The sequence below is a fragment of the Neofelis nebulosa genome, chromosome 2, assembly GCF_028018385.1.
Source record: "Neofelis nebulosa isolate mNeoNeb1 chromosome 2, mNeoNeb1.pri, whole genome shotgun sequence".
Classification (NCBI taxonomy): Eukaryota; Metazoa; Chordata; class Mammalia; order Carnivora; family Felidae; genus Neofelis; species Neofelis nebulosa.
Genome location: NC_080783.1, coordinates 127,005,399 through 127,148,615, shown reverse-complemented (window position 1 = coordinate 127,148,615; position 143,217 = coordinate 127,005,399). Strand labels below are relative to the sequence as shown.

Sequence of the window (143,217 nt, the reverse complement as noted above, 5' to 3'; positions counted from 1 at the left end):
CCATCACCGCATACCTGCAGGAGGGTGCTTGCTCTTCTCAGCTTCCTGGATGAAAAGGGAGAAGAGCTGTGTCTTCACAAACTTCTTCACAAATCGGCGGTTGGTCTTGGAGGTCAGAGCCTTATAGAAGGCCCGTTCTTGGAAGCGGCCTTGCCCGTTTGCCTCCCGCTTGATGTAGGAAGCATAGTGGCCCACAGTCTTGACAAAGAACTGCACAAATGGGCCCGAAACATGCTCGTTGAGCTGTTCAGAAGCTGCTGGAGATATACAAGAGGCCGTCTCAGAAGAACCACCCACTCTTGCCTCCAGGTGGCTTTCACCGCAGGAAAGCGGCCAGGGTAGGCCTCATAATTACCGATCAAAATAGGAGATTGGGTACGGGTTCTCCACCCCTGCTTAGGAAGAATGACATCTTGCACTCAGACTGGCCCTAGAATCTAGGCACCTGGGACTGGCCCAGGACTGCTGAGTGAGTCCATTTTAGTCTGGGCGAGGGTGGTCGGGAATCCTGCCCTCAGGCTCTGTGGAGAAACCCAAATAAGGAGGACCAAGGACTTACTCTCGAACTCATTGATCCCCTGGCCAAGAGACTCTAAGATGTCATCCTGAAGCTTGGGTGGTAGGATATCTTTTTCATCACCAACCTAGGACAGAACAGAGCTCAGACGTCAAGCTGTCAGGGAGGCGGTGTCTTCACAGGAGGTGTATCGGCAGATAGTGTGAGGAGGGTGTGAATTCTACACCCCAACTCTACCCCCAAATAATTGACCATGTAAGAGAGGAACAACAGACACTGCCTCTGGGTCTTGAGTCTGAGTGTAAACATTAGCAAGTCTTCTCTATATCCCTGGGGCTGGGTTTACATCCCTGCTTTAGAAGCATCAACACCGATCGCCTCATAGAATGGTCTTAGCGTGGGTTCTCCCCCAGCAAAAGCACTTCAACCACGTGGAAGGAGGTGGAGCATGGGAGAGACGAGTGTGATAGACCAGGTGGTGGGCCTGCAGGGGGGTCGGAGCCCAGATACTTACTGACATTAAGAAGGTTCCTTCACAAAGATTCACCAATAGGACCTGAAATAAATAGAGCGAATGGTTTTCCCTCTTCCCATCAGAGACCACAGGGGCACTTACCACCTGCATTTCTGCCTGTGGCCGTACCTGTCAGCCCAAATGGCAACAAGATCGGCAACTGCAATTCTCCTTTCCTGCGTGACACCCTCCTTTCTCACCCTTCCCCTCTTTGGAAACCCCAGTTCCCCTCCTGGGGAAAAGGAATGAGGGTGTAGGAAGGGGGTGGGGAGGAGCACTAAGGTAGGAAGGAATACAACATGGGAGAAATCACAGCCAGTCACTCTTAATGAAACACGGATCACAGGAATGGCTTCTAGATCTGGAACATTTAGCATGCAGCACACACGATCAGGCTTTGCACATTTTCTCTCAGTTAATTCTCCCCACGGTCCTGTAGAGGCAGGCACTATCCCCATTTTGCAGGCGAGGGAACAAACAAGAAAGTTGTCCAAGGTCTTATGACTAGTAGAGCCCATTTCCAAGCCTAGATGGGTCCTACGTTCTGCATCCCTTTCTCCACCACCCTCCTTCAACTCCCTGCCCTCTGGTCAGATTTAGGACAGCAGTGGATGGCTTTTGATCTTTTGATGCTTGCAACAACTTTCTGTATGATCTCCTGACGTCCTAGTTTAAAAACTTTCTGGGAGCTCTGGACCTTCCCACGGGAAATGGGAAGAGAAGGAAATGAGCCCAGGGCAACAGGAATAGGGAAGGAGAGGTGGTGAGGAAACCATGTGTGTGTCTGCAGGCTGCAGGGAAGGCACGCACAGGGCTGGCAGTTGAGTTCTGCTACTGGCTCCCTCACTGTCCAAGGGGCCCTCAGTCCAGACTCGAGATTACAAATTGGCATCCTGCTGGTGGGATTCCAACCTGCTGATCTGTTTCTTTGATCCTCAGAGTACGTTTTAAACAATTGAGTTGGTTTCCAATATTCAAAATGGGAAAAATCACTTAAACTTGGTTTTAGGACTCCTGAAAAGTCAGGAACTCTAACACTGGTTGGTCCACATTTCCTTATTTTTTTTTAACTTATTTTATGTTTATTTACTTTTGAGAGAGAGAGACAGAGGCATGAGCAGGGAAGGGGCAGAGAGAAGGAGACGCAGAATCCAAAGCAGGGTCCAGGCTTGAGCTGTCAGCACAGAGCCTGACACGGGGCTTGAACTCACAGATCACGAGATCATGACCTGAGCTGAAGTCAGATGCTTAACCGACAGAGCCACCCAGGCACCCCTGGTTGGTCCATGTTTCTAAAGGACCATGTTCAGATGGAACTGAGTGCAGCTGCCCCCTTTAGGTAGGGCACGTGCTCAACAGTTTGCCATGATCCACAAGCCTGGCTTGGTCATTTAAAGGCCTGCTGGGCCCCCCTTTGCAGTTTGGACTCTTGATCTTGCCAATATGGTGAATGATCCCTTGTATGCTCCGTTCTTCCAAATAAAAGGAAAGAGGGACCGGAAAGTGTGCCAAAAGACAGAGTAGGCACTGTAAATATCCATTATCAGGGGAGAAAACGTTGAACTAGTCCAGGCCTGAAATCACTTGACTACATAGGCTCACATGCCTTCATTCAGGGAAGGCGGTTCATTTCAGGGAGCTAAGAGTATGCATGAAGAATTTTTTTTGTGAAGTTGTTCCCCAGAATCTTTCTAGTAATCGCTATATTATGGTCTGTTGAGTAATCCCTTCCAGAGAGCTTATGTGGGCCGCCAGAGAATCCCCCCACAGCCCCAGCGGCCCCTGGTCTTCCCCCTTCCTCAGCCCCTGCCCATTTCGCAGAGCAGCTGCTGAGGACGAAAACAGGCCAAGGCTCTTGCACAGCAGGCCTTGGGGTGTCGTCCTGCCTGGCTGTCGGGGAGGAGTCGGAACTGCGGTGTCAGCAAGTTTCATAACTCCTAGGGTTGGGATATTTTAAGTCCTTGCTAAACGTGGGGCTAATACTCTGACCCAGTTAGTCACACGGCAAAGGCTCCTTCAAAAGCCCTGTCTACTCAGCACTTACGAGGAGGGCTGGGAAGGCCAGGGAAGTTAGGAAGGGAAGTAGCTGACTTCTTTACTTCCCAGCAACACATTGTATAAGAGGGGCTTTGGTTCTATCTGTGCTAGGTTCCATCATTGCCTGTGTGGCCTCGAATAAGTCAACTCAGTTCTTGGGACCTCCATTGTTTCTTACGCAAATGGGGGAAATCTTCCCCCTCAGGCTGGTTCTTGCCTCTTCAGTAGCTTCCTACTAGACCTCATCTCTTCCCTTGGTCAGCCCTTTACACAGAAGTCAATGGTTAGCCAGTGTAGACATCCCTAAGTAACTCTCATAACTGAGATTATAGTAACGTGCGATCTTGGGAACAGGCAGAGTGCATGTTTTGAGTTGTTCTTCCAACACTGGGGATAGCTTTATGCTACCAATGCCCGTTTTCACCACGCAGCCCTCTGGGTGTGTCTGGGCCACCGCCAAGAAACCAGAAGCTGACAAAACCAAGGGGGATCTAGACCTATATCCTCATTAGCCAAGTGAGCTCTGAGGTAATCAGAGAGAGAACTCTTGTGGGGCATCTGGGTGGCTCAGTGGGTCCAGTGTCGGCCTCTTGATTTCGGTTCTGGTCATGATCTTGCAGTTTGAGTTCAAGCCCTGCGTCAGGCTCTGCACTGACAGTGTGAAGTGTGCTTGGGATCCGCTCTCCCTGCCCCGCCCCTGCTCATGTACACATGCGCTCGCTCTCTCTAAATAAATAAATAAGTAAACAAACCTTAAAAAAAAAAGAAGAAGGTAACTCTCGCCGCAAAACTCTGCATTTATCAAGGCTCATCGTTTGCAGGAGGGCTACATTAGCTCCCTTGCAAGGAACGCAAATGAATTCTAGTGGGGTGTGGTGGCGTATAGACCAGCTGCGCTTGTCCATTCAGATGAGTGAGGGGACACCCCAGGGCCTGCCCTTTGGAGCCAACCAACCTAGGACGGCTGGACGACCCCTGAATAAGCCGCCCCTGAAGCCCAGAAGGAAATCTTCCGGGAGGAGGAAGTAGCCACGTGCTGAGCATCAACCATGCGTTAGGCACCAGGCTATGAGCTTTCCTGCAGGCTCTTTCCCCCAGAACCCCTAGCACTTGAACACTGCCGTCCCCGTTTTGCAGAGAAGAAGCTCAGGCTGAAAGAGGGTAAGCAACTTGCTCCGAGTCACACGGCTGTTAGTGGCGGAGCCCAGGTGCGAAGCCAGGTGTGCCCGGCTCCAAGCGACGCCCTCTTCCTGCTGCACCATACCTCTTCCATGGGGCTATCCATAACCTGCTGCTGAAAGCGCATTTGTACTCCGACCATGAAGGGAGTGGGGCAGCAGACAGTGTCCAAAAGGCTCTCGGGGACAACGGGGATGTAGGTGTGCGCCCAGCTGAAGGGGTAGAGCAGCGCGGCGGCAGCGTGGATGCACTGAGACAGGGTGCTGGGGACAGGGCACAGAGAACACGAGTCAGAGGGGCCTCCCTGCGCCTCCGCCACGACGCACCCCCCACGGCCCCCGCCGACGGCAGGAGCAAGTCTAGAGCCGTGCCGGTCGCAGAGCTTGGGACTACCGATGGCTGCGGGGAGGGAGCGCGGGGGACAGAAGCCAGGAGCGGCTGAAGCTCCTCTCATCCAGGATGGGGCCTCTGTCTGACCCTTCTTTTCCCGCCCAGTTGGTGCCCCTTCACCCCTCTGCACAAAAACACTAGTGGCTCCAGAGAGGGGGGAAGAGGAAATGCCTTCACTCCAGCAGCTTACTGAGTGAGCCCTTCTACACGCTCACCGCTGCGCTAAGGATGCGGACACCAGGAAGTACAAGGCGCTGACCCCGCTGAACAAACTCACAGTGTAGTTAAGGAGACAAACGTAAACAGTGAGGCACAGCAGAGAGGCGAAGCCGTGTTTCCTCCTTGTGGCTATCCACCCTCACCCATACGTAGTCTTTACCTCTCACGGCTCCCTCTGGCCACCGGAGGTTATTTAAAGTTAACAGGTTGGTGCCAGAGCGAGCTTGGGAAATTCCTAGATTCCAGGAACCTTTGCCTGGCAATTCCTACCCGGAAAGTCCCACAGAGGTGGCCCCTCCACCCTTCCAATGAAGCGTTCCCCCGGATGATTCCTGCCTCCGTCACAGCTCAGGCAGACTCCTCACCACACCCCCCCAGCACACACACACACACACACACACACACACACACACGGCCCGTTCTCTGTCCTCTCCACTCCTCTCCACTCCTCTCCACGGCTTCTCCGTGGCTCCCCATTTCTCCAAACAACACCCAACCCGAGGCCAATCAAAACACAGATACAGAAACCGTGTTTCAGTTCTTGGAATGGAGCTTGCACTTCCTGAGTCACAAAGATTGAGTCCCTGAGGGTCTAGCCGGGCTTAGGCTGACTGGAAGTCTCCTCCCTGCCTGTGCTTCAGGGGTCTGACAAGCTCAGTGTGGGAAGGAAGTGGGGGGGGGGCGGGGGGGCGGGGGGGAACCTCCCTGGAGAAAGTGAGCACCTGAGAGGCGAGTCCTGCCTGCCCTGGCCCGTGCCCAGGCCAGCAGGCACCTGGAATCACCTTCACTTCCCAAACACTGATCTCAGGGGAAAAGGAGGAAGCCCAGCTCCAGCCACAAGAGAAACTTTGTATTTTTCTACAGGGTTGAAAGTGGGAACACTATTTCCAGAGCAGAAGATGCCACCACTTCCCTCAAGGTTTTAGCCTACAACGAGTGCCTTTTTGGCGGTCACTGATTTTTATAGAATGTTCAGCCCAGAGACCTCCAACCCTACACGCTTCCTTTCCCCTAATACCCATGACATTCCCCTGACCCTCTGGCCTAACATTTGAGCCCCTAACCTAACCTCCTTTTTTTCTTCCCTAAAAGATAGAACCAGGGTTGTCAGTCCAGTATCCTTGGCTTTCTCCCTCCCCAGACATGAATAAAAGGTCAGCCTCCTACTGTTTTATGATATTTTCCTCCTCTTCTATCACATGTCTCCCCATGTCTTTCTCAGACTTGAGGCCCGTAAGAGGCAGAGACCAAGAAACGACAGTCCCCTTCTTTGACTATGTACAGGGATATATGCAGCTGTGAACTTATCATGAAGGATAACAGCTAGCTTTGGCACAGCAAAGGAAACATCAACGAAATGAAAAGGCAACCTACTGAATGGGAGAAGATTTGAGGATGACATAACCAATAAAAGGTTAATATCTAAAATATATAACGAACTCACACAAGTCAACACCAAAAATCATCACAGTCATGTGATTAAAAAATGGGCAGATGACCTGAATAGCCATTTTCCTAAAGAAGACACACAGAGAAGATCCTCAGCACTACTAATCGTCAGGGAAATGCAAATGGAAACCACAATGAGATATAACCTCACACTAATCAGAACGGCTTGTATCAAGAACACAAGAGATAGCAAGTGGTGGAGAGGATGTGGAGAAAAGGGAACTCTTTTCATTCACTGTTGGTGGGAATGGAAAGTGATGCAGCTACTGTGGAAAACAGTATGGAGGCCCCTCCAAAAGTTAAAAACCAAAATACCACAGAACCCAATAATTCTGCTGTGTGTATATCCAAAGAAAACAAAAACACTAATTTGAAAAGCTGTATGCACCCTTAGGTTTACTGCAGCACTCTTTTACAAGAGCCAAGATACGAAAACAACCTAAGCGTCCACCGATCGGTGAATGGATACAAAAGAGTTGATATATACACATACACAAAGGAATATTAGCCATACGAAAACAATGAAATCTTGCAATTTCTTTTTTTTTTTTAATTTTTTTTAACGTTTATTTATTTTTGAGACAGAGAGAGACAGAGCATGAACGGGGGAGGGTCAGAGAGAGAGAGGGAGACACAGAATCGGAAGCAGGCTCCAGGCTCTGAGCCATCAGCCCAGAGCCCGACGCGGGGCTCGAACTCATGGATGGCGAGATCGTGACCTGAGCTGAAGTCGGACGCTTAACCGACGGAGCCACCCAGGCACCCCTTCAATTTCATACCAACATGGATAGACCTAGACCTTGTACTATGCTAAATGAAAGAAGTCAGACAGGGGCACCTGGATGGCTCAGTCGGTTGAGCGACCAACTTCGGCTCAGGTCATGATCTCACGGTTTGTGAGTTCGAGCCCCGCGTCGGGCTCTGTGCTGACAGCTCAGAGCCTGGAGCCAGCTTCCGATTCTGTGTCTCCCTCTCTCTCTGCCCCTCCCCCGCTCATGCTCTGTCTCTCTCTGTCTCAGAAATAAACATTAAAAAAAAATTCGGAAGTCAGACAGAGAAAGACGAATACTGCCTGAGTTCACTTCTACGTGAACCTAAAAAACAATACAACAAACAGAAGCAGACACAGACCCATAAATACAGGGAACAAACTGGTGGTTGCCAGAGAGGAGGTGGGAGGGAGGATGGGCAAAATAAGTGAAGGGGGTTAAGAGGTACAAACTTCTGGTTATAAAAATAAGCAAGTCACGGAGATGAAAAGTACAGCATAGGGAAGAGAGTCCACAACATTGTAATAATGTTGCAGGGTGACTGACCGTGACTACACCTATCTTGGGGAGCACCGAGGAACGTACAGAACTGTCGAATCAATATGTTGTACACCTGAAATTAATATAACACTCCGGGCTACGCGTATGCCCGGCAGGGAGGTGGTGCACTGTGTCATTTGATCCTCGACAGAAGCTTATGAGGTAGGCACGATCCTTATTGTGATTTTACAGATAAGGAGACTATGACTTCAAGAAGTCAAGAAACTACCCTAAGGGAAAGCACACAGTTAAAGGTAGAAGAATGGTTTGGACTTGAACCTTGCCCTGCTGATTTCAACACCTGTGCATTCAACCACTACAGATTCCTACATCCCCTAGGGTCAAAGACCATGTCTTGTTTGTCTGTATCTTCCTGACGTTTGGCATCTGGCAGACAGCTGACACACAATAAATGTTTGTTGAATGAGTGAAAAAATGGATAGATGAGATGTGTCTGCCATTAAGGATGATGGGCTTGAGGCGCCAGGGTGGCTCAGTCGGTTGAGTGTCCGACTCTTGATTTTGGCTCACGTCATGATCTCAGTTTGTGGGATTGAGCGTCGCGTTGGGCTAAGCACTGACAGCATGGAGCCTATTTGGGATTCTCTCTCTCCGTCTCTCTGCCCCTCCCCTGCTTGCACGCTCCCTCTCTCTCTCTCTCTCTAATAAATAAATAAACTTAAAAAAAAAAAAAAGGGATGATGGGCTTTTGACCTCCAAACCTATATACACCTTCTTCCCCTCCCTAAACCATCAGGAGCAGAATCCCATCTGCACCCACCCTGACTGGTCTCTGCCTGGAGCCAAATCTGGATCTTTCTTCACCCTTAGGCAGCAATCAAGTTTGGAGGCAGAAGCAGGGGAATTGCAACAGCTGTTTCTCTAGGAGGCTTAGTGCAAAATCAGACCTGGAGGCAGGAGGGTGGGCGTCAAGGTCCTACAGCCTGATTCCCTTAGAGAACCCTCCGGTCCGTCCCCTGAACCCAGGGGAGCCAGATGGCCCGGGAAGTGGCCCAGCGGCTGGACCCACCTGAGATCTTCTGCCAGGAAGATGATTCTTCTCTCCAGCACTGCAGAGGCAAATATCTGAAGGATCTGCTCAAAACGGAGACAGCGCAACAGAGATCTAAAATCCACGTGTTCTAGGTGGGAGTCCAGGGGCCGTGTCAGGGAGATGAACTGCAGGGGAACCAAGGAGAGAGAAGGTGTCACCACATTGAAAACTCGCAGACCCTGGAACGCTGGGTCTCCACCTGCCTCCCTTCCACTCTTCTGGCTACATCTGATCCCGCCTCTCCCCTGCTGGAAGCACTTCGGTGGTTTCCCTTAGCTCTGAGGGTCATGCCGACCCTGTCCCCCTTTCCAGTCTGCTCTTCCTGCCTGAGGGTCCTCACAGGTCAGGTCACCCTTCTGCTTGTCTCCTCCTCCCTCCGGCTCAGAGGCCTGCCTAATTGGGCGTGTGTTTCCATCATTTTCTCATGGAGCATCTGGTTTCTCCCCTTTCGTCACTTTAAATTACATACTTATTTGTGTCTTTCCTTATTTAGCGTCTGTCTCCTCCACTAGATTTTAAGCCAGGAGGTCAGGAATCCTATCCATTGTATTCACCGAGTTGTATCCAGAAAATTGCATGGCCTGGTGTAGGGCAAGCATTCTATGGAGACTGTGAAAAGGCCTAGCTCCTCCCCTCATTTTTACATAGGGAAGCCAAGGTTCAGAGAGGCAGGCCGACCTTCCACATCCCAGGGGGCAGTACTGGAAGAGACAGCCTCGTGCCTGCAGTGACAGCATCCCCGTGTGGCATGGGTGGGGACACAGGGGTGGGGAGGGATGATAACAAGTAGACAGATGGGAGGCCATGAGGGAGTGATACTGGACACACACATGGGAAGATAAGGGTGGTAATGGGGAGAAATGGCCATTTGGGGCTGGGGGCACAGTCCATTCTAGCACCAGGAACCTTAGCTTACATGTTTTTTTATTATAGATACAAGTCTTGGTGGCTCGAACAGTAAGTAGGCCCCTGGGAGCATCAGGTTGGGAGGGTCAGAAAACGTGGGTTTGATTTTCAGCTCTGTCAATCCTTCTAGTCAGGCTCCGGTCCCGGCCTGGCTCAGTCTGGGTGTGTTAACCAGGGGGAGGGATGGCATGACTGTGACAGCGGTACCACCGAAGCTGGGGCTCACGCACTCCGTAACCCACCTCAGTGCCCGAGTCGGGGATGAAGCTCTTGAGGGTGACAGTCTTCCCGGGGGCAGGGAAGGCTGCCTCTCGGAGGCCCTGCATGAATGGGTAAATGACGGCCACGGAGATCTGGTGCCTCTTCTCCACCTCATCCAGGATCTGCAAGGAAACGGCTCAGAGGGATGCCACCGGGAAGTGGCAGAGACCCCCGTGCGTGCATCTTCCCGCCCTGCACTGATCCAGCCAATCCCCGTGGACCTTCTAGGCTTCCCTCTCTTCCCCGGCAGAGCCCAGTCTGCTGTTTCTCTCCTGCAGGAGGCCTGTAGCCTTCTTCCTTTCACCCTCTCCCTACCAGTCCGTTCCTCCCTTTTCCTGGCACCACCTGGTAACCACCTTCCCCCCCGCAGTCATCCCAGAGCCAACCACCGCACACGGCGGTACCATGTCTTGTCACGCTGGCATGCTGGGTGCAGTGGGAGCCTAGAACCCTGGGCCTCTTGGGTGTTACTCTGCCCTCCGACTTCCACTGGAGACTCGCCAGGGCCAGGGCCAGACTGCATCCCCGAGAACCCAGCCCAGATGAACACTCCACCAAGCAAAGGCTCACAACGTCCTGCCCTCACCCTCTGAAGATCCTGCTGGGGGCAGAGCACATTGAAGCTCTTTCGTGGCCACCAAGACATGCCTGTCCGTTCTGAGGCCTGACTCGGGTGCACGGGCCCTGCAGTTAGCTCCAGAAGTCCTAGGGACCTCCCCCCTCAGAGGGCTCATGGGGAGTCTCGGGGCCCCCCTGTAGAGCAGCCATCTTCACACTTGTTCAGTGTTCTGCATTTCTCATGTCGCTTCATTCGAGCCTCGTGCCAGGCCCTAAGCCAGGGAGGTGAGCCATCACTGCACGCCCTTGACAGATGAGGAAACGGGAAACTCCCGCCCCCTAACCTGGGGCTTTCCCTGCTGTCCTGCTCCAGCTGCTTTCTTACCTGACCAGAGGGGGAGCGTGGGCTCTCTGCAGGGGAGAAAGTCCCAGTTTTCTCGAGCCCAAGCTCCTCTCTGCCTCAATGTCCCCAAGTGTGCCTAGGATCGACCCCGGCCGTGAGAAAAGAAGTCCACTGAGGGCCCAGGGAGCACAGACAGGTCAGGCGGCCAGGCCGACCTGGAGGCTGAACGGGCCAAACAGGCCCCAAGGAATCCCGCTGCACCTCTACCTTGGAGAACAGGCCGAAGCAGCCGATGCAGCTGATGATGCAGTAAACCTTGGGAAGGCGAGGGCCACGGCCGGCGGGCTGGGGAGGGACAGACAGGCTCCTTCAGTTCCGCAGCCTCCCCAGGGCTTCTCCCAACTGGGGCTGACTGGGCACACGGCTGGTGGCTGGGACTAGGGGACTCATGGGGAAAGGCGGGCCAGACAGAGAAGCCCCTGGCTGTGCAGAGCTTCTGTTCATGGCGCAGGCAGCAGGGAGGCCAGAACAGCCACCACAGTCAAAAGAAGATGGCCTTGAGGGGGCCAAGCCCTGCCACCGTCAGCACCAGCACCATGTGGGGCCCGCAGAGAAAGGGAGCAAGTGTGCTGTAGAGATGAGGGAATGGCGAGGGAGGACAGCACTGTAAAAGTGACTTGGAGAATCCTCTTGAGACCCAAGAATCATCGTCCAGCCCCAGTCTATGCTCTGGGAGGCTCTGGGGGTCAAGGAGGCCAGGACTGGGTACAGAAGGTGGACAGGGGATCAGGCAGGAGCCTCCCACACAGGGAGATGTCAGAAGCTTGGGGAGAGAAGAGACCAAAGCATGGCCAGCAAAGGTCCCCTGGGTGGGCAAGGAGGGGCAAGTGTCCCCGTTCCTGCAGGGTTGCAGAGGGCACTAACATGGCAGCAGGTGCTGGGCCGTGCGCTCCCCGCAACCACCACTGCCAAGGAGCCTTGGCTTTTGCAGCTGAAGCTTGAGCAAGCCCAGCTGTGGAGCCGAGCGGGCTGCAGAGAGGAGGGGGCAGTTCTGAGCAGCACAGACCAAGAGGCGCCTGCAGTATCCAATCTTCCTGCTCCCATCCACGTTGGTCAGAACGAAGGAAAAGGTCTCCCTGAAGAAGAGCACACACATGGTTTGCATTTGCCCACTAGACCCTAAAACAGGAAGGCGACAGCCTCAGAGAGATGCTGAGCAGGGTCAGGGGGGCAGAGGGGAGCTGCTGATTAATCCTGAGAGTAATAATAACACCAGTAATTTATTACGTGCTTATTGGCTCCCAGCTCTAAACGCACCACCTCGTTTAATTGTCAAAACAACCCTTTGAGGTAGGTTCAATTACGATCCCCACCTGAAAGACAAAGGAACTGAGGCAGCAAAGGTGGTTCTTATCCAAGGTCATTCGACTCAAAAGTGGTAAAGCCAAAATGCGAACTCGGGCAGCCAAGAACCAGGGCTGATGCTGAAAGGGACTTTGCCACATTGTCTTCATTGAAGCCAAAGGCCTTCTGCTGAGTCCAGCTTCTTCCAGAAGCAGCCAAAACATGGCGACTGTCATTCCCAGGACAGGTGAGAGAACCTCGCCCTTTTCTGGACAGAGGTGACAGGCCGGTTGACCGAGTTGGCTAAGATCCCTAGCCTTGGGGGACTCCAGGAGAGATGTTTATAAATGGATTGACTACAGCCCCTCCCCATCAGGAGAGAAGCTGTTGAGAACTGGCATCCACACCAAGTGAGGGAGCCACAGGACCCACATGGCTCACACTTGTCCCTTCTCCCCCAGTCCCAGGTTCCTCTGTCCCAGGCCCGGGCAATTACCTGGGGTACTCAGTGAGCGGTGCCCACTCATTCCCATCTGGGAAGCAGAACAAGGGGATGGCACTGAGCAGTCGTTCCTCCTCCTCCTGCTGGCCCCGGAGCAGGTTCTCTCGCTATAGGAAACAGGGGAAAAGCCCAGTGAATTGTGGGTGCAGGGGCAGGAGGAGAGGGCTTGAGGGCTGGCAGGCTGCTCTTGAGGCTCTAAAGCAGTTTGAGAATAAGCTTTCCTGCTGGCATGGGGGCTCAACGTGCCTCTGCCTGTCACTCTGCACAGGGACTTCATTCAGGGTCTGACCAGCCCCACGGCTGAGTCTACACGAGCCTGAGTTAGACATCAGTATCCTAAGGACCCACATAGGCAGGAAGGGGGCCAGGGCCTCACTTGGTATAGAAAGGCCCAGAGGCTGCCTGGCCTCCTGGAGGGGCCACGTGAGAGAGCCACCACATTAGAGAGGACAGGTGGCCAGCTCAGTTACCGGGCCGGCAGGGTCAATGAGGATGCCCTACACCCGCCCCTGACCGCAGTGCGGGAGCAGACATGAAGGAGCCTGGTGTTTGGGCTGTGGCCACAGGCTGAGCCTGCGCACCAGCTGTGTGGCCGCCCCACCCTCTCCTTCCCACCCACCCCAGGGAGGGGATGCCCTCAAGGAGGTCTGGCAGAAGGTAAGCTTCTCTACAGAGAAGGATGACTAAGGATGGAATTTGGAAGAACTAGGAGGCCCCAAAAGGGGCAGAAGAACCAGCCTGGTCTCCTGGCCAGGGAGCCCAGGTCAGTTCCTCACAAAGAAGCCAGACCTAGATTCTGTGTGTGATAACAGGAAACAGGGCTGGGCCTGAAGGAAACAGGAGCGGAGGAGCGCAAGGCGGCTCTCGACCTGAGCCCTGGCACCGCCCCCCTCTCAAACACCCAAACCCGGGCTCCCCCTGCCCCCTCCTTCAGTCCTTACCTTGGGAAACTGGTAGGTGATGGTGGGCTCATAGTCATGCCCTGAACTCTTTTTTTTGAGGGAAACCACGAAGAGGTATTCAAAGAAATGCTGCCCTCCAGCAAAGGTGGACAGACAGTGCTCCGGGGCCCTTTCTGGTTCCTTCGCAGCTTCCCTCAGGTTGTCCTGGCGACTCCCTGAAACCAAGACACCAGACCCTACTTGGTATCTCCGCAGCCCATGCCCCAGGTGGAGCCCGTGTGGCTCCCGGCAAGTTGTGCACCTCGGGGCCGCCAGGCCAACGCTAAGGTCCCCGGAGGCTTCCCCGCTCCTCAGGGCCTGCAACAGGGTCAGAACCAACTGGGCAGTTTCCGTGCCTGCCCTGGGAGATATGAAAACCCAGGGAGCCAAGAGGGGGACAGAAGCCACTGATTTGGACGCCAAGGAAAGGGACTGGGGAGCCACTTGGGAGGCCCTATGCCCCAGAGGCAGAGACTGTGCCCACCCACAGGTGCCCAGGCCAGTACCTGAAAGAGTAAGCCCTGAACGGACATGTATCCAAAGCAGAACGGGTCCCAGAGCCACGTGCCTGTGACCACACAAACCCCCCCATGGGGGGGCATGACCAGCTCTAAAATCCAGTAGGGGAAGTATTCTGGTCTAGTCACACGGGGGACCAGGTGGAGGTCAAACTATAAAGATTCTACATGTAAGAAAAGGAAGAAGCATTTCAAGGAAGAAACAGCCCCATCCAAGAGGGTCACCCTAGAAAACAGGAAGTGGGTAATCCAGTCCAGACCTGCTCGGAGTCGGGGCAGCCGGTTGCGGAACAGCCTGAGCATCGTGCCTACCACTTGTCCTTCCATCTTCTCGAACCTGCAGGGCATTGGAGTGCTTCCCTTTCCTCCTACAGACCGGCTACAGAGAGTCTGAGAGAGGGGCCGCTTCAGTCTCCAACCACAACTCCGTGAAGCCAAGCCATGTGCTGCCTTCCAAACAGGGGACGGCAGTTTCCATGCTGAGCACCCAATGGCTGAGCAAGAAGGATGTGACGGGACCCAGGAAGGCAGCAGAAGGCCCGCACCAACAGAGGCAGCATCCTGGCACTGCAGCTCAGACCTCAGCTCCTCCCAAGAGCCCCAGGGTGTGGCGAGAGAAAAGGTCGTGAGCAAACACCTCCAAGGCCCAGCTGCTTTCTGGGCTAAGGGCTGTGAATTCTGGGCTGCGGATTGTGCAACGGGTTTATTTACAACTTCGGGACAGTGAAGAATGCCTAAGAGCATCAGACTGTGGGCACTGGAACTTCACCAGCCCCAGGACAGGGATCTTATATCCCCATAACTTTGACTCCTGACCTTTCACATCTCAACTTGGCCCACTACCGCCCCAAACCCCTGCAAGGCCCCATGCTGCATTCAGGAGTTTCCAGGACTTCAGGACTGCAAGCAAGAGGATAGGACCAAATATTCCCCACAGCCAGCATACCACTGCCTCCCTTGATTAAGATAAATAGACTCAGTCCATTAATTCTCTAAATGGAAAAAAACCGTTCTAGCATGAGAGAGTTCTGGAAATTGATACGAACGTAAAAGCCTCCTCTCCTGGAGGTAAAATAGAGAATAAATCCATCTCTGAGCTGGAGAGTTCCTGATACTTCAGGATGATCTACAGCGATGCATCTCTCACCGCACCTCCCCCCCTCCACCCCTGCAATATATCCGAAGTCTGACTTCTCTCACGGGAACCGTTCCAGGGCTCCAGCAAAGGATCCCACTTCCCAAATAGGAAGCACTGACTCAGGACAGTCTCCCTGGCCTACAGTAGGGGACAGACTGGTAGCCTCAGCAGCTTGAGGGGCATTCGGTGACAATAGAAAGCAACTGGGTGATCTCTGCCCTACCCCCACTCCTGCTCAGGCTTCTTTCCCCGTTGAGCCAGGTCAATAGTTCTGCCCAAGCTAAAAGCAGAGCCCCTTGGGCTCTAGTGGTATCTAGAGCCAGGAGGCTGGGGAAGAGAGAAAAATAACAATAAGTCACCTATGAATGAGTAAATGCCCAGGGTCAAAGAGGACTTTGTCAGAAAGCTGACTCTAAAAGGGGCCAGGAAGCAAAAGCGTTTGGTATCAGTGTTTGCCACTCCAGCAAAGAATTAGCAGCCCGCTGGAGGAAAGTGGGTTGCTTGAAAGGGGGAGATGGCTGCCTTCTTCTTAAGAGCTCCAGATTGGCTTTTGTGGGACTAGTAAAAGCCAGGACTCAGGGGCCCCAGACACGACTCGTGGGGAGAACCCACAAGTAAGGATGTGACAGATTCTGTCATGGTGAGGACAATGACCCAGAATACTCAGAACTGTCACCACACCTTACAACCTGCACAGACTTGTTGCACAACCCTCACCACCTGAGGAACAAGCATCTTCCTCATACAGATGGGGAAACTGAGTCACAGAACAAGTCAGGGGCTATTCAGGGACTATTAACAGAATGGGGGGGGGTAGGAATTATGAGAGTCCCATGTCTATGCTCCTGCCTTTTAGATATAGTACACACCAAACATTCCACAAATGTGGGCTGCCCCCTGTTTGCAAAGGTCTTTGAGAACCCAAATCTTTTCACTGACCATTCCAGAACCTCAGGAAATTATGCCTTTCCCTGAACCCTTTGGGTTGCATTTTCAGCCCATTTCCTCCTGCTTTATCAGCAGAGCCAGGAGAACAGCAAAACTCACAAAATCAAACAAAAGAGATTACCAGACTTTTGGGCTGAAGCCCAAGAAATCCAGAAAAGGATTGCTTTCTTCTCCCTTTCAAAGAGGTTTATCAACAGAAGAGAAAAGCTGAACAGAAAACATTCATCCTAGGGGCGCCTGGGTGACTCAGTCGGTTGAGTGTCCGACTTCGGTTCGGGTCATGATCTCGAGGTCTGTGAGTTTGAGCCCCGCGTCGGGCTCTGTGCTGACAGCTCAGAGCCTGGAGCCTGCTTGGGATTCTGTGTTTCCCTCTCTCTCTGCCCCTCCCCCACTTGCACCCTGTCTCTCTCTGTCTCTCAAAAATAAATAAATAAATGTAAAAAAACTAAAAAAAAAAAAAGGAAGAAAACATTCATCCTATTAATATAGGTCATCTCATTTAATCCCTGGTGCCCTGGAGTGCAATCACAGTCCTGAGTTTTTTAGTTGAGGAGGGAGCCACCCCTTCTAGGGAAGTAGAGAGTCTGGTTACACTTGTTCCTCCACCAGGAAGCCCCTCCCATGGCCACCTGACTAAAGTCACAAAACCAGCTAGACTATAGGTAAGGGGACTTTTTAGAACTTTGATGTAGAAGGCTGGCTCTTCCTTTTCTAGCTCAGCTGCTCTCCACTCAGGACCACCACCACTGCCACTTCTTCCCACCAGGATGATTTACACATGCGTGTACGTGCACACACATAAACACACGCACACACACACCTCTTACCACACAACTGCCCTGAGGCCAAAAGGGAAAAGAAGATGCGGGAACTCCCCAGAAAGGTGAAGGATGGCATGGAAGACGAAGAGAGCACACTCTCCTGGCCTGACAGGTGGCCAAGCTCAGGACAGCGAACACCGGCTGCTCACCTCACAGCTCCTCCTTGATGCCCAGACACCATGATCAGCCCACTTTGGGGGCTGGGGTGGGAACAATTGGAATGTCTCCTCCGGGCTGCCAAAAGCAGAACTCTGCCATTCACACAGCCTTCTGAGGGTTGAGGGAGTCCAGGAAAGCCCAGGCCAGTACTCTCCAGAGAAAGGAGGACACCAGCGAGGTCAGAATGGCCGAACTCTGTGCCAACCCTTGCCGTCCAGAGCCCTGCCCCCATTCCGGTCTCTGAAATAGTCTGGGAGTGGGGGGGGGGGGGGGCGGGGGGTGGCAGGAGGGATGGCAGAAGGAGCACCTGTGTCTCACCCCAGATCTGCCCAATTCGGGGGCCTGGCGTAGGAAGGGGACTTTTCAACTGCCAATGTTAGAAGGCTGTCTGGGAGTGACCCGATTTACCTTCCAACCGACTCCTTTCTGCTCAGAAGGTGCGGCCTCTGGGCAAAGTATCTAAAGGACACTTCAGGACTGGCTACCGGCAAGCCGAAATAAATGTTTGTTGAATGAATGAAAACATGAATGAATTCCCAATTGTGTTCTTGCAAAGCCCAGCGCCCCTGCTAGGAAGAAAGGAAGTGACTTCTACTGGAGTCCCCACAACCCTGGACGGGAGGAATTCTTTCCCCCTCACCTGGGGGTGGGGGTGTCAGCGGCCAGGGCAGGCGTGCCCTGTCTGGTTCGCAGGCTCTAAGGCCCCGCAGAGCAGGCGCTCTCCCAGGTCTGCCGGGGGCCACACTCCCCGGGGCCCCGCCGCCCTCAGGTGGGGGCGGTCACGTCGGGGGAGCGGAGTTTCCGAGGAGCGCAGCGGGCGGGGCGGGGCTGGGGTTCCAGGAGGGCGCCTCAAGCACACTGCGGTTGCACCACAAGCTTCCTGGCTGGGAGGACACGTGGCCCCGGGGCCCCACAACGGCTTCCTTCGGCCCGCCGCCTCCCCCTCGCCCCCGCGGGCCTGGGCGCCCCTCCGATCTCCGACCCTGGCGCCACCTCGCCACGTCCCCTCCACCTGCGCCCCCTCTTCGGCTCACCTGGCGCCGGGCCTGCGCTCCTAGTGGCCCTCAGTCGCCCCCCCCCCCTCGAGCCTCCCCCCTCACCCCGCCAGCCTCGAGGCCCGGCCCCCGCCCCGCCAGCCTCGAGGCCCGGCCCCCGGCTTCCCCGCCCCCGCGCCCCGGCCCCGCACTAACCCCCGCGGCGGCGCTTCAGTCTCAGGCTGGCTCGGAGGCGGTGGCCGAGCCCATCCATGGCCCGGCGAGTGCCCGGCGCCCGTCCCGGGTCCGCGCCGGCCCCGCCCCCGGAGCTCGCCCTTCGCGGACCCGGCACTTTCGCTTTCACGCGGGGGGGTGGGGGGGGAGGCCGAGGGCACAGGCCCGGGACCGGGCGGCGCACCTTCCGGATGGCGGGCCAAACCCCGGCGCACCTGGGCGGGCCGCCTCTGCCCTGGGCACCCCCCCCCCCCCGCCCCCGGCGGAGCGGCGTGGGGTGACAGAGGGCGCTCGACGCGCGTCCGGGAGGGGGCGGTGCCACCGCGCTCCCACCCTCCGTGGGGCGCCCCGGGAAGCTCGACTTGCCCGAGCCCGCAGTCCCCAAACGCGCGGGTGCGACGCGGTCACGCCCTACCTTCTCGGCACCGGCACCGGCACCGGCTGGGAGTGCCCTGTGGGCACCGGGGCCCTTTCCAGGTGGCTCCACTTATCTCAGAGTCGGCACACCTTCCACCCTTCCATCTCTCCCCACCCCGCAACTGCTGTAGCCTCTGGCCATTTCCTTCTGTGTCCTATGCTTTCTGTGTCCTTGCACCCATAGGACACGTGTCCCTCGCTCTTTTCCCTATTTCACTTCCCTAAGAACCAACGAGCCAATGACAGCCCTTCAGGCTCCCGAAGAGGGACTGAAGGAACCCTTAGGGATCTGACCCTGACTTGCGTCCAGAGTGTGCTTGGGCAGCTCAGCAAAGTGGGAGTAAACCCTGCCCCGCCAGCCCACAGACATGTGAACGCTAAGGAACAGAAAGCTCTTTGTAGACTATCACGTGATACAAATGTAAGGGATGGTGATGGTGATGGTGATGATGATGGTGGTGATGGTGATGGTGATGTCAGCTGCAGCTATCCACACTCCTGGTCTAATCCGAAATCCCCATAGAGCCTTTCAGCTCCTCCTCCGCCCTTCTCCTACTCATTGAATTCCGAACGAACACGCAGAGACTTCAAGCTTTAGTTGTCAGACATGAAAATTTGCATCTGATAAGCCCCACTTGCTTCTGGGCCACCTGCCTGGCTCTCCTCTTCCTCCCAGACCTGCACCTGTAGGCTGGGAAGGGTGGGGCATGTGCAAAGTCTATCTGAAGTTTCTGCATTCAAAGAGGTTTTAGCCTCAGTTTCACTTGTGAGGGGCACAAGGCAGAAGACACTGGCAGAAATATGTCTGGGCTCTGTAGAAAGGACGCTCAGACCTACACCTCCTTTCTGTCACCCACGCATGGCCTCCAGGTACCTCTCCTGTCACAGACAGGGTGGGTGAGCAGGAGTGGAGAATCCAGCCCTGGTATTAAACTGTCTAGTCTTTGCCAGGAGGTTCTAAAAGTTGGCCTCTACTCTGGGCATATGCAATTTTGTACTTAATTACACAGTCTGTTTCTGTTCCCTATTCTCTGTGTGTTCCCACACGCAAGGACACCTCCTCCCCAAGTATCTCCTCTTGGCTGGTGTCTTATGCATCTCTGTGTAAGTACAACAGTTGTTCATGATCAACGTGTCCAGTCGGTTGAATATTGTCGTGCCTTAATTTTCTCAACCTATTTTATGGCGGTCCAGACCAAATCACCTCCTCCCTTTAAAAACAGGCAAACAGGGGCGCCTGGGTGGCTCAGTCGGTTAAGCGGCCGACTTCGGCTCAGGTCACGATCTCGCGGTCCGTGAGTTTGAGCCCCGCGTCGGGCTCTGTCCTAACAGCTCAGAGCCTGGAGCCCATTTCAGATTCTGTGTCTCCCTCTCTCTGACCCTCCCCCGTTCATGCTCTGTCTCTGTCTCAAAAATAAATAAACGTTAAAAAAAAATTTAAAAAAAAAACAGGCAAAGAAATATGTGCACATGTACAACTAAAAAGGCATACACAAATATTCATGGAAAGCCTACTTGAAATAGCCTCACACTGGAAATAATCTCAAGTGTCCATAAACAGTGAAATGGATGGACTGTGGCATATTCTTACAATGGAGTAGTATGCAGCAGTGAAAAACATCAATAAACCACTGTGGCACACAACATGGCTAGTCACACAAATGTGACGTTGGGCCAAAGAACCAGACATGAAAGAGCACATAATGTAAGGTTCCATCAATATATAAAGTTAAAAACAAGCAAAACTAATATATATAGTATGAAAAGCCAGGATGATGGCAGATTTATGGAGGAAGGAGGAAATAATGACTGGAAGGATACCATAGGGCTTCTGGGTGCTGGAATGTCCTCATTCTTAACATAGTGGCATAGATACATAAATGTGTTTACTGTGTGATCATTCTTTGTATTGTCCAGTTCTATGCATTTTTCTATATGTTTCTATATGTTTCATTTTTCTTAGAGAGAGAGAGAGAGGGCACAAGTGAGTGAAGGGCAGAAAGAGATAGAAATGGGGCTCACCCGAAGTGGGACTCGTGTTTTTACCTGAAAGGGGGCTCGTGTTCACCTGATTCGGGGCTCAGGCTCACCCGACATGGGGCTCGAACTCACGAACTCTGAGATCATGACCTGAGCTGAAGTCAGATGCTCAATGACTGAGCCACCCATGTGCCCGGAGTATAATTTTAAGAGACTTTAAAAAATACTCATCAGGACCGTAGGGTGACATAAATGGAGGTATAAGCCAGTTGAGAATGAGAAGGTACGGATAACTGTAGGAAAGTTAATTGTGGCATAGTTAGAGGGACATATGAGTTTGAAGCAGTGGGTTAAACATCTGAATAATGGAAACAAACATGACCTTTTATATTACAACAAAGAGCTTGTGGAGCCGAAGGTCTCAAATCTCTCCCTTTTAGACAGGAGTTTGTGCTCTATATTTGGATAACCTTGAGATTACTCAACTACACTTTCCTTTTCTAGAGTTTTCCCCAAGAGGCATCAGCTGTGTCTCTTTTGCCTAACTCTGTGTCCCCAGGGCCTGGTAACAGTGTAGGCACACATGAGGTAATCAGTAAATACTTGAGTGAATAAATGAATGAATGAGTCAAAGGGTAGTCTGCCCTAAACTTCCATCTCTACGGAGACAGAAAATCACTTGAAATGTTTTGTTCCCCTGGGTTCTACTGAGGTTGCTTAACACCCATTCTGCCTTTTACTTTGCTGGCAGCCTTTGGCCAGAGTTGTATCACATGGGTGGAATCTGAGCATCGTAGCCACAGTCTCCTTTCTTGAGCCTTGTTTATAGTGGGCATGTGACCCAGCTCTGGCTGGTAAGGACATTATCTGTTCTAGTCGAGGAGTGATCTGCTGGGGATGTCTGGTATGGGTTTCCCTAGAAGGGATGGTGTTTTTCTGCCTCTGGCCATCACTGGGTTTGAGGAGGGCAAGAGCTGCGGAGGCAAAGCCAGCACATGCACAGAACAAAGCCAACGTGCTCTCAGAGTAAGGAGGCAGGAGCCCGGTGTGGCTGGCAGGAGCCGGGAGCACCTCTTGCTACCTTAGGTAATGGCTCTCTTGACAGATTAAGGCAGTGAGCTTTCTAAATACATTTTACATGGCTTCCAACACAAATACACACGCATGTAATATACAAAAACTACAGAAGTTTCACAGGACAATACCACTCCTACTCTTTGCAAGATAGTTCTCCTTTTTTCTTCCATTCTATTGTTGCATTTTTAAAAAGACATAACTGAGGGGCGCCTGGGTGACTCAGTTAAGCGTCCGACTTCAGCTCAGATCATGATATCATGGTGTGTGGGTTCAAGCCCCACATCGGGCTCTCTTCTGTCAGGGCAAAGCCCAATTCAGATCCTCTGTCCCCCTCTCTCTCTGCCCCTCCCCTCCTTGTGCTCTCTCTCTCTCTCTCTCTCAAAAAAAAGTAAACATTTTTAAAAATACATAATTGAGGCACCCTAAAATCATTACACAAACCCAAAAATGTGTGTGACCTACAGCATAAAAAAATTGGGAGTTTTCTGGTACTTTTTCTGCAAACTCTGAAGTCCGACTACCTTGGGTTGGTATCCCAGATCTGCCAGTTACCAGCTTTGTTCAATTGCCCAAGCTTCTTCACCTCTCTGATTCTGTTTTCTTATTATCTGGTGGGAGTAAGAAGGGCACCGACTTCCTAAGGATTGTTGTTCTAAGGATTAAATGAGTTAATATATGTAAAGCAGTTGGAATGGGGAGCCATTGGGAGGTCTGAGCAGAAAACTGACAGGATCTCCCAAAGCTGACTTAGGCATGGTCCCTGCCCTCACAGAGTTTACATTCCTCTGGGGAAAATATAATGCAGAGGTACTGGGATGAAGAGAAACACATAGCGGTCTAGAAACATGAAGGAGAAACTTGCATTTTGGCTGGTAAAATAAAGTCTCATAATCTCCAGGAACTAGGACTGGGAGATAAAATGAATTTGGAAAATTCTATTTGCTTAAAAAATATAATACACTAAGTTTTAGAGCAATGTCAGGTACATGAAAATCGAAAGGAAAGTACAGTGCAGAGCATATTCCCTCACCTTCACCCTCACAATTTTCCCTATTATTAACATCTTGTATTTGTGTGGTACATTTGTTAGAATTGATAAGGCAATATTGATACACTATTATTAAGTGAGGTCTATAGTTTACATCAGTGTTCACTCTTTGTCCCATACTTTCTGTGGGTTTGGGCAAATGCACAGTAACATGTATTCATCATTACAGTATCATATGCAATGGTTTCACTGCCCTAAACCCCGCTCCCAAGCCTATGCTCCGCCGACTTACTCATCCCTCCTTCCCTCCCGTGAAACCCCTGGAAACCCCTGATCCTTTTATTGTGTTCATAGTTTTGCCTTTTCCAGAATTCCATAGAATGGAAATCATGCAGTAGGTAGACTTTTAAGATTGACTTCTTTCACTTAACAAGGTCTACTTACTTTTTACAAAACCTTTCTAGGGGCGCCTGGGTGGCTCAATCGGTTGAGCATCCCACTCTGGTTCAGGTCATGATCTCACAGTTTGTGAGTTCAAGCCCTGCGTTGGGCTCTGTGCTGACAGCTCAGAGTCTGGAGCCTGCTTCAGATTCTGTATCTCCTCCTCTCTCTGGCCTACCCATGCCCATGCTCTGTCTCTCTCTGTCTCCCAATAATAGTAAATAAATGTTTAAAAAATTTTTTAAAATCAAATATGAATAAATTCCCAGCAGTATGATTACAACATTAACATGTGGTCAACACGTATTTGTTGAACTGAATTACAGTCCTAACCCCTTGATTACACTTAGGAATTTCCTAGTTCTCCTTGGCCAGTCATATAATAGGAACAGACAAGGCTCACGGATTGAACTCTTCATATGTGCAAGCACTGTGCTAAGCATTTTATAAACGTTACTTTAAATCAGTTTTACCAATAATCCTTTGAGCTAGGTATTACTATCCCTGCTTTATAGATGAAGAAACAGGCTCAGAGATGTTCAGAAACTTGCCCAAACTCAAAAAGCAGGTAGAGTTCACCTTTCATTCACACTCAAATGAGAGCCTTATCTCCAGGTTCCTACTTCCATAGTGCTCTCAGACAGATAGCCTGTGTGATTAGAGTAGGCCAGTCTTCTCATTGTTCCCCAAATTCCCTACCTTCCTTGCTGAGGAATTCCAACTATGTATGAGGGTTTTTGTCATTTGTTGTTTCCTATATGGGACAGAGCCTCATCATAATAAGTGTCACAGGTCTTGGAAGTATGGAGATGTAAGTGATACCTCCAGAGGTAAGGCAGACATATAGTCCTGTCACGCTAGGGAAATGAACCCACCATTCATCATTGTAGGAGGAAAGAAGGGGACTCAAAGATCAGGGAGGGCTTTGTAAATCATCAAAGATTATTAGAAATCTCTACCTACAATTAGAAATGTTAAATACCTGATTTTCTCCAATGCTTCCAACTTCTGGCAGGGAAGACTTACAAATCTAATAAGCAAAATATTTCAAACAGGTAGACAAGTCTTGTAAATCAAATATTCCAGCCTGCTAAATGTGGTAAGGTGACACAGTACAACCAAAGCAGCATCGCAAAGACAAATTACTCTACCTGAATGAACACAGTTTATCAAGGTATTGATCCTGTATTCATGCCTTTATTGTCACCCTGCGTCTTTGTACAATTTCTTTGTACAATTTGAACTACATGTGTTTCTCATCCGACCAAGGGAAACTTATAAACCATCTCAGTCCCATGACTGCAGTAACTGACATTTCAGAATCAGGGTTTGGTCTGAGACTCTGGATGGGGAAACAAGGCTTGCACAATAATTCCAAGAACATTCTAGATGAACCCTTCATTAATAAGCTGAATCCTTCTGGGGCGCCTGGGTGGCTCAGTCGGTTGAGCATCCGACTTCAGCTCGGGCATGATCTCGCGGTCTGTGGGTTCGAGCCCCGCGTCGGGCTCTGTGCTGACAGCTCGGAGCCTGGAGCCTGTTTCGGATTCTGTGTCTCCCTCTCTCTGACCCTCCCCCGTTCATGCTCTGTCTCTCTCTGTCTCAAAAATAAATAAAACGTTAAAAAAATTAAAAAAAAATAAGCTGAATCCTTCTTACGGTAATAAAGTCTTCTTAGTCCTATACCTTTCTCAGAATATTGTGCATCTGCTATCACTGTTTTGATTTTTTTGAATGGTAACCTCTATCTTTTACCAAGGTACCGTCCACATGAATTTTATTTTTTTTAAGATTTTTTTATTTGTAAGTAATCTCTACACCCAGCGTGGGGCTTGAACTCACAACCCCAAGATCAAGAATCAGATGCTCCACCAACTGAACCAACCAAGCCTCTCCCACATGAATTTTAATTGACTAATTTGAATCAAAACTCTCTTCTCCTTGCCTGAATTGCAGTGAAATATTTTTATTGCCTGCTTGAATTCCATTTGTCTTATTAACCACCATATTCTGGCCACTTATTGACAGAAATAACTTAGAATTATAGAAGGTCAAGTTGGAAAAGACTATATCCGAGGCATTCCTATGCCCCAGGCTGTCCCTGTCAGGCTCTGGCACCTTTGCTGGCACAGTGGAAAATCCCCACCTTGAGAATGAGAGCCTTCCAGTCCCTGGCCTCCCTGGCAGGGGCAGGGGTGGGGTGTAGGGGTGTGTCGGGGTGGTGGTGAAGTCTTGTCACAGCTAGTTAGTGGCTGTCAGGATCAGAGCCCTAGATGGCTCTGTCCAAACCCCTGTCTTCAGCCCAATGAAGGGATCTGATGAAGAACCATCTTCTATTGTTTCCCCTTTATTCACTTAATGAGCAGAGACAACAGAGAACAGTGAGTACTTAGCACAGCCCTAGAACATGGAAATGATAAATATTTGTTCACTGACTGATTAATGACACCAACACCCAGCTGTCCTGACCACATTCACCCAAATAACAAAGCCCAGCAAGGTATGGCTTCCATGACCCCATGTTTCAACCCCCTCTGTCCCTGCCCAGCCCAGGAAGGAGTTGAACAACTGGGGTCGTGGCCATCATGAGGAAATGATGAAAGGCTTTGAAAGACAAACATGTGAAGAAAGGGAGGAAGAGCGGGGGAAGGTCACAGTGGGCAGGGACCTGGAAGGAAGAGAGAAAGGTGGTTGGGTAGAGAGCCTGGGGGGCAGGACTAGCATTACCCTCACAACCATGGGCTCCCATCTGGGTCTCAAAGATGGCTCTCTTCTCTTCCCATTGGCTCCTGCAGAGAAAATCATTCCATCTTAAGTCTTGATCATACTTAAAGAAATGATGTACATAGATGTGTGTACGGACACACACAAACACTCACATAGGTGCTCATGGGTCTGTTTAACTATATGTAACAAATTGACACCTGTTCCAAAACCAGACTCTACCGAACAGAGCCATTCAAAGTGGGTGCCCTGAGGGAGCCTGCACCCTTGAAATCAGATACCATCTCAAGGGTAAGGGTTAGCCTCAGCCTCAGTGGGTGCCCTCTCCAGACCTGATGAAGAACTGAGAAGGGCCACAGCCTACTTCATTACTTCTTCTCTTCTCAGCTTGCTTTACCTGTCACTCTAACCCCTCTTCTGCAGCTGTCCTTTGCTGAGTGTCTCCTGAGTCCCAGACATGCTGCTGGGTGCTGCAGGTTAAGCCATGCAAACCTGAACTCCGATCGAAGGAGGCACCATCTCAGCTCTCAGAGGACTTTCCACATCCAACGTAACCTGGAGGCTTCTTGCGAAGACCAGGGGAGACCAGTTGTGAAAATGCTCTGAATAAGTGGAGTATGTGAACTAATATTACATCACATATACAGTGGTGCACGCAACAGAACTCCCTAGTGTGCTTGCTGCTGAGAGGAAGCTGAAGGTATAATACTCAGCACCCGATGGACCACATGAGAGGTGGGAGGTCTCAACAGCAACCAAGGTGTAAATACGTGGGAAATCATGAGCATCAGGTTCCCAGGGCGAATGGAGCCGTGAAATTAAAAACGGCTTTGTTTTGCTTTTGCTTTCCTCATTATTTTTTCTTTTGGTAATATTCAAGGAAGAACAAAACCCAAAGGAAACCATATTCAGATTGGTACTTATTCTATAGGGGCCCAGATACCAGCCCCCTGCTTATCAGTTGCCCGAGTAACAGAAGCCGGGCTGCTGGAGACCTGGGGGTGGAAGGTGGGGCTAAGGCTGTTTACCAGCTTGCTTGGGGAAGGAGGTGGAACCATCACCCACAGCACTAACCAGAGGAAACTGCCTGTTCCCCAAGGTCATAGTAGAGCTTCCTGCCAGAGCACCCGGCATCTGAGTTCATGACTGAGGTGGCCTTCACCTCAAAGTCTTTCCATAGATGGAGATCAGAGGGTTTGTGAATGACCAACTAACTGCCTCCATGCTGCCTGGGGTGGGGCTGCAGGTGGAGAAAGGGAGCACCAGGCTTTTGTTTGGTTCTGGTCTTTTTTTGTTGTTGTTGTTGTTTTCCAGGCTTTTGAATTTCTGTGTTTAAATCCTGGCTCTTTCATTTGAAAGCTATGGGACTCCTTCCCTGTAAAACAAGGACAAGGCATAATGTCCACTGGCTGACGGTTATGGAACTTTCTCTCCCATCCATCTTAATTTTCCCCTTTCCTTTCAGATCCCCGGGATCCCTTTACCCCCCCCCCCCCTCTTGTGCAACCAGCCCAAACTCAAAAAGGAATTTTGCTTTCTTTGTGTCATGGTTTGCTCTCTGAACCAGATCCTGGGACCCAGCTTTTCAGAATTGAGTGCCAGGCAAGTGCTTTTGCTGACAATAACAACAAAAGTCCTCTAAAAGGAATTCTGCCCCCAGCTTTAATATAACATGCATTTCTTTCCCTTCATGGCTCCACCGGTTCTTCCCTCTGCACTTCCCTTTTATCTCAACACAACCTACAATGAATGAGATGGCCAAACCGACAGCTGGACTGGCCTACCTGCTTCGCAGACTTCATGAATCTCCAGTGCACTGCTCCCCTCACAGGCCATTTTTTAAACAATCTAAGACCGATCATGCCCACCCTTTCCCCCTCCACGTCTCTCCAGTCTTTCTTTCAGGAGCTTATTTAAGAAGTCTTTCAAAACCACTATGCCATCATGCCAACCTGGTAGCAGGGAATATTTATTATATATACCTGCCAAACACGGGGTTGGGGGAGGGTTGTTTTTTTAAACAAAATTACAAAAACCAATCAATCAATGGTAGAAATCGGCCATCACTCTTCTAACATTCTTCCTGAAGTATGCCCCATCCACTCTGCTAATAGAACCTCATTTGTTCAGCTAATAGCAGAAATCTTTTGACTGTAGGGAGAGAAGGCCTCTTACTCTGGCCATAAAGAATGAACTGCAATTTGCCTAGACCATACATAGTAATCTCATTCTCCTAAGGTTGGCGACGTGACCCAATGAAATATTAGGGGAAGTTTGCTGGATGTGGCTTCCAGGAAAGTTTTTGCTTTCTTGGGTTAAAAAAGGACAAACTCATCTGGCAGGGTCTTTTTTGTACCTTTGTTATTTTTTCTTTCCTGGAATACTGATAATATGCCTGGAAGTACAGCAGCCACCTTGGGACCATGAGGCAGAAGAAGAGGGCAAAGATAAAATCTGTTAAAGTATGGCTTAACAGAAAGACAGCAAGAGCCTGGGATACTGATGGTAACCTCAAGTAGCTGACCAACCTTGGTCCCACCAGTCATGTGAAACAAATAAGCCTCCATTTGTTTAGGTCGTTGGGCCTTTGGTTACACATACCTAAATGCAATCCTAACTGATACATAGTTCTTGCTCTCAAGAAATGGGTAATGGCTCAGTGTATACAACTTGATATCACTCTTCATTCTAAACCTAGTGCATGAAAAAACCCTGTCTGCTCTACGATCAAAATATATCTCAGGGGTACCTGACTGGCTCAGTTGGGAAAGCAGGCGACACTTAATCTTGGGGTCATGAGCTCAAGCTCCATATGGGGCTTAAAGCTTACATTAAAAAAATATATATCTATATATCTATATCTATGTATCTATATACCTATATATATATATCTATATATAGATATAGATATCTCAGATTTCAACCATTTCTCATTGTCCTGATATTAACCTGGATTAAGCACCATCATCTCTCACTCAGAATATAGCAGCATTCACTGAACAGACCACCTGTGTCTAGCCTTTCCCCTCTGTGGCTTATTCTTAATACAGCGACCAGAGAGCTTCCACTGACAGGTAAACCAGATGGTATCCCTCTGCCATCAAAACTCTCCAGTGGTGTCTAAGGTACCCAGAGTAGAAGCCAAAATCCTTAAAGTGACTTCAGGGCACCTGCGTGACTCAGCTCCTGCTTTGTTGTTATTTTGTACGGTGTCCGTCACTCTGCTTTGAAGTTTACTGATATTTTCCTCCTCAAAATCAAATCTACTTTCATGCCCACCCAGTGCATTTTTCATTTTGAACATTTCACTTTGTGGCTCTTGAGTTTCCTTTTGTTCTTGGTTTCTCTCTTCATTGTATTCATGTTTCCCTTTACATCCTTGAGCATAGTTACAATAGCTGCCCCAAGGCCCTTGTTTGTTCATCTCTGTCATTTTCTGGTCTGTTTCCATTGACAGATTTCCCCCCTCCCCCGCCCCTCCTGTGTCACATTTTCTGCTTGTTTTGGGGCATATCTAATAATTATCACTGGACACGGAACATTGTAACTGTTATGTTGTCGAATGTCTAGATTTTGTGGGCAGCGCATTTACTTACACATTGACTTGAGCATTTTGCAGTTTGTGTTTAAGCTTTGTCCGGGAAGGTCTAGAGATGTCTTTGAGGCCCAGTGTGCCCTTTACTGAGCATTGAACCTTCTGAGATCCCAATTTAATTTCCTAGCTGCTCAACAAACACTTTCCACCCTGGCCAGTCTTACATCAAGTACCTCCCAGCCCTTTGCGAGCTCTGGTGTTTGTTCAGTATCCAGCTCTCTGGTGGTGGTCGTGTTTGTCCGTCTGTCTGTTTTTGTAACTGCTCTTTGTCTATTCTTCTGGAGTTTCACGCTGTGTAGAGACAGCTTTGCATTCAGCAGAAGATCCAAGGGAACCCCATACAGGTTTCCGAAGCTCTGTTCCCGTATCGCTCCCTTAGCTCTGGTATTCTCCAGCACAATTTCTTTTTTTTTTTTTTTTAAATTTTTTTTTCAACGTTTTTTATTTATTTTTGGGACAGAGAGAGACAGAGCATGAACGGGGGAGGGGCAGAGAGAGAGGCAGACACAGAATCGGAAACAGGCTCCAGGCTCCGAGCCATCAGCCCAGAGCCTGACGCGGGGCTCGAACTCACGGACCGCGAGATCGTGACCTGGCTGAAGTCGGACGCTTAACCGACTGCGCCACCCAGGCGCCCCCTCCAGCACAATTTCAAACAGCCTCTTCCAACTCCTGTCTTCGCCTTCTCAGCTGAGTGAGATGATCCACCCTCTTTATAGGTTCCCCTGCTTCGCGTTGTGGTCTGGAGTTGCCCCAAGGCAGAAGTCTGAGGTAGCAGGGGGCCTCCCCTCACTTGTTTTCCTTCCCTCAGTGTTCACCGTCCTGCACTCTGTGTTGCCCACTGCCTGAAAATGTGGTTCCATATATTTAAGCTAGATTTCTAGTTTATGGCATGAGGGTTACTCAGTCGTACCTGGAAGTGGCCGTAAACACTTCTTCAATGTGTAGTGCATTTCGGCCTCCGTGTCAGTTCCTAGGACACCAAGTTGAGTGTGAGTCCATTGACATGTGGCCGAGGAATTGAACCTCAGAGTGGGGAAATAACTTGCCTAAAACAAAGCTGTGGCTGGAGCTAGGATAATGCCCAGGAGTTTGGGGCTCTTAGGCTGATCTTCACGCTCAAGCTGTATCACCTTTCCCCAGCTTAGCGCCTCTGAACACTCCCTCCCTCTCAGTTCCTTAGAATACAGACTTCTTCAGCCAGCACCCTCTCTAATACCCTCCCCCAGACTAGCTGGGAAATGTCTTTCACGCCCCAGTGGTTCAGACCATTTAGAAGGACTGAGACCCACTCCATCACAAGCCAGCGGGATGAGCTTTCCGGTTCTCCCCACCACCCACTTTGATTTCTGCTTCAGATTTCCCCCCAAAGGCCCCTCTCACCAGCCTGCAACAGGATGAGACCACGTCTGGCGAAACTGTGTTGTGAACAGCAACACTTAGGCAAATGGGATTCATCCAAGAATAACTGAGGTAGAAAACATCTGCTTCTGAGTGTGTCAGGCGACAAGGGGCTGAGGGTCACAAAAGGCCTCTTTGCTCCACAAGTACTCATTCCAGGGACTTGCAGGGGGGCCTCGGCAGACAGGCTCCTGCTGCTGGGGTTCCCAGGGTCTGTTCCCATGCAGATAGTGCTTTTTCCCAAGATCATGCCCTTACGAGGTGACTGAATGAGGTGGGAGTATAAAGGCCCAGGCATTTTAGTCTGAATGAGGCAGGCCAGCTCTGGCAGACAGCACTTGTTCTGGAGCTCCCGGCCAGGCTGGCCAAAGCTTTGTCAGGGTTGCCTCAGGACTCTGCTTCCCCCCTGCCCGGTCCTGCCTCCTCCCCGGCCTTTTGCAGGTGACGATTCCTGGTGAATGATCTGCACCCACGTTCTGGCTCCACCTCTGTTCCGAAGCCAACCTGTGACTCAGGGAACCACCACTGGGGCCATCCAGCCCAGGTTCCCTGTAGCCAGGGCCTCAAAGTTAAGCAGTGGCTGCTCATTCCATAGGATGGTCACCCCGATATGACAGGTTTGGGCTCCTCACAACTTTCCACCTCCCCTCTTTATCGGTGTGATAGAAAATTGAAGTGAGCATCCAGAATGTATTGGGAAATAATATTGGATCTTTATCGAGTGTACATTCTGAGCCAGACACTATGCTTCACACATACAGTCACATTTAATCTCCACAAACGATCCCATAGGAAAGGTAACCCTATTATTCCCACTCTTTAAAGACCTTTTCTAGCCTCTGTCTGCAAAGAGTTGGGGCAGGTCCATGGGTAGGTGATGAATGACTATCTCAGGCTCTCTCCAGGGTCTTGGCCCCATTTTCTAAGGCATGAGCTCCTGACTGTGGCTTCCTTCTCATCTCTGGCTGGTGCTTACATCCTCCCTTTCCTCCTTCCTCCCTCAGCTCTCAGTTCTGCAGCTCTGGCAGCCCCCGCACTGGCCCCACTAGCAAAGCAGAGGCACTTTCGGTGCCCAAAACCCACCCTTGAAAGTAGGAACATAAGAACTCTCAGCCCACATCCTGTATCTGAGCAAATTTCTCACAGGTGGTTCAGCCCCGGCAAGCCTTTATGCAACATCTTGCAGCCTACCACCAGTCTAGTAACCACCAAATCTGGGCTCCCAAGAGGTCACTCATTCATTCATCCATTTATCAACAATGAACTACCAGTGATGGACCTACTGGGTACAGGGGCTGGCTGGAAGAACACAGATGGACCACCTATTCATTTATTCATGCACTTGCTTACTTGACAATCACTTACTGAGATCCTATTTTGTCTGAAGCACACGTCCTGATGACATGGTGGGAGCCAGAAGCAGTCTAGACCTTGCATTCCAAAGGAAGGGGGGAGGGTTAGAGTCCATTTTGCAACTACTTTACTAAAGAGTCCAGTCTCACACACAAAGTCCAGAAGGATGTACAAAAGACTTTTAGTTCAGGTTGGAGAGTGACTTCTCATGCAGAAGGGGCTCTTGGACAAGGTGTGCATCTGGGCATCTCTTTCTGTTGGTTCCTCCCTAGTTCATTTTGGGCTGGGTCTTTCCATTTAAGCTCTTTGGGTGCCTTACTGGTGTAATCTTCCCACCAAGGAGCAAATATGTCTCTGTGAACCTGCTGTCTCCTCTCTTTCCTTGTAGATGGGCCTCTCTTCCCTTGTAGATGGGCCTTTCTTCGCAGGCCTCCTATGTGTTCCCAGGCTGACATAGGCTGAAAAAGCCCATCCCTTCCTCTGCCTAGAGGCACGTGAACAAAGAGCCCCTTTCTCTTAAACCAAGTTAAGGCCTGAACCAGGTCCCACAAAGCAAGCTGGGGAGGCGCCAGGCCTTAGGAATGAATGCGTGTGGGGACAAGCAAGGAAAATCTATCTGGCCATACTTAGAGTGTTTCTTCCACCTTTTTCTGCATGTTTCCATTTGACTTTCCCTGGTGTTCTCCTGCTTTGGGGTCCATACTTACTTCCGCACTGAGCTAGGTTATAGATTCATTCCTCTCTCCCTACCCATCCACCCAACTTTCCTGAGACAATCCTTATCCCAAGAAAAGACTGAGGAAGGGGAAGACAGCACCCTCCCAGGAGTCTACCAGGTGTTGAGCCTCCCGCCAACCACCACCAGAGGGCGCTGCTCCCCCTGGCCTCCTGCGGTGCTGGCTCTCCCCCAGTCCAGGCAGGGGGTGCTTCTGAGGCACTGCACAGGCCTCGACCCAGGTTTCTGTCTGGACAGTGGCAGTGCGTCCGTTACATATTTCATTTTTATCTCCTCCTTTAGCAGAATAGTCTTCTGAATTTTGACCTCAGACAAATCACTAAAGCATATGGTTTCTGACCAAATCTTGGGTTAATAAGTATAGTTTTCCCCACCTTTAGGGATTCAGGTCTCCCCTTGGGTTTAAAACAGAGCTAGATCTTGCCTTCCCAGGCCCCTGTGAATCAAGGTGACCCAGGACTGGCATTTAAATCCGCCCTTATTAACCAAAAATGGGTGTCCTCACATCTCCACCCACGTGGCGATTCTTAGTTGCTATGATGCCCCTAAAGGCCCATCAGTCACTCTTGTTCTCCATGAGTACCCAGGGTGACCATTTCTGCCCCCGAAACTTCACTGAGGACTGGCTACAGTGTACGTTTCTGACTTTCCTTCTGCACCTTGTCAATGCCCAGGCCCTCTTTCTAAGCCTATCTCAAAACTCACTTTCTTTCTTTTTTTAAAGTTTTCATTTAAATTCCACTTAGTTAACAGTGTAATATTGGTTGCAGGTGTGCAATATAGGGATTCAACACTTCCATGCATCACCCTGTGCTCCTCACAAGTGCCCTCCTTAATCCCTACCTCGTAAGTAACCCACCCCCACCCCCTCCCTTCTGGTAACCATCAGTTTTTTCCTCATAGTTAAGAGTCTGTGTTTTGGTTTCTCTCTCTCTCTCTCTCTCTCTCTCTCTCTCTCTCTCTCTCTTTCCCCTTGCTCTTTTGTTTTGTTTCTTAAATTCCACATATAAGTGAAATCATGTGGTATTTGTCTTTGACTGACATATTTCGCTTGTCAAAACTCACTGTCCAGAGGAAGCCGGCCTGATCCCTGCCAGAACCCCACCCCGCCCCATTCCATTCACCATTAATACTGCTGTGCTGCTCGGATTCAATCCTTTGCTCCCTCCTCTTACATCTTCCATAGCTCCTGCCCATGTCCTCCTTCCTGGGGTTACATCGGAAGCCATAAATGAAGATTGACAGAGGGGTACCTGGGTGGCTCAGTTGGTTAAGTGCTTGACTCGATTTTGGCTCAGGTTATGATCTCATGGTCTGTGGGATCAATCCCTGCTTTGGGCTCCATGCTGAGCGTGAAGCCTGCTTGAGATTCCCTCTCTCCCTCTCTCTCTGCCCCTCCCTTGCTCGCCCCCTTGCTCCCTCTCCAAAAAAAAAAAAAAAAAAAAAAAAATCACAAAACAAAGATTGACAGATTGAACTCCATGAAAACATTTGTAATTGCACAAAGACAATATAAACAAAACATGAAGAAAAAATGAGTAAATTTTAAAATAAATACGAGAGAGGAAAGATCAATTTGTGTAATGCAGAGAGAAGGACAACCCCATAGGGATGGGCAGGGAACTGGGAGAAGCAATACTTTGGTCAATAAATATATGAACAAATAATTGCTCAACCTTTCCTTTTAATAGAAGTTCAAATAAGAAGGCACTGTTGTTTAATATAAAAGATATAAAATACTGATAACACCCACTTTTGTCACAATGAGGGAAACAGGCATACTCCATACACTGTGGGAGGGAATATAAAACTGAAGCTCATTTTGAAGAGTAGTATAGAAATAGTAAGTGTCTGTTCTTTTATACCAGCTCATCTCGTGGCATTATTGTCTGTTACTGTGAAATGTAGAACCAACTAAAAGCAGTGGGAGAGTGTAGCCACTTAAAAGGGCATATAAACCGATATATCTAAACTGATGACACATACGATGGTTTATCTTAAATTTGTGTGTGTGTGTGTGTGTGTGTGTGTGCGTGTGCATGTGTATACAGAGGCAGAGAGAAGGAAGAAAACTAGGAATGCTATATGCTAAACCATTAACAGTGGTTTCTTTAGAGAATGAGTAGTCACTTTCATTTTTTGCTTTATATACTTTCATATCCTTTAGGGTTTGGTGGCAACGCACGTTTGCTACAATTATATTTTTTTCCCATATTTCCAGTACGGGGCAAAAAGGAACAATTTGTTTATTGTTCTGAGGACATAAGGACGTAAGGTATGTCTGAGGACATAAGGTATTAGAAAGCTGGAACCAAATCATATTTATATCTATGAAGTGGTTGGCATAAATACTCCATTCATGTATTTTGAATTGAGTTTCTTTTACACATTTTAAAGGTTGATGCTCTATTTAGCCTTTCATTCCCTATAGTATTATATTTTTTTGTATTTATATATTTGCCTCCCTAAGTAGAGTGCAAGTTCCTCGAGGCAGATCAGAGGCATCCCTTATAAGCTCCTAGCAGTTCGCTGCAAAGTGTAGATTTTCCATGAAGTTTGCAGTACTTGTTGGCTACTGAGTCACTGAAAGTCTCACTTCCTTTCTAGACCCCAACCCCTCCACCCATATTCTCTTCCTCTTCCTTGGTGGGGCTTTGAGTTTAGAACATACTAATATCTGTGTGATTGGGAAAGAGCGAAGGTCTAGTAAGGAATGTCTCCAATTCAGGGTTTGAGTCAGAATAGACAATGTAACAACGGAGTAGAAGACCCGACTTGGGATAGAATCCACACCTCGGAACCAGAATGAGACTTGTTTCAGAAGGAAGTCTGCAGGGGTGCCTGGGTGGCTCTGTCAGTTGGGCGTCTGACTCTTGATTTCGGCTCAGGTTATGATCTCAGGGTTCATGGGACTGGGCTCACGGTTGATGGTACACAGCCTGTTTGGGATTCTCTCTCTTTCTTTCTCTCTGCCCTCTCCTGCTTGTGCTCTCCCTCTCTCTCAAGATAAATAACTTAAAAAATAAAAAAGAAGAAGTTCTGCAAACAATTATCATGACCCTGAAGGCAACAGAATCCAGGATGGGCTGGAAGTGGGCAGTGAGCTAGGAAGAGCAGGACACAGGAGACTGAGGGAGACTGACTGTCTTCACATATTTGGACTTTCCCATTCTTATGTTCCTTTGCCACCTGCTGCCTTGTTTTCTTATCGATTACACTGGTTCTGTCTTTTTTATGGGTTTCCCACAGACTTTTGAAATAATAACTGTAGTCATTTTGATTACCATTTGTTGAGCAGTCTGAGTCAAGGGCTTTCTTTTTTCTTTTTAATTTTTTTTTAACATTTTATTTATTTTTGAGACAGGGAGAGACAGAGCATGAACAGGGGAGGTTCAGAGAGAGGGAGACACAGAATCTGAAACAGGCTCCAGGCTCTGAGCTGTCAGCACAGAGCCCGACGCGGGGCTCGAACTCACGGACCGTGAGATCATGACCTGAGCCGAAGTCAGCCGCTTAACCGACTGAGCCACCCAGGCACCCCATCAAGAGCTTTCTTTACATGTGTAGCAAACACTGACTCCACCACAATATTTCCTTAAAAATACATCAGTCTGTTTTAATTTTCTGAATCAGAATAAATCTGATCCTATGCCCTTAACTCGCTGGACTGATGAGAAATGCAATCTCAATCATTACTAATGCTCTGTCCCTCCACCCACAGCTGATCTTACTTTAGTCCAGACATTCAGGAGTTCCCATGGTCATTGTTGATATGCTCCTGCATAGCAAGTCTACCTATTGCCCTAGAGGCAGGTGGTTTGGATGCCCTTGTCACCCCTGGGTTCCGGGGGTCCTATGGCCTCTTGTGTAGGTAGGAGCTGTTGCTGACCTGCCAGCCAGGCCGAGATGGTCAGAGCAGAGAAGCAGAGGGCTGGAGAGGACTGAAGCCCAGAGTAGTTTGAGATCTCCTAGACTAGACCGCTGGACAGCTGCCTTCAAGCTCTGAGCATCTACGGTTTAGTGACTCCATTCAGGCCTTATGTTACTAACTTGGGCTTTGAAATATCTTTTTGTTTCCAGACTTAACTTATACCACAGTAGGCAGGGTGACCTTACCACATGCTCCTTCTCCAGGAATTCTTGTGTAGGATTCTTGGAGGCTACACGGGGCCCTCCAAATCTCCCCCTCTAGGCCTTCCCTTCACTTCCTCTCAGACCTTGCACTGGGCCTGGCTTTGCTCTCCTGTAGCTGCTGGCTCGTTTCCTGAGGCACGAGGAAGAAAAAAATCATTTTGTTCCAGCAAGCGTGGCCTCATTTGTGCAATCTTGACCCTGTGGTGTAAGGCTGGGGTACAAATGGAGGCTTGTGTATCGTGTGTTTAAATATTTAAAAGTGCTAACTGTTAAAAATCTGATTTATACTCCTACATTAACAAACAGGATTTCACAACAACCTAGAAGATCAGGCTTGAATTCAGGATTCTCAGGCTCCTGAGAATTCTGCACCAGCTTGGGGCAGCATGTGTCCTCGGCTCTCAGCCCACAGGCCACGCCCCACTTCTCCCTTTCAGCCTCTCACAGAGCAGAGGCTTCACACACACACTTGGGGGCACCTCAGTCTTGGCACCCATGCTTCGTCTGTACCCCACTCCCACCCCCAACACACACACACACACACACACACACACACACACAAGATCCTCTGGGCCAGACATGTGTATGCCAGCTTTGGAGTCCACACTCAGGATGATGGGACCAAGGAAAAGGCCTATTCAGACCCTGAAAGTGGGAACCAGGCTATTTGGGCAGGAATCCTGAGTATCTGGGTCACGGTGTAGAAGAGGAGAGATGTGAATTCCAGGTGGATGTGCCTGCCCTTAGAGGAGTCTTCGTTTCATGGTGGGGGTACAGCTGCTGGAGGACCAGAGTGGACCCACCAAAAGCAGAGGGGTAGGCAGCTATGGCCCCCCAGGTCAAATCCAGCCCAATGCCTGTTTTTGTAATTACAATTTTTTTGGAACACAGCTACTCCCAATTTGTTTACATATTGCCTATGGCTGCTTTCCTTCCTTAGTGGTGGGGAAGTTGGGGGTTGGGAAGTTACCACAGACAGAGAGTATGGCCTGCAAAGCCTAAAATATCTGGCCCTTTATAGAAAAGTTTGCAATTCTTCCTCTAAAGCACGGTGCCCAAAGCAGGGACTAAGGCTGTTTGGGTCTAAGGCTCCTTCTGGGTTCAGACACCTTAATTTCACCATAAATTTCCCCCTGATTCCCTCACTTCTAATCCTTTCCTTCTAGAAAAATGATTTGCTTTTGTTCTTGTTTTTGAGGAAAATGATTTTTAACCTAAACTCTGAACAACACTTTCACAAACCGATTTAATCCTCGCAGTGCCCTGAAGGTGGTCATACAGCCCTAATTTGCAGAAGGAGCTAACGGGGACACAGGGAACCTAAGGTCATGTTTCTAAGTGGTGGCAGCAGCAGAATTTCTGTGGAGGAGAGGCTTGGTGATGGCCATGTGATCCAAAGGGGAGTGAGAGCTGGATGCTAGGGGATTTCTTTCTAAGGGACTTTGAATATTCCCTTATGACTGAGAAAACACCAGATGTGCATACTGAGGAACAGGATGACAAGCATTGCTGGGGTGGGGGAACTTAGTGCCCAGACACCCCTAAACACTGCCCCAGTGCTCAGATTTTCTTACCACAAGGTAGACGTTACCGGGGCACCTCTCTGATTTTCTAACTGGTTCAGTGTTTTCATTCTTCTGGTCATCATCACGTTATCAAGAAGCAGAAGAGCACAATCTGGAATCAGACGGCCTGGGTTCACCTCTTGGCTTTGCCACTGACTTCCTGGCTGTGCAACCTGGGGCAAGCTATCTACCTTCTCTGTGCCCCACTTTTCTCATCAGCAAAATGGGGATAATAAGAGTATTTGTCAGCTATCAGCTGATTCTGATGAGCTATTAGCCTCATTCTTCCCAGGACAGGCAGTTGCTGTCATTTTTTTCTGCATCATTTTCTTACCGGATCCTCAGCACTGTATTCTACGTGTCCCGGGAGGTGCCATCCACGAGGGATTCATCGTGGACACTGTCCCCAGGAGTTTGCCTCACACCATCCTATGAGCTAGCCACCAATTTAACCTAAAATGGATCTTGTGCCAGTTAAATGCTTAGCATATTTACTGGGTGACAACTGTGTGCCAAGCATTATGCCGGATGCTTTTCACTTGTTATTTATGTAACCCTCACAACAAACACTATGAAATTAAGAACACTGCAGTTAAAAAAAAAATTTTTTTTTAAAGTGGAAGAAACTGAACCAGAGAGAAGCTAAATGCCTTCCCTAGCCCACAGACTAGTAAGCCGCAGAACCCAGGAATGCCTGATCAGCTTATTGGATGGGTTAATTGACCCTTTGGTCCAGTTGGGAATCCAATGGGCAGATTTTAAGGTCAAGCTCTCAGGACCTGAGTGCCTGCTGGAAGACATCATGGGAAAGAGAAGGTTGGTTTGAATCCTGGCTCTTTCACTTTACCAACTAGGTGATCTTAGACAAATGACTTAACTTCTCTGAATATCACGTAAAGGTCAAATGAAATTACAGTTTCCTGCCAGTGACCTCTTCACTGTGCAAGCAGACTGGAGTAAAGCAGGGGAGCTGGGGGTGAAACTGGAACCATGAACTCTTACTTCCAGCAGGATTGGTGGGGTGCGGAGAAAAAAAGGGGAGGGACGAGGGAAAGGTGGCCCAAGCAGAGCAGGGAACATCTGAGTCAGGACTGTTCCTCCTGTGCCTCCCCCGGGTCTGCTCCTTCCTGGAAGGAACCACCAAGGTGTGGAACAGCCCCCCAGGAGGTTCCTTCAGGAACTCTTCCGTCAGCAAGTTTACTCATGTCTCAACTCCAGGGCTCAACAACCCCACACGAGCCATACTGGTTATTTGAGGACCGAGCGCAATGTCAGGATAGTCTGAGCACTCCACGGGAACAAAGACCGTCAGCACTGATTCCAAAATTAGCTCACTTAAAAAAAAATTACCTCATTACTGTCTTTATTGTCACACCACACCCAAATGTAGCCTGCAGTTCCCTTGGGGAAGGCACCAAGAAAGTTAAAAGAAAAGGCACATTACAGCAAGAGTGCGAGGTCTTGCTCCCAGCGTCCTGGGGACAGCATGGCCACTACCTGTCCTCAAGCTGGTTGCCAAGCTGAAGAAGCTGAGGAAGAATGCAGCTCACTAGAGAGGAAGTGCTTCCCCACTAACCAGCTCCCATGGACATGGGGTGGAGGGTTCTGCTGTTATGCTCTTCTGACAAAACCCGGACAGACGGCAGGCACTTGAACACATGGTTACATCTAAATGCTCGCTAGCGATAAGCAAGTTTTCCTTTCCTGGCCCTTTCTGACAAAGCTTAATGATAGCCTCTTGCCATGACCACTGGCAGGATGTTTGTTGGTAAATTGGCAGTTGCTTAGGTGGAAGTGGCTAGAGACAGCTGTCTGGTCTCCAGGATTGGTTGGGGAGGTCCTGGTGACCAGCCACTTGTGCCATGGCCTGAACCATACATAGCCCGAGAGATATACATGGTCCTTGGTGGCCCCGCCAGTGGAGGGATCAGTGGCAAATGTGGGAAATTGTAGGTTAAGAGTGTGTGGGATATGAATAGGGAGACAGAAGCCAAGCAGTCTTACCACTGAGCTTGTCAAGTAGTCTGAAAGCTCTTGCTACGGGCTTTGTCAGTTATGGTGTGGCATAAATCCACAGCCACTTAGTTATTTTATCATTGGATAACACTTTTTTATTTTGTAAGTAAATGCTTTTGGCAGCGATGAGCTAAGAAAAAGAAATTTAAAGTGTCTATATAAGGACGAACTAAGTACTCGATTTTCATTTTCCAAGGAAGTCCAGACAAATGTATAACTTGCTAAGATGTTAGTTGACATTTGCTCTCCCCCCTGGTGCTGTTTGATATTGCATAAGACCCAAAAGACACGAATCTGCTGAACAAGGATCGGCATCTACCTGAAAAGTACTAATTTAAAAAAAAATTTTTTTTCAATGTTTATTTTTTGAGAGAGAGAGTGAGAGAGAGAGAAAAAGAAAGAGCGTGAGCGCAAAGGGCAGAGAGGGAGATACAGAATCTGAAGCAGGCTCCAGGCTCTGAGCTGTTAGCACAGACCCTGATGCCCTGCTCGAACTCGTGAATCGCGAGATCATGACCTGAGCCAAAGTTAGACGCTTAACCAACCAGCCACCCAGGAGCCCCCAGAAGTACTGGTTATTCTAAGAGGATTTGCCCTCAAGACCATGACTTAATAAAGGTAATTGTCAAAGGTGTTTTTTTGTATTACCCCATAAAGCATAAATTTTCATTTAGGTAGGTCTAATGATAGATGTGCCAAATTAATTTCTCTTTTTTTCTATTCCATGTTTTTTGTTTATACATGTGTAAAAGAGGAGCTCTATTTGCGGAACAAACCCACAAGTTATTAAATAATGTCAAATTCATATCAAAGTCATCAGATGCTTCAAATAAAAAATCACATAAGTTACTTGTAATAATGGTTGAATTTTTTTCACCCAGTTCATGAAATAAAAGTAAAGCTTTTGAGGGTTCATTTTGTCAAAGATAAATCATCTGACGTTATTGTAAAGGCTATTGTAAATTCAGTTTAAAGCTCAACATTGAAAATGAATGTTTTTTGGGGCGCCTGGGTGGCGCAGTCGGTTGAGCGTCCGACTTCAGCCAGGTCACGATCTCACGGTCCGTGAGTTCGAGCCCCGCGTCAGGCTCTGGGCTGATGGCTCGGAGCCTGGAGCCTGTTTCCGATTCTGTATCTCCCTCTCTCTCTGCCCCTCCCCCGTTCATGCTCTGTCTCTCTCTGTCGCAAAAATAAATAAAAAACGTTGAAAATGAATGTTTTTTGGGGCAGCTGGGTGGCTCAGTCGATTGAGCATGATCTCAGGTTCGGCTTCGGTCATGATCTCACGGTTCGTGGGTTCCAGCCCTGCGTCGGGCTCTGTGCTGACAGCTCAGAACCTGGAGCCTGCTTCTAATTCTGTGTCTCCTTCTCTCTCTGCCCCTCCCCTGCTCACACTCTGTCTCTCAAAAATAGATAAATGTTAAAAAAAAAAAAAGAAAGAAAATTAAATTTTTTTTGTGATAATAATAAAGTCAAGTATTAATGGAGCACAACATGATGTAAAAACAATATTCTTTCTAAATTTAAAAAAAAAACATACAAAACAGAAATGCCCTGGGGATTGGGCGTAGGCCACAAATCACTCATTGATGTGTCCAAAAAAACCCATGATATCCTATCATGCAAAATAAAAGTTGTCAAATTTTCAAACATTTTTATTTGATCTATGGCTGTTTTTTTTTTGTTTTGTTTTTTTTTTACAACACTGATGTTGAAATACAAGAAAATGTCCATCAGGGTGGCAATACTTGCTTTCTCTCTTTGCTGCCTTTTGTCTTTTGGATTTTAGAAATGTTTGGACCGTTGAAGAATTACTTCTCAGTGACTTTGAAGTGTTCCACAGTGATGCTGAACTTAAAAAAATAAAAACACAAATCCTCTAAATTTTGGTTGCGTTTTATTCCAAATCAGTTATAAATATTTTGTCAGAGTATTCAATGGGTGAGGCTCCAAAACACTTGAGCTTCTGAGGTTTTAGTAAGGTGATTTAAAAAAAAAGATTTTGCCCCCTGAAAAAGGCATTGAACAACTCAAATAGATACTCAAATGCTATACAACATACAATTTTGAAATTCTCAAAATTGAAATATTTCAATCTTTTGATGGAGCTACTATTTTTTAGCCACTATTTTTAATTAGATACATTTATTACTATATTAGATTATTAAGGAACTGAATGAAAAGGCCTATGATCTTGCAGCATCTAAATTTGGGGAATTGTTCAAAAGAGTCATAGAGATAACTTAAGAGTTTTGTCTTAAAAACATATTTGCTTAGAGGCACCTGGTGGCTCAGTCAGTAAAGTGTCGAACTCTTGATTTTGGCTCATGTCATGATCTCGTGGTTCTTGCATTTGAACCTCACATCCGGCTATGTACTAATGTACTGATGTACTGATGATGCAGAGCCTGCTTGGGCTTCTCTCTCTTTCCCTCTCTCTCTCTCTCTCTGTCCCTCCTCGGCTAAGCGCATGCATTCCCTCTCTCAAAATAAATAAATAAACTTGAAACGATATATATTTGTTTCAAAAAAGTTTCCCTGGATGGAGGTAAAAAGAAAATAGCATCTGTGAAAATATTTGAGTTGAAATATTTAAACACTTGAATAGAAAAAAAAATTACAATTGAAAATACTCCCCATTGAGCAGACTTTCCTCTGAACATCTGGAGAGAGTTGTTCCCAATTAAAAATTTTCTGGCCTACAAACAAAAATCAGTAGAAGCTGTGTTGTGGGCTGAATTGTGTCCCTCTAAAATTCATATGCTGAAGTGCCTCAGGATAGGACTATTTGGAGATGGGGCCTTTAAAGAGGTGACTGGTAGCATGAGATGATTGGGGTGCACCCCAGTCCAGTATGACTGGTGCCCTTATAAGAGGAGAAGATCAGGACTGAGACACACAAACAGGGAAGACCATGTGAAGACACAGGGAAAAGGCAGCTGTCTACAAGCCAAGGTGAGGCCTCAGAAGAAACCAATCCGGCAGTCACCTTGACCTTGGACTTTTAGCCTCCAGAACTGTGAGATGATAAAATTCTGTTGTTAAAGCCATATCTGTGGTATATCTTTATGGCAGCCCTACCAAACTAACACAAATGGTATCAGCATCTTAAAATAATGAACTATGAAGAGCAACTTCAAAAAAGATTTCAGGAAATATTATGAAAAAAAATTAAAAACAATAACACAATATTGAAAGCTCCGTTCTTCAGAAAAGTGCCTGTGATGCCATACTAAAACTATGGATAAGAAACTGATTGAGGTTTGTCAATATGTCACAAGAATAAATACTCAGATTTTTGTTTTTGTTGTTTTTTTTTAATTAAAAAGAAATTTTTTAATGTTTATTTATTTTTGAAGGAGAGACAGAGTGTGAGTGGGGGAGGGGCAGAGGGAGGGGGAGAGACACAGAATCTGAAGCAGGCTCCAGGCTCTGAGCTGTCAGCACAGAGCCCGACGTGGGGCTTGAACTCACAAACTGCGAGATCATGCCCTGAGCCGAACTTGGACGCTCAGCCAACTGAGCCACCCAGGCACCCCTGTTGTTTGTTTTTTAATCATTTTATTTTATTTTATTTTCATCACAATAGGTGTACTCTTTAATTCCCATCCCCTATTTCACCCAACCCCCCATCAACCTCCCCTCTGGTAACCATCAGTTTGTTCTCCATAGTTAAGAGTCTATTTCTTGGTTTGTCTCTCTCTCCCTCTTTTCTTTACCTTTGCTGTTTTGTTTTGTTTTTTAAATTGCACATATGTGTGAAATCATATGATATTTGTCTTTCTCTGACTTATTTCACTTAGTATAATACACTCTAGATCCATCCACATTGTTGCAAATGGCAAGATCTCATTCTTTTTGATTGCCAAATAATATTCCATACAATAATCCAATAATGAATTCCATTCCAAATAATACACACACACACACACACACACACACACACACACACACACACACCATATCTTCTTTATCCATTCAACTATTGATTGATGGACACTTGGGTTCCTTCCATAATTTGGCTATTGCAAATAATGCTGCAATAAAATAGGGGTGCATATATCCCTTTGAATTAGTGTTTTAGTATTTTGGGGGTAAATGCCCAGTATTGTGATTACTGGTTCATAGGGTAGTTCTATTTTTAGTTTTTTGAGGAACCTCCATACTGTTTTCCACAGTGGCTGCAATATATAGCTAGAATAATTACTCAGGTCTTTAAATTTTGATTTACTGTGCAGATAAATATTATTTTTTAGAAAAACATATTTTTGAAAATAGTGTTAATGGAAATAGTTGATAAGTTTATTCGTATAGCAAAACAATCAAAACTAAATATTTCTGGATTTGGAAGTGTCCGGGTTTGGATGTGTCTGGGTGTGGATGATGAATTATGTGAAGGGATTCAGAATTGTTGGCCAGACATTCCATTATACACTGAATGTTCTCTTAGGTCGGCAAAATAGAAGACCCCAGATTTGCACCAAGTGCTGACCCAGCTGTTTTGTAAGCGAGTTATAAAAAGAAAACTTGAAAATATTGCACAGCCCAGCATCTCTGGCCCAGGGTTTCCCCAGATTCCCCTGCGAGCCCTGCGGCTTGCACTTTAGCCATCTGTCCATGTGTTTGGATTACTCTCCTCATCTTGAGAGTCCACACACCCCTTATCTCATTGCCCTGGCTAGGCCAGGAAGGAAATCACCCTGGTATTCCCCAGTCCTCAGCTCCAAGTCCCTTCCTTCTGCTTTATTTATTTAACCAACACGTACAGGGCACCCTATAAGCAGGCCCTGTGCTCACAGCACTCAATAAACATCAACTCCTTGAATCTTCGTTAAGGACCCGCTGAAGTAGTTATGGTGATTATCCGCATTTTACAGAGAGGAAAGTGGCGCAGAGAGGCCGAGAGCCTTGCCTAAAGTCATTCAGCAGGAAAAGGCATTTCAAAGCTGGCAGGGTGGCCAGGGAGTGCCCGACCTTGCCCCACACTCTGTGCCTTCCTTTGGCCCGACTATACCCCAGACCACCCCTCATTCCCACCCCGGGCTCCGGTCTCTGGATCTTACTCAGAACTGAGGGAAAAGCGAGTGGAGTAGGTCCGGTGGAACCACCCTGTGATTTAGGACCCCCTCCTCCGACTTCAGTACACCCCACCCAGAACCTGGAGCCATCATGCTGCTCCAGACCGGTCGCCCTCTCCGCGTGGCACGGACCTCGCAGGCGGCGCGGGGAGAATAGAGTGTCGCCCTCGAGTGGCGACTCCGCTCGGTGCCATCCCGCGCGCGGCCAGCCCTCCGCACCCTTCCCGCCTGCGCAGAATGTTCCTCCCTGAGCTGGGCAGCGACAGCGATCTTCCCCGACCCCTCTGTCCCCCGCAGGACTGGAGCCCAGCCAGAGCGCCCCTAGCGGCGCGCCGGGAGAGCGCACTTGCTGGCACTCAGCGCTCCCTCCCCCTCCCGTCCCGGCCCCCACCATCCCTTTTCTCCCGCTGGTGATGGGGTCCCGCCACCCCATACACTCTCGAGGGATGTCCGAGTGGAGGAGCGCTGGGCTGAGGGAATGGCCTTGGCGTCGAAATCTCCGCTTATAGAGCTGAAGTGGCGGCAGGAAGCTGGCCTGCCGGCAAGGCGGAATGGGACAGAACGCGCGACAGGGTGGGGAGGGCACAGTGATGGAATCCCCATCTCTGTCCCCGGAAAGAGGAAATTAAAGGCAAAGTGACACTCGGTGCTCTGGAGGTGTCCGTGAACAACACCTCTTGCACTTCACAATTCTCGCAGCTACCTGCGCCCTTCATCCACCCACTGGTGGGTGATCTATTGCTACAGGTTGTCAAGAGTGTCTCAAATCCTCTGTAGGCGTATCCAACAACCCTAAGGTGGATTGAGCTGTCAAGCAAGACAAATGCTGGCCAGAATCCAAGGGAAATACTGCACCTCCAGCAGGCTGGAGGGAGCATCAGGTCCTGCTCGGAAAACGAGTGAAGTGCCCATACCCTCTTTGGGGTGCCGGATGCCCAGGTGTCTGAAGACGCTCAAGGCCACTTGGCCTAGCTCTTGGGGTTCCCTTCCCGCCAGCCCATGTGGGCCACCACGGTGCAACCAGGGGCAGTTACCACCATCCCCAGCAACAAAGGGCAAGTGGGGCCCTGGGTTTTTAAAACCTCCTGGCCAAAAGTTCCAAGTGCCCAGATGCGAGGCAGGCAAGTCTGTGGGACCGGGTGCCCACCCCACTGCCACTTGCTCCCTTCTTGTTCTGCTGTCTCTCTTTCCTCACTCCTTCACTCTGTTTTTCTTTTTACATCCCTAACAGAGTTATCATTTGGATGTGACAGGTGGCTGCTCCATCAGCTGAAGCATTTTGCAAAATATGTTCTAAATAACACTAGCGTTTTGCAAGCTAGTAATAGACTAAACACATTTTGGGAAATGCTATATGTGGCCATTCTGTATTTATGGTAGCCAATGAAAAATAGGAAATGAGTTACACAATTTATAATGCTATATGTGGCCATTCTGTATTTATGGTAGCCAATGAAAAATAGGAAATGAGTTACACAATTTATAGTGTCCAGAAAATCATAAAGAAAAAAAAAACCAACAAGACAATTAAAAAAAAAAAACCACTATGTTAGATTCCAGGAGCAGAAATCCACTTTCCCCAGGATATTTACAAAGAGAACACCATATAATGTTAGGATGAACATCCTTACAATAAACACCAGGCCTCTTTTATATATGGATGCTCTCTATAGCATCCCTCAGAAGAAAGGGCAGACCTAAGTCCAAACTACAACCAATCCAAGCAAACCTACAGGAAGCCTGGAAAAACCAGATCTGAGCTCTCTGCTGCTCTCTTCAGAGCTGGGCTGTCCAATACGGTAGCCGCTAGTCCCAGCACTTGAAACATGGCTACTCCAAACTGAGATGTGTGTTTAAGTGTGAAATACACCCCGGATTTTGAAAACTAAGGGAAAAAAACAAGTAAAACATCTCAATAACTTATATATAAATTATGTAAATGAGTAGAGCAGTCCATGATGAAATAATATTACAGATAAATTAGATTCAATAAAACATATTGAATTAATTTTACCAGTTTCTTTTTACTTTTCTAAAGGTGGCTATTAAAAAATTCAGTTATGGGGCGCCTGGGTGGCTCAGTTAGTTGAGCGTCCGACTTCAGCTCAGGTCATGATCTTACAGCTCCTGGGTTCAAGTCCCGCATTGGGCTCTGTGCTGACAGCTCAGAGCCTGGAGCCTGCTTCAGATTCTGTGTCTCCCCCTCTCTCTGCCCCTCCCCACTCATGCTCTGTCTCTGTCTCTCTCTCTCTCTCTCAAAAATAAATAAACATTCCCAAAAAAAATTAAAAAAAAATTCAGTGTTACATATGTGGCTCCCAGTATATTTCTACTGAAGAGAGATGCAATGTTTATTAAACTATGTACTCTAAGATATCAATAAATATACATGATGAAAAGATGCCATAAGTTTAACGACTTGGGAAACACTGTCTATTGTTAGCCCCTTCTTGGTGTGTTCTGAAGGATGGTAATGTAACAAACCTGGGAGAAAAATTCCACGAATCGACATGTTTGGGCAATGCCAGATTAAGCATAGAGGGTTTCTTAGGACTCTTAATGATAAGTGATTTTCTAAGAGTGCTTCTCATAAGTAGCATTTCTTCAACAAAGAACCCTTTTTATCATGAACACAACACCTGTTGATGTCATTCTAAAAGGCAGTTTAGGGAACACTGGCCAGGAGGATTGAGCTCATGGGCTTTTACCCTGGCCCCTAAGCCTCCCTGTATGGCTTGTGGTTTGGCTCTGAAGTCTTTCCTCTTGCTATTCCAGATAATATCTAAACCAATATTTTCACCTGACTGAAAGTCCTTACCCCAGACTTAATGACTCAGCTTTGAGACCAAACTTTTTATATTGGTTAACTCTGGCTGCATCATTAACCACCCCAAAATATAGTGCCTTAAGACAGACACAATTTCACATGCTACAACATGGGTGAACCTTGGGGACTTTATGCTGGGTGAAATAAGCTGGTTACAACAATATGAATACTGTATGATTCCACTTACATGAGATATCTAGAGTGGTCAAAAGCATGGACCAGAGAGTGGAATGGTGGTTGCCAAGGGCTGTGGGAAGGGGGCATGGGAAATTGTTCAGTGGGTAGTACAGAGTTTCGGTTGGGCAAGATGAAAAAGTTCTAGAGATCTGTTACATAACAATATGATTATAGTAAATGCTACCAAACTATACACTTAAAAATGATTAAGAGGGTAAATTTTATGTTTTCTACCACAACTTAAAAAAAATAAAACTTAAATTTTAAAAGGCCAGCAATCATTAATTTCGTTCACAATTCTGTGGGTCAGCAGTTTGGGCTAGGTTGAGCTGCGTACTTTTTCTACTGGTCTTGGCTGGCCTCACTCACACATCTGTGGTCGGCTGGCAGTCAACTAGATGGGCTTCCGGGAGTTGCCCAGCTGTCAGCTAGGGCCGTTAGCATGACTGGCCATATGTTCCTCATCTTCCCTCAGGCTGGCCCCACTCACGTAGCAGTCTTGGCATTCTGAGACTGTGAGAGCCAAAGTTTCATGGCCTGTTCAGGACTGGGCCCAGAATGCACCAGTGTCACTCCAGCCGCATTCGGTTAATGGAAGCGAGTAACAAGGCCAGCTCCCATTCAAAGGGTGGGGTGAGCATCTCTACTTCCTGGTGCAAAGAGCTCAAAAGCACTGTGGCCATTTTTACAATGCTCCACACTTGCCCATAGTCCCATTTTCCAGAACAATCCATTATTATCTGTCTCTCGTACTATATATGTAGAGAAGCATCTTCTTTCCCAGACCCCTCTCCATCTCATCAGCATCACAAAGCTGCTTTATTCTTTCCAGTGGTGAATTTTTGCATTATCACTTCTGTTGGGCTTCCCTTGCCCCCGTCTCTCCCTGTCTTTACTGTATCTCTATACCAAATGATGGATATTCTAAAAGCGGTGTTCTCTAAAAATGTTTTCCTGACTCTTCACCTACCTCTGATCATTTTTGAGGTGGGGGGGATCCTTATATCCAGATGCATAGCTTCCCACTCCTCAAGCTGGACTCCTTTTTATTTGGCTCTAATAGTTACTCTGGACTAATTTGTCTGGTAGCACTTAATTCACCAGGTCATAATTTTCCACTTATGTTTCTGTCTGCACTGATGACAGTGAGCCCTGTGTCTTGTTTATTCATATAGCTCAGCACCCACATGGTACCTGATACAAGGTAAGCAACCATTAAATCATTATTAAATACGTGAATGAACATTATTGAATGACAGGTTTGATACAGGTGTATTCCCATGGCACTTATTGTGAGTAGAGTATGTAACCAGGTTACAGAAGATGGGAACTGCTCCTCCTTCATTTCTTCCTTCCAATTTGTGACTCACCTTTACTGGAAGAATGCCTTTTTTTTTTTTTAATACCTCCTACATGGTTCCCCATATGTGAATTCCTTTGGTAACACTCTCAGCATTCTGTCTGCACACACCTATGTGTCCCACCTGCCAGAATCTGTCTCTTCTTTAGGCTATTTCTTCTTGGCATGTGCTTTCTGTGATGAGAGCTCTCTCTGACCCCCTTCATGCCCTCATGTGCACTTGAAAAGAATGTGATTGTGCAACTTTGGATACAGTGTTTTATGGATGTCAATTAAAATTAATCATGTGCTCGGATCTAGACACTTAACTTTCTGCTTTGTTCTATTACTATGAGAGGTTCTTTAAAATCTCCCACTATCATAGTGAACTTTCAGTTCTGTCAATTTATATATCATAAAGATTACAAATTTCTATATATTCTTGTTGGATCAACTTATTGTTATGATATGTCCTTCTTTATTTCTAGGATGCTTCTTATCTTAAAGTCTGCTTTGTCTGACAGCAGTATGCTATATCAACTTTGTTTGGTTAATGTTTGCATGGTATATTTTTTCCATCCTTCTTAACCCTGCCGTATCTTTGTGGTATGCTTCTTAAAAGCAGCGTTACTTAAGCATTTTTAAAATAAGAAAATAGATGATCAATCTTTGATTTATACGTAGAGTATTTAGTTTATTTACATTCGTTGTAATTACTGGTATGTTTAGGCTTAAATCTACAATCCTCCCCCCCCCTTTTTTTTTGGCCCCAGGGCCATGGAGCTCATGCAGGAGGTCACCCTTGTGGGTACAAGTTGTTGGTGTGGCTTGTAACATTTGACAGTATGGGGGTACAGGCAAGGAAAGTACTTGGGACATTTCATCTTGTTGAAGTTGTATTTCTGGGAAAGCTGGTAGAGGGAAGGTTCAATAATGCCACTTGACAGGAGAAACACTGAGGTCAGGGTGGATTTTTTTCTGGATATTGCAGTCTGAGTGTGGCCACTCTCCAACTGTTTACTCACAAAAACCAGATGCCACTGGTTAAGTGGGAAGCCTTCCCTGTCTTGAATTTTGGCTTTGACATTCTTGATGATGACACTCCTCAACCTCAAGGGTGTGGTCTTGCCCATCAGGGTCTTACAAAGATCTACATCTCTACCTCTGCTGACTGACTGCCTCACTGAAGAGAAAGAACTAAATCTACAATCTTTTTTGACCCACATTTTACATTCTGTTTTTTCTCCTCTTTGGAAAGAATAGCAATTGTGAAAAGGAAAGCAAGGAAGGAAAATCTTCAGATTGCAAACTAGTTTGGAGGCAAATAAATTCTAATAAAGAATACATAGGGAATTTGAGAATCTCCCCATGTATTCTATTTTTAAAATTTTTTTAACATTTATTTATATTTGAGAGACAGAGCATGAATGGGGGAGGAACAGAGAGAGGGGGAGACACAGAATCTGAAGCAGGCTCCAGGTCCTGAGCTGTCATCACAGAGCCCGACGTGGGGCTCGAACCCATGAACCGTGAGATCATGACCTGAGCTGATGTTGGACGCCTAACTGACTGAACCACCCAAGCACCCCTGTATTCTCCTTAACAGGTTTAGGTATTCTAGCATCTGATATAACGGCACATGGGAAAGAGAGAGACAGAGTGAGAGTATGTTAATCTGTTTCTAGAAGGTACCATTGAAATCATTTGTTACAAATACATGAGATAGGAGGCCAAAGAGATTAAGTGACTTTACCTAAAGCCTTCAGCATGTTAATGGCAGAGATCACACTAGACATGTCCTGACTGCCAAGTCGAGGACACTTTCTCATCCATTGAACATTGTACTTGGGTTAAAGGGTATATCTGCCTCTTGCCCCCCTCCCTCGCCCTGCCCTTACTACTGCTGTGATCTTGGTTCTTAAGGTCCTTTGAGTGGTATGAACAGTACTGCCCTGGAATTATAGGCTGGGTTCTGCCTTTACCATTGAAAGACAGCCCAGAACAAAGGAATACTAATAGCCCCCTAGGGCTTTCCAGGAGCCCACACAGGAGGAGAAAACTTTCAAAGAAAGCAGCTCCACTACTAAACTATCACAAAGTTCACGACTGTGAATTTCCTTGAACTCCTCTGACAGCCCTAAGATCTGGGAGGGTCAGGACCTCAATGCCATTCGACAGATTGGAAACTCAAAACAAATCAGAGGTAGGGTTGAGTCCACATCCACAGGCACCAGCAGAGCTCTGCATATGCTATTAACTGCTAGTGCTCCCTAGCTCACTCATTTTATTTGTAAGGGACAGGAACACTTGGAACATTCTGAAACACAGCTAGAGAAATACAGGACAGAACAATGGGGAGCTGGGAGGGTTGGAGCACAATGTAAGAAAAACCATATTTGCCTTTCCTCCGGGTGTACCTGATGTGCACACTGCCTCAGTGCTTCACTTTTTCTTTTTTTTTTAATGTTTTTTATTTATTTTTGAGACAGAGGGAGACAGAGCATGAGCAGGAGAGGGGCAGAGAGAGAGAGGGAGACACAGAATCCGAAGCAGGCTCCAGGCTCTGAGCTGTCAGCACAGAGCTCGATGCAGGGCTCGAACTCACAAACCGTGAGATCATGACCTGAGCTGAAGTCGGACGCTTAACTGACTGAGCCACCCAGGTGCCCCATCAGTGCCTCACTTTTATGGCTACAAGTTTTATAGCAGCCCTTCTCAGACTACAAAACTCAACTGAAATTCATCCAGCAATTCCTAATGCTTGCACTAAGATCGTGTCTAGACAGTTTTCTACAAGGTATGACTTGGGGTAGAATATTCCTGCTCCAAAAGATGCCCTTATACCAGCCTGCTCTTGTAGATAAAATACTCACAATGGTTACTCCTACTAAAATTAATTCATTTGGTGTTCAATGTTTATTTGGGGGCCGATTTTGCACAGGAAATAGAACTTAGGTGTGATATGAGAGTCAACATTGGTTTGATTAGTGTCCATAAGCAGAGGGGAGATAATGCACATATGCACTATTCTATAATTACAGTTATCATTTTAGGTTGCTTATTATGTACTTTATTTCTTTATATATATTTAGTTCAAGGCTTAAGAACTGCCTTGAAAAGTAGACATTTGTATACCCCTTTTACAAATTAAGAAGCTGAGATTAAGAAACTTCCCCAATTTCTCACACCCAAGAAGTAGTAAATAGGCTTTGAACCTCAACATGTATGGCCCTTCCACTCATCCCACACTTCTTCCCTACAAATGGTCCATTAGAATAAGCAGTGAGTTATCTGAGTGGTAAAACAAAATGCCAGAGATTCAGAGATGAAGAAGACAATCACTTCCAGAGGTGATGATTGGGAAAGGTGTCATGGTGGAAAGCATTTGGGAGATGGTGGTGGGACTTGGGTACAGAAGGAATATATGCTATTTTCTAGACAGAGGGAATGGCTCCAGCAAGAGCACAGAGACGAGAATGGTTTGGGTCATGTAGAATGATATAATTTAATATGCAAGATTTATACTGAAAAGATAGCAGGAGGCAAGGCAGGAAAGGTACATTGAGGCTAGATTGTGGAGAGTCTGATAAAGGAGAAAGGACTCACCCTATGTGGCAATGGGGAGCCATTAAAGTCCCTACCACCACCACCACCACCACCTCTAGGGACTTGGGGCCATATATAGACTAGATTTAAAAGGAAATGAGGAAATGGGAGTCCACACTACACTGCCACAGATGATAAGCTCTAAGAGCAGTGGTGGTAGAGAGTGGAATCTCTAGAGCATCTTGAGAAGGAGGCACTCTGGCACGAAGGAGAAGAGCACTATATCTCAGTGACCAATGGGTTGTGGAGAGTAGAGGAAAGGGATAAGTCAAAAAGACTCCTATGGTGAGAGCTTCAGTGACCAGGAGAAATTTGGAACCATTTACAAAATGTGGGCAACAGGAAGAGTGTTGGCCTAGGGGAAAATAACCACCCGGGAAGTGTCACCTCTTAAACTCAGGGTCTGGTGGCCAGGTATGTTATGCTGGGGGCAGCCAAGGCTGTGGGATGGAGCCTGAGCAAAGAGGAACCAAGCTAGGGCCACTTCAGCAATAGAAGTCTAGGATGAAGTAGGAAAAACAGGAACAGGCAAATAAATAGGAGGAAAGGAGATTTGGGGTCAAAAAGACAGAGTAGGCTACCCCCCTCTATCCCTTTGCTTAAGGAGGGACCTTTCTTACAATGAATGAATGGATGACTGCAAACAATGAATGAATGTAAATTTAGCCAATGTTTCTGCCTGTCAAAGAAAGTGTGAAATAGTCAATTAGTTGCTTCACTATCCAAACAGACTATAGTCCACTGTAAATAAACCATTTTGAATTATGTAAGCCACCCCATAATGGAGCTTACTGGTATGGTTCCTGGGTTTGAGCCCAATCTTTTCTCATAAAGCGAAATCAAGATAGTAGTGGTTTCCCAGCCAATAATGGGTTCTTAAATGGGTTTGAGCTTTGTGAACACTACCAAGATCAACATTTACTTTAGGGGCAATCACAGTAAAGAAGAATCTGTTAAGTCTTGGGAGAGGAGAAGGAGAGTCTAAAAGGCAAGTTAGATGAGGTAGTCTCTACCACTGAGGCAAGATGGCCAACCTCACCCTCCTCCCTGGCAAGAACCACCACAGCTCTGTGCCTATGAGCCACTCTTTCCCTCTTGTTTTTTTTTTACCCCTTTAAAAACTTTTAAACAAATTGCCTGAGATGATAGCCTTTGGCAAAAGTACAGGGACAGAGTCCCTTCCCAAGTGATAGGCCTCCCACTGCCCCGCTCTCTCCTCCCCACCCCCCACTCCCCTTCACAAGTCTCAAGGTTATGGCACCTTAATGGTCTTGTGAGTAGAAGCAAAGGGGAGTGAGTTTCCAGGAGAAACCTTGAGGTTTTATCAGCCTCAGTAGGTTGGGAGACTACAGACAGTATTAAAAGGACTCAAAGAGTAAAATAGGAAAAGTTTCCTACTACAAGTAAAGCACTAATTTACAAAGGCTGCTCTTCCTCTAGTTCATTATTATGTTTCTTTAAGATCTGCTTCTTGTGCTTACAGCTGAGATAGGTATGCATCCTTGGGATGGGCCACCATAGTGTTCCTTTTTGTCTTCATAATTTGGAAATTCAGCATTTGTCTTTCTACTTCAAACAAAGAATAGCAATTCATTTTTTAGAGAGTTTGAAATTACCTAATCACATTTTCAGGACTGGGATCATTGACCCAAAAATCCAAAAGCTGAAACCAACTGATAGTGGCCTTAAAAATGAATGTTAACGATAAAAAATAGTATGGTGAAGCGATGCACATGGTGTCTTTGGCTCTGTTGAAGCATTTTCAAGCCTGTCATCTTACTGAGTCTTTGAAACAACTCTTTTCTGAGAAGTGGACAGGAAAGGCATTAATACCCCATCTCACAGACCAGTTAACTAAGACAGAGATGAGTCATATGACTTTTCCTAGAGATACAGAGAGTTCGTGGCAGAATCTAAACCAGAAACCAGGACTCCCGACTGCTAGTGGATGGTTCATTTCTCCCTGGGTGAAATTATTACTCAGGGCAACAGCTTTAATTGCTAAACAGACTTCTACCACTATCCTGTGTTTCAGTTTCCAAATGAATAAAATGGAAGTAATAATAGGACTTACCTGATAGGGTTTTGGTGAGGATTAATGAGTGAATTTAAGTAAATTACTCAGAGTAGCACTTGGTATATAACAGGTGCTGAGTAAGCATTAGAAATTGCTATTATTAGGATGTGGAAGAAGCTAGAATACATTTAAATCAAAGTTCACTAGCTATAAGCTTTCATTTCCGGCTTAAGGCTCTGATTTTTAAGGTTCATTAATTCTCTTGGAGGGACAGAGCTACCTCTAAGAGCTATCTTCCTGAATTGCCTGCTAATTATGGGTTTGCTGCAATACACAAGGTTCTCATACAGATCTTCTCTCTCCCTTTGACACTTAAACAGAAAGTTATCTGGAAATCTGTGGTTTCTGAAGCTATGTTTGACTCTCTAGGGAGCTTTTTCTGCAATAGTTTCTCACCTTTTGAGTAATGGGTTCTGCCTATCAGCTGACACTTCATCAACTGGGCCCAGGACCTGCCAAGCCTGGGCAGGGGGAGGGGGGGGGCTTCAAGTCTAGGGGTATCAACCCCTGCCTCTGTACTCACTGATCTAAGCCTTTGCTGTGATGTGAAATGAGATCACTATCTGTGAATGCAGAGATGTGGCTCTACCAAGCTTTCAATGACCTAAAAAAATAAGTAAGTAATGAAAGGACCAAGGATCAAAATGTTTTAACCTTCAGGAGTAGTTTGAGCAAAAATTTTCATAGCAGCCGCTAGGCTGCAATTCCAAATAGGCTGACGTGCAGCACACAGTTAAGTTTCAAGCTTGCTTATTATTTCCAATACAGAGGTGATTCTAACATTAAGGGGAATGGCTGGCTCACAGGAGGTGGTTGTCAATTAAAGCCAGCTCCATTGCCAAGGAAATTTAGAAAAGTCCAAGTACTTGTGGACTCAGATGAAAACAATCTTCCACTTGGAAGCAATTCAAGGCTGGCATTGATGAAGCACTCAGTGTCCTCAGCCAGGGGCTTCACTCCAAAGGCAGTAATTAGAACTGTAGAGACATTGAAACATACGAACCTCAGGCCACCTACTTCAATCACTCTCACAATTTAGGAATAAGGATGAGAACGAAGAAAACCAGTATGAGAGTCTGCATCAATCCCTCTAACAGCTAATGTTGAAATGAATGATCTTTCCATTTGTTCTGATCAGCAAATCTTTGCTTCTTTTTCCTCAGAAATAGTTGACTGAAAACTCTCCTGGCTTTTGGTGGCTAAAACTTTAGAACCGCTCCAGAAGTTTTTTTAGATGACTTCCTACACTGATTTTACTACCAGGTATTGGGACCACCAAGGTGTTTCCTCACCCAGTGTTCTTTGGGTCTCCCTCAGCTTCACTGCCATGGTCTCCACTCCTCAGAACCACCAGACCTTCGTTGCCTCAATCACCAAATTCTTGCACCCTTACGAGTTTAATGGGTTGGACTTTGAGAGTACCCTGGCTCTCATGGGAACCCTCCTCAGGACAAGCATCTCTTTACTATTCCAGTGCAGGGGAGCCATGTTCCATATCATTTTGGCTGGAAAGCATACAACCAGTCTAAGAAAGATCACTGAGGCTGTACAGAAAACCTAGCTCCCTACAGTATCAGTTGGAGATGAAGGATCCTATTCTAGTGAGGATGTTAAAGAATGAAGAATGGGAAAGATTAATTTAATTCAAAGAGTGGTCATGGAAATCAACTCAAGAGTTGACGTTCATAGACTTTCTCCTATGTACAGGAGACATGTGAAGCTTATGAATAAGCCAAGCAGATTAACAAGCCCAGGCTGATGGTCACCACCACGGTAGCTGCTGGCATCTCCAACATCCAGTCTGACTATGAGATTCCCCCAGATGTCCTGGTGAGTGATGACTTTTCCCCATCTCCTCCATGTGTCACTTGCTCAGGAGACACTCATCTTTGGTCTGCCTGCTGTTCAGAGACCTTGTTTAGAAGGCTTTCTTGAACTGAACACAAACAAAAAAAGCTTTATTATCCAAAGCAAAGTTAAAATATGAGTTTAAATAACTTAAAAACTGGAGGTTGCATTAATTGGAGTTCTTAAAATTTTTTGTTTTTTTTTTAAAGAGCATAACGTAAAATTTACCATCTTAACCATAAATGTACAGTTCAGTAGGGTTAACTTAATCACATTATTGTGCAACAGATTTCCAAAACTTTCACCTTGAAAAACTGAAAGTCTATACCCAATGAACAGCAACCGTCCCTTTTCCCTCACCCCCAGCCCCTGGCAACCACTATCCCGATTTCTGTCTCACAGAGTTTGACTACTTTAGGTACCTCATGTAAGTGAAATCATGCAGTATTTGTCTTTTTATGACTAACTTATTTCGTTTAGCATCATATCCTCAAGATCCAGCCATGTTGTCACAAATGGCAGGATTTCCTTCTTTCTCATGGCTGAATAGTGTTCCAGTGTGTGTGTGTGTGTGTGTGTGTGTATTTGTGTATATTGTGTACATCTGTTGGTGGACACAAGTTGTCTCCATTATCCTGGTTATTGTGAATAACGCTGCAATGAGGTAGGAGTATAGATATCTTTCAGTATCATGTTTTCATTTCCTTTGACCCAGAAGTGAGATTGCTGGTGGTTCTAGTTTCCATTTTTTGAGAAACCTCTATGCGTTTTTCTATTGTGGCTGAACCAACTTACATTCGCGCCAACAGTGCACGAGGGTTTCCATTTCTTCACATCCTCACCGACACATTGTGTTTTGTCTTCTTGGTGACAGCCATTCTAACAGGTGTGAGGTGATATCTCATCATGGTTTTGATTTGGCTCTCCCTGATGATTAGTGACGTTGAGCATCTCTTCATGCACCTTTTGGCCCTTTAGATGGATTCTTTGAACATTCTTGTGTATTTTTAAATTGGACTGCTTGGGGGCGGGGGTTGTTGTTGTTATTGAGTTGTATGAGTTCTTTACATATTTTGGATATTAACCCTTTATCCAATTTATGGTTTGCCAATATTTTTTCCCATTCCATAGGCTGCCTTTTCATTTTGCTTATTGTTTTGTTGCTGTGAAAAACCTTACTTCTTCGTCTTGCCTAATGTCTCTGGCTAGGACTTCCAGTACTATGCTGAACAGAAGCAGCAAAAGAGGGAACACTTGCCTTATTCCTGATTTTGCAGGGAAAGCTTTCAGCTTTTCACCATTGAGTACAATGTTAATTGAAGGCTTTTTATTCATGGCCAGAGTTCTCAGTTTTTAGTAATAAACTATACTCTGGCTAATCCAAGCAATAATGGAACTTATTAAAATATATGTTTTGACCCACAGAATCTCTGGAAAAGTGAGAGAGATGGAGACAGTGCTTGTCTACTGTGGGGGTGGCTCTAGTTGAGATAGCACAGTGTCCAACTGTCTACAGCTAATGACACTCAGGACTGGGTGGCAGCAGCTTAGCATTGCTGCCCTGGAAGAACAAGTCATGTCCACCATGGCACTTCCTAGAAGGTGGATTCTCTCGCATATGGCCACCTCTTACGCTGCTTACTTTGAAATCCAGGACTCACACTGATTGCCAGATTCTAGGTCACAGGCTTGATCACTAGCTGTGAGTGAGACAGGAAACATGAGTTTCTGACTTCTAGTTGGGAAAGTGGGATTCGTAAGGAAGAAATGATCAAACAGTAGGTACAGTGTGCAAAGATGTTGGGTGATCACAAATGACAAACACCAACTATAAAAATAAAAGGATTGGAGTTAGTAGGCATATTGCAGATAAACTGTACAACTTTCTTAGTCTAGCAGAATTCAAGAAAATTCTCTCTAGATAATGCTGGGAGGGTGCAGGCCTGGCAAGACAGAGATCCCTCAGCACCCAAAATTTTGCACAAATAAGCATAGCAGCCTGGAATAAAATCAACAGGACAGAATCATAGGTGAAGGCTTCTTTTCTAATTCTGCCCATGTTTACCACCAAAACTGCATGTCTAATAATACAGAATGTTCTGCCCGCTCTGAAGAGCTTTATGGGAGGGGTTTTGAAAGTAAGAAAAGGATTCATTGAAGTTTATGTCAATTTTATCAATGTTACTTTTTTCCCCTTCTTACCAAACCTTTATCACTTCTCTTCGTTGAAGTTCTGCAATTCCACTATTTTAGTTTATTTTTACTTTTATGTTTAGGTGTGGTTTTATTTTTTTCCCCTTCTGCCTGATACTAAATGGTCACTTTCAATCTGAGGACTCATACTACTTTTTTTCAATTCTCAGCCTTTATCTTTTTTAAAATCTAAATTTTAGTTTTTGTCAAAATAATACATGTACATAACTTAGGAGTTGAACATACTACACAGTTACAAAACACAAACAGCAGTTTCCTAGAGGGCTAATTCCATCAACTATATTTCTGAGTACTTATTAATATTATGTACCTATTAGCCAATATTTGTACAAATGAAAGAAGAATTGGCCAGACAGAAAAAATTTTGTAAATCATAAGTAGAAATGCTCTTTTTAAAAAAAAAAAAGTTTGTTTATTTATTTGAGAGAGAGAAGGTGAGGGGCAGAGAGAAAAGGAGAGAGGGAGAGAGAGAGAGGGAGAGAGAGAGAGGGAGAGAGAGAGAGAGAGAGAGAGAGAGAGAGAATCTCAAGCAGACTCCACACTGTCAGCACAGAGCCCAACATGCAACTCGAACTCATAAACTGCAAGATCATGACCTGAGCTGAAATCAAGAGTCAGAGCTTAACTCACAGAGCCATTCAGGTGCCCCAGAAATGCTCTTTTTAATAAATAAGTATATTTTGTTTTATTTGAGTTTAAAATAAGAATAACATAAAATAAAACCATGGTAATTGCTGGATTTCATACACTTTTTTCAATAAAATTTATTACACTTACTTTCTGAGCACCTACTATATTCCAGGTACAATACTATGTATTTGAAATGCAGCAGTAAAGGAAAGAAAGAAAGATCCCTGTTCATATGGAGCTTACATTTTAGCTGAGGAGACAGATATTAAATAATAAATATAATAAATACATAAACCATGTAGTACGTTGGATGATGAAAAGTGTTATAAAAAGTGCAGAGGAGAGGAGAGGGCCTGGAGGCTCCTCGGGGAGGGGTTGCTGTTTGAAATAGGATGGCCAGCCAGTTTCTTAGGCACGTGACCACTGTGCTTGCTTTAATGCTCTGTTGTTAACGTCACTTGGATCCTTAATCATTTTTGAACCTGGAGTTGCGTGTTTTCATTTTACACGGGGCTCACAAATTACCAGAGCAAATATATAAGAGAGCAAAAATGTTAGCCTTGTGGCTATCTGGGGGACAGTATTGTGGAGAGAAAGATCAGTACAAAGGCCCTAAGAAAAAATTCCTGATGTAGCAAAGGAACAACAGCAAGGAGACCGGTCTGGTTGGAGAAAAGGGAGCAAAGGGAGAGGAGTCATAGGGGAAGTTATAGATGTGGTCAAGAGAGAGCAGATTGTTTAAAGCAGTGGTTGGCCACCTTTTTCTGTAAAGGGCCAGTTAGTAAATATTTTAGGCTTTGCGGGCCATATGGTCTCACTGCAACTATTCAACCCTGCTGTCGTAATAGTGGTGAAAGCAGCCAGAGACCATGCATAAATGAATATGCATGGCTCTGTTCCAATAAAATGTTATTTATGGACACTGAAGTTGGAATCTTGTATAATTTTCATGTGTCACTAAATGTTCTTTTAATTTTTTTTCTACACATTTAAAAATGTAAAACTCACTCTTAGCTCCCAGGCTACGTTACAAGAAAATAAGCAATAGGTTGGTCACATTTGGCTCTCAGACAGTAGCTTGTGACCCTGGCTTAAGGCTTTAGAGAGCATTGTAAAGACTTCTGCCTTTACTCTGAAGCAATCAGGAAACTTTGAAGGCTTTTAAGTAGACAAATGTGACTTCTATTTTAAAATAATTTGGCTGCTTTGCTGAGAATGTAGTTTGGAGGCTGTTGCGGTAATCTAGGAGAGAAATGATGGCTCAACGTAGGGTAGCAGCAGCAGGCAGTGGTCAGAAGCAATTGAATTTAGGCTGCGTTTTAAAGCTTTTTAGGGGAGGGTGGTGCTGGGTGGCTCAGTCAGTTAGGCATCTGACTTCAGCTCAGGTCATGATCTCACGGTTTGTGAGTTTGAGTCCCGCATGGGGTGAGCTCAAGCTCCACTTTGGGTGAACAAGAGCCTCGCTTAGAGTGAGACCCACTTCTCTCTCTCTCCCTCTCCCTCTCTTTCCTTCTGCCCCTCATGGGATTCCCTTCCCCTCTTTCTCTGCTCCTTGCAGAGAAACTTGTGCCCTCTCTCTCTCTGTCTCAAAAAAATAAATAAAGCTTTTTTTTTCTTTAGATAAACAGATTTCTTTATGGATTGTATGCAGAATATGGCTAGGGTAGAAGAGGATTCAAGGATAATTCCAGCATACTGGCCCAAGGAACTGCAAATATGGAGTTGCCATTGACTGAAATGAGGAAGGCTGAAGGTAGAGTGGGCTCTCAGAGTATGTCATGAATTCAGTTTTGGACATGTTGAATTAAGATTCCTACTAGCTTTCTAAGTGGATATGTTAAGAAGGCAGTTGGACATGAATGTCTGGGAGGTTGGAATGTAGTTGGTATTTAAAGTCAATAGACTAGGGGCCCCTGGATGGCTCAGTCAGTTAAGTGTCCGACTTCCGCTCAGGTCATGATCTCGTGGTCCGTGAGTTCTAGCCCCGTGTCGGTCTCTGTGCTGACAGCTCAGAGTCTGGAGCCTGCTTCGGATTCTGTGTCTCCCCCTTTCTCTGCCCCTCCCCCACTCATGCTCTGTCTCTCTCTAAAAAATGAATAAACATTTTTTAAAAATAAAACAAAAGTCAATAGACTGGATGAAATCTTTAAAAGAGTGAGTATGGAAAGGGAAAGCAAGGAGTCCTAGGACTGAGCTCTGGGCATTCCAATATCCAGAGGCATCAGAAAAAAGTAGCAAAGAGTAATGAAGATGCAAGAAGGATGGATGCACGAGGGAGAACACCAAGAGAGTCAAGTGTCTGGAAAGAGAAGAAAGTGAACAACTGTGTCCAGTACTGCCAGTAGGTCAAGTAAAATGCAGTCCGTGAGTTGACCACTAGATTCAACAACATGTGGGTCATCACGAAGAACAGAGGTGATACCCCGCTTAGTGGCAAAAGCCTGAGTGGAGTCGGTTCAAGAAAGAATGGAAGGAAAACAACTGAAGACGGAATACACAAACCGATCTGATGTGCCTCAAAAGAAAGCAAAGAAATGGGTTAAGAATGAAAAGAGAATGGAAACTAGGAGCTGGACTTACGTGTTTAAGCTCCTGCTTCAATGTTAGAGTGTGAAAACTAACCATCTAACACTCTTCCGATACTTGTCACCTCCAGATTTTATGTTATTTTCATTTATGCAATAGTTTTTTTTTTTAATTTTTTTTTAACGTTTATTTATTTTTGAGACAGAGAGAGACAGAGCATGAACGGGGGAGGGGCAGAGAGAAAGGGAGACACAGAATCGGAAGCAGGCTCCAGGCTCTGAGCCATCGGCCCAGAGCCCGACGTGGGGCTCGAACTCACGGACCGTGAGATCGTGACCTGAGCTGAAGTCGGGCGCTTAACTGACTGAGCCACCCAGGCGCCCCTATGCAATAGTTTTAATATCACTTCCTTTTATAATAGAACTAAACTCTTAGGTTTAAATGAATGAAATGCTCATGACCAGTACTTTTACTACAGCTTCTCTAATACTGGATTCTCTAATTCATTTCCTCCTTTGTTTCATTTTTCTTTGCCATGAAAGGCCTGAAGCTGTGGTCTTCCATTTTCCCGCAGGTGTGAAAATGCCTGACCGTTGGCTTTATATTTGATCAATAGCTTGTTAGACATAAAACTCTGGGCTCACTCTTTTCCTCAAAATTTTGTATTAGTTCTTTTTTTTTTTTTTTTTTTAATTTTTCTGGCGTTGCATATTGAGCTAGTTCTGTTCCTATGGCTTTTCTTGTACTTTTTGTCATCATTGTTCTTCTTGACTGACTTTGCAGCTGAGCTCTTTTTGTAAGTAGCACCATGGCTACTACAGTCCTTGGGTCCCTTCACATGTGAGAACGCCTGCCTGTTCTTTTCATACTTGCAAAATTCCTTGGCAGAGTATGACAGGACAGGCCGATACTTTCTTTTCTTCAGAACTCTGTAGATGTAGACAAAACCTCTCAGCACCATTTCAAATTCTCTCTGCTTTACCCTTTTACCTTCAGTCACGGTTGCAGCAACCAGCTCTGAATAAGTTTCAATCACCTTCATGGAGTCGTAGTACCTCGCTTCACGCCTGTGTGTGCCAGGCACTTCGGGCTTCCCACCTGGGGCTTCTCAGACATAGGCTTCCACCAGAGCACAGACAACTTGCACATGCAGAGGAATTAATATCATCCCTGGGGGGTCAGGGGATCATGGTCTTGCCACTTTCCCTCTCTGGATGGTCTAGAAACACATTTCATAAGACTTCTAAGACAGTCCTAAGGGACTGGGACTGGGACTGGGGCTAGTTGCCCCTAGCAATGGTCTACTTAATAATATATTTTTGTATTCGTCTTTCCCCTTTCCCCTGTTTCATTCTTCCATCTTTTATTCATGCTTCCTGGATTCCACTACCAAAATAAATTACTCTCACATGAACTACTTCCAGGTAAACTTAGCCTTAGATAGTAGGCATTGCTCCATTGTGCTCTGGCCTCGAATATTGTTGTGGGGATGTTTGGGGTCCGTGGGTACCTCCTACCGCTTCATCAACCCATACAGTTTAAGTTATTTGATACATTTTTCTTTGTGGTGCCTGAAGAATTCAACAATTTAACCAAGATATGTCTCAGTTATGATGGTTCTTTGTAAGTTTTTCTTGGAAGACAGCTGAAGAGTGATGATTAACTTCACCGATGCCCTGAAGGCTGGCCTCCTGGAGAAGAAGTTGGCCTTATGCCTCTGGACACCAACTATAGCCTATGGCCTAGGGTTTAATCCTGGCAGACAGCTGACATGTGAATCAGGACTTCAGCCAGTTTCCACCCAGTAATAGTGCTGTAATCACAAGGGTTAAGATCACACCAGGGAAAGCCAAGTGTTGTCCCAATCGTTGGATACTGAGACAGTGGGTGGAGCTGAAAGCCAAGGTTCTGCTCTTAGAGCCTATGTTCTAATCTCACCTGGAGGAGTTTGGTTCTTCAGTAATTAAGAAGGTAAAAAACCCCAACATCTAAGGCCCAGGATCTCTCTCTCTCTCTCAGACCTAGATTTATAGTCTGTTAGATTGTTGTGGGCTACCTGAGAATAAGACGGTCATGAGAGGATTATTCATTGGAGATATCGTATTGGAGATAGAATGCCTTTAAGGAAGTAATTAAAGTTAAATGAGGTTACAAGGATGGAGCTGTGATCCAAGGGAACTGTGCCCTAGACACTAGATCTGCCTCTGCCTCTGTCTCTATCTCTCTCTTTCCTGTGACAATACAGCCAGAAGGTGACTGTCTGTAAGCCAGGAAGAGAGCTCTCACAAGGAACTGAATCCTGACACAACTTTGATCTTAGACTTTCCAACCTCCAGAACTATGAGAAAATAAATTTCTGTTGTTTAAGTCATCCAATCTATGGTATTTTGTTATGGCAGCCCGAGCAAACTAAGACAATGTCCAAACCTAATCTGATGGCTATTTCATGTTTCTTATTGCCCACAGAGGATGAGAGTGAGAGAATGCAGATACGTCAACACAAAGACAAATTGCTTAAGCCTAGTGTTCACTCCAACTGGTATGCTAACTGGATTGCTCTCCCAATGCTATAAATATCCTAAATAGAGCCATTCCCAGCAACAGTCCATCTGTTCTCAGCCATCTGTTAGGAACCTAGGAGTCTGAGGACAGGAAGTTTTCTGGTGCTGAACAACTGTGATTTGGGGACCCAATCCAGATATCCCTTCCCACAGCTATTTCTTTCTGTTCCCCCAAACCTGTCTTAGCAACTGTGAAATCAGGACTGCTGCACTAAGGGACAGGTGGAGAATAGCCTGGGTCTCTGCTATCTTTACCTGGCTGTTGATGGTTTACCCAATTGCAGCTTGGCCTATGACCTTTCCCTTGCTCAGGGTCCAATACTCTGCCATGTGGGCACTGAGAAGCCATTCTTACCCTGGTGCTGGTGCAAATGAAGGGCTCCAACTATTGCATGACCACGGAAATGGGAAAGTGTTGGTGCAAGATTCCCACCTAGGTGATGGTCCCAGGTATGAGAAAAATGCCATTGATATTTATGGAGGTAGAAAAAAAAATCCCTTGCTAGGTAGGAAGGAAACCTCTGAAATCATAGGATGTGGGGTGGTGATGCATTCCCACTCTCTTGCATTAGATCCTCCTAGGAGAATTATCAATCAGGTTGCCCCAAGTTCTTAAATGCAACTCTCACAGATGGTGGACTCTTTCTGTTACTCTTCATGCTACTGAATCTATTTTTTTTCCAAGTTTTTAATTTAAATTCCAGTTAGTTAACATAGAGTGTAATATTAGTTTCAGGTGTAGAATTTAGTGATTCAACACTTACATGTAACACCCTGTGCTTATCACAAGTGCACTCCTTAAGCCCCATCACCTATTTAAACCCCCCCTTCCCCACCCACACACACACATACACACACATTCCCCCTGGTAACCATCAGCTTGTTCTCTATAGTTAAGAGTCTGATTCTTGGTTTTTCTCCTCCCCCTCCATGTTCATTTGTTTTCTTTCTTAAATTCCACATATGAGTGAAATCATATGGTATTTGTCTTTCTCTCATTGAATCTATAGTCCAGAAGTAGGTGCAACTGGGAGGAGCCAGGAGCCATTCTGGTATCTCCTAATGTCACTATCCTTTTAAAATATTTTATTGAGTTATCCCACCCAGTTATCCCACCCAGTATCTGCCAATGTAAGCCCCTGTCAGTGAAGGACTGTAGGTACTAGGCCTAGTAGGCCATGCAGGAGATTTCTTTCCCTCTGGGATGTTACTGGCTCCGTGGTCAATAGAGCTGACTTGGGACCAATGTTGTAGTCATTATTCAGTTATAGTTTGGCCTTTGTAGTGCATCTCCCAATGATGGCCTTGTTCAGCTCCACAGAATGCTTATGTTTATCAGTAAGGAGAACAATCAATGACTGGTTGACCCTGGCTATCCATGACACTTTCTGGCTGGTATACTGTACCCATGAGGGGATCTTCCTCCTTATGAATGAGCATCTTCCTTAGCCGATCTCAACAAAATGGCACCCACACCCTGCAGAAAGTTCACCCAACCATTTAGCTTTCCACTATTCCCTTCTGGGACTCTGTGTCCATTATTTGTTCTGGATACAAAGAAGTCACCTTTCTATGGGGTAGGCGTCATAGCCCTCCTCAACATCACTTGTAGTCTCATCTTTGAAATTCCAAGAACTATCTAAATCATAGAGATATGGAGATGCATAAAAAATAGTACCTGCCTCCAAGGAGCTTACCTACTAGTAGGAGATGTAGACTATAAACAAGTGACACAAAACACAATGATGTATATAATGAAAATATGCATAGGGTTACAAAAAAATCTATTTCCCAAGCACACAGTGAGTGAGATTTGAGTCCGTTTTGTGTAAGAAACTCCATATGAAACAACCACACAATGAAGTTGTTGCAAAAGATAATACAGTCTTAGGCTGCATTAGTAGAAATAAAATTCATCAAGAAGAAAGATAAATACTGGACTAAGAGTCAGCAACTCAGCCTCAGTTCAGGCTACACATCTGACTGTTTAATTTCATCAAATTCTCATTCTCCATTTCCTCATCTGTATATAGGAACAATAAAGTCTAGCTTGCCTCCCTCTCGGAGGAATAGTAAGAATCAAATGGGTTAGAAGAGGCTCTAACAGTCAGCAAATCTCCTGTCTATGACCATCAAAGTCTTTTACTAGGTGACCTTAGATATCTTCCAGCCTATACTTGAACATCTCCAGAGCAGGAAATTCACCACTTCTGAAACACTTTTGTTTCCTCCCTGCCAGATTCAAATGGTAGCCCTTTTCAAGTAGGACCATTTCTAAAATTAAAAAAAATTAATTTATATACTCCCCTCTACAAACACACAGAGTATAGTAGTGGAGGATTAGTAGTTTTCTTCCTCTGCCAGCTGAGGAAATACAGCAAAAAGCAAGTAGAATTTTCTCACAACTTGGTATTTTATTTAAAATCTATATTAGAAAACTAACAAATTCATATTTGAAACATGTCATTAATCCGTACACAAAGTCTAGTGTGCCAACTCCACCAGCAACCATAACTGCTCCTTGTCTATCCAAGGATTTCAGATCCTCAGTTTGGGAAGAATAATAATGGCTAAAATGTATTAAATACCTAAGATGTGCTAAGTAGAGTGCAAGGTGAGTTACATAGGTGATCTCATTTAATCCTCACAATGACTCTGTAAGAACTATTATTATCCAGAGGTTATGAGTGAGGAAACCGAGGCCAACAGGTGGAATAACTTGTCTAATGTACACACCTAGGAAGAAGGAGAACCAGGGTTGGAAACCCAATCTATGATTCTAGAGTCCACTTTGGTACTCTGTTCTGTTCCATGGGGAACCACTATGCCAGGCAGGTGTGGCTGTACCATTGTGCCAGTGGTGTCCCTCTTTGTATGTGAATAAATTGGCACTCGTACTTAGACTGACCGCATGGGCCAGTCTCTCATTGCTTTTTTATGTGGTAGCTCTTTAGCTATGCATGTTAGAAATGAAAAAAATAAAACTGCCATTGTTCTCAGATGATATGACTCACTACATAGGAAACAAAACAAAAGCATAGAAAATTATGTAAACTAATAAGCATGCCTCATAATGTTGCTGGACTCAAATGTGTATATAAAAATTAATTGCATTTATATACACAAGCAATAAACAGAAAATGCCGTTTAAATAATACCATTTATAATAGAGACAGAATATATATAGTACCTTGGAATACACCTTTTTCAAATGATGTGAAAAACCACTATGGAGAAAACTGTATTACTTTTTAACAGACATTTTAAAAGATGTAAACATTTAAAAATATTTATTTATTTATTTATTTTGAGAGAGTGTGTGTGCATGAGCAGGGAAGGGGCAGAGAGGGAGGGGAAGAGAGAATCCCAAGCAGGCTCCGCACTGTCAGCACATAGCCTGATGTGGGGGTCGATCCTCGAACTGTGAGATCATGACCTGAGCTAAAATCAAGAGTTAAATGCTTAACCCACTGAGCCACCCAGGCACCCCAAAAGGTGTAAATAGTTTGAGAGACAACCCATATTCATGGATAGAAAGACAGTACCACAAAGATCTCAATTTTCCCCAGTGTCATCCCATGTAATTCTAATCAAAATTCCAATGATGTTTCTCGTGAAAGTTGACAAGTGAATTATAAAATTGAAATGGGAACATAAAGCGCCATGATGACTAAGACATTCCTGATGATATAAGAGCAGAGTGTGTAAAAGGAGGTGGGGGTGGTAGGGTGAGATGTGACTAGATAACATTACATGTGACAGGTTTGAGTTATGATAGAAGTGGTATTTCAGATAAATGTAAGAAAGATGGGTTATACATAAACGATGCTGGTACAACTAGTTACCCATACAGAACAAAATAAAATTAGTCCAAACACTATGCACAAAAACAAATTTGATGAATTAAGGACTTACCTTTAAGGGCAACATTTAAAAGTTTAGAAGAAAATAAAAAAGAATATTTATATTCTCAGGGTGGGGAGGGATTTTTTGTTTTCTTTTTTTTAAATTTTTTTTTTTCAACATTTTTTAATTTATTTTTGGGACAGAGAGAGACAGAGCGTGAACGGGGGAGGGGCAGAGAGAGAGGGAGACACAGAATCGGAAACAGGCTCCAGGCTCCGAGCCATCAGCCCAGAGCCTGACGCGGGGCTCGAACTCACGGACCGCGAGATCGTGACCTGGCTGAAGTCGGACGCTTAACCGACTGCGCCACCCAGGCGCCCCTTTTGTTTTCTAATAAGGTACACGTACACACAAAAGTAAGCCATAAAGGAAAAGTTGTATATATTTGACTACATTACAATTAAGAACTTTTTAAAATCATAAGACATCATGAAGAAAGTGAAAAGACAAGACCCTGATGGGAGAAGAAATAATTACAATTCTAAATATATAAAGCACTCCTATAAAGAATTAATAAATTAGTGGGCAACCCAACAGAAAAGTGGGCAAAAGAGGAGCTCCTGGGTGGCTCAGTTGGTTAAGGATCCGACTTCAGCTCAGGTCATTATCTCGAAGTTCACGAGTTCAAGCCCCGTATCAGGCTCTGTGCTGACAGCTCAGAGCCTGGAGCCTGCTTCAGATTCTGTGTCTCCCTCTCTCTCTGCCCCTCCCCTGCTCACACCCTGTCTCTCTCTTTTAAAAATAAATAAACATTGGGGAGACTGGGTGGCTCAGTCGGTTGAGCGACTGACTTCGGTTCAGATCATGATCTCACGGTTTGTGAGTTTGAGCCCAGCATCAGGCTCTGTGCTGACAGCTCAGAGCCTGGAGCCTGCTTAAGATTCTGTGTCTCCCTCTCTCTCTGTCCCTCCCCCACTTTCACTCTGTCTCCTTCTGTCTCTCTCAAATTAATTTTAAAAATTAAAAAAAAAAAAAGAAAAATGGGCAAAAGACATGAGCGGACATTTCACAGAAAAGGAACACAAGTGGATAATAAATGTTTAAAATGTTTAAAAATGCTCAACCCTATTAGTCACTTGAGAGATAAAAACAAAAACTATCTACCACGACACAAATTTTAAAATCTGATGATACCAAGTTTTGGCAAAGACGTGGAGTAATGGGAATTCTCCTACATTGCTGTTGGTAGTGCAAACTGATACAAATACTTCAGAAAAGATGTCTAGCTAAATAGCAAGTTTTAAGATGCATGTTCTGTTTCACGCGGCCATCTTATTTAATATAAACACTGGAGGGGCGCCTGGATGGCTCAGTCGGTTGGGCGGCCGACTTCGGCTCAGGTCATGATCTCGCAGTCCATGAGTTCGAGCCCCGTGTCAGGCTCTGTGCTGACAGCTCAGAGCCTGGAGCCTGTTTCAGATTCTATGTCTCCCTCTCTCTGACCCTCCCCTGTTCATGCTCTGTCTCTCCCTATCTCAAAAATAAATAAAACATTAAAAAAAAATTTAATATAAACATTGGAGAAATCTGCAAATATTCACCAAGAGACATGTTAAGAGATGCCTGTAACAAGATAGAGAGGGAAAAGCTGGAAACAACCCACATGTTGCTCTATACAGAAAGGATAAGTGAATCGAGGCATATTCATTTAATAGAACACCATAATAGAATACCATACAGCTACAAAAATAAGAAAAACAGCTGCTACTTGTAACAATGTGGATGTATTTCAAAAACTTAATGCTAAGCTAAAAAAGCAAGAAATAGAAGAATACACTTGGCATTATTTCACTTAAACAGAGTCAAAACTAATGAACATATTAAAACTAATGAGGATATTACTAATATGATAAAAATTATAAAACTATTGAATATATTATTTAGGGATATAGGTATATTTGGTGAAATTATAAATAAAGCAAGGAAATGGTTACCACAAAATTCAGGAGAGTCGCTCGCTTCAGGGGAATGACAAACACTGAGTACAGTGTTATATAAGGACATACAGAGTAACACTCAAAGATAATATTATCACTTTTAAGCTGGGCAGTGGAACAAGGGTCTTCATTTTAATATTTTTCTTTAAATGCACATCTAAACTCGTGTGTATGGTACAATTTGAGAGTCTAAAAATAATGCTTATTGAAAAACATTAAATAACATGGAAGGATACACAATGCAGCCCTTTCAAACCTTTATTATTCTCTAAATCTTATAATTCTTGCCAACACTCAAGTGCTCAGATGGGATGCAAGCATGATAAGGACTCACCTGGAGCTCCTAAGGAGATATTAAGAAGGGGTGTTTTATCTGCAGGTCACGAATGTAGGATAAGAGGCACCCAATTCAGTAGAAAATATCTCACTAAATCTGAACAGCAGCAGATCTGATAGTGCCAAACAAGATAACCCCGAAACTACTGGCTTTGCTATTTTTGCAAATCCTTAACTTAACCTTGATTTGACACAATTCTGGCTCTTTATCCCAACCATATTCTCCTGGGTGCCTTGGGGGAATGCCTTTCCCAGTTCAACTTGGACCACCAACTAGCCTACTTAATATAAGGAGGCAGTGCAGTGGAAATACTAGGAGATTTCCATTCTGGAGGCAACTACCTTGGCACTGAATGTTGGATCTGGTGCTTACGATTTGTTGGATCAATTTTCTCATCTACAAAATTGGGGTGACAGTAATAGTCATTTTTATGGGCTAAATGAAATAATGAAGTAGAACCTTCTGATGAACAGTCATTATTTTTCAGTCACTCAGTATTCACTGTCCCCACTCTTTTACAATTCCATTTTGTGATCATTCCTGATGGAAATTTAAATCCAAGTGCCCTGTTTTTTCCCTAATCAAGGGCCAGATACAAGCTCAAAGCTACACAGACTATTTCTCCCGGGACTTTGGGTCGTGTGTGGAATGATGCATAGATAAAAAATAAAATTAGGGTTTATTCTAAGGCCTCCTCCCACTCCACTCCCCCAAGAAAGGCTTGATTTCTGTCTTCTCTGAGGCAGCCCTACATTCTTATCTTTGATTCTGTGAGCTTCTTCATATTTTTCCAATATGCCAATCTGTGCTTATTACAGTTGGTTTTAGTCACTTGCAAAAATAAGTTCCTAGTGATATAAACATGCAGAACAATCTCTGGCACATAGTGTTTGTTGATATTATTCTTTTCACAACCAACACCCCCACGGCAGCATTTCTACTAGACCTTCTCTGGTCCTGCGAGTAGAAACTAAGCGCTCAGGACCAAATTATCGTTGGGTGAATACGTACAATTTTGTTTCTAAATGTGATAGAGAAGCCAGTCTGCATTCACAGTAAGTGGGCTAAGGTGCTGATATCCCATGATGGGCACCCATATGCCCACCAACTACATTCCGGGTATTGTACAAGACAGTAGCATATACATGGTACAGACAATATGTACTAGAGTACCTAAGATATTTCAGAGGAAGACAAGATCACTGAGCTTCAAAGAGAGGGTCTGAGCTAGGCTTTGAAGAATTGGAAGAGTGGGCAGGCAGTGAGAAGAAGGAGAAGACATTGTGGCAAAGAGTGGAGAGACAGTATAAGCAAAGGCACACAAGACATGTTTGGGGACAACAAATAGACCATTTTGGCTAAAATGGAAAGTTATGACCATCCTGTCATAAATGGTAGTGGATAATATTTAGAAACGTTGATTGGAATTAATTCCAAACATAAAATTCTAAACATAGTCAAATTGTTAATATTTCTATTAAAAGAGATTCCTTTCAATATCATCACCGTCATCTCTACCCATCGGCAACACAAAATATTTTTTTTAACATCTTCTGGATGTAATTTGGAACTATGGAACACTAATGAGTTCTTATTGACCTTCAGAGGGGACATTTTGGAAACCATACCTTCTTAGATAAAATTATCATATAGTCATGACAAAGTCATTCCTAAGAACAGGTGTGGGTAAAATGTTCAGAAAGTAGCACCTAAAGATGGAAAATTTGTACTGATTGTACAAATTATACATGAAAAATTCCATGAGGAAAAAAGGTTTTAAAACAGTTAATAACTTCTAAGGGTTTTTATTATTTACTTTCCAATAAAGACATGCTTTGATGCCAGGCACTAAATGTCCACAACACAAAAACATAATCAGAATGTTTAACCAGATGCTTATCAGCCCTGGGAACTGCCATAAAAGCTATTAAGCTAGTGGTTTCCATTGTGATGGTCTCCACCACTTTATTAGGGGTCATAGCATTGCTTTGTTGTTACTGAGCAGAGAAAGTGGTGGTTGTGGGGGAGCATAGGTTGCAGGTCTAAGGTGTAGTGTCTGTAGGAGCAGAGATCTGTTGATTTACTGATTAGCTATATACACATCTGAGTTCATTGCTCTCCACTTGGAATCCCTCGTGATAACCTGGGACTCAGATGGTATAAAAAGCAAATCCAGGCTCTCTCTGCCAGACCGGTACCAATGACAGCCATGGCAAAGCTTATTCTCCTCACAGGTGAGTCTCCAGTCAGAGACAGAGCCTTACTCTTACCTGATTTCCTCTTCTCTCTGGATCCGATAGCCTTCGCATTACGCCCCTAGGCTCTTCCATTCTTCTTTCATCATTTTAAATTTCCAAGAGAATCCTGACATACACAAATCATATTCTCTTAATTTCAGTTGACTCTAGTAACATTTCTACCCTCATTGATACCATGGGCATGCTCCTAAAAGAAAGGCTTGTTTTCTTCCAATGCTTTGTCTGACTTTCTCATCCCTTATCGATGGTTTCTTATTCTCCATTCATCTTCCTGCACCGCCTCATTTTAATTGCTATTATTTTTATTTACATGCTTGCGTCCTTGGTCTAACTTTTCCAGGTATCAAAGTTAGTAGGAACGGGGATAGAATTATGCAAGTTATCTATGTTCTGCTGTTTTGAGGGTTACTTCTCTTTTCTCCCCTACTATCCTACTGAGTTGCTAATGTATCATAAAAATGTCAGCTAGAAATTCAGTCATTTAAAGGGGTTAAGTCAGTAAATTGCTTAGAGCCAAGCTATAGCCGTAGTTTATTAGTTGTTCTAGAGCTGTGATTTACAAACTTTTTATAGTTTCAGAACCTTTTCTAAATGAAAACTGTAGTTCAATGATGCCCGAAGTGCTCTGGTGGAATCAGGGAGAGGCATCTGGAGTCTTGCCTCACAGTTCATGGTTCTTCTCTTCTACCGTAAGGGCTCCTAAAAGGTGGTTCTAAAAAAAAAAAAATCCAAGCCCCAGGAGATATTGAATTCACTGCTTTAGAGGATGCCTTGTCTGTGGAAGGCTGTACTCCCCAGTTCAGGGAGGTGAAGCATGGATGGTACTCATTGAGTACAGTACATTCTGGGTAATTTCAGTAAGTACATCTTCCATAGATAATAGACTTTGAACTCTGCATTCAGTGACATTTATTACTGACATGGAAGGTGGAAGAAGAGAGCACCGTGGCCATTTTTGACTAAGAGGAGGGAAGTGTCAATCTATTGGTGCCTTCACTGAAAAGCCTACTCTTCGGCATAATCCACAAGTGTCACTGGGCTATAACAATCTATGGCACATAAGACGGCACCCAAGGCCTCAGAATTAGACTCTACAGGATATAGACAATTGGTACAGAGCACATGTGTTTTCTTTCACTCTAGGTCTGGCCCTTCTGCTGAGTGCTCAGCTAGGTAAGTCATGAACTCTGTCTTTTACCTTTTCCTAAACCACAAATCTTTATAAATTACTCATAATGCAATTGTCAATTAATGTATTTTTTTAAGTAAATCAAGAGATAGGCCACATGAGGGAAAGGGAACTACTGTCTACTTCACAGACAGATGGGTTTGACATTGAGAAAATCTGTTGTTTTGGATTGGCTGTCACCGCTATTCTCTTTAGATGACCACCGGGCATTATAAATTGGTATTCACCGGGCTTCACAGGACTACCGGACTTATTTTCATAAGTGGTTCTTAGGCTTAAGATCCCCAAATGAATCTGTTGAAGTGGAAAATAACCAACTCCAAGTCAGTCACTAGTTTCCAAACTAGAATCTTTGAACTCATCTGCAAGGGTATTTACATTCAGCACCACCACACAGAGATCAGGCATTGAGGCAAAGGGAGGGAAACAGAGGCAGGGCCAAAATTCACAGCGCATTTCAGTGACACCTACATCAGGTCATTGTTTTCATTTCTTACTACTTTCAGGTTCTGCTTACCAGCTGACATGCTACTTCACTAACTGGGCCCAGTACCAGCCAGGCCTGGGCGCTTCAAGCCTGATGACATTGACCCCTGCCTCTGTACTCACCTGATCTATGCCTTTGCTGGGATGCGGAACAACGAGATCACCACCACTGAATGGGATGATGTGACTTTCTATCAAGCTTTCAACGGCCTGAAAAACAAGTAAGAGAGAGGGAGATATCTAATTTGGTTATCTCCTAGGTCAGTTCTTCCCAAACATAAATGTGGAAACAACTCATGTGGGATCTTCTTAAAATGAGTTCAGAGACAGCAAGACTGAGGTGGAGACCAAGATTCTGCATTTCAAACAAGCTCCCGGATGATGCTGATACTTCTGGTCCAGGAACTATACTTTAAGTAGCAGACATATAGATAACATAACACATTGCCTTCTCTAGAAGGTATTCAAAATATATCAGGTCTGTGTCTTTGATTCCCTGTCAATATCTTTTTTTTTTTTTATGACCCAAGAAACTGCAAGCCATCTTAGCTACTCACATCAGAGAGCAGGAGGTGGAAGATACTGAAGATCAGACATCACTGAACTGAAAAAAATCAGAAGTGTCTGCTGTAGTTTAAAAGTTCTATTTGTGTAAAAATGAAACAAAACAAAGAAACGATAACCCTAGTATCTTCTAATTTCTGATTTGCTCAATTTAGCTATTTCTAGGAGAAATAAGGCTATAGGCCATTGCTATAATCAGTAGTGGTATTGTCTTGAATGTAGCTACTAGAATTTAAGTTATGATAAACAGGAAATAAACTCCTTTAGAGTGGTATTTCTTGAGGTGTGATCCATGGACTGTGAATCAAAATCACACGGGGCACCTGATAAATATGCCAAACCCTCTCCCAATCCAAACGAATCAGAATCTCTGAGAAAGAGGCTAGAAACCCAGAATTTTAATGTTTTCCCGTTCTGACACTTGCACTCCATTCTTGTATGAACTGTTTGAGAACTGCTATTCCAGAAAGTGTACATAACTTTAAGCAATTGATTTATATTCATTATCTTGGAGGCTGAGAAAGCAATTAAGCTCAAGCAATATGTCATCTGATGGAATAGAATATGGTTCAATTATGCTTTTAAGTTTTATATATATTATTGCTATTCAATTTCTAATTTTACAAAATCCAGTCCCATAATTTGGACTTCCCTAAAGAATTATGAGTGCATTTATTATTTTTTTAATGTTTATTTATTTTTGAGAGCGAGAGCAAAAGCAGGGGAGGGGCAGAGAGAGAGAGAGAGAGAGAGAATCCCAAGCAGGCTCCATCCACACTGTCAGCGTGGAGCCCAATGTGGGGCTTGAACCCATGAACCGTGAGATCATAACCTGAGCCAAAGTCAGATGTTCAACTGACTGAGACATCCTGACATCCCTTGAGTACATTTATGATAACAACACAATTTTTTTTGTCGTTGAAATATAATTAACGTAATTATATCGGTTTCATGTGTGCAATACAATGATTCAACAATTCTATACATTACTCAGTGCTCATCATGATACAGTGTACTCTTGGTCTCCTTCACCTATTTCACCCATCTTCCCCACCAGCCCCCCACATCCCCTCTGGCAACCACCATTTTATTCTCTATAGTTATGAGTCTGGTTTTTTACTTGTCTCTTTTTTCTATGTTTATTTGTTTTGTTGATTAAATTCCACATGTTTGAAATCATATGGCATTTGTCTTTCTCTGACTGACTTATTTCACTTAGTATTATACTAAGTATTGAATAACAACACAATTTTTATAAAGAAAGTCTTCAGTAGTGAAGGAAAATTATCCTACAGAATATCTTATCAAGGCAACATCAAAGTATATGACCAGACCCAATAGTAAAGCGATGTAATTTTAAATAGAAGGATTCATGGATCTTGAAGTTTCTCTTTTCTATCCTTTGCTTTATAGGAACAGCCAGCTGAAAACTCTCCTGGCCATTGGAGGCTGGAACTTTGGAACTGCCCTGTTAAGTCCTCTGTGGGAGAGCCTAGTGTTCATTTGCTATCGAAAACAAGCTGTGTTTCTTTAGACTTCACAATCTAAGACAGGGTATGAAGGATCCACATTAAACAAACAGGCTACTGGAATAAATTACTCTACCAGAATAGCAATATTAAGGTAGAACACAATTTATTTCATATGTTTACATTTAGATGGATATTCTGAGATTCCATTCACAGGGGTTTAGTTACGGAGATTTCAAAACAACCTCTTCTTAGAGTATTTCAAAAACACAACCCCTGCAAAGGGTGTTATAGTGCTTCTATTTACCTCCTGGGGGAAGAGAAGAGAAAGCCAGGCAAGTAAACAAGACTTTCTGAAGGTATATGAACTTGGGGGGCTATCTGGAGAGAGAACACAGTGAGCTGGGTAACCATGTGTTCAAAGCAACAAGCGCAACCTAGGAGAAAGCTCAGAGCCGGGTGGATCACAAAATAAATGGAGTGCTGAGATTCCACAGCTGGCGGAATACTGATTACAAAGAACAGGAGAAAGCCAGAAGCATACGTACATCTGGGGTGTGGGTCTCCGTGAAGGGCTCTGAGGCAGAAACATAAAAGTCTGATTTTACTACAAGGTGTTGGGACCGCCAAGGCATTCCCTCACCCTGTGTTTGTTCTTTGGGTCTCCTGCAGCTTCACTGCCATGGTTTCCACTCCTGAGAACCGCCAGAACTTCATTGCCTCAGTCATCAAATTCCTGCGCCAGTATGAGTTTGATGGGCTGGACTTTGATTGGGAGTACCCTGGCTCTTGTGGGAGCCCCCCTCAGGACAAGCATCTCTTCACTGTCCTGGTGCAGGTGAGGAGAGATGTGGCAATCTCTAGCCCAAGAAGATTCAAAGCCTATTCCTTCCAGTGATAATCTGGTGGTTCCCAAGTGCAACTAAACTGGAATTTAGAATGACAGAATCTTCGCATCCCAAAGATTCTTAGATAGCATGCCTTCATTTGAAGCTTTTCATAAGGATAACAACAACACGTGTGTGCTACATGCCAGGCACTATTCTACTGTATTCTACTATTCTAAGAATTATAACTCATTTCACCTGTACATCTATTCTATGATCTAGATACTATAAGTACCATAATCTGTATTTTACAGAGGAAGCTAAGGTTTAGGAAACTTGCTTAATATCACACGCCTAGCAGGTGTCATAATTACCCATGTGGTCTGGCTACAGAGCCCACTGCTTCTAACCATTACACTACGAGACTGTCTGTTATTACTGAGCACTTACTCACTCTGTCCCAGACACTGGGTGAGGTGTCAGGTTGGAGATAAGAATAAGATAATCCTTGGCTTTAGGGAACATGAAATGAGGTGGAAGGTTGGAAAACAACCAACAATTACAGTATGCTTTGATCAAGCAGCACAGAGGCAACCTAATTCTGCTCTGGGGCAGGATCAGGAAGAGTTTCCTAGAGAAAGTGACAATTGAGCTCAGTCTTGAAAGCAACTAGTATTAGCAACGAAGCGAAGATGGGGACTGCACAGATGAAGACAGAGGGACGATTGTGAGGCCACACGTGCACAGGAATAAAACCATGTGGGACTTGTACATTATGTTAAGGAATTTGGACTTTACTCTCAAGGCTATGGGGCAGCTTTGAAAGTAGTGGAGAGATAGGAGGAAACTTGTGTTCTAGAAAGACAACTTTTGGCTTAACCATGGAGGACAAATTCAAAGGAGGTAGGAAGGCAGGGATAGAGTTAGGCTATTGCAGTAAGTCAAGCAAGAGATGTCAAGGGAACCGAACAGAGGACAGAAAGGGCAAGTATGCAAGGGTACAATCAATTGGATTTGGACACTGATTGAAAGTGGAAAAGAGAGGGCTTCCAGTTTCTGACTTTAAGGAGTGCCTTGTTGTCCTGTTAACTAAAATGTAAATACAAAAAGAGTAGATTTGGAACAAGGAGGACTCAGGAATTTGTCTTTGGACATGAAGAATGAGAGGAGTCTATAGGACCTCCTATAAGAATGCCCAGTAGTCACTGAATGAAGACCAATCTAGAGCTCAGGACAAAGAACCTGACTTGATATACTGTATTGAAGTCATCAGAAGAGGAAGATAATTAAGAGATCACCAAGGAAAAGTGAATGGAGTAAGAAGATCCAAGGATAATTTTTAAATTTACCCTCTCAAAATAGAGAGTTTCTTTTTTTAACTTTTTTTTTTCATATTATTTATTTTAGAGAGAGAAAGAGAGAACATGATAGCAGGAAAGAGGGACAGAGGGAGAGAGAATCTTAAGCAGACTCCACACTAGCATGGAGCCCCAACGTGGGGCTCGATTCCACAACCCTGGGGTTATGACCTGAGCCAAATCTAGAGTCAGATAGATGTTCAACTGACTGAGCCACCTAGGCAAGCAGAGATTCTTACTATACTATTCCATACAGCAGATCATCAGCCAGCCTCCAAGGGTTTCAATATTAAGTAACTTACTAGTTGAAAAGTCAATCTACTTATTTGTTGAACAGCTCAAGAGATCAGAAAGAACATCTCTATTCTTAGCCGAAACATGCCTCCAATCATAATTTATAACTTCCAGTCATTGGTTCTAGCTCCACCCACTAAAGTAACCAAGGAAAAAAACACCTTCTGTAATCTATCAGTTCAATATTTGCAGACAGCTACAACATCCCACCTATAATTTCTCTTCTTCCAGTTTAAATATCCTACTTCCTTTAACCAGTACCACAAGACAGTTTTCAGACCCACCCTTCCATGGAACACACTCTGGCACACCCTAAGAACACAGTTATAAAAACTGAACCCAGTCCTCCGAATGAGATTAGAGTCATACAAAATAAAGGTGCTAGGGCTGAATGGGAACCTATCACCTGGCTGTAGCCACTTCCCTTATTGGCCAAATCAGCATTTCATTTGATGGGATGTCAGTCCTCCAAAGTAGTTCATTTACTGGATGAAGGGAAGCAACATCTATACCGCTAAAAGCTGGATATAAGTTCCTGCAGCAACTGTGAGTTCAAAGTATAGTGATATAAGTGGAGCTCTGACTGGTCATCTGGGACCTGCATTCTGGTCATGACCCAGCTGCTAACTTGCTGTGGGACTTTGGTGAAAATGTCTAATTTCTATTCATATTAGATACCACTAAAATGGACTGGTATCATCAATACTATGCACGTTATCGGGATATTGAAAGACTAAAAAGTAAGATAAAACACATGGAAACATCTTGAAAAAGAAAAGCATTATACAAACATACCTATTATGATTATTCAAGGAGCTAAAATCAGATTCATAGATGACCTACAGTGCTTGCTTATTCTATAGGAAATGCGTGAAGCTTTTGAGCAGGAGGCCAAGCAGATCAACAGTCCCAGGCTGACGGTCACTGCTGCAGTAGCTGCTGGCATCTCCAACATCCAGTCTGGCTATGAGATCCTCCAGCTGTCCCAGTGAGTGATTCCCCCTATCCTCAAACTCCTGTAGCAACCTCTTTTGCAAGGTAGACTTGTCCTTAGTCTGACTTGCTATTCAGGGACCTTGTTTAGGAGGCTTTGGAAGTGGTATCGCTTGCCTGCATATGTGTGGAAGATGACCATCAGAAATGTTTTTAAATCCCTTACCCCACCCCAGGTACCTAGACTACATGCATGTCATGACCTATGACCTCCGTGGCTCCTGGGAGGGCTACACTGCAGAGAACAGCCCCCTGTACAAATACCCTACTGACAAGGGCAGCAATGCCTACCTCAATGTGGTAAGTCTCTGCACGCATGCACATGAAGACCAGAGATGAGGCTGTAAATCACATGGAGATTCGGGGACAAAGAAAATTCTGCAAATGTCTCACTTGGATAACTATGCTCCTTAGTGGCTGATCATATCCCATTAACTATGATTTCACCAAAATGTTTTGAAGAAATATTACCTATCTGTTATTAACATCGTACAATTTTGCCTGTTAGAACAGTAAACTAATGTCACTAAGCATTGGGTCATCATACGTCATGAACTACTGGAAGGAAAATGGGGCCCCAGCTGAGAAGCTTATCGTTGGATTCCCTACCTACGGCCACACCTTCATCCTGAGTGACCCCTCCAACACTGGCATTGGTGCCCCCACCTCTGGTGCTGGTCCTCCTGGGCCCTCTACCAGGCAGTCTGGGTTCTGGGCCTACTATGAGGTAGGCAGACTGGGCTGTACAATAGAAATCCTGTGAATTCCAGGGCTGTGCTGAATGGTAGCCTTAGGGCTAGAATCTGCAGAAAGCTTGAACACTCATTCAGTCCACTACTTATCTACTTAAAACACAGCTGTCACTCTAAATGCTTCAAGTATTTAAATAATCAACTCACTTACCTAATCCAGTCTGAAGAGCACTTATTTTTTTTAGAGTTTTTAAAAAATGTTTATTTGTTTTTGGAGAGAGAGAGAGAGAGCACGCACGCACAGGCGGGCTAGGGTCACAGAGGGAGGGGGACAGAGGATCCAAAGTGGGTTCCGTGCTGACAGCAGAGAGCCCAATGCAGGGCTCAAACTCACAAACCTCAAAATCATGACCTGAGCCGAAGTTGGACACTTAATCGACCAAGCCACCCAGGCGCCCGAAGTGCACTTATAATGTGCAATATTCAAGCATCAGATTGCAGATTTAAGGTCATTTACATTAGCACATAAGGGAATGAAAGAACTATATCTCTCATATTAATGTGGGCTCCCAAAATTAAGCATTAAGAGTAGGGATAACGAGAGTATTTCAAAAGCAACTTGATCTTATTTACTGCAAATAACAACCCATAACTAGAAAACAGAAAAATCGCCCAATTAGAGACATGAGAAAAACAAAACAAGGAAACAAGTGTCTATTTTTTTCTTTCATGGGAGTCACATTTAAAAGATTTGAATCTCTTGATTTTTTAAAAGATCTGTACCTTCCTGAAAAATGGAGCCACTCAGGCATGGGACACCCCTCAGGATGTTCCTTATGCCTATCAGGGCAACCAGTGGGTTGGCTATGATAATGTCAAGAGCTTCGATATCAAGGTAAGGTCAGCCCCTCTGCCATGCTGTGGGCCCAGCCTTAGCCCAGGGAAGTAAAATGACCTCTGCTGTCCTCTATCCTTAAGCAGGCTCAGTGGCTTAAGGAGAACAATTTTGGAGGTGCCATGGTCTGGGCCATAGACCTTGATGACTTCACAGGCACTTTCTGCAACCAGGGCAAGTTCCCCCTGATCAATACCCTGAAGAAAGCCCTTGGACTGCAGAGTGCAAGTAAGTGACAACAGGAGGATGCCCAGGGTAGACAAATGCTCCTTCTCTAACTCAAAAGGCAGCTCTAATATCTGCCCACCCCCACTGTCCAGGGAGTCACTTCCCATTTCACCTCACTGCTCTTGCCCAGCTGAAACACAGGTGCTGCATTCTTTCCCTACCCTTGAACTTCCAGGTCAGCCATGTTATGCTTTTATGGCAAGCCAGACCTACCTGGGTGAGTTTTCTAGGTCAGCTAAATCTTAAAGGAAAGCCTCAAGAAATTAGGCTGACTTTCAATATATAAGCATTTATTTTCTATGAACCCCTCCCTCATTAATAGTCTCTTTCAGCCCTCCTGGAAATTGAACAAGAGCCTTCAGCACTGCTCACATGTTTCTAGTCTGTACTTCAGGATAAATACCACGTCCTTATTTTTTTTTCCAGACTTTTCTCCCAGAGGTTATTGGCTTGCCACATATACCCAAATCCTAAGAAACAATTTGGTACATACTGGTGCTCAGTGATTTTTTTTTTTTTTAATGATTTTGACATCATAAAGAAGAGAGAACGTTTTCAATTTAAAACTGGAGTGGCTTGAAATTATAGCTCTTCCTAATTCCTGAATATGGAGTAATCATGTGATCTCCTCGCTGGCAGGGATCCTGAGCTAACAGCACTCCACCTCCAGACTTTCGCCTCAAGGCCACTAGTCTCCTCACCTCAAGGCAATCTGGGTGCCCCTTCCAGGTCCACTCATCTGCTTTGTGCTATTTCGGGTTGCACCAGCCCTGCTAAGCCAGTTGAGCCCCTAACCTCTCCTCCCAGCGGTGGAAGTGGGACCGGAAATGGAAGCGGGAGCATCTCCTCCGGAAGCAGTTCTGGAGGCAGTTCTGTGGGTAGTGGGTTCTGTGCCGGCAAAGCCAACGGCCTCTACCCCGTGGTGAATAACAGAAATGCCTTCTGGCACAGAAGGTACGTGAATGGAGTCACGTACCAGCAGAATTGCCAGGTGGGGCTTGTCTTTGACCCCAGCTGTGAGTGCTGCAACTGGGCATAAACCTGACCTGTGCCTCCATTCCCGAGGGTTCGGAACAGTCTCCCTTGCTTAGTGCATCTTGCTCCTGCCTAGAGTTCTGCAATAAAAGCCATCAGTCAAAACATGAGTGTCCTTGGTTTTAGGTGATTTGGGTGGAAACCTTTCTAGATGTGAAAATACAGGCTGTGCAGGGGTTGGAGAGCAAAAGAGTGTGTAAGGAAGTGGGGGGGTAGCGACAACCCCACAGTCTTCTGTTTGCCTCAGTTGATCTGCGTGAAGGCTGGAGGCTGTCATGAGGGAGGAAATGTTTGGATGTTTGGTGCTGGAATGGGATGAGGACATGAAGAAAATAGGCCCGTAGCCTGGTGACTGTCCTCGGGAAAGAGCCAAAGTGACTCTGTGAGACCAGGGAGCACAGGCCTGTGGGGTTCGCTCAAAAAGCAGAAGCAGGGGGCATTGTGTTCAAAACTGTTAAGATCCCAAACCTGGCCCAGCACCTTCTAAATTGGCAGCTTTGGGAAGATCTGTGACATAGACTCCTTTTGAAATGTCTGCCTACCCCATGGGTCAGCCATGTCCCTTGATCAGGAGATTTTCCCCTTCTTTGAAACCATGGCAGTGGTCACCAACTGCTGTGCTTACACTGCATGGTCTCCTTGCCTGGCTTGGCTGATTGACTAGGATGGACATCAGACTCAAGAGGGCCAATCTGATTATCAACACTTGAAGTCTGCAACCGACAAGGAATGGCTGTCACACCCTGAGAGTGGCTTGTTTTGGGATGCGTAAACTCAGGAGCTATATAGTGAGAGACTGCGGAGAAGGGAAGTTGCCCTGGGCACACAGCAAGAAGAAGACCAAACGGGAGCTACAGAGAAAAGTCACCATGCCAGTTGGAGAACACTTACAGATGGCTTTCCACCTTTTGATTCTAGATCCTTCCTGAGACTTAGATGCCTTTCTGCCTTCAGACTCTGGTGAAGCACCCCTGTCACTATATGATAAATTCCTCTTTGCTGCTTAAGCTGGCTTAACTTTGTTTCCTTTATTGCAACTAAAAGAATCTATAATAATAATATAATGACTCCTTTTTTCTGGCAGGCTTGCAGTATGTTAAACTCTGTTCTAAGTGTTTTAGCTGTATTTTATTATTTAATTCTCCCAGCCACCTTGTGAGGGAAGATAACATTAATTGCTGGAAACTGAGGCACAAAGGTCACCTGCCCAAGAACACACAGCTAAGTTGCAGAGCCAGATCCCAAGCCAGGCAGGCTGGCTCCGGAGCTCAGAGTCCTAACTACCATACTTTATTGCCTCCCTTGATAGGCCTCAGTGTTCACATAGTTGGTGGCCACCTTGGTGGTAGTGATGAGGCACATATAGCTTTCTGGGTAATGACCACATAATCATGAGCTCACAACACTTATTATTATGTGCCAGGTAATGTTCTAGGTATTAAAGATATAGTGGTAAACAAGATAGGGACTCTACCCCTATGACGATTGTATTTTGACGGTGAGAGTGTTAGGCAAAAAAGTGTAACAGTGACAGAAAGTGACAAGGGGCGGGAAGTACAGGAAGTTAGTTAGTTAGTTTGGGCAGTACAGGAAGGCCTCTGTGGGGCAGTCCCATATGAGACAAGCCTTGACATTCAAGAAGAGCTGGGCATTTTGAGATCTGGGAAGAGGGCATTTCAGGCAGAGGTGCAGCAAGTACAAAGTCCTTGAGGTGGAAATGAACATGGCACGTTAGAAAAAAGAAGACCGAGGTTGTGCCAGGGTAGTGGGCACAGGAAAGAAATAGGCAGGGGTCAGACCACACCAGGTCTTGCAACATGGTTAGAAGTTTGGATTTTATTGTAAGTGAGCTGTGCAGCCATTGGAAGTTTATAGCAGGGATGGAGAGGTGGTGATATGCTCTAAATTCACCACTGAGAAGACAGAGCTGGCATAGGGTTACAGAATGTGGGAAAATCACACTTGTGGGTGATGATAGCTGATGTATTGACTTCTGAGGGCTTACATGACATGCTTTGGAGATCAGAAACATAAATATGAGAGTGTCGTCAATAAGGAAGTGAAAGCAGAAGTCAGTAAAATTGAGTATTATTATTAATGTAATCGCATCTCTAACCAAAGAATAAGAGAGTCTAGAGTAAAATAGAGCATAGGAATTTGGGCGGTCCCTTTGGAAGGAGTTTCTATTTAGGTCAGTGCTATGGCAAATAACACTGAGGGGACAGGAGGATGCAAGGAACTGGTCTTGGTGAAGGACATGAAAGGGGCCATTGACTCCGAGGAAAAGCATCTTTGAACAACACAGTGGCCAGCTGCTAGATTAGAATGGTTTCCCAGACTAATATCTTTTTCCAATGCCACTATTTTCCCATAAAGATTTTTTTTTATTTTTTTAAAAAATCTGTATTTATTTTTGAGAGAGAGAGAGAGAGACAGAGTGCGAGCAGGGGAGGAGCAGAGAGAGAGGGAGACACAAAATCCGAAGCAGGCTCCAGGCTCCGAGCCGGCAGCACAGAGCCCGATGCGGGGCTTGAACTCACGAAACTCAAGTTTATGACCTGAGCCGAAGTTGGACCCTTAACCGACTGAGCCACCCAGGCTCCCCTCCCATAAAGATTTTGATTCTGTCACCATGTCTAGAATGCAGAAATTACTGCAGCCAAAAAAAAATGGTGCCCTGCCCCCCCCCCCCGTTTTTTCCTGCTACATTTACATATCAATTAGTAATTCAAATGAATGTTTACTGCATACCTGCTACTTGCAAGAAGAGGACAGGCTCAATCCAGCTCTAGAGTCATGACGGTTCTTATCTCACCTCCTTGGACTCATCTCACTCCTGCCCCTGGAACTATTTCAGCCTCTTTTCTGTGTCTCAAATAGTCCAGGTATGTTACTGCTTCAGGGCCTTTGCACAAGCTACAGCACTTTCCCCAGATCTCCTTTTGCCTTTGGACCACCTTTTCTTCAGGCCCTTCCTTGAAACCAGCTTCTCAGTGAGGCCATTCCTGACTGCACAACCTAAAATTGAAACCTCCTTCTTTTCTTTTCCCCTTCTGTGCTTCTTTTGCTTTTTCTTTGTATCTGCAATATCTTACATTTTATATATTTACCATTTTTATTGTCTGCCTCCTCCGCTAGAATTAACCTCTAGGAGGACAAGGATTTCAGTACACTACTATGTTCCCATTGCCTAGAGCAGTGCCTGGCATATATTACAAGAGTTTAATAAGTATTTGTTGAGTAACCAAATCCATGAGGGCAGGAAGGGAGACAGGAGCTATCAAGGTGAGTGTTCCAAGCATGAGACTAGGTACTTCGTATAGGTTATCTCCTGTGTGGTGAATATTGTCCTCACATTATAGGTGACAAAATCGAGATCTTGTGAGAAAAACTTGCCCTAAATTATGCAATTAATAATTAGCATAACTGATTTTTTAAATGTTTATTTATTCTTGAAAGAGAGAGAGACAGAGCATGAGCAGGGGAGAGGCAGAGAAAGAGGGAGACACAGAACCCACAGAGCCTGATGCAGGGCTTGAACCCACCAACTGTGATATCATGACCTAAGCCGAAGTTAGACCCTTAACTGACTGAGCCACCCAGGTGTCCCTAGCAGAGCTGATTTTCAAAGTGTGGTCTTTATGTTTATGTAGCCTTCTCACCAGAATGTTGCCCTTCAGAAAGCAATGTCACAATGACTTCTGGAGGGCTTCAAGGGTGGGGCTGCTGCCTAGCAGCCAGTCTTAGTCACACCCTTCATTTTCTTGGTTAAAGTCTATTTGTGTCAGTGGTGACTCATGGAGCTGGTAAGTGAAAGGGACAGGCTGGCTGAAAGTCCCTCCGAGGGGGACATCTGGCCCAGATATTCTTGGAGATATTCAAAGTCTATGCCATCTGATCCATTTGGGAACATAAAAGACAACCGAATCACATCATGGATCACCCAGCCATTTCTTTGGAAATTTGCTTATGGTAATCATGTTCCTAAACTCTAGTACATGTATGAAAACTCATTCCTTCCATATGGGAATCTAACTGGAAGGAGCTGGGATATGCATGGGATGATATAAGAGCCCTGATCCAGGCAGGGCTGGGGCAGTGGTCCTCTCAGTGAGTCCTGAGCCTTGATAAAAGATGGCACCCATTCAGATGAAAAGGCAACATTTTAATTTTTTTTAACTTGCACAAAGGTACTCCTGGAGTTAGCTGTAGCCCTGGGCAGGGAGGTGGTAGATTGGAAGTGCATTAACATCTGTTAAATGCCAATTATAAGTCAGTCATTTGCTGTGGAAGATGTGTCCCTTGTTATCTCTTAAGTTCTCATGGCAGCCTAAAGAGGCAAGAAATGATTAGCGCCATTTTACAGACGAACCAAGGCTAAGTAACTTCCAAAAGTCATGTAGCCAGTAAATGGCATACCAGTACCTATCAGAAACCAGTTCTGAGAGTCTCAAAGCCTATGTTTATTCCTCTACTACCAGACAAGAAAGACTGGTGCTTAAGAAAGTCTGGAAAGTGGATTTAGAAAGTCTATTTTCTTCTCTTCCTTCTACCTTCTGGAGACACACCCATACTCCAGCAGAATCCCTATTCACTGGATCAGGGGATCTCAATTCTATTCGGATCCAAGTCCTGCTTTGAGTAACAAATTATTTTGTAATACCCCCTTTATTATCCTAAAATTAAATTCATGAATAACACAACCTACCACACATAATTTCAGAAATAACATGATGCCATAATTGTAAAGGCAAAAAATAATTTCTAATAAAATAATATGCATTTCAATATATAAATGCCCAGATATAACTACTTTACAAGACAATGAAGTAGTCAGACTCTTGCACCATATAATAAATAATGAATAAGTCTAGAATTAAGAAAGAAGGCTAAATGCCATTCATACAAGCAGTTTAGGAAAACAAATAAAGCAGATTTATAAGTGGATGCCAGAACAAAAACTTGTTAGGAAAAGTGATGACACTCTAGACTTCCTGGTTCCTGATAATAATAAGAATAGCTTTAGTTAATATAGGGATAATACTTGACAAATTAAACTATTGAAGTAAAAAAAGGAAAAGGGGTATGACTATGTTATTTTTTAAAAGAAGTAAGTAATGTTAATGTGCTTCCTCTGGGATTGCCAGATTTTTAAAAATATACTATTTTATCGTTCTATCATGCATACCAAAAAAAGCCCAAATCGTATTGGGCATCAGTGAGATATGTAGGGTGAACTCCTCAGTATAAGCAGTACTCAGGTCAGAAATGGAACACCTCTGGGGTGCCTGGGTGGCTCAGTCGGTTAAGCGGCTGACTTCAGCTCAGGTCATGATCTCCCAGTTCGTGGGTTCGAGCCCTGCGTCAGGCTCTGTGCTTACAGCTCAGAGCCTGGAGCCTGCTTTGGATTCTGTGTCTCCCTCTCTCTCTGCCCTTCCCCTGATAAAGCTCTGTCTCTCTCTCTCTCTCTCTCTCTCTCTCTCTCTCTCTCAAAAATAAATAAGCATTAAATAAACAAATCATAAAAAAGAAATGGAACACCATTATCACCCGAAAAGCCCTCTTCATACCCTTTCTGTTTTTCCTTCCACCCTCCTCTAAAAGGTACGCCCATTCTAACTTCTAACACATAAATTAGTTTTGCCTATTTTTGAATTTATGTAAGTGTACTCATACAGTATGTAAATGTTCGTGTCTAAATTATTTCATTCGCCACTGTGAATGTGCAGGGTGTTGTTCCTTTCCGTTGCCATATAGTATTCCTCCGCATGAGCATTGCACAACTGAATTTTCCATTCTACCATTAATGGACATTTGGTTATTCCAGTTGGGACTATTATGGATCATGTTGCTTTTAATGTTCTTCTACTTGTCTTTTGGTACACAGTTGTATGCATTCTTGCTGAGTAAACACCAAGGAGCAGGAGTTTTTAGGTCGTGGAGATGTCTATTTCAGCTTTGGTAAATACTGCCAAAGAGTTTTCCAAGGTGATTGTATCAATTTCCTTTCACACTAAAAGCTTATTCAAGATTTCCAGTTGTTTCACATCCTAGCAGCACCAAGTGTTACCTGTCTTTATAATTTTAGCCATTTTGTGGGTTGCGCATTGTGGTTTAAATTTGTAATTCCTTTATGACTGCTGAAGTTGAGCATTTGTTATATGTTTACTGATTATTTGGATATTCTTCTTTCTGAGCTTCCCATTCAAGTATTTTACCTATTTTTTTTATTAAGTTGTTTCTCCTTATGATCTGTAATTTCACGTTGATTGGTAATCTGATCTTAATCTATCATAGATCAACACTATCCAATGGCAATATAATGTGAGCAACGTGTTTAATTTTACATTTTGAATGCCACAGTAAAAAAAGAGTAAAAAGAAACATGTGAAGTTTATTTTCCTATGTTTTATTTAATCTGATAGATCCAAAATACTATCATTTCAACATGCAACCAATAAAACATTTATTAATGAGATATTTTGTACTGTTTTTCACTTGAAGTCTTTAAAACCTGAGGTGTATTTTACACTGACACACATGTCGATTTAAATTAGCCACATTTCAAGTGCTGATAGTTAATATGGGTAGTGACTACTGCATTGGATGGACACTGCAGGTCTCAATGTTTTTGGTGCTTATATCTTCCTCCATATCTTGGCTTAATTTCTCATTTTTCTAATGGTATCTTTTTTTTAATTAAGTATTATGTTGAAACAGTTTCAAACCTAAAGTTGCAAAGACAGTACAAAGAATTCTCTTACCTCTTTACCCCAGTTCTCCAATTGTTAAATGTTCTCTCTATCACATGCACGCTCTCTTTTTCTCTCCATATATATATATATATATATGTGTATATATATACACATATATATATATACATATACATCCAGCTGACCTTTGAACACATGAGATTAAGAGTGATCACTCCCTGCACAGCTGAACATTCACATATAACTTTTGATTGCCCAAAAATGTAACTGACAGCTTACTGTTGACTAGAAGCCCTACAAATAATATAAAGAGCTGATTAACATGTATTTTATAGGTTATATGTATTATACAATGTATTCTTACAATAAAGTAAGCTAGAGAATATACAACATTATTAAGAAAATCATAAGGAAGAAAAAATACATTTACAGTACTATACCGTAAAAAATCTGCATGGAAGTGAAACTTTACATTGTTTCTCATCTTTTATACTTTTTTCCCTGTATTTTCTGTCCTTTTGCATCACCAAGCTTCAAGTCTGAATATGTTCTTCTGATTCATTTTCCTATTTCTTTCGTTTTTTCAGCTTTTATAATCTGCTTTTAAACTCATGCATTGAATTCTTGCTTTCAGAGATGGCACTTGTTATTTCTACAATTTTTATCTGATTCCTTTTTATTGCTTCTAAAATTCTCTGGGGCGCCTGGGTGGTTTAGTCAGTTAAGAGTCCAACTCTTGATATCGGCTCAGATCATGATCTCGTGATTCGTGAGATCAAGCCCTGCAGCCAGCTCTGCCTGCTCAGGATTCTCTCTCCCCCTCTCTCTTCCCTTCCCCCACTTGCTCTCTCTTCTGTCTCAAAATAAAGAAATAAACATTAAAAAAATAAAATTCTCCAATTTATCATTTAATTTTCTTGAATATAATTATCAGCTTTAGCCCCTTTGCTGAACTGATTTATTACTTAATGCAATATATTTTTAAATGAGACAAAAATCTACTTAAAACATTATACCAAAAATCAAATCTATTTATCCCATTCAATTAGACCACTGCAGCAGAGTGGGTGGTTTCCCAGAATAATAATTCTTTTTTTTTTTTAATTTTTTTTAACGTTTATTTATTTTTGAGACAGAGAGAGACAGAGCGTGAATGGGGGAGGGTCACAGAGAGAAGGAGACACAGAATCCGAAACAGGCTCCAGGCTCTGAGCTGTCAGCACAGAGCCCGACGCGGGGCTCGAACCCACAGACCGTGAGATCATGACCTGAGCCGAAGTCGGACGCTTAACCGACTGAGCCACCCAGGCGCCCCAGAATAATAATTCTTATAATGGCCTCATACATAGCCAAATGAGGAAAGTAGATAAATTGTCTCATAAAACTAGAACAATCTGCATAAATATTAGGCATCCTCTTGATGTTATAACTATGGTTAGACATGTATATGATGGGAACTGCTGAATTCTTAAAAGTCTTCATCAAAAGTGGCCACAATATAAAACTTTGCCTAAATATTCTTCAGTACTAAATAATCACCTGCATAGGTTCCTTTGCACTTCATCATCATTCAAACATCAAATCCTTGATAATCCTTAGAGTTACCTGAAGTTCTACCTTCACTTCTCAATTTTACCATCACACCGTTGCTTATGCAGGAGATATATGTAGCACATCGACAGTAATATTTATTTATTTATTTATTTATTTATTTATTTATTTATTTATAGAGAGAGAGTGAGCAGGGAAGAGGGGAGAGTGAGGGAGCTAGAGGGGGGGTGGGGAAGAAGAATCTCAAGCAGGCTCCATGCTCAGCGTGGAGACCAATGTGGGGCTTGATCCCATGTCCTGGGATCATGACCTGAACTAAAATCAGTAACCGAACGCTGAACCAACTAAGCCACCCAGGTGACCTTAGACGGTCATCTTTGATTGTACTGTGTTTGGACTGGCAATAATGAAAAGTTGATTAATTTGCATCAATCAGGATGCGAACTGGTGGACCCAGTTGTGTGTTATATTAGTAACATAAACAGGAAGATTGATGGGGAAAATTTCTCTTTCTTGAGAAAGAGATCTTTATTGACCTTGTTTTTAGTGTCTGATCAACTTTTTCTTTTAGCCTCTTACCTTGCTTTCTCTTTCTTCCTATGTGTACCCTGCAGTCTGGAGGCTTACTCTAAAATCTCAGTCAAGTACAGTTACTTTAAAGTCCATGTTTGAGAACTCCAATCTCTGGATTTCCTTTGGGTTTATTTCTACTTTTTTTTTTTTTTTTTTTTTGTATGAGTGGCTGTTTTCTGTTGAATGCCAAACATTTTGCATGACAAAAATCATAAAAATTAGTTGAAGATTTGGATGATTTCTTTTCAGAGATTATTTACTTATTTATTTATTTATTTTCTGGTATGCAGTAAGGGTACAAGCAGATCACCTTAAAGCAGTATGGAGACTATATAGATATGAAGCTGGATTTCAGGGTTTTTTGAGAGCTGGTCTATTTCTTATTTACCCTTATTCCCGTAGTTTATCTGTATAGGGTCCCAACTAAAAGCCCAGGGTGTTTTCCAGTCTCCCATCCTCCACGGCCAACCTAATTTTTGGTCCCCAGCTTTCGGAGACACACATGTCCAAATTTCCGCTCAAACCCTGTGCTTCTCGGCCACTCTTTGATTAGCCCATGTTGAAAGGGAACATCAGTACTAACTGTGGCTCGCCACTTTGGACTTCCCCCTCTCTTTGCAGTCTTGGCCCTTTATATTCTTCCTTCCTTGGTGTATCTTGGATGTCTCCAAATATATCTTTTTTATTTAGTCCAGCTTTTCTACCTGTTCTTAGCTGGAGTATTAGTCTGAAGCAAACTAGTCCACCAATGAGAAAACTGGGTGCCAAAATATCCAAGTACTTTGCAAGACATGTTTCATATCACTAATAATGTAAACACTAACTTCAAAAATACTATGAGTACCTAAAAATATTAATATTACCTGATGGGGCGCCTGGGTGGCTCAGTTGGTTGAGTGTCCAACTTTGGCTCAGGTCATGATCTCACAGTCTGTGAGTTCCAGCCCCATGTTGAGCTCTATGCTGAGAGCTCAGAGCCTGGAGCCTGCTTTGGATTCTGTGTCTCCCTCTCTCTCTGCTCCTCCCGCTCACACTCCGTCTCTATCTCAAAAATAAATAAACATAAGAAAAAATTTTAAAAAATATTAAGATTACTTGAAATATTAATGAAAGTGAAAATGACCAAATCAATACCAATATTTTTACATTTTATTTATCATCAGTGTTACTGCAATTATATTTCGAGTAGACAGAATGCTTAGAGTAAATTATACAATAATTTTGAGATCATATCTTTGTTCCATTTATAAGCTTTGTTTCTCACACAACCTTCTTCTCTATTATTGGGCTTTCTGCACTATTACTTGTAAAAAAATTTCTTAGTGCTGTTATATATAAGTCAGGCACAACCAATTATTCCTGTAAAGTCCGGCAAGATATCTGAATATTATGTAGGACATGTGACAATTCACTTTGTGACTGGGCAATGCACTGCAGAGGTGGCCAGCCTCCCTGGCCCAGTGACCAGGAGCATCCCCACAGTAATTTTTGACAAGCAAAACGCTTCCGCAAGTTTCCAAAAAAAACAAAACAAAACAAAACAAAACAAAAGCCCTGCATTAGATGTATAAAATCATCCCTGCAGACAATTCTAGCCTGGAATACGTGTGGCTTACAGGGTCATCTTTAGAGGCTAAAGGGTAGCACGAACGAGCCACGTGTGATAACTCCTAAAGCTATCCAAAACTCAAAACAGGTTAGTGTAAATATTCAGGACAAAGGTAAAGGCAACACGCACTCTGACATTTCTTCTTGGGTTAGGATGGGAGCGCTCATGAGGGGGCTAGAAACTATCTTCATAACCTCTTGCAATTGTCACCTACCAAGTACCAGGACCTGATCGCTTTCATCCTGTTTTCCCAATCCTGCCAACAACCCTGTAAGGAAGAGTTTTTATTCCCAATTTGGACATGAGGAACCGGGTACTTAAAACACTGAAGTGACTGCTCAAGATTTTAAAACCATCAGACACTTCTGTGATTCCTCTGCAGTCCCACTGCCCCACACAAGGCTGCCAACCGTTTTAAAGCCTCGTGCGTGCCCCACTTAGAGGTAGAAGGGGGCAACCTGCGGGGAAAACTGGGTCTAAAAAGGGCCTAATAGGGAACTGTCTAGGCTACAACTCCATTTAGTCCTCCATTCCCCAGCCGTAGGCATGGCCCTGGGAGCTCTCTTCAGCAGCACATCCCCGCCGGGTGGCCCAACTTCCAAAGCCCTTCCGCTCAATCCCACACCTGCACAGCCCCTGCAGCCGCGAGTCCTACAACCCTTCCCTGCACCTGCGCCCAACGCAGAGTTCACACTACTCTGGGACCCACGGGTGCGCGGGAAGGCGGGGCAGGGGGAGGGTCCCGCGCAGCTGCGCAGGCGCACGCGGCTCCCGAACAGCAGCGCAGGCGCGCGCGGAGCCGCTTCCCTTGCATTCGCGGCGCCCCTGCGTTCTCTTAGCAACGCTGTACATAAATGCCAGCCTGGCTGCGCACGCGATGTGCTTCAGCAAAGCGGGTGCGCGGGGCTGATAAGGGAGTCAAGGATAGAGGGCAGGAGGGAAAAGTGGGGAGGCTGGCGGGCGAGAGGATGCAGTTCTTCCCCTCCACGGGGTTCGGTCTGGTTTTTGTTCTCTGTCCGGCCCAGTCCTGGTCTCGGCTTCCACACACCCCACGCGCTCCCTAAGCGCTCACTTAGACCCAGGGGCCTTCCTCATGTGGAGTTTCTCCTCTTTCTTGATCTTCAGATTCGTTGGATAACTACTCCTTTGGAACATGTCAACAGAGGAAGCTCTTTCCTCAATACTACCCCCCAAACTTGTTGGGGAACAAGTTTATCCCTCTTCGAGGAGCGCCCCACAGAGGGCCTGGATGTTACATAGCAGAAGATGTGAGTATTCACCTTCCCTTGCGTGGGTCTCAGCTCCCTATTCGAGGACACCCAGGTTGCATGGAAGAAAAACACGTGATCTTTGAGGTGGCCGCATAGGAAGGTGCCCTCGCCCTCTAAGGCCAGCTGTCAGATCCAGTGTCGCAATTAAAGGACTCTTGTCTCCACTATCAACACCCACCAACCACAAGCCTCTCTTTATATAGTCTTTTATGTAGTACTCACTCCATTTCCACCTCCAAACGCCTCTGAACCAATGCCTCCCATTAGTCCAACCTTGGTACCTTGCTGTGCTGCTAGGTCATGAAATAACGTAATCTGACCAAGGGTGGGATTAGGGCAAATTCAGCTCTGTGGGGCCCACAGGACTGGATTCACTGGAATGCACAAGTCATTTACTCTACGTAGCCAACCACGTTTCCTTGCAGATGTATCTGCCTTACTTTATATAATTGTTTCTATAGTCCTCACTCACAGGAGTAAAAAAGAAAGAGCAACTTTTGCAGAGAAGATTCAGATAAGAACATTTTGAGTTCACTCTGTTTTGATAACTATAATATTCATTATGTGTTTTCTTTCTTTCCTTTCTTAATACACTACCTGAAGATGTATGGATTGGCATACAACCTCTCTAGGATCCCAACCAGTAGAAAAGGATATACTTTTGGCGCCAGGACAGCTGTGAGGTTTAAGTCAATCAACAAGGTTAGAAATGGCTGAATGTGCTTTGATTTTAGTGTGACCCATGTTGCTGTATGTATTTGCTGCATGTATTTGCATCCCAGAGAGAACAGGGTGTTACCCAAAAAATATCCCCTGCAATTCAAGAAAAATATTTAGACCAAGGCTGTTAAGAAATATATCTGAAAAACTCGGATGTTAGTATCTCTTTTTTTTTTTTCCAACGTTTTTTATTTATTTTTGGGACAGAGAGAGACAGAGCATGAACGGGGGAGGGGCAGAGAGAGAGGGAGACACAGAATCGGAAACAGGCTCCAGGCTCCGAGCCATCAGCCCAGAGCCCGACGCGGGGCTCGAACTCACGGACCGCGAGATCGTGACCTGGCTGAAGTCGGACGCTTAACCGACAGCGCCACCCAGGCACCCCAGGATGTTAGTATCTCAAATGTGTATCAGAGCCCTGGGAGAGTGGAAAATGATTCTAGAAAGAACTAGTACCAAGACAGGGCTTCAGGGCTGACACAGATGATGTTACAGAAGCTTTGTTTATATGCATCCTATCATCTTGTAAGAAAAAAAACAAATTCCTACCTTTTAACCCTTTTGTGTGATTGGATTTCAAGTCTAAATGTCTTCAGTATAGGATCCTAATCTGTTGTTGAACATTTTTCTGACACTTGAGCTCAAGGAGAGGGATACTGGATCTAAGAAATCTCTGGGTGGGATGACAGACACAGCAGGTGCAAGAAGTCACCTTGGTCCTTTTCCGCCTATAGGTGTCTTTCTACAGCCTCAGCATATGTGTCTTTAGGTAGCTGAACCCCACCCTCATCTTGGGTTTCTCCCTACTGTAGGCTTAAATCTATAGCTGCGGTAGTGAAACCATAGTGATACATGAACAGAAAGAGGATCTGTCTGTTTTCTTTAATTAGAGGCTTTGTATGTGTGTGTGTGTGTGTGTGTGTGTATATATATATATATATATATATATATATCACCCTCTAACATGTTTATCTTTCTCTGAAAAACAGGACATGATGCTTTACCCTGGCATGTACCAGACTGCATATTCTTGGGAGCAAAAACACAAACAAAATTTTGCTCCATTTAATACCTTCTTGCCTCGATTTAGGACAGACTCAAAGGACACTTATTATCCTGGGTATGTCTCCTCTTTCCTGGAGTCCTTCAACAAACAGCAATAGGAAAGGACGTACAACGGAGAGGCTCCATCCAAACCACACCAGCTCAATAAGAAACCACCCATCCATCTTTAAAGAGCCAACCCCTTACCTTCCAGATGTCTGGCATTGTAGAATTCTAATTCACAGTGGTTCATTCAGTCAATGTTTATAAACGTGCCAGGCACTTTTAAGGGTTCCCGAGGTTTTGCTTAGTTAAACCCATCACGCAAGGCTCCTCATTCCTTGGACCCTACACTCTAGAGTCCAGACAGATGAGAAGTAAATAAACATGAAAACATCAATGGTAATTAGGACAGTTACCATACAATTGAGTAGTCAGACAGTGACACTTCTGAGAGTGAACTTATTAATTACACCAAAACAGTAGCCACAAGCTAGGACTGTCATGGGCACACCAGACAGTGTGGCGAGCTGGCGATGTGCTATGAAGACAGTAACCGGGTGATTAGATGGATGGCGCTGCTTTGGCAAGGATGTCCAGAAAGGTCTTTAGGGGAACAGACACGTGATCTGAAGTCTGAGTGACAGGATGGTGCCAGGCCTGTGAAGATCTGGGCCCAGGGCCCAGGGCTTCCCAGGCAGCAGGAACAGCAAATGGAAAGGCTGTAAGCTGGGGAGGAACCGGTGGGCAGAATGAAGAGAGAGGCTGGTGTGGCGAGGTTGTGCTAAGCAAGGAGGAACTGAATGCAGGAGGAAGGCCAGGGCTGAGCACGTGGCCCTTATAGACCAAGTGCTTCAGGAAGCCATTTAGCATGTGTGCAACTATGGGGCAGAGGGTCAAGGTCTTTGCCTGATTCATGAGAAATCCAAGGATCAGAGAGTGGGTGTAACTTTCTCAAGGTTGCATGAAGGAAGTGAAAATGTTGACTCTTGGCCCCCATGTCCATCCTAAGTGCTGTTTCCAACACAGTGAAGAGTCTACACCAAAAACAAAGCGTTATGAACAAAAGCAATTATAAAATAATGCCATGTCTATCAAAATTTAACAGCCTTCTCATCCTGAGATTGCTGATTGGATTATCATTACACTTTTACCACCAGTTTCAAATCATGAGCAGTACTTATTCATGACTGTGGTAGATCTCTTTTTCTCACCCACCGCTCCTGGGATCTTTTGGTCTCTCCACCAAGGATACTGAGTTGCAGAAATATTTTTTAAACTAGAGTCAATGTTAATCCCAACTGGATGGCAAGACTAGATATCATAACCTTTCACAGAAATACATTAATAGGCAAGCAAACCCCACACTTGCCCCACATTAAAAAAAGCTAATTGGGCTATTTCCTTTTCTCAAGGAGTTAGGCCAAGTTCAGGGATGGCTGTGGTACTGATGGAGTTTGTATACAGTCACTAAGTCATCACATGTGATGCTTTGTATTTTTATTTCTAGCCCTGGCACATACAACCCAGAGATGAAGTCCCCCAAAAAAATCACCTGGCCAATGAAATTTGGATCTCCAGACTGGGCTCAGGTTCCATGCCTACAGAAAAGAACCCTAAGAACTGAGGTAATCGGACTGGACTTTTGTGGAACCCTCTTCCTTATGTATCAGGGGTTCTTATCCAGAAGTGTTTGAATGAGCTACAGGAAGTCCTTACTCCCGGGACAGTAGATGCACATATTAGATTATATTTTTGAGAGTTACACAGTTTCATTAGATTTTTAGAGGTGTATATGACCGAACAAAAGGCACATTTTCTCCCTTAATCCTCAAGTGCTCTTCTGGTGTAGGAACAGAACGATCCCTAGATAATAGAGGAGGAAAAACAGGCTCTGATGGATTAAGTGATGTGTCCAGATTGACATCTTTTTTTTTTAAATATGAAATTTATTGTCAAACTGATTTCCATACAACACCCAGTGCTCATCCCAACAGGTGCCCTCCTTAATGCCCATCACCCACCCACCCTCTCCCTCCCACCCCCCATCAACCCTCAGTTTATTCTCAGTTTTTAAGAGTCTCTAATGGTTTGGCTCCCTCCCTCTGTAACTTTTTTTTTTCCTTCCCCTCGCCCATGGTCTTCTGGTAAGTTTCTCAGGATCCACATAAGAGTGAAAACATATGGTATCTGTCTTTCTCTGTGTGACTTATTTCACTTAGCATAACACTCTCCAGTTCCATCCATGTTGCTATAAAAGGCCATGTTTCATTCTTTCTCATTGCCAAGTAGTATTCCATTGTGTATATAAACCACAATTTCTTTATCCATTCATCAGTTAATGGGCATTTAGGCTCTTTCCATAATTTGGCTATTGTTGAAAGTGCTGCTGTAAACATTGGGGTACAAGTGTCCCTATGCATCAGCACTCCTGTATCCCTTGGGTAAATTCCTAGCCCAGATTGACATCTTGAATCTAGATCTCGTAACTACTAAGCCAGTGCTCTTTCCATCACACCATTTGAGTATTAGATCACCCAGGGGCTGTAGACCATTCTGGTAAGAACATGAATTCATGGGACAGACTGCTTAGGTTCAAGTACTAGCTCCCATATTTACTGACTGTGTCATCTCGGGCAATTTTACTAAGCCTCCATTTTCCTTTCTTTATAATGGGTATAAAGCAACTAAAAAAATTAAAAAATAAATAAAATGGATATAATAATAGAATCCATCTGATAAGGTTGTAAAGATAGAGATAAGGTAGAGAAGCATCTAACACAGTACCTATAACATAATAATAATAAACTTTCAATCCATGTGAGTTATCATAATTCTGGGGGTGCCGGGTTTTTTAAAGAGGAACCTTGGATTAATTCTACAACTATGTATTAAATGCCTAATGCATCCACATCACGGCAGCTAGACCTATGAGTAACATGGAGGAATCAAACACATAATCTTTGTGTTTGAGAAGTTCACCAGCTCTTCTCAGAGATTTGTCAAGTAGAAAACAATTCCTAACATGACAGCAGCAGAGGAAGGTGACAGAGAGTAGCTGTACATGCAAACATTGACAGCATCCCTGAGACGAGGCTCCTCTGGGGTGGGCTTCAGCCGGGCCACACCGGCAGCGACGAGCCAGGAAGAACAGAGGTGGAGGGCTCTCATTAGAATATTGACCCAGACAATACTCCTTCCTTGCAGCTGTCCACTGACAAGGACTTCAGAAAGCACCGGAACCGAGTGGCCTACCTAAGCCTGTTTTACAACTGAGGAGCTGTGACTGCCTTCACGCGGTCCTCCTGACCACAGATCCAGGACTGAGGACAGAGTCGCTCTTCCCCCTGCACTGCTGTGCTCTCTCCTCTGCCAGCATGGGGCCCGGGGAGGGAGAGGGCTCATAACTACCGTGTGAGAGGAGAAAGACCGCTGTAGAGCTCTGTCTCCATGTGCTGGTTTGTCGTGTGCGTACGTACGTAGACGGGCCTGGGCGTTCCTGCCGAGTGTTCAGTGGGGTGGCTCCACTTTACCGACCTACTCGTGGGTCCCTGTCCTCACGCTCTCGTTCCCAGGTTCCAGTCTTATGTATTCTACCACTAACATTGGGAAGAAGGGCTGGTGGCCTCTACACATCAAGGATTGGATGGCTTCCTTGGGTTTGTACTTGGCCATGCTACATACAGAGGAAACATACAGGCAGGGTAAAACATTTCTATTTTACTATCTGTCCCAAATTTCTGAGTTCCTGGCATGGAGTAGACAGGTCCAGATTTGTTGCTTTCCCAGACTGACATTAAACTCACTGAATCAAAAATTTGCCACTTCCCCCTACATCATCTATTTCATTTGTCAGTCATCATATGAATTGAGTTCTTGCCATGTATCCGAAAGAGTGGCAAGGACTGGGGACATAGCAGGAGTCAAAATAACCTCCTCTACTGGTCTGGAAGCTACAGAAGCAGTGCCCTGGTGTAGATGCATTCAGGGAATGCCTGACCTGCTGGAACACCCCCTCTAGGCTTCTGGAATGCTCTTTCTCTCAACCCACAGAGGACCTCAATCTTTACATTCTGGGATTAGAGCATGTATAAGAGAGAGAAAACAACAACCTGAAAAGTCAGGCCAAGGGAGAAATGGCATGGTAATATCCAAACCGAACCTTGGCGTGTCGAAGCTGGGGGCTGGATCTCTGCTCCCTGCTCCTTGCTGGAGAGGACCCCCGGGTACAAAGAAGAAGGGAAAGGGCTAGGGTCTTTGTGACTTAACAGCTCAAAGCAGCGCTGCCTCATCTCTGCTGCAGTCCAGCACAAAGGCCTCGGGACCCCCACTGTCTGCATAAGGTCTGAGCCTGCAGGGGCCTCCTTATCTCTGTGAAACTGGAGTAGCTGTACAGGCAGAGTACCAGAAATCCAACCTAAGGCCTGCTTCCGGGTCTACATTTGTCCATTCCCAAGGCCCCCACGCAGCCTATTTTGTTGTCAGAGCCCCCACCTGCTGTGGCCAAGTTCAGTGAAGTCATTACTCACGAAATCTTCTCAAAAAGATAATATTCTTCCAAACATGGCTTTGATGTGCTGGCACACAGAAGGAGGCCTCAATCAAAACCTCCCGTTAGGATGGCGTGGAGAGCAGTTCTGGCATTTCTGGTGACATTTTCATAGTAAGAATAGAGTCAGAGTGGAGCTAAGAAGGGGGGAAGCCAAGAGCTCACTACTGTAGGTTGGCTCTAATTCTGGTTTGGTGAGTCAGATAGAAAGAGGTCTTTCATATCTGTTTAGATGTTTCAGCCGTGATTATGAGCCTAGGAAAATGGCCAGAGTTCTAGAGCAGAAGCTCTCCCAGGAACGAAGACGATGCATCTAGGGTTGAGTCTGTACAGATGCTGCCACCTGGGGAGCCCCAGCTGCGGGCTGCGGAGCAGCAGAGGACCCCTGCCAGCAGAGCCCTGTTCCTCAAATATCGGATCCTAGGTCTCTCCTCCACTAAAGCCCAGTATGGGTCCCCTTCACTAGAGAATCAGGTCCAGACTTTTAGCAAGGCCCTGCCCGTCTGACCACAGCCCGCCTCAGCAGCCTCACTTCCTGCTATCCTCTCTGGGTACCTGTGTCCAGCCAGTTCACATTTCCTGCTGCTCTACGACTCCTCAAACTGTCTCCAGCCTCCGTGCTGCCCTATGCCAGTTTCTGCATGAGATGCCTTTCCTCACACTCTCTACCCAGTCAGTTCCTACTCATACCTCAAGGAGAAATCTAACACGGTTTCCTTTGTGATCACTTCCCTTTTCCTGCCACTCTCAGGCACCATTCACCGTAACAGCCTTGATCTCACTTGTATTGTCATGAATCTGGTTGCATAGCAGGCATTTGCAACACATGTCAGATCTGGGGATTTAAAGAAAAAAATAATCATTCTGTTTCCTCCAGATCATAATCGAGTTGGGGAGGCAGATGTGCAATGGATAAAATACAGTGCACTCTATAGTGCACTGTCAGTGGGACAAGGTGCTGTGGGAGGAAGGAAGGGGGAGTAATTACCTCCATGTGGAGTGGGGGCTGGTAGGCAGGGGACAAACAGAAAGATGTCTGGGATCAGGAAGATTTTGCTTACACAAATTGAGATTTTGATTAATTATTATGAATAAATTAATGATACTTCACCAGTGATGATGCCATGAGAAACAGTCAAATGGAAGGAAAACTCTAGAGCCTCTTTTACAATTATAACCCAAATATAGGCTGGGGTCCCATGTGGCCACTTTCTGCATGAATTCACATTTAAAAAAGCACATTATAACTGCCAAAAACAATTACAGGGGAATTCCAATCTTTCTACTCTTGAAGAACATTAAAAAGCCTCTAATTTGCAAGCACAGGCAACATTTCTCAAAATCTTTATCCTACGTTCCCCTCCACAGATGTTGTTGTGAAACATCTCCACCAAGAAATTCCAAATTCCAAGTCTCTATTGTCACCTCCCCCATCCATAGTGTCTATCCCTTCTCTCTTCCCCCCTACCTCCCCCCCCTTTCTTAAAATGTCCATTACACCTCATTTCTTTTGCCTTTTTTGACCCACTGGGCTCTCTCTCTCTCTCTCTCTCTCTCTCTCTCTCTCTCTCTCTCTCTCCTGCACTCTCTTTTTTTCTCTCCCCAGTCCCCCAGTCTCTATCACATAAGATACAAGAATCAGACGGGCAAGATTTTTATTAGTGTGATGGGGACAGCATGATATACTGGCAGGTGGGAAACACACATATTAATCTTGTCCCCATCCTACAATGATAGACAGTGTGGAATAGACCTCAAGCTGCAGGGAGCTTCTGTGAATTGCCAAAAAAGTCTGTATCTCCCATAAGAGAAACACAAGAAAGAAAAAGCAATGTCCAAAGTGCAGACATTAGGCTCCATAAGATAACATCGTATGTTGGTAGAGGGGAATGATGCGATGCTGTGGAGAAAGGCACACCTCCGTCCACCACCATCACCCGTGCACATCTGGACTGAGAATTCTTTGCATCTTTCTTCCCAGATACATCTTTCTAATTACATTTCTGGAAACAATTTTGAGTCCCAGAGCCACACCAGTTCTTAGCTCCCCAAAGGCAGCATTACTGCAGTCGAAGAACCCACTGCAGATGATTGCTCATAACCTACCATGGAGGGCAAGTTCAGCTACTGGTCTTCCTGCCATCAGAAAACCGCTCTGGAGCCAGAGGCTCTACTTGATAGAAAATCCCTAGGGAGCCAACGCCACGCCTCATTTATAATTGCATGCGTCCATGGCTTGCACATAGCAGACTTCATCACGTGGCAGCACAATAAAAGTATTTAATACCTTGAATCTGGATCTGATTTTAACACTAACTGTATGACTACCTGTCCACACCTCACTTTCTTCCACTGTAAAATGAGATGGGGTTTCTAAACTCAAAAGCAGTCAGGCCCAGGCAGGTAAAGTGCGTATGTGAGCAGCCTGAGAGCACCAGTAGTGATAGGGGGTCTGTGAAAAAATCAGATAATGTCAACATACATTAAAGCTGTGTTGCCAACTTGCAAACAAAACCAACAACAAAACCTACTGTGTTGTCTGATCAGATTTGATTCAACATTAGTTTGAAATGCTCACTAAGGTTTCTTTTTCTTCTCTAACATTCAAGAATGGAGAGGAGAATGTGTTGGAAGGGAGAGTGCTGGGAGTGCAGTTCGCCTCCGCCACAGTTCGCCTCCGCCACAGTTCGCCTCCGCCACAGTTCCTCATGTAGGTACTACTGTGCCCTTAACATCTGTGCTGTGGATCCTCACTCTGAGATCTCTGCTCCCCTTTTCTTGCCCATTAGTCAATTCACTGATTTCCCAAGGAGCTGGTGCTAACTTTCAATTTAGGATAAACTAAGCAGAACACAAGACATTTGGAAGGAACAGCAAAGACATTTGGAGATTATTAATTTATTATTTACTGCAAGTAAGACTCTATTATTGCACAAAAGGGTCAGACTAGCCTAAAATGCTGCTGTCGGCTGAGAGAGAAGGGCAATCCCCAGAGTCCTGCAGGGAGGGTGGAGACAGCTTCCTCTTACTAGTCTAGGCAGAGAGGGCAAAGCCCACCCTGTTGACGGCCATGTCGTAGACAGTGTAATATTCCCTGAGGAAGACATCTCCCAGAATCCACAGGGGCTGCCCATTGGGGGAGGGCAGGTAAGTGACTTCAATGCCGAGTGTGCAGTAACCATTGTTCTGAAGAGACAAAGGACATGACAATATAACTAGTTGCATATAAAGGCTTTTCTGCACTGGAAGTTCCCATCCTATATTCCATGACACCTGCGGGAGTCTCTGACTTCTTGTTCACCCTCAGCCCTGCCGCTGGTGACTCCCCAGAATACCAAACACCTGTTTGGGCCCATCCAATCCCATGTCCGTGGAGCCCAGAGTGCATACGTACGTTGAGGACATAGGTAGAGGGAGGCAGAGGTAAAGGAGACCCGCTGATGACGAAGGTGATGGTGGGCATGCTCTGTATGGAGTTGCAGTTGACCACAAACTGAGAGAGAGGAGAGGCAGAGCTGTAGCGTGCCAGGACACGGGGGGCCCAGACAAAGGGCCCCAATCCCCCTTTCCCTGTAAGACTTCCTTCCTGACCTTCCAGCAGAGGCTGAGAGCATGGAAGGCAAAGCCCGATTCCCAGGCACAACACTGACCAGGTGCTCTGCTTTCCTGGGTCTCCCTGAGCACATCTCAGGTTTGGAATGTGTTGGTATGGCCGTAAAGAGTTAGACTCATTCCAGAACAGATTTCTACCTTCAGGAAGTGCAACTTACAGAGAAGAAACACAGGCCCAGCCTGTAAAAGCATGCTCTCACACAATTCATATCCCTGCTTGTGTGCACCTGTCCACGTACTCATCACACACACACACACACCCTGAGGAGCCAAGATTTGGTCTGACTAAACGAGACTCTTGCATGCTGGAGGAGCAAACTGCAGAAGTGTGTACAAGGGGAGCAGGGGTGGGGACGGGAAGCTGCTCAGATAAAAGCCAAAGGAGTATTTCTAGGTAAAAAGAAATCTCGGTGGAATGGGGAAATGTGATACGCCTGCCTCTATCGGCACACGTCAAATGACACTGGCCACACCAAGGTGAAATGTGCTCCTAGGGCCTGCAATGGAACAGCCGTCCCTCCTGACAACCATTCAGCCCATACTCACCGTCTGGTTGGTGTTACTCCCTCCCCTCACCCCTCCTTGCTTTGACGGTTCATGCCTGAAAGGCCATGCTGTGTCCCCACCTGTTCTGTCCTGCCAGGGGCTCAGCTCCCCACAAATCCTTCCTCCTATCTCTCATGAACTCATTGCACTTAGGCTCCTGTGCTGAGGCTGCCTAGATGTGCAGAGGAATCTTGGCTTCTGGTTACTCACATTGCCGTTCTGATCTTGCTGGGCTCCTGTTGCCTTCACAAAGGAGTCCAAGTACTGCTGGGGAACAGTCAGTGGGAAGGTCCCCGTATCCACAATGCCCTGGCATCCCTGGGAGCAGAAGCCGGTGGCCTGGTTACCGATGAGAAACCTGAGGGGAACACCAGTACAAAGAGAGTCGAGCATTTCTGACACAAAGGAGTGCCTTTTTACCCTAACCTGCCAACCCTGCTCCTCTGAAAGTATGCCTCTCCCCAAAACTCAGGACATACCTCGGAACTGCAATCCACGTAATGTGATTTTTGTGTCTTTGTGATTATCAGAGTAACATCCTCAGTCTTGCTCTGGTAACTACTCCAGCTCTGACTGAAAGCTCTGGGGAGGCAGGGAGCATGTCTTGTCTTCTTTAATCTACCTATATGCGGCCCGGCACATAGTGCCAAAGAGTTAGAGCTGGGAATCACTTCAAAAATACACATTGGGCACCTACTATATGCAAAGCATTCGTATAAGAATTATGGTGATATAAAGGTGAGTCAATTATATTCAATGTTTTTAAAGAACACATTCTAATGGACATGTGACAACACCATACATTAAGCCACAGCTAACACCATAAGGCAGTAGCTGGTAATCTCCATAACGTGGTTCTATGTGATTCGGTCCCTCTTTCCTCATCCAGCTTTTTCTGCTACTCTACGCTTCCTCTTCAGTCCACGTATATTTTGGGTGTTTTTGGTGAACTAAGGCACTTGGACATAATGGTGAACAAGACAGACACAACAGAATTAACAGAAACACACAGATGGAGTTTGATTGCATCCCTGGTGAGTGCTTGATCTAGTCTGGGTGTGGGAGGCATTTAGTCAGACGAGGATTTTTCTGAGAAGAAATACTTAAAGTGTGAGTGAAATTGGTCCAAGTGAAAAGATCCCTTTATTCCAGGCACATGAAACTAGTTGTCAGACATCCAACTGCTCACCTGTCTCTCTACCCTTGCACTGGCCGGTTGCACTGTGACTTACCCAGAGATGAGGAGATACATATTAGGACGAAAGCTGGTAAGACTATGGGACTGAAAGAGAGACTGGGACCCTGAGAGGGCTTTTCAAGGGAGGTAATAATTCATCTGGGCGCAGAAGGATGTGCAAGGACACGAGGACCACTTCAGGTGTTATAGTCAAAAGAGAAGAAGCAAGAAAGTCATGGCGAGGTGCAAGGACATGGTCAGGTCCGTGCTGCACATCCGGAAGTGGTGGGAAGGCTGTTCTGATACGTAGGGCTCAGCTGTTGGATGGTCTCGACTACTGGCCAAAGACATGTATCTTTATCTGGCAGTGATGGACATTTCCTGAAGGCTTGAAGTGTAGAAGTAACTGATTCATGTTCGTGGGTTAGGAGATCAAATATGCTTGGGCTCAAATTTTGAAATGTGTGAAATGTGTGACTTTGGATAAGTCACTTAACCTCTGAGCCTTGATTTCTTTATCTATGCAAAGAAATATACTGCTGACCACCTTATAGTGTTGTAGTGGAGATTACATGCAATAATATATTCAACAAATATTTAGCACATTGGGCACATAGAAAACACCCATGACGGCTATTACATTTCCTGATGAAGGAAGCGGTAAAGACTATGCTAATTGGGATAATGAAGCTTCCAGGAACAAAGATGTAGATTCACAGAGACCTAGGAATGACCAACCTGCTGACATGGCAAGGCTCAGTGACCAAGTCAAAAAGTTCAGTCGAGAGCTAGATGCCAAAGTCTACTGAGCTCCAGGAATAATCAGCCTGAGGGTTTGCTGATTCTCTTTAAGGGGTTTATGCCATGACAAGAACAGGAAATAGAGTCACACTGGAGGGACACTCTAGGGGTGTCCATAATCCATAGGAACTTTCCTCTGTACTTACTCATCGATGGCAATCTGCCAGTACATTTCCCGGGTGACAGGAGTCCAGACGATCTCACCAGAATAAAATTGGGTGTCCACACCTCCCAGGATGAGTTCTCCACCATACTCATAGGTTGGTTGGCTAGGGAGAAGAGGAGAAGAGCGTGAGTTCCCACAACACACATGGCCAGGCAGCCCCTCCCTCCCCTCTCACTGTCCCTCTCTCCTTCAGACACAGTGGAACCAGAGGAAGAGGGGTCCCATCCTCTGACCTGCTCTTCAGGCTCCGCCAGGCTTAAGGCATAAGGGAGAGGAGCCTCCTCGGAGGAACACCCAGAGTATCAGAGAACTGGAAACACAGACTATGCCCATAAAAGAGGCGATGGGATTGGAAACCAGGCCTGTGAAAAGAAACTCTAAAAGCCTCCCAGGGACACCCTCCTGAGGGCAAAGTGAGAAGAAGAAGAAACCCCTCAGAGAGTACCTGGAGGGGGCCTGACAGACAGAGATCTCAAGTGGGCAGTGATGGGGATGCTCCTGTCGTGCTCAGGTTGGTAACTAGACGGTGTTAAGAGGATTCAGGCCTCTTCTGTTCCCTAACCTGGGCCTGCCAGTCATTGAACATTTGGACTCAGGTGCCCTGAGGATCATTGTTTGGGGAAAAAATTAGTAAATAAAGTTCACCATGAAAGCTCAAGACCAGTAGAGTAGGATAGGTCTTGGATTTGTGACCAATGTATTTGCATTTGAATCATGGCCTCACACCTACCAGTGATTCAGTGAGTGACCTTGCTCAATAGTGACTACCTTTGAGCCTGCATTTCCTTCTGGCAAAAAGAAGTCAATAGAATTTTTGAAATAAGAATTGCTATGAGAACACTTTGGAAAGTCAGATGTGTATTGTAATTATCATTTCATTGTTGTTCTCTCTATTACCAAATGATCATCAGGCTAGTTCTATGGCTCTACTGTTGTTACAAATCTAATACAACAACTTCAAATTTTTTAATCAAAAGGTGAGGGACTACAGTTCATTTTTTTTAATTTTTTTAATGTTTTTATTTATTTTTGAGACAGAGAGAGACAGAGCATGAGCAGGGGAGGGGCAGAGAGGGAGACACAGAATCCGAAGCAGGCTCCAGGCTCTGAGCTGTCAGCACAGAGCCCAACGTGGGGCTCGAACTCACGGAGTGTGAGATCATGACCTGAAGTCAGACGCTTAACCGACTGAGCCACCCAGGCTCCCTCAGTTGATTTTTTAAAAAAGAGTCATCTTATGACTTATGGCCTGAATTAAAAATTCTTCTAGTGCATTTAGGGGCACCTGAGTGGCTCAGTCAGTGAAGCATCCAACTCTTGGTTTCAGCTCAAGTCATGATCTCAAGTTCACAAGTTTGAGCCTTGCATCGGGCTCTGTGCTGACAGTGTGGAGTCTGCTTGGGATTCTCTCCCTCTCTCTCTGTCCCTCCCTTTCTCATCTCTCTTTCTCTCTCTCTCAAATTAATAAAAAACCTTTAAAAAATATTCTTCTAGTGCATTTAAATAAAATCCCCTGCAAAATGAAATAATAAATGTTCAGAAATGCATTGATTGCATATAGCAAGTTATACTTGTCAGGAAACTTTAAAACCTGGGCTCTGTGTGATGTTGACTTGTTGAAAGCCCCTACAGCAACTCATTTGCACCTACCCACCCAGGGCAAGGGTGCTCACCGAGAGAAGTAGAAGCTGAAGATGGGTCTGGTGAGCTGGCCCTGCTGCATCATGCTCTGAAGGACGGTTGGGCCATTCTGCACCGCCAGGTTGGAGTAGGCCATTCCCAGGATACCATCAAAGTATGAATAGTAGAAGGGGTAGTTGGGCTCATTCTCACTCATGCCAAACACCTGGTTGTGGATGACGATGTTCTGGACCTGGGACAAGCAGAAAGAAAAGATTCATAATTCAGGTGGACAAATCCTACATAGACTTAGGTGTCCAGGGAATGGAACCTAGACCCTTTTTTAGGGAGAAGAAGTTGGCTTCTTTCACACTTAGCTCAATCCTAGGGTGGGGCACAGAAAATGAAGGGATGACAACATGACCCAACCATGTGTGTCTTGGAAACAATGTGGGTGTTGGGGAAGTAGAGGCCATTGTTTTCTGGGGTGGCAGTTTTCATTTCCAAGGACAGTGTAAGGACAGTGGCTGGTTTTATATTGAACCGTCCATGTGCAAGAATGACATAGGACCCATGGGTGCTTGATGTAAAGAAAAGAAAATAGTGAAAGGAAGGTCTTCAAATATCCAGAGTGAAGTCATGTGGAGGAGGAAGCAGATGTGCTCCAGGTGGTTGAAGAGGACAGTTAAGACCAGGGAGCAAAGTCATGGGAAGGCACAATGTAAAGAGCCTGCAGCAGTCAGGACTGCTGTAGGGCTATCCCAGTCTTGGGAGAGAGGTTTAATTATATGGCCAGTGGTGTTCTTTCCAAGAATCAGCTTCTGGGAATTTGTACCTAATTAGTAATCATGGATATCGCTGACAGCTTAAGGCTCTAGAATAGGGGAGCCAAATGACAGACCCACAGGAGGATAAGAACAGCACTTACAGTCACAGTGTCATATCCCAGGAGCACAGTCAGGCTTCCAAAACCATAGGCCAGTGTATAGGTTTGCTCACTATTTCTGAAGGTGGAAGACGTTCTGGGGTTGAACTTGTTGTGATTGGCTGTGGAAAAACAGAATTAAATATTAGCAGCATTCGTGGATCTCCAAAATACATATACAGTATTCGTGGCTCTCCAAAATACACGGCCTGGGACCATCAGACCAAGCCTGGGATTGGGCTTCAGCCTCAGACTCTGGGCTGAAGGCAATCAATAGCCCCAGAAAAGTCTGTCCCCTTGGGAAACAGATGTTGCCCCAATTCCTTCCAACCTACCATTTCCTGAAGCATGGGTCAACTCAAAAGTGCCAGGAATTGGGGCCCACAGGAGAGAGCTGAGGAAAGGGATCAATAGAGAAAGGAATGGAAGCCCTGGTCTACTTCTTTTGCTTTCTAGAGATGCAGCACTTGTGAAATACAGACCAAGAGCAAGATTTCCAGATGTTCTGGATTTAAGGAGGGTGAGATCATGGATATGCACCAAGACTAGACTTGGTGCACCATCTAGACTTGGATGATGGGCTTGTGCTTAATCCTGACTCTGCGTCACCCTCTGCTCCTATCCGTGGGTGGGTGGTTATGGTGGTATACTCACAACAGGCCTGGCTCTGGCAGTAGGTGGAGGGCACCCACAGGTTGGATGAACCCGTGTCAAAAAGGATCAGGAAATTTTGTGGTGGTGTCCCAATGCTGATCTCTCCAAAGTAGTAATTCTGCAAAGAACAGTTTATCACCCGTATTAAGCAGCCAAATCTTGTCCTAAGAATAGGGAAGAAGTTGACTCACTAGAAGCCACATTTTTCCCAAATAATTTCCTTGGGGGAGTAAGTAGCTTCTCCTCCAACAGGTTCTTCTTTCCATCTGGAGTCAGATTCTCTCAATATTCCCCACTTTTGTCCCTAATTGCAAACCTTTGACTAGCTGAGTCTGGCAAGACAATTTCTTCTTCCAAACTGTTTTCTACTTTGTATCAGGTGATACCTCCATGGATTTACCATTTTATGCCCGAACATGCAAAGCTGGAGAAGCAATCACTTTCTCCTTTCCAAGTGTTCATCCACTGTTACAGGGAGTATGGCCGGAGTTGCAAAAGATGAGTCCGTAAACAAAGTGCAGTTAAGTGAAGGTCCACATACTCGAGTCGGAATGAGGCCCCGACTCCAGAATGAAGCTTCTTTTTATTAGGATAATTGCTAAAGGCTACGTGCATAAAGTCAGCTAAGCAAGTGTGTTAATGAATCTAATGGTTTAGCTTTTCAAGGTTGAATTTCGAGTTAATTGGTTTCTATAACACTAGGAAGGGTCAGGTGTGAAGGAGGATCCGGCCCTGGACAATGTTAATGTCTCTAGTTGTTCCTTAGGAGCTGCAGCCACATTCCACTGTGTAAACATGTCCTAAGACCTTGCACCTTCTCTGGCCATTCCCTTTTGAAGTCTTTTCCTTTGATGCTGTCTCCTACGTCTCCCACAACCCATCTTCCCCACATCTCTCTCTCTCTCTCTCTCTCTCTCTCTCTCTCTCTCTCTCTCACACACACACACACACACACACACACAACGATGTCCCTTTTTCTCTTCCAGTGTCAAGTATTTCCCCACCATTCTTCTCCCTCTGGTCACATAGTAGCCAAGGTGCCAGGAAATCAAAAATGAGGGTAGCATAGAAATCAAGAGAACTTCACTGAGACACAATTTGAATTCTCAGTGAATTTTGGCCAGTCATGTCACTGACCTACTCTTTATCTACTATCTATAGAAAGTGGAATTCGAAATAGGAGATCCCTAGATCTGACACTCATGTAACATCTCACTAAAGACAGTCCATAGGACACCAGTGTGTTGGGATGCCCTGAGCAGACACTGCAGTCTCAAGAACATGCAAATACTTGCTCTGAGCACCAGTGTATGTTCCCAAATGGGGAGCTACATAGCATCTGGAGCTACTGGAGATTTTGCGTGGCCGCTTTGCCTGTGCTTTCCCTCTTTCCCCTACAGCTCATCACTAGGACTTCCTTTCGATTGCTCAATTGACTGGAACATGGTCATTCGGAATCTCCTAACCATGTAAATGGGGCTTCAGAGACTGAGCCAGTAATGACAGGAAAGAAGGAAGGAGAGGGAATATGACAGTGTGAAATGGTACCAACTCATAACTTCTCCGGATACTTTCCTGAGGAAGGAGAGACTTGGGTTTAGTAAAAAGCCCAAAATCAGAGCTAATGAGAGGTCTAAATGAGTATCTGAGAAGAGTTATCAGCCAAGAGTTATGGACACCACCTCGACCCTCACTTACATCCAGGTAGTTGGTGAAGGGCTCATAAGCAACAGCATCATTATTGAAAAGATACTTGGCAGCTGGATCAACCTTTGGGTGGTTCTTCAGGAAAGTCTGTAGTACACCCCGCTCTTCCATCACCTGGCGGATGGACTTGCCTTTCTTCAGAATGATTCTGCAGAGAATAGGGCAAAAGGAGTGACCCTCACCTTCCCCATGAAAGCAATGCCTTCATTGATCTGATGTGGGTTTTCAAACCTTCTTATACTCTACTCAAGAAGAGCCTCTTATAAGAAATCCTCCTGGATTTTAGTGAGTTCTGACCACTGCAGTCACTCCAGCATTTCCAGCATGAAAATGCACTGCAATATGTATTTGGGGTTTTCTGCTTCCATATTGCTTACACAGAATAAATTTCCATTTATCCAAAGTCCCTCCTGTAAACTAGGGACATATATCCTGTATCCCTTTTTCTTAGCCAACAAAACACCAACCTACCTTTAATCTCACAACACACACACACACACACACACACACACACACACACACACCATCCGTCCACCCATCCATCCACCCATCCATCCATTGTAAGTCTTCACTCCCTGTGGTTTTTGGGTACATGTATCATGACACTATCTGACTGCCTTTTCATGAGATCTATAGGGGAAGGCCTTTGCTCTACCCTAGCTTGTGATTCTCCTTCAGGGCTGGAATTTACAATGAAGCTGAATCCCCATACATACCTTTCCACACCCTCCGAGAGGTGTAGACAAACCAACACCAAGACCAGGATCTTCATTGTGCTGATCTCAATGGCCCAGAGACACGTAGAACACAGTGGCAGACCCAAGGGTTGGGACACACAGAGGGAAATTGGATCTCTCTTTTATACCTCCATCTCCCTACACTTTTCACCTCTAGGCACGTAGGCTTCTTAACCTTTACACCAGCTTGTGGCACTACACGTTCATTGATTCTGTTTGTTTTTCCCTCTGGAAATATCATGGCCTTTAATATTCTCTCTGTTGGCAATTTAAAAAGCAATTAGTGGCTTTGTTGATGGAATTCACAGATTAGGATGTGATAGCAAATGTGAAATACACTGGGGACAAGGGATCCTGGTGCCCACATCTACCGGGAAATGGGTGCTGGCAACTTCTGCCAAAACAATGGAACAATTTGTGCTTTGACTCCAAAGGGCATGTGCTTTTGGGAGATTTACAATAGACTCTCCACTTCTTCCCCTTTTCCTTCTTGTTCCTCTCATCAGACTCATCTATAGTCTCCTGAATGCGATTCTCACAGTCCATGACACTGATCTTTATTTTCTATCTCTTAGTTCACAATTAGCCAACACTTATGGAATATCTACTCTATGCTCACCTCTGTGCTAAGCTCTGGGAGCACAAAATAAAATCAGAAATGGTCCTTGTATGCAAAGTCGGCATCCTGTCAAATGACTGACACCCTAGCATTCACATATGTGTTGAGTGAACAAGAGGGAGAAGAACAGTACGATAAAGCAAGCAGAGACAAGGCGTAATAGCTTCTGGAAGGATGGAAAAGCCTTCAGAGAAGAGGTAACATTTGAGGAAGGATCTTGCCAGATGGTAGTTGAGAAAGTAAGGAAAGTGGAAAATCCACTGGCGGCAGAAGCAGAGCCTGGACAACGGCACCCAGGAGTGAAGTGATGTGATGAAATCAGAGAGCATCGTGACCAGCGTGGCCAGAAGAGCAATTTTCAACGTGGCTCCTCGGAAGCCAGGACCCAGCCCAAGAACCTGCACTGGGGCTGAGCGGTCCTCATCATGCTAACTGTCGCTCTGGAAATTATTTTCTACTCAGGACCCATCGCAATGGAAAGGCCTGTAATGCTAAAATCGGAATACTCTTGATTCTGCAAAACTGTATTAAAGCAACGTATGTTCAGTATCCACAGTATTTTAACTTCTAGTCCATTGAACTATTTGTTATCATGCTCCATACTGATGGAGCACACCTTGGAGCACCCGGATCAAACTCCTGGAGCGCAGCACTAGGTGTCTACACAGACGTGACCAGATGGTGAGGCAGACCCGGTATGCCATGCTAAGCAATATGGGCTATATTCCATAAAGAGTTAAGGAACCGTTAATTTTTTTTCATCCTGGAAATGACACGCTTAGTACCTTCTATACACACTTTACCAGCTTCTAGATTGTAGTGTTTTAGAAGCATGTGGTAAAAGTAGCCAGTTTATGAAATGATTCCCTGCATAAAGTTGTGGAGGCAGGAACTTTGTCATGAATGTACTCCTGAAGCCTCTGGGCTATGCACAAAGCCAAAGAGTCTCCAATTTCATATCTATGATTTAATGTTTCCTTATAGAAAGAAATTCTTTTGGGGCGCCTGGGTGGCGCAGTCGGTTAAGCGTCCGACTTCAGCCAGGTCACGATCTCGCGGTCCGTGAGTTCGAGCCCCGCGTCAGGCTCTGGGCTGATGGCTCGGAGCCTGGAGCCTGTTTCCGATTCTGTGTCTCCCTCTCTCTCTGCCCCTCCCCCATTCATGCTCTGTCTCTCTCTCTGTCCCAAAAATAAAAAAAAAAAAAAAAAAAACGTTGAAAAAAAAAAAAAAAGAAAAAAAAAAAAAAGAAAGAAATTCTTTTTTTAAGCCTTTTTTTTTTTAACATTTATTCATTTTTGAGACAGAGAGAGACAGAGCATGAATGGGGGAGGGTCAGAGAGAGAGGGAGACACAGAATCCGAAACAGGCTCCAGGCTCTGAGCGGTCAGCACAGAGCCCGACGCGGGGCTCGAACTCACGAACCGCGAGATCGTGACCTGAGCCGAAGTCGGCCGCTTAACCGACTGAGCCACCCAGGTGCCCCAGAAAGAAATTCTTAAACAGAAACTTGAAGTTCTACAGAAGATATGCTTATAACAATAACTCTCACTTATTGGCTTGCACTGGACACAAATTTAACTTAACCATTGTAACACCCTTAGAGGCTGATTCAACAGCCCCCATGATCACATAGTTAATAAAAAAAAAAAAAACAGGGCTGGGACTTCAAGTCTGGTTTGTCTGAACTCAACCTGTATCTCAGCACAGACCCTCCTCCAAGCCCAGGGTGCTTATGCTCTCTCTGCTTCAGTGTGCATGAAACTGTCAACTTTAACAATAATAATAGAGATTTATATTTGATTGAATTTTCTGTACAAAAATATTCTAATTGCTTTTCTTCCATTCTCCTAGTTTTTCTTCCCACCTGCAGAGAAAATGTAACCCTGTATGCTGCTGCCCCCTGGTGGCAATATTCCTAACTCAACAAAAACAGGGTTTGGGAACCTTTTATGTAACTCTTCAAAGTCAAATGAGAAAGTGACAAGAGCTCCTAATATGGTGTCCACAGATCACCTTCCTGTGCGGAGACAACTGGTGCCTGCTCATTAGTCATGCCCGTGGAGTTTGCGTCCTGCCCTCTTGCCCACCGCGTCAAACCTTGCCAGGCGTTCCTGGGACTTGATCGTACATCTGTGCCCCTGGCCAGCTGCCATTCCTTAACACTCCAGGCTCCCTTACTGCACTTACCAAGGCTCTTTGCAGCGAGATATTAGTACATGAGCTCTCAGAGTCTGTTTCCTCAGCATGAGATGAAATGTCGGTGAAGCACAGACCAGCCACTGGCTGCTCCCAGAGGTACATCACTAAATGTACTGTCGTCACTAAAATGTCACTAAAATAGACATTTAGACCAAAGCTTCTGAGAATCCAATATGAAAACCTTGGGTGTTAGCATCTCAAATGTGTGTAAGTGTCCCGGGAAAGTGGGAAATAATTCTCAAAAGAAGTGGCTCCAGGACAGGGCTTCAGGGCTGACATAGATGATGTTACAGAAGCTTTGTTTATCTTGTAAGTTAAAAAACAAATTCTTACTTTTTAGCCCTTTTGTGTGATTGGATTTCAAGTCCAAATGTCTTCAGTATAGGATCCTAATCTGTTGTTGAACATTTTTCTGACCCTTGAGCTCAAGGAGAGGGATACTGGATCTAAGAAATCTCTGGGTGGGATGACAGACACAGCAGGTGCAAGAAGTCACCTTGGTCCTTTTCTGCCTATAGGTGTCTTTCTACAGCCTCAGCATATGTGTCTTTAGGTAGCTGAACCCCACCCTCATCTTGGGTTTCACCCTACTGTAGGCTTAAATCTATAGCTGCGGTAGTGAAACCATGGTGATACATGAACAGTGTGGACGCCAAGGGCAGGTTGCCCCCAAATATGCCATTTTGACATATTGATTATTTTAAATAAAAGTTACTTAAGCAACAGCTGGTAGAAGGAAATTCAGATCCCCCTCTATCCCCCTGAGAGCAGGAAACTGATCTCCTGTATTAAAAGTACCCTCCCTACGGGCACCTGAGTGGCTCAGTCCACTGGACGTCTGACTTCGGCTCAGGTCATGATCTCGCGGTCCATGAGTTTGGCCGCACGTTGGGCTCTGTGATGACAGCTCAGAGCCTGGAGCCTGTTTCAGATTCTTTGTCTCCCTCTCTCTCTGTCCCTCCCCCGCTAACGCTCTGTCCTTCTCTGTCTCTGAAAAATGAACAACCTTAAAAAAAATTTTTTTAAGTACCCTCCCTGTACTAAGAAGTATAAGGAAATCCTTATCACCAGAGATAGGGACTTAAAGGTGAGAAAGCTGTAAAAACAAACTTTGTTATTTTTTCCAATCTATTACCTCAGCCTGAATTCTGCTTACAAGTCTCTAAGGCTTCTGAACACCTGCTTTCTTTATCCTATCAGTCCCTCACAACCTTATTTTCTCACTCTAAAATGGACAGACACTGCCTGCCTTGATCATTTCTTTAGGTTTCAATCTCATTATTAGGCCCCCAAGTGACTTAATGAAACTTTGAGTTTTTTACTTCTGTAAATCCGTTTTATGTAAATTTGATTCTCAGACCAAAGGAAGACTTCGAATGGTAGAGAAAGAATTGTCCCTTCCCAGAAGCAGAAAGATAATTCTGTCTTATCTACTTTGAGGCTGTATATGTATATATATGTATCACCCTCTAACCTGTTTATGTTTTCTGAAAAAAAAGCACATGATGCTTTACCCTGGCATGTACCAGACTGCATATTCTTGGGAGCAAAAACACAAACAAAATTTTGCTCCATTTAATACCTTCTTGCCTCGATTTAGGACAGACTCAAAGGACACTTATTATCCTGGGTATGTCTCCTCTTTTCTGGAGTGCTTCAACAAACAGCAATAGGAAAGGACATACAACAGAGAGGCTCCATCCAAACCACGCCAGCTCAATGAGAAACCATCCGTCCATCTTTAAAGAGCCAACCCCTTACCTTCCGGATCTCTGGCATTGTAGAATTCTAATTCACAGTGGTTCATTCAGTCAATGTTTATAAACGTGCCAGGCACTTTTAAGGGTTCCCGAGGTTTTGTTTAGTTAAACCCATCACGCAAGGCTCCTCATTCCTTGGACCCTACACTCTAGAGTCCAGACAGATGAGAAGTAAATAAACATGAAAGCATCAATGGTAATTAGGACGGTTACTACAATTAAGTAGTCGGACAGTGGCGCTTCTGAGAGTGAACTTATTAATTACATCAAAACAGTAGCCACAAGCTAGGACTGTCACGGGCACACCAGGCAGTGTGGTGAGCTGGGCATGTGCTATGAAGACAGTAACCGGGTGATTGGATAGATGGTGCTGTTTTGTCAAGGATGTCCAGAAAGGTCTTTAGGGGAACAGACACGTGATCTGAAGTCCGAGTGACAAGATGGTGCCAGGCCTGTGAAGATCTGAGCCCAGGGCCCAGGGCTTCCCAGGCAGCAGGAACAGCAAATGGAAAGGCTGTAAGCTGGGGAGGAACCCGTGGGTGGAATGAAGAGAGAGGCTGGTGTGGTGAGGGGGTGCTCAACAAGGAGGAACTGAACACAGGAGGAAGGCCAGGGCTGAGCACGTGGCCCTTGTAGACCAAGTGCTTCAGGAAGCCATTCAGCATTGTGCAACTGTGGGGCAGAGGGTCAAGGTCTTTGCCTGGCTCGTGAGAAATCCAAGGATCAGAGAGTGGGTGTAACTTTCTCAAGGTTGCATGAAGGAAGTGAAAATGTTGACTCTTGGCCCCCATGTCCATCCTAAGTGCTGTTTCCAACACAACAAAGAGTGTTGGGCAATTTTCTTAGAAAATGTTTCTAAGTCTCCGTGTTCCTTTCTTTAAAATGTGTATAATAATAGAATCCATCTGATAAGGTTGTAAAGATAGAGATAAGGTAGAGAAGCATCTAACACAGTACCTATAACATAATAATAATAAACTTTCAATCCATGTGAGTTATCATAATTCTGGGGGTGCCGGGTTTTTTAAAGAGGAACCTTGGATTAATTCTACAACTACGTATTAAATGCCTAATGCATCCACATCACGGCAGCTAGACCTATGAGTAACATGGAGGAATCAAACACATAATCTTTGTGTTTGAGAAGTTCACCAGCTCTTCTCAGAGATTTGTCAAGTAGAAAACAATTCCTAGCATGACAGCAGCAGAGGAAGGTGACAGAGAGTAGCTGTACATGCAAACATTGACAGCATCCCTGAGACGAGGCTCCTCTGGGGTGGGCTTCAGCCGGGCCACACCGGCAGCGACGAGCCAGGAAGAACAGAGGTGGAGGGCTCTCATTAGAATATTGACCCAGACAATACTCCTTCCTTGCAGCTGTCCACTGACAAGGACTTCAGAAAGCACCGGAACCGAGTGGCCTACCTAAGCCTGTTTTACAACTGAGGAGCTGTGACTGCCTTCACGCGGTCCTCCTGACCACAGATCCAGGACTGAGGACAGAGTCGCTCTTCCCCCTGCACTGCTGTGCTCTCTCCTCTGCCAGCATGGGGCCCGGGGAGGGAGAGGGCTCATAACTACCGTGTGAGAGGAGAAAGACCGCTGCAGAGCTCTGTCTCCATGTGCTGGTTTGTCGTGTGCGTACGTACGTAGACGGGCCTGGGGGTTCCTGCCGAGTGTTCAGTGGGGTGGCTCCACTTTACCGACCTACTCGTGGGTCCCTGTCCTCACGCTCTCGTTCCCAGGTTCCAGTCTTATGTATTCTACCACTAGCATTGGGAAGAAGGGCTGTTGGCCTCTACATATCAAGGACTGGAATGGGTTTTGGGCTTGCTTGGGCTTCTACTTGAACTTGCTGCATACAGAGGGATATTTAAAGGCAGGGTAAAACATGTTTTAAGAGTGCATCTAAGTTTCTGAGTTCCTGGCATGGACTGGCCAAGTCTGGATTTCTTTGCCTTTCCCAATTGATGCATATTTCACAGAACCAAAAATTCCCCACTTCCCATTACATCATCTGTTTCATTAGTCAGTCCTTGTATAAGTTGAGTCTGAGTGGTGAGGACGGGGGACACAACAGGAATCAAAATAAGCTCCTTTACTGGCTCCTTAGACAGGCCTGAAGTATGCAGAGGCCTCCCCATGAGACTAGTAGATTGAGTCTACTCTCTCATCTGAGTGATTCCCTGAAGCCTTCCAAATTAGTCTCGGGATATAAAGGTCAGAACTCACAGCAGCCACATTCAAAGTACTTATCTAGACATTCTGTTCTGAGAAGCCCTTTCCTTCCAATACTGACTGAAATAACTCCTTCAGGATCGGCACTAAGTGTGGTCCACTTTGTCTTTTAATTGACAGGTCGTGGGGCGCCTGGGTGGCTCAGTCGGTTAAGCGTCTGACTTCAGCTCAGGTCACGATCTCACGGTCCGTGAGTTCGAGCCCCGCGTCGGGCTCTGGGCTGATGGCTCAGAACCTGGAGCCTGCTTCCGATTCTGTGTCTCCCTCTCTCTCTGCCCCTCCCCCGTTCATGCTCTGTCTCTCTCTGTCTCAAAAATAAATAAATGTTAAAAAAAAAAATTGAAAGGTCGTTAGTGCCCACTTAGTAATTAGCAGAAAGGTGACAAATCTGCATGTGTCTGAATACCAAAGACCCGAGAAGGTGCCAATGACTACAGAAAATCTTTAGTACTAGTATGACAATGGTCTCTGAATTTTCAGCCCAGGATTTGAGTGTGAATGCAATCAATTCAAATTGGAAGGGAGATCCAATTATTTGCCATCCTTGGGCTAGACTATTGGAATCCTTCTCCAGCGATTTCCACAGATGGAATAGAATTGAGTATTTGCTTTGGGGCTGTGGGAAAGATGATAGCACACACTTCAAAACCCAAAAAGGAAATTCAGATTGATTTTTTTTTTTTTTTTTTAATGAAAAGTGTTCCACAGCCATTTTCCCCAGGCTGCTTGTGTTCAGAGCTGTGAGGGGCCAGGATATAGGATCTCAAGAGTAGAAGGATACCAAGAGGAGAGGGATTAGAGAATGACAGAGTTTTCCTCAGGGTATTGTAATTCCTGAATTAGTCGTGTCAGTTATGTCATAGTACGTCCAGAAGGCAGCTTCACACACGTAAGGACCGGAGACTGGGACAGAGACTGAGGATCAGAAGTGCTGAGCCAGAAAGTCCTCCCATAGGGAACCCTATGATGAGCTTCTGTGCAGAGAAACCATTGTTTCTACAGTACTTTTTGACATATTCCTGAAGAAGGTTTTACAGGCATTATTGCCTTGCCAATCGTTGTGTTATTGGATTAACAAAATCCCCCAAGAGAAAGCCACTTTCCCAAAAAACAGACTCTCCCCAATCCCCTCCCTCTATCCCCTCTGCCTATGATTTGAGGCTTTTCTTGGTTACAGAGTTGAAATGATACATGCCACTTTGATCCTTGGATTCCACATGCAGGGGACTGTTGTATCCTGATCATCTGTCCGTTACCGTGGAAGTCATAGGTCATCACACTGATGAAATCAAGGATCCTTTTTAAAAATTTTAATGTTTGCTTATTTTTGAGAGAGAGAGAGAGACAGAGCATGAGCAGGGGAGGGGCAGAGAGAGAGGGAGACACTGAATCCAAAGCAGGCTCCAGGCTCTGAACTATCAGCACAGAGCTTGACATGGGGCTTGACCTCACAAACTGTGAGATCATGAGTCAGAGCCAGAGTCCAACACTCAACCAACTGAACCACCTAGGATCCTGGAACAAGACATTTGGAGCCATCAGGATCTTGGGGGCATTTTCTTATAGACAATTTAGGAGCAAGAAATGGTAGCAGTGGGGAAATTCATGATGTCAAGCAGATATCCATATGGTCCCACCAATGTGCTTCCTGAGGGCCTCTAGGGAACAGTTTATCTTCGGTGATCCCCCCCCCCCCCAGATGGCTAAACAGGATGTCTCCTCTACCTCTTGAAAGAAACAGGGTAAACTCAAAGCAGAAGGTTAGGAAATGTGAAGTGTTAGGACATGTGTCTCAAAAACATGTCTCTAGGTCCACGGGAATCACAGGTGAGTAACTCTCTTACTGCTTTGTCGATAACAGTTTTCTTCATTTTACAGCCTCTTTCAAAAGAAATTGCTAATGAGGATTGCTATTATAAGTATTTGCCATGTCTTGAACCTTGTTCCTCTCCTCCCCAAAGTCCAGCATGTTGACAAGTTAAAGGGGCCACCGCCGTATTTCAGAGTCACTAACCTCTTTGGCAACTGAAGGTACCAACTCTCTCAACATTACGTTGTTGACCTAGAAAGAATTCACTGACAATTTACGCAAACAGGCATTTATTTGGGTAATTAGAATTGTAATTTGGGAGATGTGGATTCAGGTAGAAACCCGACTCGTGCTCTGAGGAAGACAAAGGACAGGCAGAATTATGAAGGCAAAAGGCCCTGAGAGCAGTTGTCATTTAGGTCCTTCATGCAAAACAGGAATTGAAACTCGGTTAACTGGGATTGGTTGGGCTAGTGTGCAAATGAGGGATTGAAACTTATTACGCTGCATTGGCTCCTGTCCAAGTCAAGAATGGGACCAATTCAGTTGTCATGGTGAGGAGGCAGGTTAAGCCCAAGCTCCTGAGGGCTTGTAGCTGGCAAGAAGTTCATGGTTCCTCTGGTGATGATTTGCATAAATTCCTCCTCCCTTATAGCCTCCCGACCCTATTTTCCAAAGAGACTCTATTAGCTAAGCTTGCTTGTTTCATTTCGAAATCTCCTTTTGCAACGTTCACATGATGACTTAGTGGGATGTTCTCCACCTAAAAGCTTAGGAATCTCTGCTCCAGGATTTGGGGGCCCCGAGAGACCCAGTGCACTCACTTCCTAATCTCTGCAATTTCATTTCCTGCATCAATGCTTCCCTTGTCAGCAGATACAGCTGCTGTGCTAAGCAGTCTGGGATATCCTGTTTCTTTAGCCTCTTCTTCGAAAGCCTCTAGCATTTCCTGGAAAGAGAAGAGAAAGGGATTTTGGTGTCTATCTTCACCGTGTGTTTTCTGAAGTAAGTGCCTCTTGGGCTACTTTCTAGTTCATAGCAATTCCCAATTTCTAGAAATGGTCCCTAAAACATGAGGATAGGTTCCGGTGAGCAAGAGATACAGACTCTAAGATCCTAGAATTTGGGTTACGTTAATGATAATCCTGGAGACAAAGCCCAGGAACTCCTGGCAGAGAGTCTAGAAATGACCCTGCCTGCTATGAATTCACCCTCCCTTTTACAGTTCTCTCCTCCCAGTTTTGTGTGGCGGGCTAAGCCCTTTCCTGCCTCCAGGCCCTTGCGGATGTTGTTACCATGTTGCCATTTGCTACAAACATTCTTCTTCCTATCCTTTGTATGCTTGATTCCATTTAATTCTTCATATCACGCCTCAAGGGTAATGCCATTGCCTCTGAGAAGACTCCCCTGACCAGCCCATCTATTTCTTCTTTTTCTTATTCTTTTCTTTTTTTCCCCTCTGGGTTCTCCACTATAAGCCCCACAAAAGCAGGCGTCATGTTTGTCTTGTTCGCTGCTCTATCTCCAAAGTGATGCATAGTGCATGGATTATAGAAGGTGCTCGATAAATGTTTCCTGAGGAAAGATATAATAAATTGTTCTCCTCTCTCAATTTAATGATTCCTTCTTCGGGTTCCTACAGATACTTGTATCCTTCCAATAAATTCTGTTTTGGCTTAAGCTAGCCAGAAAGTGTTTCTGTTGCTTGCAACCCCAAATGCCTCACCCAGTGTCCTGAGGGCAGCACCCTTTGCTTCCCCCAGGAAATGAAACTTTTATAGAAAATCCACAAGGGCACTAGCTTCTCTATAAGAAGATACAGAAAGAGTGCTCCATTCTGACCTTAATCAAGATGGTAAATCGCATTGAATATTCAATGTCATCAAATGCAGGGTGACAAAGGAAGTCAGTGACAGAACAGATGAGCATTTTGTGACTGACAGGCCTGGAAACTATGGTGGTGAATCTAGGCAGAGAGTTGGTCTGTATTAACATGAGCACCCCTTGGGGATCCTCCCACGCCATGTCTGATAACAGTTTTTATTATGCTCTTCATAATAACCCCTGTTGGAATTTTACACTTAAGATGAACAAGCATTAATTTAATCAAAGGATAAGTGTTTTTAACTTAAACGTGTTTTCTTCAGTATACCACTGAATAGTATTTCTCTATTTGTAAGATCAAAGGTGCATGTGCATTTTTTTTATTAGGGGCAGTGGTTCAGATACTCTTTGATTCTAAGATGTTCATTTTTTAATATTTGCTGTTTCCAAAACTAAGGTGTAATTTACAGTCTGTGAATACATTTAATGAGCCCTTCTGACCCTCAGAGAATGTACTATTAAATATATTCTGAGTCCTATACTTGAAGGTGCTGTAATATCTAAGATATTCAGTTCCCCTGCCATAGTCAGTATCTTTATAGCCTAAAATACATGTTTTTAAAAAATTTTTTTAATGTTTATTATTTTTGAGAAAGAGAGAGAGACATAGAGCAAGCAGGGAAGGGGCAGAGAGAGAGGGAGACACAGAGTCCGAAGCAGGCTGCAGGCTCCGAGCTGCCAGCACAGAGCCGGACGCGGGGCTCGAACTCACAAGCTGTGAGATCATGACCTGAGCCGAAGTCGGTCGCTTAACCGACTGAGCCACCCAGGCGCCCCTAACCTCTCAAGATTTTTTATTTAAGTGATATGTGGGCAAGATAAGGCAAAGCTATGTTGGTGGAATGGACACTTGGGGCAGAAGACATATGGGTAAATACCATAGGTGGGAATTAGCCAGCTAGCTGATAGGCAACTGCCAGCACGTTTACTTAGCCATTAGAACAGTCACTGCAACTCGTTCTAACGCTGCACTTCCAAGACGGCTATTTCTGGAGAACCGGGGAAGGGAAGAAGAGACAGGGGCAAGTTTCTTTCTGTGTCAAATAATTTTGCGCTATCCAATTAAAAAAATAATTATGGAAACGCAACATTTTCATAATTAGTGACTTACCACAGACTTGGGCAACTCTGTCCATGCAAGTCAGGTCTCATCTTACAATCTCCTTTGTCCAACTCCAAGCCTACATGCCTATGAGGCTCCCGATCCTTTCCGGTTGCTTCCCAGAAGACAAGCCTATGACCCAGGCCAGGGCTCTGCATTCTCCTTGGCCGGGGCGCTTCTCCCTCCCCAAGACCCTTCTCTTCTATTTGTCGTTTTCTACAGTCCTTTGAGTGTCTGACTGCCCAGTCTCCATTTACCGTTGCTTATGTCTCCACGTCTGCTGCTGCCGACCATTACCACCAGAAGACGTCAGTTCCTTCCAGGCACCAGCCTCTTTTCCCCCTGCAATATCCATTTCCAGCTGTCCTGTGGCACCACTGTTTCCCACCCCAGCCTCAAGCACTCTTTCTCTTGCTTTTCACCCTCATCCCCTGGCCATGGAAATACTCTTACTTTCAAGCGCCAAAGTTCCCACTGCCAATGGCCAGCCAGTTGACCAGATCTCTGTCACTGCAGAAACTAAGAGGCACATTTAAGTGAGATCTCTGTGAGCCTGTAGGATGCAGACACTGTGGAAAGTGACTCTTGCCCCTTCATTCTCAACTGTGGGAAATGGGCAGCTGCCAAGTATGACCTCTAAAGTCCCCAAGGCAAGGGCTCCTCCCCACATGCCCGTGTTAGTGTTTACACCATCGTGTGTATCAAACATCTATGTCTTCTTTTTCAGGAAGAAACTACCTGCAAAGGACTTTGCCTGCCAGAATCTTATGATATTTGAGAATGAATCAGGGACTGACTTTGGGCTCGGCATTATCCCTCCCTGTCTCCCATTCACTGTGGGTTCAATTCCCCTGACCATTCTTTCAGGGGTCAGTACTGAGGATACAGGACATCAACATCATTCCATTCGCAGGGGGCGATCTTGTCATTCACGGTGGTGAGGGCATATGTCAGGTGTATGCATAGATGTGAGTCGGCATCCTCTGGGGAGAACTTGGCTGGTTCTGGTCAATACTGGGGCCAGTCAGTAAAGTAGCACATTGGCTTCTAGGCTGGGTCCACAAGGAGAAAGCAATTGTCACTGTAGTGTAAGGTTCCACTGTCGGTCTCACTTGATGATGACCTCTTCAAGGGAAAGGGTTACCTCAGAGTTAGCTTGGCATGTCCCCAGTAGATACTGCTGCACTCTTTTCCCGTGCCTATGGGAGAATTTGCTTAACAGTCATGACACTTTTTTCAACAGAATCTGAGCAAGCCCTAAGCACCTTTTGTGACTCAGCTTAAAAATCAATCAGACCAACACATAAAATAAAATCAATTTGCCATTACAGAAGCAAGTAGCCAGGATAATGATGCTCCTTGTGTATTACGAATAACTTCACAGACCGTTCAAGTTCATTATCAATAAAACACCTACCTTGTGTAGATGGCATATGATGGGATTGGTGTTTTGTTTAGAGGGTTTACATACATTGTTTTGCTTAAATTTTAATTCCTGCAATAGTCCTATGAGGGAAATATTATCTTCATTTTTAGCTAAGGCTCAGGAAAAACTTCTCAAGACTGAAAGATTAATATCAACTCACTCGTCCATTTATTCCCCACATTTGTACTGTGCATGCACTGTTTCCAGGCAGCCTTACTCCAAAGCTCATGCTACCCTCACTCTTCTTTCCTGAGTCCCCCCCGCCTCTGGGCCTTACTCATGTCTCACACCCATAGCTCAACACCTCGGTATCAGGAAGAAGGTGATGTTTGAGAGGAGAAAAGACAACACAAAGACAAGTATAGACTGCTAGTAACAGAGATTGCATCAGCGTTGTTGGCATTAGAACATACAGATAAGTCCTGATGCTGAGTATGAAGGGCAAGTCACTTCCTCTCTCTGTGCCTTAGTTTTCTCATCTATCAAGTGAGGCATTTTGAAATCGATAAGCTCTACATTCCCTCCCAGCTCTGATATTCTGGAATCCAGTAAAATGGCTTGTGGTTCCAGTCCTGACTTCCTCATGGAAGGAGAAGGGAATGCAGAGTTGGAAGAAAGGAGAGGAAGTGGAGCGACTTTCAGGAACATTGGACTGGGGAGAGGAGGTGGTGTTATTCCTCACCCAGGTACACCTGAAGCAGAACAGCCATGCCTGAAAAAAACAAACAAAAACAGGAAGTCATCAGACAGGCTTCCCAGTTGGGACCTGCTGCTACCCAAGAGACTTTCAGGGTGTTAAGGGCCCAAGGGCGTTTGGATTTATCAGTGGCCTTTCTCAGGGCTCCATTTGATCATTTCCAAGTCGAGACTTAAAGTTCCTCTGCTCAGAGCCCAGGGCATGGGGTAGGGAGGACCCCATGTAGCAGCCTCATGGAAACACATGCCTGCCCTTCACCCCATTTCCAGTGAACCGCCCTCCCACCTGAGGTAAGGAAGAAGGGCAAAAAGAGTGGGAGACTCAGAGCCCCAGAGCAGAATCCTCCCCACAATGCCTCCCATCAGCCCCCTTGGCCCTGATCAGCCTCCTGGCTCAGCCCTATATAAGAAGACCTGTTTATCATGTGGGAGCCACATAGATGCCACATCATGACCACAGGTCCCCAAGGCCTTCATGTTCATATCGCCACCCATTCCAGATTCATAAGAACAGGCACTGACCCCCAGTGGGGAGAGAAATCCAGAAGAACCTCCTCACCAACCCAGGCCTGGCTACTCTGATACAACTGCTTACAAGTGGAGGCATTAACTCAGCACTGAGGCCAAGTCCCCTTAGGGATATGGAAGCCCAGGGAGAGAAGGAAGGGCACTGTGCTGGAAATCAGGGTCCCTAGCCCAGGCCCAGGGCCAGGAAAGCATGTAAAGGGCTGAGTCAAGACACTGCAACATTTAATTGAGGCATGTCATTTTCCTTCTGCAGGACTGGGCCCTACGCTCAAGGCCAGCAGCAAAGGTCCTGGAAGGCATTCAGTTCAGGGAAAGGGCATGATTAGCTCTGCTCATCTTTCCCCCCGTCTCCTTGTGCTTTTATTGCCACAGCTCTGGAGGAGGACAGGGCAGCCACAGGATGCTGCAGCTGCCAAGCCTCTTCTCTTATTCCAGCCCAGGGTGGGGGTAAGGAGAGGGCACTTGCCACCAGAGAAACGTGGACCTTGTACCTATGCCCCCTTCTCCTCATTCTAGGATGGGTATAAGGAGCATTGTGACCTACTTTGGGTAGAGCCTGACTCCCTAGGAAAAACAGATCGGGGGGAGGGCAAAATGGGCTGGTGGGGAGGGTGGTCAGTGCTCACAGGCGCCGGGGCTTGTTTTTTCTCACCTTGATGCCCCCGAGGGCATTGATTTATCACTGCCAGCAGCTGTGCTTCCTTGGAACTGGGATTAAGCCAGGCAGGCAGGTAAGAGTGGGCACAGGTGCCGGGCAGCTGCCAGCTTGGCCTGAAAGCAGATCCTCAGGCCGAGCCAAGAATTTGCTCGGTGCATTTCAGCTTTCTCTGGAAGGGGCTGATTCATATGCCCAGAGCCAAGTTCATCTTTGGATCCCTAGAACTCGACACAGACTAGGCATTTGACAAAAGTGGGTTGGATGGATGAATATTTCACCTTCAACAGTCCTGGTGTTGGGCAATCAACCACCAAGATATTCCTGACTGTATTCATTATCTATTGCCGTATAACAAATTATCCTAAAACGTAGCTATTAAAACAATAAGAAATATTTATTATTTCATACGGTTTCTGTAATGAAGGAGCAGCTCGGCTGAGTGGTTCTGTATTGGATTCTGTCATAAGAACTGTAGGTTGCAGACAAGATATCGGCTGGAGCAGTCACTGAAGACTTGACTGAGTCCAAAGGATCCATTTTGAAGTTGACTCACTCACATGACTGGCATGCTGGTGCTGGCTGTTGGCAGGAGGTCTCAGTATCTCTCTGTGGACCTTTCTTTAGGGATCCTAGGGCAGCTGTTTCTCTCAGAGTAAGTGATCCAAGAAAGAACGCGATGGAAGTCCCACTCCAACATACCTACAGCTTTCTAGTAGTTACACCAGCCGGTCTTAGAGTGGGGAGGAACTACACAGGGGCATGAATACCAGCAGGCAAGAAGCACTGAAGGCCATTTGGAACACGTAGTTTTTGAACACCCACTGTATGAAGGTTTTGTGCTAAATACTGGTGATTCAAAAATTGAGACACCATCCCCTGTCCTCCAGGAATTCAAAGACTAGTGAGGGAGATCGTGATATTGCAGGGTGCCATGGGAACACTCGGCAAGGGCACCAGCTTGACCTGGGCTCCTTGCCAACAGCCTCCCAAGTGTCTGACCCACCCAACTAGACTTTCTTAGTAGGGTTTTTATATTTTATCGACTTAGCCAGTGCTTTTCAGGCACATGTGCCCAGCACATGGAAAGTGCTCGATAAATCCTGAGTTGTATCATTCTTTCTTTGGACCTGATTCCTGCCTCAGACCCACCTTGTTGGCAGAGGCCCCGATTGGTCTCACTTCCTCAGTTTGCTGACTTGGCTCCATCCAGATGCTTTACTGTCCACTGTGCACATACTTACAACTCAGGACAGGACTCGCCTGCCTGCAGCCTATATCTGTAGAGCCTCCATGAAGTGAATTAATCCCTAAGCAATGGGCAAATCTGCATCTTTTACATTTAATGGTGTTTAACACCGCATTTATTCTTCTTTGATAGGTTAAGAGAGACATTGGTATACAGAGGGCAGATAACTCAGCCCGAGATCTTTTTGGAAAATTAGCAGAGTCTTACATATTATATATTATCTTATACCTTATATATTATAATAAGATATCATATTTATACAAAAATTAATCCTCAGGATCCCCCAAATTCTCATACCTTACAACTTACCTAACATCTAAGATACATTTAATTCCCTTGAGAGAAAAATTTTATTTTTTCCATTTTAGACTACCCTGAAAATTGGCCTGGAAATCTTTCTGATCCCTTGGAGGAGAAACACTCAACTTGAAGTCCACCTCATACTTCCGTCACTGCCTGAAGGCCCCAAAAGTCTGACCTGTAGAGCACTGAGTCAGGCATACCCATTGACAGATGGGAAAAGGACAACGCACATCATTTAAGGGAACCCAGTAGCCTGAAGGAAAGAACCAAATAGATTTCAATAAATTCAAAAGTATTTCTGAACTTTTTATAATTTCCCACAAATGCAAAAACCCTAATATAACATTTGTGATCTCATGGACATGTCTTGACTACTTTTACCTTTTTAAGAATATTTGCTTGATAATTTTCACTAATGTTTTCTCTTGATGAAACTTACAATCAATTTATCAAATAAACACACACACATCCTTTGGGATTTTTTTTTTCAAAAAAAATTTTTTTTAACATTTATTTATTTTTGGGACAGAGAGAGACAGAGCATGAACGGGGGAGGGGCAGAGAGAGAGGGAGACACAGAATCAGAAGCAGGCTCCAGGCTCTGAGCCGTCAGCCCAGAGCCCGACGCGGGGCTCGAACTCACGGACCGCGAGATCGTGACCTGAGCTGAAGTCAGATGCTTAACCGACTGAGCCACCCAGGCGCCCCTCCTTTGGGATTTTAAATAAAGACAGAGATTAATATGTGAAAACTGATATTATAATATTGAGTTTTCCCATCTAGGGACATGATTTATTTCTAAGAAATTGCAAGAGCCACAGAGAAGGAATTTATATTTTATTTGCCTCTGATCCCCACAGCCCAGCAAATTGCCTGGAAAATGATAGATACTCATTAAATATTTGCTGATTCTTTATCTTCCTCAGGTTTAAATGAAAGGTAAATGAATTGGGAAGCTTTTCTTATGCTCTGGGTTTGCTTGTTTTGTAAATTCTGATAAGTCTGTCTGGCTCTGGTGGCTTTTGGTGAAACTTTTAATGTCACTTTCAGTATCTCCAAAGGTTATTGGTCTATTTAGGTTTTCTACTTCTTATGTCAATCTCATTAGTTCCTATTTTCCTAAAACTCACCTAACGCTCACCTAAATCTTTTTGTGTATTTGCATAAAAGTATGGTAGTGTCTGTTTATGATATGAATCAATTTTGTATCCGTGGTAACCTGCGGAAAGAAAACAACACCCCAATTCCACATTTAGGTAAGGCTGGAGTGAGTTCTTCACTAGAATAGTAGAAGAGTAGGGGTGCCTGGGTGGCTCAGTTGGTTGAGCATCTGACTCTTGATTTTGGTTCACGTCATGATCCTAGAGTCGTGAGATCGAGCCCCGCGTTGGGATCTGCACTGAGCATGGACCCTTCTTAAGATTCTCTCTCTACCCCTCTCCCCTGCTCCTCTCTCCTGCCGCCCTACCCCTTTCCCCTGCTCACTCATACTCTCTCTCTCTCTCTCTCTAAAATAAAAAAAAGAAATTTTAAGACTAGTATAGGAACAATACCCTGGAAATCAGGCACATCAGAAAGTATGGGTGCCACTCAGCCCCAATACTGAATCTGAGTCCTTGTGACAGAGATTCTGGGCTTCAAATCAGAAAGCTGTTTGCACACCTGCTCTCTCATGTACTAGAGATGTGATCTTGGCCAAATTACTTAATCTCTCCAACATTCGGTTTCATTTATAAAATGCAAACAATAATATCTTTTCTACAAGGTTGTTGTGGAAATTCAACTGTGTTAACATATGTAAAATCATGTGTAGTTATTTACATAGAGAAACAAAGAATACCCGGTAGCTAGTACGATTATTAAGATGCATGGTTAGAGGATCTCTGGATTTAGTGATATAATTGGAAGAGTTAATTTTTTAAATTGCTCTTGAAGACTCAGAATGAAGATCTTTCTTCATGCAAAGCCTCTGGAAACTAATTTTCCAAGATGAGCAAATTAATGTGAACCCATAGTATAGCAGGAGAAATGGGTTTCCAACAATGCTGGAGAGGAAGACAGTGAAGCTCACTGTTCTGGCCCCTTATATGGGGATAAAGTAACAGAGAATTTCACTGCTGTCACCCTACATGTAAACATTTTTCTATTGTTCACTGGTTCTCTGGTGAAAGGTTGGAGAGTGTGCAAGAGCCATAGGAAAGCATTTATAAAACAATATTGAGGGGCCCCTGGGTGGCTCAGTCGGTTAAACATCAGCCTCTTGGTTTTGGCTCAGGTCATGATCTCACAGTTTGTGTTTCTCTCTCCCCCCACCCCCGCCCCTCCCACATCTAAATAAATAAATAAATAAATAAATAAATAAATATTGAGGAAATTAGCGACCAGAACCAACATTAATATCGTTGAGAACAGGTCAGTTACCTAATCTCTGCAAATGGACAAGATGTGTTCTAGGAAGACCTCTAGCTGAGTTGGAGAATATGATCAACGAGTTTGCAGCCATGAGTGACCGGGAGAAGAGTTTTGAGAAGTTTTGTAAAAGAGTTGATTCCGCAGGAAATGAAACGAGCTCAGTTTGAAAAATAATGACTAAGATAAAAATAAAGGTAGTTTTTTGCCTCGAGTTTTTTGCTTGAGTTCACTCTAAGTGGGCTGACAATTTACTTGTTTAAAATGTATTTCCTATTTGTGAGCACGTTCTCTTTCAGGGTGCAAGTCTATAAACAAAAGAGATCATGTCTGCTTAATTCTCTCCATGGGGAGTCCAACATGAAAATGACTTTCTAAACAGTAATGTTAAAGGAAAGAGAATTATAAGAATGATTAGCAAAACAACATCACATTTCATATATTTATTGACTTGAAACAAAATACAGGAAGTCTTCATCCCCTCAGAGCTTCATTCTTTTTTTTGTTAAGTTTTTATTAATTTAAAAAATCTCTAGCCAACATGGGGTTTGAACTCATGACCCCAAGATCAGTAATGGCAGGTTCTTCTGACTGAGTCAGCCAGGCACCCCTCAACCCCATTCTTTCTGTTCAAGGCCAGTTACAGTGTGAGCAGCTTTGGTCAAATACGAGGCCCTCCAAACCTCTTTTGGACACAGTGTTAGCATTAGCACACTCAGGAAACCTGGGTGGATCCTTTGGGTCCCCATTAATCCCATCAGCTTTGCCTTCAGAGGATGTGCTGGGAGGTGTTGGCTTGGGAGCTCTGGAGCATGAAACAATGGAAACACCACTAGTGGCAGCTTATGAAAATTTGGAGGACACATCTACACATGGGAAACTAGAAAAGTCTTCTCTTAAACTTAACAGAAGACCATGGGGGGAGGGAAGGGGAAAAAATAGTTTCAAACAGACAGGGAGGCAAACCCATAAGAGAATCTTAAATACAGAGAACAAACTGAGGGTTAAAGGGGGCGGGGAGCAAGAGAGAGGGGAAAATGGGTGATGGGCATTGAGGAGGGCGCTTGATGGGATGAGCACTGGGTGTTGAATGTAAGCGATGAATCATGGGAATCTATCCCTGAAACCAAGAGCACACTGTATACGATGTACATTAGTTAACTTGACAATAAATCGTATTTTTAAAAAGTTAAAAATTTTAAAAATTAAATACAAAATTTACAAAAAGAAAGGTCTTCTCTTCTTCATCAGTTCAAACCCAGCCATATTAGAGGGAGGGGAACCATATTCACTAAGATTAGAGGAAAGTTGCAGATTACCATGGGACCCTTTGTTTAAAGTAAAGAGAATGCTAGTTTAACATATGGAGAGAGAGAGAGAGAGAGAGAGAGAGAGAGAGAGAGAGAGAAAGTGCACATGCAAACAGAAGGGCAGAGAGAGAGGGAGAGAAAGAATCCCAAGCAGGCTCCATGCTGTCAGTGCAGAGCCTGATGTGGGGCTCAATCCCACAAACCGTGAGACCATGACCTGAGCCAAAAGCAAGAGTCAGATAAGCTACTGATGAAGCCACTTAGGCACCCCTAAACTCTTATTCTTAGAAGGAGTTTACTTCTCAATTCAAGAGGAAGGACCAAGGTGGCAGAGAAGCATGGAAGTTCTCGCCTTCTCTCGTCCCTGAAATGCAGCTAGATCAGCACCAAGCCATTTGCACACCTAGAAAATTGATCTGAGGATTTACACAACAACCTGCATAACTTGAGCCACAGAACTCGGCAGGTACGCGGTGCAGAGAGGTGAACCGGGGGAGAGAGAAGCCGTGGAGGGTAGGGAGCTGTTTTTGCGGAGAGAGAAGAGAGAAAGGGGGGAGAGTGCAGGAAAAGCACTCCCCCCGCAGAATAGCACTCCCCCCACAGAGAAAGAGAGAGTGGAAATGCCCACAAGCGACTAAACAATAAAGGGAGAAAGGAAGAGAGCGTTTCAATACCATTAGGACTCTATAAACAGGGGAGCGCAGAGTCTGAAACCCCACAGCTCGATACCTGGCGGAGCTCTGGTGGGAAGGGCGAATCCCCAGGAGCAGGCAGCGAGGTCTGAGGCGTCCACGGGCCACACAGGAGAAGTGGTTCCCCTGCTAGGAAGGCATCCAGTAGAGGCCATAAGGCCTCCCACAGGCAAAGGTCCTGGCAGACCCCGGAGAACAGCCATGTTTGCTGGTATTGGAACAAAGATGCGGTGAAACCACCCCGGCTGTGTGTTGTGTTTTGCCATAAGCTCTGAACTTCCGCCACCTCATGATCCCGTGAACTTTCCCTGGGGCAGGCAGGCACCCGGCCACAGTCGCTGAGGAGGCTCTGCAAGAGCACAACTGCACAAACGTTCCCGGGGGGCAAGCCGGCACCTGGCCATTGCTTGGCGACATCATCCCCCAGAGGGTCAGAGTGGGCCGGAGCCACAAGGCTCTCAGAGGTGAGGGGTTTGGAAACACAGCCCCAAATGAGATAGAATTCAAGTGGGAGGTGCTGCCTGGCAGGCTGACAGCTTGCACCTGGACAGTGTAGAAGCGGTGAGTGGACAGAAGCTGGAGTCAAAGGAGGAGTGCTTGATTGCTGGTGTGTGAGAGCACAGAGTTCTGATACCAGAGACTGGGAAGCTGGGTGAAGTCATTTTCACCTCTCCCACACGTGCACGTACATTCACATGCGCATGAGTGCCACACTGATCCATCCCCAGTAAGCTAAGTAGTGCCACCTAGTGGAGAACAGAGCCATTACACCAAGCCTGGTCCAACTGAGCCAACCAAATTCAGGACTTAGAGGACCACCACAAGTCTCCCCTCCTGCCTAGTGTACAGACTATAAAGGGCTTCATAGTTAGACTTCTAGGGGAAATTTGATGTTATTTAATTCGGATTTCATTCTGCTCACTGGTCCATCTGTTCCTTTTGGTTTGTTTTTGTTTTTTCTTTTCCCTCTCATATTCTTGGATATGAAAAGAGAAAAAAAAATTTACATTCCTTTTTTAATCTTTTTATTAATTTTTTATTATATTTTTTGTAAACTTTTTAATTCTATTTTACTTTCTTCATTTCATTTTATTCTATGTTATTGTATGCAACTTTTTAAATTTTTAAACATTTTCTTACTTTTTTTCTTTTCCTTTCATTATTTTTTCTCTCTCTTCTATCAAGCTTCTTCCAACAACCAGACCAAAACACACCTAGGATCTAGCTTTCTTTATTTGATTTTTCATGTTGCTTTTAATTTTTTAATTTTTATTTTCTATTTTATTAATTCTTTTTATTCCTCCAAAATGACAAAAACAAAGGAATTCACCCCAGAAGAAAGAATAGGAAGAAATGACAGCCAGGGACTTACTCAACACAGATATAAACAAGATGCCTGAACTAGAATTTAGAATCATGATAATAAGAATACTGGCTGGGGTTGAAAAAAGCATAGGATCCCTTTCTGCAGAGATAAAATAAGTAAAATCTAGTCAGGATGAAATTAAAAATGCCATAACTAAGATGCAATCTCAAATAGATGCCACAGCAGCAAGGATGGATGAACACAGAGCAGTGAATCAGCAATATAGAAGACAAACATAAGGAAAATAATGAAGCAGAAAAAAAGAGGGAAACTAAGGCAAAAGAGCACAATATAAGAATTAGAGAACTCAGTGACTCATTAAAAAGGAATAACATCTGAATCGTAGCAGTCCCAGAAGATGAAGAGGGAGCAAATCATAGAAAACTTTCCTAACGTGGGGAAAGACACAGACATCAAAATCCAAGAAGCGCAGAGAACTCCCATTAGATTTAACAAAAAACAACCATCAACAAGGCATATCATAGTCAAATTCACAAAATACACAGACAAGGAAAGAATTATGAAAGTAGAAGGGGAAGAAAGTCATTAACCTGTAAGGGAAGACATATCAGGTTCACAGCAGACCTATCCACAGAAACATGGCAGGCCAGAAAGGAGTGGTAGGATGTATTCAACGTGCTGAATCAGAAAATTATGCAGCCAAGGACTCTTTATTCAGCAAGGCTGTCATTCATGATACAAGGAGAGATAAAGAGTTTCCCAGACAAACAAAAACTAAAGGAGTTTGTGACCACTAAACCAGCCCTGCAAGAAATTTTAAGGGGAGACTCTCTGAGGGGAGAAAAGATGAAATAAAAAAACCCCAAAAGTAACAAAGACTAGAAAGGGCCAGAGAACACCACCAGAAACTCCAAATCTATAGGCAACACAATGGCAATATATTCATGTCTTTCAGTACTCAATATAAATGTAAATGAACTAAATGCTCCAATCAAAAGACATAGGGTGACAGAATGGATAAGAAAACAAGACCCATCTATATGCTGTTTGCAAGAGACCCACTTTAGACCTAAAGACACCTTCAGATTGAAAGTAAGGGGATGGAGAACCATCTATCATGCCAATGGTCAACAAAAGAAAGCTGGGGTAGCTTATAGAAAGTTTATGAAAGGGGCGCCTGGGTGGCTCAGTTGGTTAAGTGTCTGACTTCAGCTCAGGTCACGATCTCACGGTCCGCGAGTTTGAGCCCCGCGTCGGGCTCTGGGCTGATGGCTCGGAGCCTGGAGCCTGCTTCTGATTCTGTGTCTCCCTTTCTCTCTGCCCCTCCCCCGTTCATGCTCTGTCTCTCTCTGTCTCAAAAATAAATAAACGTAAAAAAAAAAATTAAAAAAAAAAGAAAGTTTATGAAAGAAACTGAAGAAGACACAAAAAAATGGAAAAATATTCCATGTTCATGGATTGGAAGAACAAATATTGTTAAAATGTTGATACTACCCAAAGTAATCTACATATTCAATGCAATCCCTATCAAAATAACACCAGCATTCTTCACAGAGCTACAAAAAACAATCCTAAAATTTATATGGAACCAGAAAAGACCCCAAATAGCCAAAGCAATCCTGAAAAAGAAAACCAAAGCTGGAGGCATCACATTTCTGGACTTCATGCTGTATTACAAAGCTGGAATCATGAAGACAGTATGGTACTGGCACAAAAACAGACACACAGATCAATGGAACAGAATAGAGAACGCACAAATAGGCCCACAAACATATGGCCAACTAATCTTTGACAGAGCAAGAAAGAATATACAATGGAATAAAGACAGTGTCTTCAGCAAATGGTGTTGGGAAAACTGGACAGCGACATGGAGAAGAATGAAGCTGTATCGCTTTATTACACCATACACAAAAGTAAACTCAAAATGGATGAAAGACCTAAATGTAATACAGGAAGCTATCAAAATCCTCAAGGAGAAAGCAGGCAAAAACCTCTTTGACCTTGGCCGCAGCAACTTCTTACTCAACATGTCTCTGGAGGCAAAGGAAACAAAAGCAAAAATGAACTATTGGGACCTCATCAAGATAAAAAGCTTCTGCACAGCGAAGGAAACAATCAGCAAAACTAAAAGGCAACTGATGGAATGGGAGAAGATATTTGTAAATGACATATCAGATAAAGGGTTAGTATCCAAAATCTATAAAGAACTTATCAAACTCAATACGGAAAAAACAAATAATCCAATGAAGAAATGGGCAAAAGACATGAACAGACAATTTTCCAAAGAAGACATCCATGTGGCTAACAGACACATGAAAAAATGCTCAACATCACACATCATCAGGGAAATACAAATCAAAACCACAATGAGATATCACCTTACACCTGTCAAATGACTAAAATTAACAGGTTAGACAATGACAGATGTTGGTGAGGATGCAGAAAAAGAGGAACCCTTTTGCACTGCTGGTGGGAATGCCAACTGGTGCAGTCACTCTGGAAAACAGGATGGAGGTTCCTCAAAAAATTAAAAATAAAACTATCCTACGACCCAGCAATTGAACTACTAGGTATTTACCCAAAGGACACAGGTGTGCTGTTTCAAAGAGGCACATGCACCCCAATGTTTATAGCAGCACTATAGACAATAGCCAAAGTAAGGAAAGAGCTCAAATGTCCATCGACGTATGAATGGATAAAGAAGATGTGGTATATATGTACAATGGAGTATTACTCAGCAATCAAAAAGAATGAAATCTTGCCATTTGCAACAACATGGATGGAACTAGAGTGTATTATGCTAAGTGAAATTAGTCAGAGAAAGACAAATATCATACGACTTCACTCATGTGAGGACTTTAAGAGACAAAACAGATGAACATAAGGGAAGGGAAGCAAAAACAATATAAAAACAGGGAGGGGGATAAAACACAGGAAACTCTTAAATATAGAAAACAAAGTGAAGGTTGCTGGAAGGGTCATGGGTGGGGGGATGGGCTAAATGGTCAAGGCACATTAAGGAGGACACTTGTTAGGATGAGCACTGGGTGTTATATGTAGAGGATGAATCACTGGATTCTACCCTGAAATCATTATTGCACTATATGCTAACTAACTTGGTTGTAAATTAAAAAGTAATTTTTTTTAAAGGAGTTTACTTCTCATATAAGTCAAACTGAAGTTGGGTCACACATAGCAAGACCCTGTCATTTGCCAAGATGTTTTATCTCTCCCTGGGGAATGCTTTTCATTTCCATTTGGGGTATACAGAAGACATGGGCAATCAATGTAGCAAGAGTTCTTTTACAACTGGAAGGAACTTAGAAGTTGTCTAATGCCACTCACCAACTGGCCAGAGTCTCCCCTAAGCCTCTTCTGGGGACGGTGGTGGTGGGGGGATTACCTCATAGCTGGCCCATTAGCCAGTCCCCCTGGGTGTAGGGTCTGATAGACCCAGATTCTGAGGAGGGTCCTCCCACAGACACATCCAAAGAAGTGGGCACAATTTCCATCCATACGTGGGGACCCCCATGATGAGCTTCTCAGCAGGAACTCCACTGTCTCACCAATATTTCATGGCCAGTTACTGGGGGGACATTTAGCTTAAGGCTTCAAGCCCATTCCCTTCCACCTTCCTCCCATGTCTGCTTCCCAGTCCTAACCCAAGATGCCTGCTTTACAGTGTTGACAGAGATAACCTCTCCATGGTCAGCGGAACCCTGGTGCTGAGGGCTGTTGCCTCCTGTGATAGTGTCCCAACCTCCACAAAAGTCTATGCTATCAGAAGTATTTATACACGATTCCCTGACCACATTTTTTTTAAACCAAGCATTTTGATTATCTGTTAACTCAGTTCTCACAGACAATGAATTGAACTTTTTCCAGGAATGAAATAAGACTTCACTATTCCCAGAAATCTCCAAAGAACACAGTGTCCGTCCAACAAGCTCTCTTGCGCTCTGGGTAACGATGCTGTGGGTCCTCAGAGGCCTCTCTGGTTCCTCATGCAGTGGATAGCTTGGCAGGCTGATGTACTAGCTATTGTTGGAGCCTGGAGGAGAATACCCTGAAGCCAGATTCTCTTCACTCCTCCATGCCCTAGTGTGAGTAGATAGGCAAAAAAATTGGGGCAGGAATTGACAACAGGCTTGGTTGCACACCGAGTAAAAACTTTCCCTACCTCCCCTCCTCTGCTCTCACTAGTGGCACGCCTTCTTCTCCCTAGTGGATCGACACAGTAGCTAAGCCCACATGCATTTATGCAGCCCACTGGGGAGACTCAAGCAGCATAGAACATATAGAACACCTTCTAGGTCCTAAGCCAGAGACCAGAGTGGTTAGGAAACAGCAGCTGCCAGTCAAGAACGCTGAGGAGGAAAAGTGGAGTGGCATCCCACAAACACCAAGCAAAGATGTCCACACTACATTAACTTTAGTCTGAATGTAGCTCCAAAGGTCCGTAGGTTTAACTCCAGCCTTGGAATAAGACGTGCCATTCAGGCCTTGGGGTATTGCTCCCATGCCTGACTCATGCTCTGATATTGGCAATTCTGAAACCCACATCCGCGGTTCCTTTGCCTGCAGGTATGGCTGCCAAGATCAGCAGAGGGGGGTGGCCTGTGGCTTGGGCCTTAGCTTCAAAAGCCGCTATATTTCCTGTTGCAAGCTAGGACAGTATTGATGATTACAGGTAGCAATAATTGTAGGAAAAAGAGTGTTAATAAATGGCCAAATTTTAATTTAAAAATATATCAATATTTGATGGAAGAAAAAAATCTTGCATGTACTAGAATGTATGTGTTCACCATGTATATGTGTGTATAAGTGAGTGAGCTAAGGCTTGAAACTTAAATTGTCTATAATATTTTCCCCTGCTTCCTCACTGAAGCAGTGTCTTGTAGGGAAAGAAGTTTCAGAGATCTCCACTACTTTCTAATTATGATTACTTCTCCTCTCTGGTTTGAAATAAAGTGCACACTTCCATTTAATGTTATGAATATCAAACAAAGTCCCATATATACAGTGCATGCCACAGTGTCTGGCACGTTGTAGATTTTCAACAATTATTGATTCCTGTATCTTCTTTTTCCCTTTTGTTTAAACATGGAAATCTGTCAAGGGTGGGAAACCCCCATAGGTCCTGGGCTATATGAATGCACCTGCAGGTCTTTACCTTGATGAGGATGGTAAAGAATTGCTAGTCCTCAGATGGGCTGCCCAGGACTGTGGGTACCCAAAGTCAATGTCAATGCCATTGAATTCATATAGCTGGAGATGCTGGATCACTGAGTCAATGAGAATCATATGGTTGCCTGTTGTGGCCACCTTGGTGGTGACCCTGGAGAAGGCATGATCCTTGCTGGCATTCAGATGCCATCACCTTTCCCCTTCCTTCTTTCTCTGAGCTCCAAGAAATACTAGAGGAACCATCAGCAGCATATGAATCTCTGTCTTTAAATCCACCTCATCTCCAGCATTTACTCCCCATGATCTGATATCATAAAAATCCTCCTGTAGAGCCCGGAGAGCAACAAAACTCGACTGGTGTTTAGGGCTTGCTGATAAACCATCCCTTGCAAGTCTTGCAACCACTCACCAGTCACATTTCATGTTCTCTCCTCAACTCCCAAATCCCTTTAGGAAGGGCATTATAATTCATCAACAAAGAAAGAAAAATGGCATCTCATCCATTCACAGCATGTTCATTAATTCTTCCCACCCTCTTTCTCTTTTCCTACTTTTAAGATCTGGTTTTCCTGCTACTTGATTGCTCAGAGTTCCACCAACACTCTATACTCTCAAACTTCTATGCCTTTGCTCACACAGGTGCCTTCTCTTGCAATGTCCTTTTAGAAAGGCAGAATTTGCCATTACTTTCTCACCATTTCTTATCACATCGTGCATGCTCCATCACGGCATTTGCCCACTGCACTATTCAGTTGGGTGTGTATATGTTTGTCTCTCCACTAGATAGGAAGCTTCCTGGGACTCTTATTCATCCATTGTTTTACAGTGTCTTAAAAGGTGTCTTATGCTACTCAATAAATATTTAATATCCTTGAGATATCTTGATGATATCTAATATCCTTCATTAATTCCCCAGGCTGGCGATATCCCTCTATCCATCTTCTTTATTTTGTTGAAATAGGAGGATACATCATATTCTCAAGAGTTCCTCTTTTATAGCCCCTTCATCCTTGGGTATCCCAGATCTGGATCCTCAGTGCCTGCCATAGTACTCAGCACACAATATATGTTCAGTAAACACTCACTGAAATAAATTGGAGCATTGTAGATAAACATTAAGCATGTGCTATGTGTAGGTCTTGTGTAGGTTACAGACTCCTTCCATAGAGCAGCCCTTCCTATTGGTTCTCTACCTCTAGTTCTCTGCCTTCCCTCATCCTATGATCCTATGAATAAAAACTATGGACTCCATTCAGCTCTTATTTGAAGATAAATAAATTTCTCATTTCTCAATTCTAGCTTTTTCCCTATTCTGGAAAATCTCCTGCTGATACACTTCTGGGATCTTTTGTGCCACCTTCAACCACAATTTTCTTCACCTTCAAAGTGCTTCAGCCTCATCTTCCTGAGATCAGTCCCTAGGCCAACTCCCCATAGAAAGAAGAGGTTCTTATTTCTGGGTGTCGAAGTCCCACAAGCTAACCATCAAAAGCATAACCAGGTTTTCATTCCTAATGAGGAAGGACAGAGAAATGACAGAGTGAAGTCCATTTTAGCCAGGCATGAGGAAACTGCCACCAGAGTCAAAATGGTCTTCTCTCAGACTCATGGTTCTGGCACCAAAAGGACAGAATCATGTCCCCAGGAAATCTTCTCTTGGGATCCTCTTTCTGCTTCTCCAAGGATCAACTTTATGCCAGCCATTCAGATTGGAACACCCACTCATCCTTTCTGGAGCAGAGGGAAAGAGGCCA

General features: G+C 45.0%; 4 protein-coding genes and 1 pseudogene across 12 annotated transcripts in view; 3 read left to right on the top strand and 2 right to left on the bottom strand.

The window, feature by feature from the left end:
- DENND2D (DENN domain containing 2D) overlaps nucleotides 1-18,686 on the bottom strand; it is a 19,607-nt gene extending 921 nt beyond the window's left edge. The window contains exons 1-11 of one of the 7 annotated variants that reach the window (XM_058716230.1): nucleotides 18,299-18,686; nucleotides 13,525-13,700; nucleotides 12,578-12,690; nucleotides 11,804-11,873; nucleotides 11,005-11,082; nucleotides 9,818-9,958; nucleotides 8,646-8,794; nucleotides 4,333-4,510; nucleotides 1,032-1,073; nucleotides 560-644; nucleotides 15-254 (exon numbers count right to left, since the gene is read on the bottom strand). In XM_058716230.1, coding sequence (XP_058572213.1) covers nucleotides 15-254; nucleotides 560-644; nucleotides 1,032-1,073; nucleotides 4,333-4,510; nucleotides 8,646-8,794; nucleotides 9,818-9,958; nucleotides 11,005-11,082; nucleotides 11,804-11,873; nucleotides 12,578-12,690; nucleotides 13,525-13,700; nucleotides 18,299-18,356 — 1,330 coding nt within the window. In that variant the 5' untranslated portion in view covers nucleotides 18,357-18,686. Of the gene's footprint in view, nucleotides 1-14; nucleotides 258-559; nucleotides 645-1,031; nucleotides 1,074-4,332; nucleotides 4,511-8,645; nucleotides 8,795-9,817; nucleotides 9,959-11,004; nucleotides 11,083-11,661; nucleotides 11,874-12,577; nucleotides 12,691-13,524; nucleotides 13,701-14,302; nucleotides 16,571-18,298 lie in introns of those variants that run through there. The other 6 variants (XM_058716229.1, XM_058716228.1, XM_058716227.1 and 3 more) reach the window with 6 other exon arrangements.
- A 46,034-nt stretch (nucleotides 18,687-64,720) lies between these two features.
- Nucleotides 64,721-77,837, top strand: LOC131490893 (chitinase-3-like protein 1; annotated as a pseudogene).
- Nucleotides 77,838-78,444: 607 nt separating this feature from the next.
- CHIA (chitinase acidic) lies at nucleotides 78,445-85,064 on the top strand. The gene is made up of 7 exons (XM_058716239.1): nucleotides 78,445-78,610; nucleotides 81,115-81,239; nucleotides 81,421-81,543; nucleotides 81,785-81,971; nucleotides 82,712-82,831; nucleotides 82,918-83,059; nucleotides 83,818-85,064. Exons 1-7 carry the CDS (start codon nucleotides 78,455-78,457, stop codon nucleotides 84,096-84,098), a joined length of 1,134 nt encoding a protein of 377 aa, XP_058572222.1. The 5' UTR covers nucleotides 78,445-78,454; the 3' UTR covers nucleotides 84,099-85,064.
- Nucleotides 85,065-87,887: 2,823 nt separating this feature from the next.
- On the top strand, nucleotides 87,888-104,417 carry CIMAP3 (ciliary microtubule associated protein 3). Of its 2 annotated transcripts, none has more exons than XM_058716225.1 (6): nucleotides 87,888-88,066; nucleotides 95,666-95,808; nucleotides 96,415-96,513; nucleotides 97,521-97,651; nucleotides 99,086-99,203; nucleotides 100,783-104,417. In XM_058716225.1, the coding sequence occupies exons 1-6, from the start codon at nucleotides 87,892-87,894 to the stop codon at nucleotides 100,849-100,851; spliced, it is 735 nt and encodes a 244-aa protein (XP_058572208.1). In that variant the 5' UTR covers nucleotides 87,888-87,891; the 3' UTR covers nucleotides 100,852-104,417. The 2 variants fall into 2 exon arrangements, with proteins under 2 accessions (XP_058572208.1, XP_058572209.1); XM_058716226.1 differs by lacking the exon at nucleotides 87,888-88,066 and adding an exon at nucleotides 95,327-95,436.
- A 585-nt stretch (nucleotides 104,418-105,002) lies between these two features.
- LOC131493280 (pepsin B) lies at nucleotides 105,003-118,909 on the bottom strand. 2 transcript variants are annotated; one of them, XM_058697598.1, is made up of 9 exons: nucleotides 118,649-118,909; nucleotides 113,324-113,480; nucleotides 111,626-111,743; nucleotides 110,975-111,093; nucleotides 110,100-110,299; nucleotides 108,407-108,529; nucleotides 106,493-106,640; nucleotides 105,519-105,617; nucleotides 105,003-105,310 (listed from the first exon to the last, which is right to left on the bottom strand). In XM_058697598.1, the coding sequence occupies exons 2-9, from the start codon at nucleotides 113,441-113,443 to the stop codon at nucleotides 105,158-105,160; spliced, it is 1,080 nt and encodes a 359-aa protein (XP_058553581.1). In that variant the 5' UTR covers nucleotides 113,444-113,480; nucleotides 118,649-118,909; the 3' UTR covers nucleotides 105,003-105,157. The 2 variants fall into 2 exon arrangements, with proteins under 2 accessions (XP_058553581.1, XP_058553590.1); XM_058697607.1 differs by lacking the exon at nucleotides 118,649-118,909 and adding an exon at nucleotides 114,049-114,239.
- Nucleotides 118,910-143,217: the final 24,308 nt, after the last annotated feature.

Bases quoted from the DNA above. Each gene is read 5' to 3' on its own strand.
- CHIA (XM_058716239.1), top strand. From the start codon at position 78,455: ATGGTTTCCACTCCTGAGAACCGCCAGAACTTCATTGCCTCAGTCATC. The intron at 78,611-81,114 runs GTGAGGAGAGAT...CTTATTCTATAG, and splicing joins TCTTCACTGTCCTGGTGCAG to GAAATGCGTGAAGCTTTTGA. The intron at 81,240-81,420 runs GTGAGTGATTCC...ACCCCACCCCAG, and splicing joins GAGATCCTCCAGCTGTCCCA to GTACCTAGACTACATGCATG.
- LOC131493280 (XM_058697607.1), bottom strand. From the start codon at position 114,104: ATGAAGATCCTGGTCTTGGTGTTGGTTTGTCTACACCTCTCGGAGGGT. The intron at 110,300-110,974 runs GTAAGTGCTGTT...TGCTTGTCCCAG, and splicing joins TGGGATATGACACTGTGACT to GTCCAGAACATCGTCATCCA. The intron at 105,618-106,492 runs GTGAGTAACCAG...CCTCTCTCTCAG, and splicing joins AGCAAGATCAGAACGGCAAT to TTTGTGGTCAACTGCAACTC.
- CIMAP3 (XM_058716225.1), top strand. From the start codon at position 87,892: ATGGAGCTGGTAAGTGAAAGGGACAGGCTGGCTGAAAGTCCCTCCGAG. The intron at 88,067-95,665 runs GTAATCATGTTC...CTTGATCTTCAG, and splicing joins TCTTTGGAAATTTGCTTATG to ATTCGTTGGATAACTACTCC. The intron at 96,514-97,520 runs GTTAGAAATGGC...TCTGAAAAACAG, and splicing joins GGTTTAAGTCAATCAACAAG to GACATGATGCTTTACCCTGG.